This window comes from Canis aureus, chromosome 31, assembly GCF_053574225.1.
Source record: "Canis aureus isolate CA01 chromosome 31, VMU_Caureus_v.1.0, whole genome shotgun sequence".
NCBI classification, from domain to species: domain Eukaryota; kingdom Metazoa; phylum Chordata; class Mammalia; order Carnivora; family Canidae; genus Canis; species Canis aureus.
The window spans coordinates 20,399,948-20,544,126 of NC_135641.1; the positions used below are offsets into that span (position 1 = coordinate 20,399,948).

General features: G+C 34.4%; 1 protein-coding gene, 1 long non-coding RNA gene and 1 other non-coding gene across 9 annotated transcripts; 1 reads left to right on the forward strand and 2 right to left on the reverse strand.

Annotated features, from left to right (window-relative positions):
• Positions 1–2,955: 2,955 nt before the first annotated feature.
• ATP11B (ATPase phospholipid transporting 11B (putative)) lies at positions 2,956–117,662 on the forward strand. 7 transcript variants are annotated; one of them, XM_077879806.1, is made up of 31 exons: positions 2,956–3,222; positions 29,065–29,181; positions 34,877–34,966; positions 36,607–36,687; positions 41,164–41,271; positions 41,463–41,591; positions 42,197–42,300; positions 45,659–45,706; positions 47,735–47,799; positions 50,631–50,712; positions 57,958–58,108; positions 59,204–59,401; positions 65,064–65,303; positions 65,888–66,063; positions 67,474–67,542; positions 68,872–68,945; positions 69,075–69,178; positions 71,471–71,652; positions 72,800–73,003; positions 76,860–77,013; positions 78,306–78,408; positions 81,932–82,077; positions 83,249–83,308; positions 84,578–84,705; positions 85,814–85,952; positions 95,429–95,494; positions 96,038–96,141; positions 96,344–96,509; positions 98,933–99,018; positions 101,897–102,022; positions 109,757–109,890. In XM_077879806.1, the coding sequence occupies exons 1-30, from the start codon at positions 3,196–3,198 to the stop codon at positions 101,979–101,981; spliced, it is 3,486 nt and encodes a 1,161-aa protein (XP_077735932.1). In that variant the 5' UTR covers positions 2,956–3,195; the 3' UTR covers positions 101,982–102,022; positions 109,757–109,890. The 7 variants fall into 7 exon arrangements, 6 of the variants coding, with proteins under 6 accessions (XP_077735932.1, XP_077735933.1, XP_077735931.1 ...); XM_077879805.1 differs by lacking the exon at positions 101,897–102,022 and adding an exon at positions 114,022–117,662 and having other exon boundaries at positions 2,958–3,222; XM_077879807.1 differs by lacking the exon at positions 98,933–99,018 and having other exon boundaries at positions 2,957–3,222; positions 109,757–109,895.
• Positions 56,118–74,339, reverse strand: LOC144302464 (uncharacterized). Its single transcript, XR_013369369.1, has 3 exons — positions 74,278–74,339; positions 56,624–56,735; positions 56,118–56,510 (listed from the first exon to the last, which is right to left on the reverse strand). It is a non-coding gene; the product is annotated as an uncharacterized LOC144302464 (long non-coding RNA).
• A 12,887-nt stretch (positions 117,663–130,549) lies between the features above and the next one.
• On the reverse strand, positions 130,550–130,655 carry LOC144302776 (U6 spliceosomal RNA). Its single transcript, XR_013369832.1, has one exon. It is a non-coding gene; the product is annotated as a U6 spliceosomal RNA (small nuclear RNA).
• Between the last annotated feature and the right edge of the window lie 13,524 nt (positions 130,656–144,179).

Sequence of the window (144,179 nt, forward strand, 5' to 3'; positions counted from 1 at the left end):
GAACCATACTTACCATTAATTCAGTGGCTGGTAAACTTACTCTCTGGACGGTCTGTCACCTCAGTTGGAATGGCTTAAATCTCAGGTTTCCTTGTCTGTCACCAGAGCACAACTTCCTACAACATGCTTTATTTACTTTTGGCTCTTTGCCAGCCCAACACTTTTGCTCTCAATGCTTCACGCAGGCAATGATTTCCTATCTGACCTTTCTTCTCTCTCCTACCTACCACATAGAGTATCTATGGAATAGCATTCTGATTTCACCCTATCATTTCCTTGTTCAAAAAATTCCAGGAATTGCCAATCTCCTGTAAACTCCTGTGACTAATCGGAAACTCTCCCAGTGCTATGCCTGCCCTTACTCACCCAACCCACCTCTTATTACTCCCTATTACTCTTATTAGTTGTACCTCAAACACCTTGAGCTTTCTCCACTCTTGAAGTATTTGCTCCTGCAATTACTTAACTGATTGCTCTCTGTAACTCCTCTTTCCAGCTAGGTTGTAAACTCCATCCAGAGAGAAAAGGTCACCCTAAATTTCCATTTGTGTCTTCTCCTACTTTTAGGCAGTTGTTATGCATACATTTGGTGCTCAATACTTAAGAAATGCATACGTTTGGTGCTCAATACTTAAGAAATGAATAAATTCTGAAATGAATAAATTACCACTGACTCCAAACACATTTTCTTTTCTTTTCTTTTTTTTCTTTTTCTTTCTTTTTTTTTTTTTTTACAGCTGGTACCTGCCTTAAATCCTGTGTATTCCCATGTCAATGCTTTTTAAACCTTTCCGACTGCATGCAACCAATAGGAAGAAATTCTTCTTATACTGTGACCTGGTATGCATGTGTGTGTGTGTGTCTGTACAAAAGTTTCACCAAACAATACATATTACACTGTGCAATACATTCTGATGTTTTCTGTTCTATTTTTAAAATATTGATTATGACATCCTAAATTGATTTCATTACTACTAATGGGTTATAATCTATAGTATAAAAATACTCTATGCTCCTTGGATTAATTAACATGAGGTATATCATATTGCTCTTGACAGGTGCTTTGAGAACAAAACACTGTTTTGAGTGTTCATTCTGTTCCTGACAGCCTCAGCTACAATTATGACCTTTACAATTATCTTGGGATCACTTCTTACCACATCCTACCATAGCATTTAGAATCAAGTTCTCTTCCCACTTCTATCTTTTGCAATTTAGGACACAGTTAAATAATAATGCACAAAGTATCCTCTAGATTTCTACTTCCTATGTTGTCTTGATAAATGTTGGTGGCATATAAATAACAATTTTGAGGCCTAATTTTAACCAGGCCACTTGCACATAAAAAGTAGTCATGCTACGTAGATATGGTCGTATTTTTTTTCTTTATATATCTTAAGAGCATGAGCTTTGTTGCTTGACCATCTAGAATTCAAATCCCAGCGTTGCCACATTACTTGGGCTGAGCAAGTTATTTAACCTGAGCCTCCATTTCTGCATCCATACATTGGAAATAGTAATTTCAACTTCAGATGGTTGAGGGGGGTTAAATTAGACCATGCAAGTAGAGATTAGTACAGAGCCTGGGACACACAAGTGCTCCATGAATCACAGTAATATTTTATAACTATTAACAGTAAGTATACGTATCACAAACTTCCTTTTAGGGTCATAAAGCAAGGTTCAATCACAAGAGCAAAAGTGACACCACTTTGTTCTTCAAATATCTAGCTAATTTCTATAGTTGGGATTATTCATAATACAAATTCCAGTGCTGGTTTTACAGATCATAAATATCCCTAAGGAAAGGCCCTACTTGTGACACTAGATAATCATTAAATAATATGTAATGTTTATCGAAACTAAAAGATTATGTATATATGCAATAACTAGCCTGGTCATTTCCTCTCATTTGTTTTCTCTTAATTAAAAAAAAATTGTTTTAACCACAAACATCTGTATGTCGGTGAAGTGTTCTTTAATTCAGCAAACATACTGCTGCACCCTATATATATATATTTATATATATCACTCAAGATGTATGTGGAGTTGCTTTTGACCAAATTAAGATCTGGCGCTTCATTTCAGCCTTCCAAGTCAAAGACTTGTTCTAGTTGCTTTTAGATTCCTCCTTTATTTATCCGCACCCTTATCTTACCTAGGTCTTGCTACTTCTAGGGTGTTTTTGATTGCAGGAGTTTGACAGTTAACCGTAAACAATTACCCTTCCATACAAAATATTGCCCCCCGCTTCTCTCCAGCCCCTCGCAACCTGTTCGATTTAACGCAGCAAACAGAGCATCTCGTGCATTCTCCTGGAAACGGAGGTCCAGACTGCACCAGGCACAGGGCAGTTGCAACCCTTCTCAAAATTAAAGGCAATGATTACGATTCCCCTAGTTCCAGCTCAGTGGTTTGCTTAAGAAGAGGGCTGCGTTATGCATCGAGAAAAAAAAAAAAAAAAAAGACTTTGACAATCTAATTGAACCCGAACTGGAGACCTCTGGAAATTAACTTTCAATCACTACGGGCTCGAGGTTGTGCGTTTGGCGTATGCGTGTTGGAGGAAGCGGATACCAAAGAAGGCAGACAGCCACAGACCTGCAACAGGAGGTGGAAACGGAGGAGCCGGCCAGAAGCTGCAGACTCCGGCGACGCCCGATGTCACCCCTACCCCTAGAAGGAGGGGCCGGGGGAACCGCAGGCGGCAGCCGCTTCCCAGAAGCCGCACCTGGCCCAGCTCGCTGCCGGCCCCGCCCCCCTCCCTCCGGCTGCGCCCAGCCCCCGACCGCTGCCGCGCGCGCCAGGCCCCTCGGCCCGCTCCGCCCCCTTTCGTCACGTCCGGGGGCGGGGCCGGGCGCCGGGGGGCGGGCCCGGGTGGGGCCGGGGGCCGGCCCGGGCGGGGGGTGGGGTGGTGGCGGTGCTCCGGGTGACAACGGTCAATAATGAAGGTGGTTGCGGCGCGGCGGCAGGCTCAGCTGCGCCGGGCGGGGGCGGCGCCGGGGCCGCGCCTGTAGGACCTCGGGGCCGGCGCGGCGAGATGGGGACCCGGCGCGGGGAGTGAGGCGACGGCGGCGGCGGCGAGCGGAACTTCAGCCAGAGGGGCATTCCGGCTTCCCCCTCTGGCTCGTCGGCCTCCACCTGCAGCCCGTCGGCCCCCGCGTCCCGCGGAACCGGGACGGCGCCGGCGGGGGCATGTGGCGCTGGGTCCGGCAGCAGCTGGTAAGTGCCTCCTCTCCTCCCGGCCGTCCGCCGCCGCGCGGCCTCTCAGGCCCGGGCTGCGGGGAAGGGCCGGCGGCGCGGAGCCGCGAGGCCGGGGCGCGGGGGAGGGCGCGGGCGCCGGCTAGGCCGCGGCGGAGGCGGGCGCGGCGCCGGAGCCGGAGCCCGAGCCCGAGCGCCCCGCACGCTCCCTCACGAGTCTCGGCGGCAGGCGGCTGCTTCCCGGCCCGCGCTTCTGCCTCTCGCGGCTCTCGCGGCTCCTGGGCGCCGCGGCCGCCAGCGGGGTTCCGGAGCGGGCTCCGCGTCAGCCCTGAGGGAGCGGCGAGACCGGAGGCTCCTGCTTCCTGCCCCCAACAATTTGGGACACGTTGAGGGGAGGGGAGGGGAGCGGAGGGGAGGGAGAGGACTTATCTCAGCTCCCACTTGTCACTATTTTCTGTTAGGACGTCACGATTCGGTGTTGCGTTAGCTATCGAGGAGGGAGGAGACCGTATCGAGGGTACCCACTGGCCTCGAAAGAAATCTTACTCAAGACCTAGGTGAGGGGGGAGAGAAAATATTCCAACACCCCGTCTGCTTTCGGAAAAGCCGTGTACGAAAGTTATGAAAGACTTTGTTGTTTTTTTTTTTTCATACCTCGTCCTTACCCCACCCCCAAGTCAAACTTTAGGATCGTGAACCTCATTCCCACCACCACCAACCACCCCCCGCCGATCTCTCAAAGCAGTTTGAACCACACAGGTTTGGAACCGGTGGTTAACTTCTCAGTTTTCCTGGGACGTCTGGGAGAAAAAAAAAAAAAAAAAAACTTAGATTGACTGAAGGCATATTTAAAAAGCTCCACCTTTCTCAGAATTAATTCAGAGAGAGGAAAAAAAAAAAAATCTTTCCTGCCTCCTGGCAACTACAGCCCAGAAAATACAGCACCCAGGCGACAGTGACAGTAAGGACAGAAATTGTTCCTGGCTGAAGAAGCCTAACCTTATCTCTGTGATGAGGTCTTTTGCTGGTTGCTGCTTAATTTCTAAATTGCATCAACGCTTCTACAATTCAGTGTTTTCATGTGCTGCTTTAAAAGGCAATGCAGCAAAAAACGATTTTCGTGACACTGTGAAGATTTTGTGGCACTAAAGCAGATACCTCTTTTTTCCTGCTCTAGAACAGCACTTTAATGTTAAATCTGTTTCAGAGCCTTCTGTTAATTCATTTTTGCAAAGGGCACCACTCAAATAAAATAAAACAAATAAAACTGGAATTGTCTGCCACTCAAACCAGTTAGCTTCCTATTTTTAGCTAATTGTAAATTCAGGTATCCCTTATATATGCCTTATTAGGAAACTAAGCTAATGATGTCATTATAACACCATGGCCTTGTTGCAATAAGCCATAGCACAACTTGGCTCTGGAAGTTAATCATTACAGGCCTGATCTCACGCCAGTCTTCATGTATAGAAGATTTATTCATCTGACGCTGTTTTTGTGTGGTAGGAACATCATTCTAAAGTGGTTTTCCTAAAGCTTTTCCTAGTAGATCAAGATACTGCTTCTGAGTGTTAGGTGTTTGTATTTCTGTTAACCTGAATAAAATCTCAGTTGTATAACCACTCTCATCTTCAAGACAGGCAACCTGGTAATGTTTTTAAAAATGGCTTCGAATGAACACAACTAAAAGCAAGGGCAGGAAGTTGTATGGTTAATTTACAAGACAACTGCCTTACTGTGTGATTAACAAGTTGAACAAGTTGCTGTGCATAAAAAATGCTATCTCTCACCTCACTGGTTTTACTTTTAAGTTATCAGATCTTCTAAGTATGTAATCAGATCTGTGCCAATGTAGGACTTTGTATCTCTGTTTAAGTTTGTACAGTCACTTAAATTATACATTATGGATACTGGATACACAGAGTGATGAAAGTATATTTTATTATCCCAGGCATAAACATCTATTTTAGTTACTACACCAGGAATTATTCAACTCAAAAGTCTAGTTTAGATTATACTTCCATTGGCTCAATGGATTGAATCACCATGTCTTTTAGCAATAAGTTCATTTTTAAAATTCAGGTAAGTGGGACAAATTTTGGGAAATTGTGAGGACAGGTTTTTTTTTTTTTTTTTTTTTAATTATAAACACTTTATTCATTATATGAATCCTGATTTTCAACAACTTAGGTTGTCTTGCCAGAAAGGTTTCTTGTCATTTTATTACAAAAATTATTCCTATGCTTTAGTAATTTCTAATTTAGGAAATCTTGGACTCCTTATCTCCACAAAGTATTTTCACTTCCTGACACACCGAGAAAACTCAGAAGGTTGATGTTTTCCCTTGGGGAAGTAGAGTGAATAGATTAGCATATCTTTTTTCTTTCTTTCTTTCTTTTTTTTTTTTTTTTTTGGTTCATCCTTTCTTTGTTTCGCTCATAGTGCTGGAGTTATTTTACACTAAAAAAATCCTAAGCAAAATTTCTTATGGTATTTTTCTGGTACAATTAGTATTTATAGTGTACTCATTTCTGACAGCATATTATGTATTAATCTCTTAGAGATGACAGCACCTTGATTATAATAGTGGTAATGCTATTAGCTACTCAGTGTATTCTAATATTTGGATTTGTAGGGTAACCGTTAACCACATTAGCTATTAAAATTAAAATTCAATTAATTAAAAATTTATGTTTATTATTAGCTACCATATTGGAAAGTTCGGAATAGAACATTTTCATTATCACAGAAAATTCTATTGGATAGTACTTCTTTAGATTTTTTTTTTTTTTTTACATTAGGCTCTGTAGTAGTTATGGGCTTGAACTCATGACCTGGAGATCAAGACCTGAGCTGACATCGAGTCGAATGTTTGGGATCCCTGGGTGGCTCAGCAGTTTAGCTCTTGCCTTTGGCCCAGGGCGTGATCCTGGAGTCCCTGGATCGATTCCCACATCAGGCTCCCAGCATGGAGCCTGCTTCTCCTTCCTCCTGTGTCTCTGCCTCTCTCTCTGTGTGTCTATCTCTATCATAAATAAATAAATAAATCTTTAAAAAAAAAAAAAAAAGAGTCGGATGTTTAACCAACTAAGTCACCCAGGCACCATACTTCGTTAGACTTTTATTTATTTATTTTTTTAAAGATTTTATTTATTTATTCATGAGAGACACAGAGAGAGAGAGAGAGAGAGAGAGGTAGAGACAGAGGCAGAGAGAGAAGCAGGCTCCAGGCAGGGAGCCCGATGTGGGACTTGATCCTGGGACTCCAGGATCATGCCCTGGGCCAAAGGCAGGGGCCAAACCACTGAGCCCCCGGGATCCCTTCTTTAGAATTTTATTTTATTTTATTTTATTTTATTTTATTTTATTTTATTTTTTATTTTATTTTATTTTATTTTATTTTATTTTATTTTATTTTATTTTATTTTATTTTTAAAGATTTTATTTATTCACGATATACATCTATATAGAGAGAGAAAAAGAGAGGTAGAGACACAGGCAGAGGGAGAAGCAGGCTTCATGCAGGGAGCCTGATGTGGGACTCAATCCTAGGTCTTCAGGATCAGGCCCTGGGCCAAAGGCAGGCACTGAACCACTGAGCCACCCAGGGATCCCCTTCTTTAGACTTTTATTTTTTTTATTTTTTTTTTTTCTTTAGACTTTTAAATGAAAGTTTTCACTGATACATATTTTAGTTGATGTGTAATATTTCCTTACAGGACAATGTAATGCTGTGCTTTTAAAGCACTGTGTGCAGACATTATAATGCTAAACACTGGGGATACAAATGTAAACCTTATTCATCTCTGTATGTTCAGTGTCTCACTGTGCTTGACATGGAGTAGACATTGAGTACACGTATGCTGAATAAATGAATAGGTAAGGAAAGAAAGAATGAATCTGTATTATTGCTTCTGTGTTTAGAGATAAAATAACAAAATTCAAGATTGACCACTCCAGATGAAAGCTACACAAGTACTGTGATTGTACAAAAATACAACTTGATCTTGTCGTACCAGGGTATTTCTTAAATTGTTTCGTAAAGTAATGCCTTCAGATTTGTATTGGCAGTAGAGAAAGGGCCGGTGAGATTGTCTTCTGATTCACTGAGAAAAATGGCAAGCTCTTAAACTAAACTTATTCAACTTTCTGTTCTCTCACACTTTTAATTCTTCCCTTTCTCCCTGTCACAAAGAAAGGTGTGACTGTCCTCTTTTCCAAACTAACCAGTCCACTTGTGCTCTTAACCCTGTTCTTTCATCCTGCTCTCCACATTCTCTTTAATTATCTATAGTGTGTTTACTTTTTCCTTCAACATGTGAACATGTTCATGCCTTCCTCTACTATTTTACTTTGTCCTGTACTTGTAACTTTCAAATTCTTTTCAGTTTTCTAGAAAATAGATCTGTCCTGTCTAGTACACTTGAAATGTGGCTAGTTTGAATCAAGATATTCACACAGGACTTCAACAATACAAAAAATAGTAAAATATCTCAATTTTTAATATTGATTACATGTTAAAATAATATTTAGGATATATTGGGTCAAGTAAAAGATTGCAATTAATTTTTCCTGTTTCTTTTTACTTTTTTTCTGTTTTTTAAAGATTTTATTTATTTGTTCATAAGAGACACAGCAAGAGAGAGGCAGGGACACAGGCAGAGGGAGAAGCAGGCTCCCTAAAAGCAGCCTGATGTGGGACTCGATCCCGGATCCCAGGATCATACCCTGAGCCGAAGGCAGAAGCTCAACCACTGAGCCACCCAGGCGACCCTCTTTTTACTTTTCTAATGTGATTACTAGAAATTTTAAGATTGTATATGTGGCTTGCATTTGTGACACATTATATATATTAGTACTGCTGTATAATATTAAAAGTGTGTTCGTGTTTCTGTATAGCATACAATATAAGCCTAGGTATCTCACTCGCTAGACTGAATATTCTAGGGCAGAGACATATCTTGTTCATCTTTATATCCCTTTTACTCAAGACAGCAGCTGACCCATTCATTGTATGTACCCACCCACCAAATGTTGGTTGAATAAATGAATGAGTATCCTATTTATTTCAGTGTCAGTTTAGAAGTACCTGTATTCTTTGTCTTTCTCTCAAGAGTAGGAAAAGGAGGCACAGGCCTGTGGTATTCTTATTTTGGTATAGCTAAGTAAGTTTTAATATCAGGAATTCATGTTTAAGAACCTAGATCTTTGCTTCTTTTATCTCTATCTTTAGATAAATATTTTTAGATACCCAGTTTTTCTTTTAATAGGGAAGTCAAGCATTAGAGGAACCCAAGTTTCACAGCAGCACAGAAGTAGGGAGGGACCTTGCTTCTTAGATTTTCCAAAAGAACCTTATGATTGCTATTATTGTCATTAAATATCCCTTCAATTCCTGCAGTCTGTTTTCAACATATCAGCCACAGTGATCTTGTTAAAAACACAAGTTAGATCATGTAATTCTTGCACTTAAAACCTTCTAAGGATTTGCATTCTTGCTCAGAGTAAAAACGTCTGTGCTTGAGCTGTATGGCTCTGTGCACCTTCCCCTCCTCCCCCCAAAACCACTTCTAATCTCCCATCACTCTTCTCTCACTTCACTTTATCCACCCTGGCAGCCTTGCAATTCATCAGAAGTGTTAGGGATACTTCAGTCTAAGGATCTTTGCCCTGGCTGTTACATCTGCGTGGAATGCCACTCTCCCCAACTCTCCCCATTCCCTTACCTGCTGGTTCCTTTACTCCCTTCAAGTCTTTATTCAATTGTTACTTATCCATGCATGAGGCCTTTTCTGGACATTTAGTGTAAAACAGTAACTTTTTCTCAGTACTTCCCTATCCACCTCCCCTGCTTTTTATTTCTCTAAAAGTACTTAATACTATTTAACATATTCTGTAATTTACTTGTGTCCTTTATCTCATGAAGGCAAAGATTTTTGTCTAGTTTTAGTTCCCCATATAACAAATTTTCTCTAAATTTTTCATTTATTTATTCATTCACTCGAATATTTTCTGAACATCTAATCTGTGATAACATGTTCCTAGGCTCTCAAACTACAAAATAAAGCAACCTTGCCCTACTCAGTCTTCTAGGAGTCTCTTCCTAAATGGATATTTGGATTGTTGTCATTTTTTCCTCTTACAAAAACTGTTGCAGTGGCCATTCTTATTTATAGTTTTTTTTTTTTTTTTTAGGATTTTATTTATTTATTCATGAGAGACACAGAAAGGCAGAGACACAGGCAGAGGGAGATGCAGGCTTCATGCAGGGAGCCCGACGTGGGACTTGATCCCTGGTCTCCAGGATCAGGCCCTGGGCCAAAGACGGCGCTAAACTGCTGAGCCCCCCAGGCTGCCCAGTTTTTTTAATTGAAATACTTAGAAGTGGAATTGCTGGGTAATGGGGTGTGTACTTTACGATGATTACATGTATTGCCAAATTAGTTTCCAAAACGTGAGAGTTCCCCTTTCCCTACCTCCTTGGTCAACACTTTGTACTGTCAGACTTGAAGAAATTTACCAATCTGATGGATGTGAATTGTATTTTATTTTGTTCTAATTTAGTTTCCTGATTGCTAGTGAGAGTCAAGTGTCCTGTATTTCATTCATATGATTAGATTGCTCATTTTTCTTTGGATAGTTTGTCTTTTCCCTGTTAGTTCTTTCAGTAGTCTGTATTCTAATTCTTTGTTGTGGTTGTTGTAAATATTTTCTTCCAGTTTGTCCCTTGTATATATTTAAATTTGTTGATAGTATCTTTTTTGATAGAGAAATTTTAAATTTGTAGGTAAATTTGTTAGGTCTAATGATTTTGTTTTTTATTAGTTATTTAGATATTCTTTTCATATACCAGGATCATAGAGCTTTTTTCCTAGTGTTTTCTTCAAATTGTCTTAAAACTTAGTTTTTTAACATTTAGGACTTTAGTATATCTGGAATTGATTTTTTTTCTATAGAATAAGGAATTTACTATATTCTCTCCCATATGGAAAGTTATTTGTCCTAGTGCTTTTTATTGAATGAGCTATCTTTTCACCACTAATGGATATTGTTTACTTTCTCTGTGATATTACCAGCATTCTCTCTCACATAGCGTGTTCTTTTCCTAGGTTCTGTATTCAGTTTCATTCACCTGTTGATCTGGTGCACCAATAATGCACTTTTTTATTAAGTTTTTAATTTTAATTTCCATTGTAGTTAACATACAGTGTTATTACTAGTTTCAGGTGTACAATATAGGGATTCAGCAATTTTATACATACTCAGTGCTCATCATGATAAGTATACTCTTAATCCCCTTCACTTATTTTACCCATCCTCCTACTCCACCCCCTCTGGTAACCATCAGTGTATTCTCTATAGTTAAGACTGTTTCTTAGTTAGGCTCTTTCTCATTATTTTCCCTTTGTTCATTTGTTTTGTTTCTTAAGTGAGATCATATGGTATTTGTCTTTCTATGACTGGCTTACTTTGCTTAACTTTATACTTGCTGATATTATACTTGCATTATACTTGTTGCAAATGCCAAGATTGCATTCTTTGTTAATGGTTGAGTGATTATTTTCCATTGTCTATATATAACACATCATCTTTTTAAAAAAATTTTAATTGGAGTTCAATTATAACACATCATCTTTACCCATTTATTTATCAACAGACACTTGGGCTGCTCCCATAATTTGCCTATTGTAAATAATGCTACTATAAACATAAGGGTGCATGTATCCCTATGAATTAGAGTTTTTGTATTTTTGGTGTGAATACCCAATAGTACAATTACTGGATCATAGGATAGTTCTATTTTTAATTTTTTGAGGAACCTCCATAATGTTTTCCATAGTGGGTGCACCAGTTGGCACTCCCACCAACAGTGCACAAGGGTTCCCATTTCTCCATATCCTCTGCAACACCTTTTGTTTCTTGTGTTTTTTATTTTAGTCATTCTGATAGGTGTGAGTTGATATCGCATTGTAGTTTTGATTTGCATTACCCTGACGACGAGTGATGTTAAGCATCTTTTCATGTATCTATTGACCATCTGTATTTCTTCTTTGGAGAAATATCTATTCATGTCTTCTGCCCATTTTTAATTGGATCATTAGTTTTATGGATGTTGAGTTATATAAGTTCTTTATATACTATAACCCTTTACCAGATAAGTCATTTGCAAATATCTTCTTCCTTTTTTTTTTTTTTTTTTCAAATATCTTCTTCCATTCAGTAGGTGTCTTAGTTTTGTTGATTGTTTCCTTCGCTGTGCAGAAGCTTTTCATTTTGATGTCTCAATGTTTATTTTTACTTTTATTTCCTCTACCTTTGGAGACATACCTAGAAAAAAGTTGTTACATCCCATGTTGGAGAAATTACTGCCTTTTCTGTCTTCTAGAATGTTTATAGTTTCAGGTGTCACAGTTAGGTCCTTAATCCATTTTGAACTTATCTCTGTATATGTTATAAGCCAGTGGTCCAGTTTCATTCTTTTGCACGTAGCCATCCAGTTTTCCCAACACCATTTGTTGAAGATGCTGTCTTTTCTCCATTGCAAATTTTTACTCCTTTGTTAAAAATTAATTGATCATATAAACATGGGTTTATTTCTGAGCTTTCTATTCCATTGATCTATGAGCCTATTTTTGTGCCAGTACAATATTTTTTTGATTACTACAGCTTTGTAGTGTAACTTGAAATCTGGAATTCAGATACCTCCAGCTTTGTTTTTCTTTTTTAAGATTGTTTTGGCTGTTGGAGTCTTCTGTGGATCCATACAAATTTTAGGATTATTTGTTCTAGTTTTGTGAAAAATGTTGTTGGTATTTTGATGGGAGTGTATTAAATCTGTAGATTGCTTTGGGTAGTATGGACATTTTGAGAATATTTGTCAAGTCCATTTGTCTTCCAGTCCTTGAGCATGGAGTATTTTTCTACTTCTTTGTGTTGTCTTAATATCTTTTATCAGTCTTTTACAGTTTTCAAAGTAGACTTTCACCTCTTTCCAAGGTAATTTATTATCTTCAACACAGTTGTGAATGGGATTACTTCCTTAATTTCTCTTCATTATTAGTGCATAAAAATGCCACGAATTTCTATACGTTGATTTTGTGTCCTGTGACCTTAGTTAAGAATTCATTTATCAGTTCTAGTACTCTTTTGGTGGACTCTTTAGGGTTTTCCTTATATAATATAATGTCTTCTGCAAATAGTGAAAGTTTTACTTTCTCTTTACCAATTTGGATGCCTTTTATTCCTTCCTCTTGTCTGATTGCTGTGGCTTGGACTTCCAGTACTATCTGAAATTCAATACTATGTTAAATAACAGGGCTGAGTGTAGACATCCTGTCTTGTTCCTGATTCTAGGGAAAACATTCTCATTTTTCCCCCACTGAATATGATGTTAGCTGTGGGGTTTATATATATATACTTTGTCGTGTTCAAGTATGTTCCCTTTAATCTTACTTTGTTACGGGTTTTTACCGGGAATGGATGTCGTACTTTGTCAAATGCTTTTTCTGTATCTCTTGAAATGATCATATGATTTTTTTCCCTTCTTTGATTGATGTGATATAGCACATTGATTTTTGAATTTTGGATCACACTTGCATCCCAGGGATAAGTTCCACTGATTTTGATGAATAATTTTTTAATGTATCATCGGATTTGGTTTGCTAATAGTTTGTTGAGGATTTTTGCATCTATGTTCATCAGAGATATTGGCCTGTAGTTCTCTCTTTCTGTACTGTCTTTATCTGGTTTTGGTATCAGAGTAATGCTGGCTTCATAGAATGAATTAGGAACTTTTTCTTCTTCTGTTTTTTGGACTAGTTTGAGAATAGGTGTTATCTCCTCCTTAAATATTTGTTGGAATTCACCTGTGAAACCATCTGCTCCATCTGTTTATTGGGAGTTTTTTTATTATTGATTCAATTTCACTGCTGGTAATAGGTCTGTTCAAATTTTCTCTCTCTTCCTGATTCAATTTTATGAGGTTATATGTTTCTAGGGGATTTATCCATTTCTTCTATGTTGTCCAATTTGTTGGCATTTAATTTTTTATAATATTCTGTTATAAAATCTTGTATTTGTATTTCTATGGTGTCAGTTGTTATTTCTCCCCTTTCCTTTCTATGTATTGTGTTCTCTCTCTCTCTCTCTCTCCTCTCTCTCTCTTTGATGAGTCTGGTTAAAGGTTTATCAATGTTTTGATCCTTTCAGAGAACTAGCTCCTGATTTTGTTGATCTGTTTTATTTTTATTATTATTTTTTTTAAGTTTTAATTTCATTTATTTCTGCTCTAATCTTTATTATTTCTTTCCTTCTGGTAGTTTTGGGTTTTGTTTGTTTTGGAATCTTTAGGTGTAAAGTTAGGTTATATATTTGGGATTTTTCTTGCTTCTTTATGTAGGCCTGTTATTGCTAGAAACTTCTCTCTTAGATAGCTTTTGCTGCATCCCAAAGATTTTGGGCCATTGTGTTTTTATTTTCATTTGTCTCCATGTATTTTTTTATTTCCTCTGACTTCTTGGTTGACCCATTCATTGTTTAGTAGCATGTTATTTAACCTCCATTTATTTGTGTGCTTTCTAGGTTTTTTCTTGTGGTTGATTTCTAGTTTCATAGCATTATGGTCAGAAAAGATGTATGGTATGGCTTTGATCTTTTTAAATTTGTTTAGACTTGTTCTGTGGCCTAATATGTGATCTATTCTGGAGAATGTTCCATGTGCACTTGAAAAGAATGTGTATTCAGAACAACATATTGTTCTGAATATATCTGTTAGATCCATCTGATATAATGTGTCATTCAAAGCCAACAAGTTTCCTGGTTGATTTTGTTTTGATCATCTATCCATTTATGTAAGTGGGGTGTTACGCAGTGTCTTAATTATAATATTTTTATAAGTCTTGACATCTGGCTGAGCAGTCCTTTTTTTTCTTTCAGAATTGCATTAATCTTTACTCTTCCATATGCTATTTATAATCAGATTGTCCAATTCTGTGGAGAATCTGTCTAGGATTTTGATTGGCTTTGTATTGAATTTGATAAATTCCTTTTCATATTTTTCTTCTAGATGAAGTAGAAGCTATGGATTGTATTTTATTATTTTCTACCTATGCCTGTATATTGAGTATCTCTATCCACCTACAAATAATATAGGGATTTGAGTTTTAACTCCAGTATTTCTTCTCTCACCTTCCACAATACTATTATGTAATAGTTTAATTCTCTTTTTTTCCCTTTTACCAGCTTTGTTAAAACTTAACTCACATACCATACAGTTTACCCATTTAAGTATTCAGTTTTTTTAGTATACTCATAGAATTGTGCAGCCACCACCACATTTCATTGTTAGAACATTTTTATTACCCCCTAAAAGAAACTCTCTGCCAACCAACTTACACTTTCCATTCCCCTAGACTTCTAGTCTCCAGCCCTAATCAATCACTAATCTACTTTCCACCTCTTATCAGTTTGCCTACTGTGGACATTTCATGGAAATGGCATCATATAGTATTTGGCATCATATAGTATTTGGTATTTTGTGACTGTTTTCTAGCATAATATTTCACCTAGCATAATGTTTTCAAGGTTCAACCATGTCATAGCATGTATCAGTAATTCATTCCTTTTTATTGTCAAATAATAATCCATTATATGGATATACTACGTTTTGTTTATATGTTCATCAGTTAGTGAACATTTAGTTTGTTTCCATCTTTTGACTATTGCATAGAACACTGCTTTGACCACTGATGTACAAGTCTTTGTGTCCATGTATATTTTCATTTCTCTTGACTGTATACCTAAAGAGTAGAATTATTGGGTCATATGGTAACTCCGTCTTTAACTTTGTGAAGAATTGCCAAACTGTTTTTCAGAGTGGCTGCACCATTTTACGTTCCTACCAGCAATGTATAAGGGTTCCAGTGTCTTATATCCTTGTCAACACTTAGTTTTGTCTGTCTTTTTAATTATAGTTATCCTGGTGGGAATGAACATCATTGTGGTTTGGTTTAAATTTTGCTAATAACTAATGATCTCAAACATCTTTACATGTCCATATTAGCCTTTTCTGGAAAAATGCCTATTCAGATCTTTTTGTCCACTAAAAAATTTTTTTTAATGAGTTGTAAGAATTTTTTGTATTATGGATACATGATCCTTTGTAGATATATGACTTGCAAATATTTTTTTTCCCATAATGTATGTCCTAGTTCTTCTTCTCAAAACATTTTCTAAATTTTTGGCAGTTACTCATTTTTCTACAAAGATTTAGTGATTTCTTTTACTCACCATTGTTTATTGCATAGTACCTCATCTCCCTGTGTTTACTTTTATTTTTAATAAGATAGATCTTTTAGTAATTTTTTTTCTTTTAGTAATTTTTAAGCAAGGGTTTAGAAGGGTGATCTGTTTTAGTTTTAATGTCTTTATTTTGTAGTCACTATTGAACACTAATAAGGTAGATAAGAATTCTAGATTAACATGTACTTTCACTCAACATATTGAAGATACTACTTATTCCATTCCTTTCGACATTTATAAATGCTGGTACAATATATGTTTTTAACCTAATTGTCATTACTGTTGGTAATCAGTGTCACATTGATTTTAAGATTCTCTCTTTGTCCTTGATATTTTGCAATTTTATTTTGCTATATCTATCATTTTTTTTTCATGCTTTTCCTGCTCTGCACTTGTGTCTACTTTCAGTCTCAAGGCTTATATTACTATGACTCAGAAAAATTTTCAGCCTGTTTTCTTCCTTTAACTATTGCTTCTCAACCTGAGTTTTTCTCAGTCTAAGAACTCTTACTTGATACTAACCTGTCTTCTGTGTCTTTTAACTTCTTTTTCATATTTTTCATGTATTTTCTCTGTGCTGCTTTCACTTTAAATTCCTTAGTTCTAGCTTTCAGTTCACTAATTCTCTCGCCTGTGTCCCGTCGAGAGTTCATCCTGTCCTCAGATATTTAATCTAAATGATTGGTTTTTATTTCCAGAATTTATTGGACCTCTTTCAATTTCATCTGTTCTTGATGCATATCTGCTTGATTTTTCTCAGAATATTTTCTTTTTTTAAAAAAAAAAATAGATATTATCTCTTTGGAGGTTTTATACATATTTAAAGGTACAAAGCTCTTTTCAACTTCCTTTCAATTGAACCTGACTCTAGGACCCAGGTACAAAGGGGTGCTATTAATCCATATCATGCCATAGGAGCTGAACTTCAAGCTGCCTATTTCCAGATACAGAATCCCAAAGGCTCAGCCCCTGAGTATAGAAATGGTTGTCTTATTTTAACCCTAGCTACATCTTCTTAATTAAAGAAAAGAAAAGTATTTTATCCATGTTTACTTTTGTGAGGAAAAGGGAAGAGCTCAAAGTGTGGACTTTCCCAAGGTCAATAGCTAATAAATACCAGCGGCAAGACTTGAACCCAGAGAGTTTTTCCAGGGTGTTTAGCAGTGTAGAAGAATGTTAACAACAGCAGCAGTTTTCTCTGTATTTCTCATTCCCAATCCTGCCATCTTAAATCTGTTCAATGGTGAGGCAAGGCTAGAAAAGGAGTTAAGGGAAGGTGGCTGGGGTACTCTGGAGTGACACGTTGTAGAGGAAAAGGAGAGATGTGATCAAGAGTTCCTGTAGTCATTCAGCAATGGCCATTCATAAGTTGACTTAATATTTTAGGTACCATAAAAAGTTAGGATTTGCATGTACCTGAATGTATAGCTTCTCCTGAAAATGTTATCTACCATAAATGCAATACCTATAAATCAGTTTTGAGCAACATGGCAAATTTTTTTGAGAGTTTTTCAAGTTTTTAATTTCCTTTTTGTCTTGAACCTTAGGAACTCAAAAAATTATTTTGAAGTTTGACAAATTTGTTGTGTTAAAACAGAAATTGGAATTGCTGAAAAAATATGTTATCCGTTTTAATAAAAGTTAATAAACTTTTATTACATCTGTAATGGAATTGTGCTATATACATTTAACTCTTCAGAAGGATGTATTTGATCATTTTCTATAGAGAAAAAAGTGAGTCAGTCATCTAATGAGTTAACTGCTATTTCAGTCAAAATTTTACTCATTTTACTTGATATTTTGTTTCTCTTTTTTTGTGCTTATTAAGAGGCCTTATTTTTTCTAAATGAAATTTTATCCAGAACAGAGGCCCTGACTTCTATTTTGGTGTTTCACTATACCAAGCATAGTACCTAGTATATAGTCAATGCTCGTAATATTTATAAATTGAATTTTTAAAAATTAAATTACAGGATAATATAATAATGATATGCTAAGTAGTTTGGTATCTCAGAATATTCGGATATTTTACCAAAATTTGGTTCAGTGCCTCATATAGTATCAAGCACATTTTTCCCAATGAAAACATGTATAATATATTGGTATTCTAAGATTTTGCTTTGAAGAATTCTTTGTGATAAGTGCAGTTGGCAGATAACGTTTAAGTAGTATATAGTCAGTTCAGATCTTAATCATCTGTTACCTAGGAAATTGTTTCTTTGCTCTTGCACCTCCCGGACTACAAAGGAAATATAGATATTGTTGCTTATCTCAGTTCTCCACTGTGCTCTTTAATATACAAATTTGAAAAATGCTAACAAAGATGTGAAGGTGTACTTGACTCTTTACTACTGAAATACAGGGAAGTGATTCTCTAACGTGTGTTTTCCTATTGAAATTTAAACGTAAAGGCATTGGCCTCAAAGTAGATATGCAGGAGACCCTCTGACTTTGTGGCTCTCTTTATGTAACCTTTTTTTTTAGAAAAATATTTATTTATTCATGAGAATACACAAAGAGGAGAGAGAGAGAGAGGCAGAGACACAGGCAGAGAGAGAAGCAGGCCCCATGCAGGGAGCCGGATGTGGGACTCGATTCCGGGTCTCCAGGATCACGCCCTAGGCTGTAGGCGGCGCTAAACCGCTGAGCCACCGGGGCTGCCCTATTTATGTAACTTTAAAGGAAATTGGTGCAGTACCCACCTGCCAGTGTTGATCAGCTCTTTTTCCAGCACATATTTGCAGAATTTGAAAAAAAATAAACTTAGGAATTTATTAGGAGGAGTCAGTGAAAGTAAAAATTCTTAAGTAATCAAAGATGCTTTTAACAATCTTGAAATGTCTCCTAGGTCATGCATTTCCTAATGATAATGTTTCCTGTAAATTGAGATAAAATTGCCAATGATCTATGCAAAATGAGAAAAACTAGGCCAGTGTTGTGTATCTATGGCTGTGGTGTGTGTGTGTGTGTGTGTGTGTGTGTTTGCTTGCTTGCTAAAATTTATAGATGTACTTGTTTTTGAAGACTTGTATTTTTCTTTTAAAAAATAAATCTTTTAATCTTAGAATAGTTTCAGATTTACAGAAAAGTTGCAAAGGTAATACTGAGAATTCCTGTAGATTTCCTTCACCCAGTTTCTCTCTCTTTTTTTACAGTAAGATTTTATTTATTTCAGAGACAAACACACATACACACACCATGTGCGAGAGCCTGTGAGCCCAGGCAGGGGCAGAGAAGCAGACTCCCCGCTGAATATCAAATCAAGCCTGACAGACACAGGGCTTGATCTCAAGGAGTCTGAGATCATGACCTGAGCCAAAATCAAGAGCAGGATGCCCAACTGATTGAGCTTCATAAGTGCCCCACACTTAATTTCTCTTACTGTTAACATCTTATATTACTAGGCTACAGTTATACTAATGAGCCAATACATTACTATTAAACTCCATACTTTATTCAGATGTTGTTAGTTTTTCTTTCTTTTATTTTAAAAGATTTTATTTATTCATGTGAGACATAAAGAGGCAGAGGGAGAAGCAGTCTCCCGCAGGGAGCCTGATACTGGACCCTGGGATCACTACCTGAGCTGGAGGTAGACGCTCAACCACTGAACCACCCGGTCGTCCCAGATATTGTTAGTTTGTCACTAATATTCTTTTTTTTTTGCTTCAAAATCCCATCTGGGATAACCTATTACACTTACCAATTCCTTGATCCTTCAGTAATTTTTTCTATAACTTTTCTGCCTCTTTATCAAATCTTTCATTTCAACCCTGAATGAATATATGATTCTTTTAAACTAAAAAAGTTTTTTTTCATTTGATCCAGCTATCGTTAATTACTATCCCCCACTTCCCCACTCTTCTCTTCACCCCCATTCAATCAATCCATTGTAGCCCTTTTAACTTTATTCAAACTATGTTGACAGAAGCCACCAATGATTTCCTAATTATTAAATTCAGCATTCTTTTTTTTTTCTGTTCTCATCTCTCTTTACAGCATATGAAATAATACCTTTTTGCAACTTCTTCCTGTGTTTCTGCCATACCAGTTCTCTGTTTTCCTTCCTGCCTGGTGCTCTTTCTCCTTTGCTTATTCCTTCTCTCCCACGTGTATCTTAAGTAATAGCCTTAAGAATTCCATCTCTTGTCCTTATTCTCTTCTTCCTCTGTACACTCATAATAGGCAGTCTTACACATTTTTTTAAATTTTAACTGTCATTATTATGCTTGTTGGGTTCCAATCTCAAGTCCAACTCTCTTTCCTGATATCTAAACAAAAATATCCAATTGCTTTCTACATATTTATGTAGGGTGTCCCACATTGAAATCAGAAAATAATTGTATTCTGATGTTAAATACGAGCGTGGAAATAGGAAATTAGGTGATATCTAAGGTAAATAAGGCCTAAATCACTAACATTTTATCAGCTCCAAGTGGGTGGGGACTTAGTCATCTATTTTTATCATCAGTGGTCCTTAACTTATTGCAGAGCACATAGAAAGTGTTCAGTAAATACTCTGAATGCTAAAGTAAATTCTTTTCATTACATGTAGAAGTCAAGAATTGCAGATCAGTACAATTTTAATATGCAGGGTAAATGAACTGCTTGCTTCCTTGAAGAACAGAAAATAGGCTAAAATAGTCTATACTGTTTTTTCAAAAATATGTTCTTAGAATTATGTCATTTTGACCCAGTGTTGCTAAATAATAATTTCTCTGCTTAAAGTTTAATTTTTAAATTTTTGTAGCAATAGTTTTAAAATTTGCTGGGTCCTATTTGTTTAACCTTGTATAGACATGTTTTATTTTCTTCGGAAACGGGTTTCTTAGGTTCTCAGCATATAAGATTAACAAGACAATTACCATTTTTCCACCCTGCTGTTTTCTTTTTATTTCAATTCTTGTCTAAATAGCTAAATAGGATTCACTTAGCATCTCTATTTCTTAACTTCAATATATTTTTGTTATTGTTTATAATTTTTTACTTAATACATTATCCTGTTAAAATCTGTACTTGGTAATCTTTGTTGTGGCTTCCTGGTATGAATACTGGCTATACTGTACTGCTCTGGTGAAAGTTGCAGCTTCTAACTTGAGGGATTCTGTTATAGACTCAAAACAGCGAATACTTGTAACTTATATTTTGGTCTTCCTAGTACCTAGTTGCTTTTCTACCCTATCAGACCTAACAGGTATTTTATAAATGCTTCATCCCTTCTTCTCCTGTGATAAAATTTAAATATATAACCTGACTACACTAATAACTTCTTTTAAAAATCAACATCAAAACTGAAGTTGTTATATGAAGGAAAAACAAAGAAATACTTATATTAAATAATATCTATTTCAGCATGTAAATGTGCAGTCATCATTTCAGTAGACATAATAATCAGTTGTTATAATCATTGTGAATCCATGGCCACTAATGCAGACTGCTGAAAATATAGTGTAAAGACATTACCTTGGAGATACTGTGGATTCAGTTCTAGAGCACCACACACAAGTGATATATCACAATAGAGTCAAATGAAGTTTTTGGTTTTGTAGTGCATATAAGGTAAAACTTACGTTTGTACTAGACTGTATTCTATCAAGTGTACAACAGTTTTATATCTATAAGAGCTATGTATCTCAACTTAAAAATAGTTTATTGCTAAAAATGCTAAACATTATCTCAGCTTTCAGCAAGTCATACTCTTTTTGCTGGTGGAAGGTCTTACCTGAATGTTAATGGATACTGACTATGAAGGTGATGGTTTGTTAAAAGTTAGGGTGGCTGCACCAATTCTTGCCTAAATAACTAAGTAGGATTCACCCTGTGTCTCTATTCTTTGACTTTGTTATGCTTTTTCATGTTGTTTAGAATTTTGTGGCTGTGCTTGATAATTTTTAAATATTAAACTTTAGATATACTGTGTAAAAAAATAATGTTTTTTGATTGACTACACGTCTCCAGCCTAAGAGTTATAACTCCTTGCTTTTGATATTCTAAGGATCTATAAGCCATCTTCATTGCTCCTGCTGTGTATGATTGTGATGGGAGGAGGAGAAGGCTCAGAAGTATTTGAGAAACTTGGGTAGAAATTTCTTTTTAGGGGCACCTGGATGGCTCTGTTGGTTAAGTGTCTGACTCTTGATATCTGCCCAGATCATGATCTCAGGGTATTAAGATTCTCTCTCTCCCCCTCTGCCCCTCCCTGACCCCCGCTTGCGTGTGTTCATGTGTGCACATGTGTGCACGTGCGCAGGCTCTTTCTCTTCACTTAAAAAAAAAAAAAAGTAATTTATTTTTACCCATCTGTCTCTAATTTGAATATCACAGAAGATTTACCAGTTTCACTCTTTGTGCAGTGTTCAACCTGATAAAACAACAACAGAAAATCAAATTTAGGGTTTTTAGTCTATGATTTTAAAATTTGTTTGAAAGTAAGACAGCCTCACACATTTATTTTTTATCATGACCCTGTTGCCATACATAGAAATCACCAGTCTAACAAACAAAAGACATTCAAAATTATAATGGTTGAATTATATCCAAATAGGATTCTTCAAATCCATCAGAGAATTTCAAATGGATGAAATTGAATTTTTTTTGAAAATGGTATTTTTAATTGTGGTTTTATATATATATATGTGTATATATATATATATATATTTTTTTTTTTTTACCATTAAACCCATTTTTAAGTCCACAGTTTTGTAGCATTAAGTACATTCACATTATTATGCAGCCATCATCACCATCCATGTCCTGAACTTTTTCATCTTCCCAGACTGAAACTCCATAACCATTGAACACATACTCCCTATTCCTCCAGTCACTAAACACCTGGCAAACTGAATTTGGCTATTTCTTATAAAAGACGAATCATATGGGGTCCCTGGGTGTCTCAGTAGGTTAAGTGACTCTTGATTTTGACTCGAGTGATGGGATTGAGCCCTGCTTTGGGCTCCCTGCTAAGCAGGGATCTCTTTCCTCTCTCTCTCTCTCTCTCTCTCTGCCCTTTTCCCTACTTGTGCATGTGCTTGCACTCTCTCTTTCTCTCAAATGTATGGTGAAAAAAATAAATAAAGGAATCGTACAATATTTTTCTTTCATGACAGGCTTATTTCACTTAGCATAATGTCTTTCAGGTATATCCGTGTTGTACATTGTGCCAGAATTTCCTTTTTTAAGGCTGAATGATAGCTCATTGCATGTATATGCCATATTTTTATCCATTCATCTGTTGATGAATGCTTGTGTTGCTTCCATCTTTTGGCTATTGTGAATAATACTGCCTTGAACATAGGTGTATAAATATCTGTTCAAGTCTTCGCTTTCGTGTCTTTTGAGTATGTACCCAGAAGTGGAATTTATGGATCATATGATTATTCTGTGTTTACTCTTTTTGAAGAGTCTCCATATTTCCACAGAGGCTCTACCACTTTACATTTCTACTGCATTGGCGGTGCATAAGGATTCTAATTTCTCCACATCCTTGCAGTACTACTTGTTTTCTGTTTTTGTTTTGTTTTTTTATGTTTTTCTGATAATAGCCATTCTAATGGGTGATAGGTGAATCTCATTGTGGTTGTGATTTGCATTTCCCTAGTAGAAGTTGGTTTCTTTGACATCCAGAAATTAACCCCAGCCAACTGTAAAGCTATAATAAATGGCTTTGATGAAAGCAATATAAATCTAGGAACAGCAGAGTGAAAAGCTTATTAGCCTCTCTTTTACTAGTAATGGTGGATTTCACTCTACAAAATCACTTTTAAAGTTTTTCATTTTTCATTTAAATTCAATTTGGTAGGAAAGTTATTGTTAAAGATATTTAAAAATTAAACTTGGAACCTCAAAACTAGAGAATTTCGCTCATTCAATAAATATTTGTTAATTAATTGGCACATTCTGCTTTTAAGAATCTTTTGGTCTGGAGGAGGAGATTGATATAAAGGCAAACAATTACTAGTCCATGTAATAAAATCCATAATGAGACTGTGTAAAAGGTTTGGTGGGCATAATAAATAACAAGTGTCTCCCTTTGTTCCTGGGGAAAAAGGAGTGCCAGGTAAAGCTCCACTGAGAAGGAAACTCTTAAGCTGAAACTTGAAGGATAAATAGGGTTTTTCTGGAGATGTATGTTGGAATGGAAATCAAGTTTGGGAAGGAATATCCTAACCTCTCAAAGAGGAGCTTCCTGTAGTAAAGCATTGACAGATGATTTAAGAATTTTAGACTCCAGGATCACTCCAAATTTTATATTTTATAGTTAGAAAGCCAGTCCTAACCACCCTTACAGTAAGCCAAAGTTCCTAGAAGCCCAGACTGGTATGATAATGGCAGACAACCTTAAGCCCTAAAATGAAAATTATTCAACATGAAACAAAAATGTTTAATTTTTTTGTTTGTTTACATCACAAGCATTTTAAGTTATTCTCTATCACTTTCCTTTGTTCTATTAACAGTGTAAAATTATCTTGCCCTTACAGTATCTTCATATTGTATCTTTTATTTTTTTTAAGATTTTATTTATATATTCATGAGAGACACAGAGAGTGAGAGAGGCAGAGACAAAGGCAGAAGGAGAAGAAGGCTCCACGCAGGGAGCCTGATGTGGGACTCGATCCCTGGACCCCAGGATCATGCCTTGGGCCGAAGGCAGGCGCTAAACCGCTGAGCCACCCAGGTATCCCCTAGATATCTTTTATTTAAAGTCTATGTCCAGTAAACAGTAATTCACAATTAAATTTATAGATTTGGTAAAATACATTAAGTCATTCTTCATATCATTCTGTCATATTTTTTGCTAGGCCATTTTCATGTGCCTTTATACATTGGAGCATACATCCAACAAAAATTAGTTTCTGTCATACAATAAAGTGTGTGATGTAAATAAAGCTTTTATTCATTTATTTTAAAAACTGTGGTATTGCAATTTTGACTGAACTTTTTTTTAGTTTTGGTGGGGTTTTTGGTGTGTGGTTTGTTTTGAAACCTTTTCTTTATATTTTAAAAGAAATAGATCACATAAGAGTAAGAAGCACAAATTTACATTGATCATTGTGAACTCTAAAGATGTTTTGTTAGTTACGTTAAGAAAGTGTAGCAATTTTAATTATAAGACTATGGTTTTAGTCCCTTGCTAGTGCTTTTATTCATAATGTTTGTATTTTTCATAAAATCTTTGAGATTCTAAGATTATGGAGAGGCTGGTATATTTGGTATGAAAACGTATAATGTTGTGATTCATTCCAAGTACTGCGATGTGCCAAAGACTAACTTCTAAAAATTACAAAGCTGTTTGCTAGATTGATTTCCCTAGGTCTCAACAATTTGTGGTTACAAAAGGAGTCTCTTTGGAATCCCTGGGTGGCTCAGTGGTTTAGCGCCTGCCTTTGGCCCAGGCCATGATCCTGGAGTCCCGGGATCGAGTCCCACATTGGGCTCGCTGCATGGAGCCTGCTTCTCTCTCTGCCTGTGTCTCTGCCTCCCTCTCTCTGTGTCTCTCATGAATAAATAAATAAAATCTTTTTTTTTTTTTTGAAGGAGTCTCTTTGAAACCAATCCCATGTGTTGTCAGTTCTTCCCCAAGAAGCCATCCTGAGATTTTTTCCACCTTACCCACTTTTTTTTTTATACCTGTGACTTTAACATATACTCACAAATCCAGACTGAAAAGAGGTTTTGAATTTCATACTTTTATAGAACATGAGAGTTTTTTATTTTTAAATAGTTTAAATTTGTGTGCTTCCAAAGCGTAGATGCTATTTTTTAGTAGGAATTAAAATAGAATCAGGGTGATTAGAAAAGCATTAATCTATCTCAGTTTCTTTGCTCAGGGCAAGATGAAATCAGAGGAAAATGGAGCAGGCTAGCATTAAGGGATGGAAGGTGTGAATGGGTAGTCTGAGATGACAACAGAAAATGTAATGTGTGCCAACCCTGGCATGTAGCCTTGACCTAGTGATTAGGAAGTTCAGACTGTACTTCTTTCTCAGTGCTATGAATTGTGGTGAAATGCTTGCTAGAAAAGTGTGGAACTGTACTTTAACCTCATACTAACAGTATAGTTATACAGTTAATTTTGATAACATGTTTGTTTTGACTCCTTTTTAAAAAGAGTAGAGATGTTATTGAAACATAAAGATTCTCTTGTGTTTTTAAAATCTGCAATATTGAGATGGAGAACTGATTATAGAGCAAGACTTTAGGTAAGTGGTTTTAAGCTTCTTTTTTTATTTAAATTCAATTAGTCAACATATAGTACATCATTAGTTTCAGATGTAGTTTTCAGTAATTCATCAGTTTTGTATAACACTCAGTGCTCATCACATCACGTGTCCTTCTTAATGTCCATCACCCAGTTACCCCATCCCCCACCCACCTTCCTCCCCTTCAGCAACCCTCAGTTTGTGTCCCAGAGTTAAGAGTCTCTCATGGTTTGTCTCCCTCTCTGATTTTTTCCCATTCAGTTTCCCCTCCTTCCGTTACAGTCCTCTGCACTATTTCATAAATTCTGTATATGAATGAAAGTATATGATAATTGTCTTTCTCCGATTGACTTATTTTACTTAGCATAGTACCCTCCAGTTCCATGCATATCAATGTAAATGGTAGGTATTCATCCTTTCTGTTGGCTGAGTAATCTCACTCTCACCAGAAAAATGCACGTTTTGCAAATTTGCATACATTTTCAGAGATTCATAGACCTGAAACCCATTTATAGATCCTTCTATAAGTCACTCTCTTTATTTTGGGGAAGTTTTGTTCTTTTATTTTTATTGTTTGTGGTTGGCTTAATTTGTTGCAGAGAAGGTGATGCTAATGAACTGAAGTGTTAGAGGTTTTTTCCATAAAGGACATCTAGCTGTCCCTATACAACTAATATAAAATTTATACAGTCATAAATATAAGTATAAAATTTATTTTGTGTAGAAAAAATACACACACATATAGGCATACCATTGATTATAAAATGATTGAATGAGATCAGGTGAATTAATTAACACCTGAAAAAACTGAAAATGTTTAAGTGGACATTATAGCATCTTTGGAAATAAGGGAAACTTTGTCATTCTCCTTTTGGAATTATGTTAAATTATGATATTTTGGAATATAGTTATTCTGCATTTAAAATTCAGCTTAATTTAAAATTGATTTTATTTTTGAAATATCTCAATATATCCCCTTGAAATAATTGTAGAAATCTAAGAAGTTTCAAAACTTTAGTATGTGATTACTGGTATAGCCAATAGAGATGAATAGAGAAGGATGAGTATTTGCTTCCTAGAAGGCCATGAATGAGATGTTGTAATAGTAATGTATATAAATAACATATATAACTTGGTGAAGTCTCTGTTTTGCTTTTTGTTTCTTAACTTTAGATGTAGTAGTAATACATTCCGGTCTTGGTAGAATTTAGCAAAAAATAAAATTCTGCATCAGTGGTTCTCAGTCTCAATTGTCTTGACATCTTAAAGATTTACATATTGTTAGAGTGCTTAGGTGGATCAGTCATCTGACTCTTGGTTTTGGCTCAGGTTGTGATCTCCCAGTCATGAGATCAAGCTTTGTATTGGGCTCCACACAGAGCATGGAGCCTGTTTAAGATTCTCTTTGTCTCTCTCCCTCTGCGCCCCCTTCATGTGCACACAGATGCATGTGTGCTCTGTCTCTCTTCAAAGAAAAAAAAGATTTACATATTCTTTCAGAACCACAAATTTCTTTTTTCTTCTTTAATTTATCCCCAAAACTTACATACATGGTATGTAACTTACTGTTCTTTTTACATGGTTACAGAGTGAATGTGGAATAAATATGCTTCGTGCGGTCTAATGTTCCAGTTACCTGTGTGTCTGTCCCTCTTGTAACTTTATGACTTTATGACCTTTATTGGCAAACTTCCGATGAAGCCCTTTGAGAAATACAGCCATAGATTATAGCAGTAGCATGCAAACTCTTTGTCTATTCATTTATTTATGGAGTTGGAGCATATTATGATTTACTTGAGTAATTAACAAGTCGCATGATTCTGCATGGATCAACATGGTACTTAAACTCAATAAAGATTTGTTGAATGGATAAATGGTATATATCTTTAAGATGATTGCAATATTCTAGATAAAGCAGTAAGTTCCACCTCCAATTTTGAGGCCTGCCTTTATCCCCCCATGAATAATTATAAGGAACAATTGTGAAATGTTTAAAGGAGAATTTATGAGGAAGATAAATATGCATGCCACATTTTATCTTTGAAGAAACTGATTTTGAAATCAGACACATAATGGCACATTCACATCCACAAAATGTGGTCATCACTATAAATAGCATAAACAAATAAAATGAAACTTCATGGTTTTTTTATGGAGCATACAAATGCATTTAATTTTCACAGTCTTGTACTAGCTGTTTTAAAACCACAAATAAGAGCAGTTAAAACCTAAACATAGCACTGTTAATATTCTGATGTACTAAACAAAATATACCTATAGGTAATATGGGAATTTCCACTGTCGGTATGTATGTGCTTAATGGAAATTTTACAGGGATGCTAAGCATTGAATGGCAGTCACATCACTTAGTAGATTACTAAAGTAGAGTCCTTAATATCTACAAGTGGATCATTATATTAAGAATACCAACTTTAGTTAACTTTTTAATAATATAGTAGCCATAGTAAATAGCTATTGACCACAATGAAAAAAATGAAAATCTGAGAAATTTCAAATCATTACCAGATAGAAGCCCCCCAAAAGGCCTTGCTTTTGGTGGTTACTTTCAGCCTGTCAAAGTATCTCCAAGATCTGCCAAAGGAGTATTGAAGATTCACTTGCCATCTGAAAAGTGGAAAATACTGTGGGAATGGAGTAACAGTATTCTTGTTCCAGTGAAAACTTTTACACTGGATATCATTACTAAATGTACCTTGAGAGATGGTTTCCCAATTATCAGGCCAGAATTCTATATCCATAGTTCAGGTTGATAGTATGACTAGCACAAAGAGATGATTGTATGGAATGAATCTTTTTTTTTTTTTTTTTTTTTGTACGGAATGAATCTTAGCGAGACCCTATCCAATGCATTGTGAGTCCTGTGGGATCAAAGCTCTTTGAAACCCAAGTTGATCTGGGTGTGGAAGAAATAAAATAATAAACTTTTGTCATCAAATATGGTAGGTGCTGACTAGGCCATTGCTACACAGGATTTCCACATCACTTAGTAGGAATCCATCTTAAGAAAGACATGGAACCCACGAGAATTAAATTTTGGCCTCAAATGCTTCTGTAGATCCTCTGCATGATTTTTTCCCCCTTTTGATAGCATTTCTAATAGAGTATAGATTATTTTTCGTTACCAGATGTATTATCTAGTTAATTTATACTTGAAGATAATACACTAGTTTACCTGAGAAAGAAAAATATATATGGCTTAACTCTGCTAAGAATTAGATAGATTGAGCCTATATGTAGTTCAAGTCCAGTAATAATATGTACAATCTGATTAGTTAAATAAAACCACCAGTAAAGAATCATAACTAACCTTGTTGATCAATATTTTTCTTTCGCTTGGTCTTAGGGTTTTGACCCACCACATCAAAGTGACACAAGAACTATTTACATAGCCAACAGGTTTCCTCAGAATGGCCTTTACACACCTCAGAAATTTATAGATAACCGGATCATTTCATCTAAGGTAAGCATGAACACAACATTAAAACTATAGGTATGTTCCATTTTGTTTTGAAAAGTGATTTGTGTATTCTAGTATACATTTATATCCTTAAAAATTCAAGGGAATTGTGGTTGGCAAATTTATCTTAACCAAAATTGTGAACTGTAGAATAAAAGGAGTTGCCAATTGCTAATACCAGATAACTAGCATGCCAAAAATTATCCTTAGTTGCAATTAAACTGAGGAACTAGTATTTATACTGTGTTCCAGGTGCTGTATTAGGTACATCATCTCATATTATTTAATTCTTAGAACTCTGAGGTAGCTTTTATAAAGTGTTATGATTATTTTATATTTGCTTCTTCAATTAAAGCATTGGGAAATAATTTACCTAGGGTTGCATATTAGTAAGTCACAAGATTGGAGTTTGAACTCAGTTCTGTGTGACTTTAAAGCCTGACTTCCTCCAATTTTACTACTTCTCTGTAAACATTTTATAGTACCAAGGTACTGCTTCACTCACGTATTTTTCCTCATTTCATTTTTTTCTCTATGATATTTTAAGATGTCTTAGTTTATTTTGAAATTGAAAATTACGGAGTAATACTGTCCCAATAGAATTAATTTTCTCTCCTGCTAGAGGAAACATTTTCTATGCTGTCTGCTATGATAGCCAGTAACTATATAGGGCTAGTTAGACCTTGAAATGTGGCTAATGCAACTGAAGAACCTAATTTTTTTTTTTTTTTTTTTTTTTAGATTTTATTTATTTATTCATGAGAGACACAGAGCGAGAGAGAGAAAGGCAGAGGCACAGGCAGAGGGAGATAGACTTCATGCAGGGAGCCCGACGCCGGACTCAATTCTGGGTCTCCAGGATCACGCCCTGGGCTGGAGGTGGTGCTAAACCACTGAGCCACCTGGGCTGCCCAAGAACCTAATTTTTAATGAAATTTTAATTTACTTTAATTTAAATGTTAGCCATATGCAATTAGTGGTTACCTGTTGGACAGTGCAGTTAGAGAGAATATGAATCAAAGAGACTAAGGGTAAAGTTCTCCTTAGATCATTGCTCTTGCTTAAGAAGCATCTTTGTATTGTCCTCCTCTCCCTTCCAGAATGGCTAATTTTTCCTCTGAAGTCCTAATCTCATCTTTCCAAGGATATTGTCTTAGGCCAAGCTTTCTTTGTTCTGCCCTTTTTTCATCTTTCACATTATTTACATATGCAACATACCTATTAGTGACATCTGTCATTTTGGACAGTGGTTGTAAAGCAGAGGGCAGGAAGTAGATTTATTAGAATCTAGGGTAATAGAAGAGCTTTAGATTAATGACACAGTTCTTAGTAAATTATGCAAGAAATAAAAGTCCTTCTTGAGGGGTGCCTGGGTGGCTCAGTTGCTTGAGTGTCTGACTCTTAGTTTCGGCTCAGGTCAGGGTCTTGGGGTCATGGGATGGAGCCCTGCATTGGACTCAGCACTTGGTGCAGAGTCTGCTTAATATTCTTCCCCTCTTCCTCTCCCTCTCCCTCTACCCCTCTTCACACTAACACACACACACGTCATGTATACACACACACACTCTCAAAAAATAATAAAAATAAAATCTTTTTTTAAAAAGTCCTTGAAAATTTTTTTAAACTTTGAGTATAATTTAAATATAGTAAAATTCACCAATTTTAAGTGTATAATTTGATGAGTTTTGACAAGTGTATAACAACATGTGACCACCACAAATCAAGATATAGAATATATCCATTACTAAAAAGTTAGCAGCCAGTCCCCTTCCTCCATGCCTCTAGCACTAGCAACCACTGATCTGCTTTCTATAACAATAGTTTTGTCGTTTCTAGAATTTCATATAAATACAGTCATATAGTGTGAGTCTTCTTTGTCTGGTTTCTTTGTACATAACAGTTATCCTGAGATTCATCTTTGTTGTTGCACATATCAGTAGTTCACTCCCTTTTGCTGCAGAGTTTAGCTGTCAGCCTGGGATTGGATAGTTTGCATTCTGAATTTGGGTCATTTCCCTTGCATGGTTCTTTCACTACAGTATTTTCCCTTTAAATTTCCATCTATTTTTCCATCCCTGAACTCAAATCTCTGTCATATTTTGTGGTAAGAGTGTAGTTTTCCCTTATGGTTTGCTGTCACAAACCGTGAGAGCTGAATAGTGTCTGCAGGGTAAGAAGCCATAGTTCACAATTCATATTCCTTCCATTTTTTCTGTCCATTTTTTAAATTAAACTCTTTTCCAGTTTCTATCTGTATTTCGGATACTTTCTAGGACCCATTTTTAAAATCTGGTTTTTGTAACTTTTCTGCTGGGAGTTATAAGACCACTTTAGTCCTCTGCCAGTATTGAAAGCTGAGTGTCCTGGAAAACTTTTTTGGGATTAAATATTTTTATATGATTGTATTCTTAAGCAGCAGTATTGTTTATGATCACAGTTTCAAAAATGTAGATATTTACATAACCATGCCCCCCCCTTTTTTTTTAGCGTCTGAAGACTTTCTCTCTCATTACTCCCTTATTGTTCCACTACTGCTTTCTCACACTTTCTCATGTATCCTTCCAAACCAGATTACCTGCTATTGCATAAGCCCATGTTGAACTTCTCAACTACTTTGACTTTGCTGTGATGTTATGTTGATAACCATGTTTTTATTTTTATTTTTTTTATTTTTTAAAGATTTTATGTTTGTTCATGAGAGACACAGGAGAGAGAGAGAGAGAGAGAGAGGCAGAGACACAGGCAGAGGGAGAAGCAGGCTCCATGCAGGGAAACTGACATGGTACTTGATCCCGGGTCTTCAGGATCAGGCCCCGGGCCGAAGGCACCACTAAACCGCTGAGCCATCCAGACTGCCCGATAACCATGTTTTTAAATGTAGATTTTATGTTTCTGCAGAGATTGTAGATTTCATGTTTTTATGGAAATGTAAAATTCATGTTTTTGACCACAGATTCAGGAATGTGGGTATTTATATAGACAGTGTCCATTTTTTTTTAAGACTGTATTCATTTATGAGAGAGGCAGAGACATAGGCAGAGGGAGAAGCAGGCTCCTCTGGGGAGCCTGATGTGGGACTTGATCCCCAGACCCAGGATCACGACCTGAGCCAAAAGGCAGATGCTCAGGTGCCCGTCACTGACTGCTTTTCATTTTAATTCTTTATGTATTTCTTCATTTACTTTATTTATGAATATAGCTATTGATATTTTATTCTTAATTTCCCTAATATTAAAATTTTTATTCCTCTTATAGTACAAGTGTCTTGCACATTGTAAGTACAATCTCCTTGCTTAACTTACCATAGTAACTAACTTATCTTAAATTTCAACTGGTTTGAAAAGATTTAGTTTCATAACTATGTTTTGGTTTTCTTACTAATGTCAGAACTTGAGGGAAAAAGGGCCTATTGTATAGTCATATACATAGCTCTAAAGAAGTTACACTTCTATTTTTATTGACCATATTACATAATAACTGAAATAATTTTAAAGCATAATCATTATTTTTCCTTAGAATATTTTTATATTGTTTAATGTTTATTCTACTGTAGTTCCTCATCTACATAAGATAGGGTAAGCACAGAATTTAGACTTGTTCGGTCTGTTAATATATTTGTATTTTAGAAAACCTGGAAACAACAATTCCTAATATTTGTAAGCTGATTTTTATAAGAAATTTTTATTTACTCTGAGTTTTTCCATGTATTGTTGAACTAGCCAAAGAAAATATCCTGAAACCAATTACCTTACTTTTAATTTATGTAATTGTTCTTTTTGAGATTCTAGAAGACAAAACATGTTGTTATTGTTACAATTTAAATAGATTGATATAAACCTAGGACATTGCCAACTTGACTCCCATGAAGTTTTGTGTATTTGATTTGGTGACCAAGGGAGTTACCTGGAATACTCTGACCCCTGTAGGGACAAATGTGTTTTTATTCTAGTTAAGGTCAGCTGGAGATGATATGACCCAAAGTTACCATCTCATGTGCACATTGAGCAGTGACTAGAAGGCATCTACCTCTCTTCTCTCCAGAGCCCTGAACGTAATCCCCAACCCCAGATTCTGGAGTCACTGGTGGTACCACTACCAAAGGAAAATATGTTTCAGATATTTCAGATTAGAACTGAAAATATAATTTCACCTGAAAGAAATTTTGTTAGGTATTATACTGTTCTTTATATATCCGTGGGTCAAACTGGCCTTTGTGGGCTCTTCTGGGAACCTAACCCTACTTATAAAATTCTTCATATGGGAAAAGATATTTCAGGTCTCAAACAACTGATTAAGAAGTGAATTTTTCAACTAAGAAAATTCAGATGTTAGAACCATCTTACTTTGCACCAGAGAAAATTAGGTAAATTGCCTCTTGAGAAACTTTTAAATAGTCAATAACCATTAAGGCTTCATTGCCTGACATCAGTATCTAAAAAAAATTTATTTCAACCTTAAGTATGTATATATGTATACATACATATACAAATACATTTGTATTTGTATATTCTCCTTAAGTTTTGATCTTCAACTATGTATGGAGTAGTAGGGATAAGTGCTGAAGATAGAGCAGTAAATAAAACAATGTTCCTAGCCTGGAGGATCTTACATTCTACTGAGAGAATGTGTATAGGATAAGGTAACAGTGCTACAAAGTGTTTTCCTGTTTCATATATGAAGTTGTGTAGTGAGCAGTTAGTGACACAAGTAAAGTTTCCACTGTTTTTCCCTACTTATGTGCTGATTAATAATATAACAACAGACACATAAAGGTTAGTATGAGTGAGTTTCTGTCCTAGATGCTTCATAAATATATTAGCTCATGTAAACTTTCTGATAACCCTATATGATACGGTTTTATTATCCTCATTTCATAGAGGCACAAAGTAGGGTACAGAGAGATTGCTCTAAGGTCATTTAGTGACTGTCTTACTTTAATAATTGACATTGTGACAAATTTTCATGCCTTTATGAAATATTCTTGGTCGTTATACCAGTGATCACTTATGTATTTTTAAATCTTTTTCACACACTAGGTTATTTTTCCATATTCTGTACTTAACAAAGAATAATGAATTATACCATTTTCTTTATTTCTGAGACTGAGCTAAATAAAATAGGAAACAAATTGTATCTAGTGTCAGCATTTTTATCAGCTCTTATTTATTTTTAACATTAGTTCAGTTTTGTGTAACCAAAGTCCAAAATAAATTATTAAATGTTTTAGATCTGCCATCTCCAACTTCTAAAAACTCAAGAATTTAATAGTAGCAAAATGGATAGGTTCCAGTTTATCTTATCTTTTTTAATTATATTAAAATTGCCTATAAATTCATGACCTGGACATTTCCTTCCCTAAATAGGGCTCCTAACCATATGCTGTCCCTCCCACTTGCCAGGGAACTTTTTTTTGATTGGCTGGCTCCTTCATCTTTTTCTACTCTTTTGACGTATATCCTTGATAGGTGGTTAATTCAGAATAAAGCTGAATCTGGATAAATTAAACAAATAAAAAAAGAAAGAAAAAAAGAATAGAATAAAGGTTCTGGAACTCTTAAAAGCTAGGTAATATTTGTAGCATCAAGAGTTACATAATTTGTCTAAGAACTTAGTCTGATTTTACTTTTCTTACTATTACATCAATACAATGTATCTTATTTTAAATATTAATTTATCCATCTCTCTCTCTTTTTTTTAGTATACTGTATGGAATTTTGTTCCAAAAAATTTATTTGAACAATTCAGAAGAGTGGCAAACTTTTATTTTCTTATTATATTTTTGGTTCAGGTAAGATTTATCATTCAATAGATTAAGTTTATAGAATGATTTCTAGAAATATATCTTTAGGGAAAAGTTACATTGCATTCTAAATTATTTGACTTTGAGACCATTTTTTTTTTCTGCAGAGCTTCCCCATTGTAATCAGTGAATGTCATGATTTAAACCACATGCAGATTCCTGAAAAATAGCCTCTGAATTTTAAGATTAATTTTATTTTGTTTCATCACTGATATGCTGTGGTGCTAATAACCATAAAACCAATTTTATATTTCAGTTGCTCTGCCTCAAGACATAAATATTTTGGCTTTTAATATACAGCACATGTTTTTGGCACATCTTTGCCTATGGAACCGTCTTGTCCAAGAAAAATCTTTCTTTGGCTTTTCCTTTGTTTTCAGTTGAAATTTTATTTTTATTTTACTTTTTTTATTGTAATTTTTAAGAATCCCCATGAGTATAGATTTTTATTCTGGGGACTATTTTCTTAAATCTGTATTCATTATAAACTCTTTTACAGTTTCTTAATTTTCACATTGTGCTTTTTTTCCTCTAATATCAAGGTATCAAGAGAAGAGCTTATAAAACTTGAGTATAAGTCAAGATTTAAAAATAATGATTTTTATAATGTTTTCTTTTAAAGGGGTTATTCTTTGATGATGATGCATTAGCAGTCTCTTTTAGTGTGGCATTGAATTTTTGTGTAAATTCTGAACTTTTTCTCATAAAACCTGGAATTTTAGAAGAAGAAAAAACTTGCCAACTGATTACTTTAAAGCTTAAGGAAACATTTATTTACTTTTTAAAAAAATTGCTTTCCTTCATGAACAGAGAAGGAACTTTTGATTTTCTGTCAATAGAACATCAGCTTGGTTTTCTTGGAAAAGTGAGAATTTAAACTAAACATGTCCACATAACCCATGCATTTGTGAAATTACTACCTAAGATCAGAAATTCAGCTTGTCTGTGGAATAGAACTAATTTAATTGGCCTATTCAGAGTAAAGGAGCATTAATAAGCCATTAGATCCATTTTTTTAAACTAACCAAACATAATTACTGCAAAAATTTCTCCCGCAATTTATTAAAACCTCAGTTGTATGATTTAGATCATAATTATGGCATCATTTTCCGAGCTCTACCCCTCTGGCTCTGTATATGTAACAGAATCACTGTAGAAAAAAATCCTTTTCCTCGTGCCATCCCTTGTTCTCTCTTAAGTGGTAAATTTGTTCTGAATTCCAGGGTAAAATTGCTGACAGACTTTTCAGCATTTACTAGGAGGGGCAAAGAAATGTAAAATGAGGCTCTGAGCAGCTATAGCTCTGCTTCTAGGCAAATACTGAGGAGGAAGACCTTAAGTACTCTGTTTAAAAGGCAGAGTGATTGAGTCCATTCTAGCAATTTTTGTGGGTATGAAAGATACTCTACTAACTTCATATAATAGCCAACAAAGTGAATTTGGTGAAACTGTAAACTAAACTCTGAGCATGATATCCTTCTCCTATTATTTTTTACTTTGGACAATGATATACACTTTATATAGTGTTCTCAGAATTCCCAGTATGAGATTTTAGATGTTAATAGTGTGGCGTGTACAATATGAAAATAATAATATTCTGCATTTTTTTGTTGTTGTTTAAAATCTAGCTTATGATTGATACACCTACCAGTCCAATCACCAGTGGACTTCCATTATTCTTTGTGATAACAGTAACTGCCATAAAGCAGGTATGAAAATACTTTCTATTCCCCCCCAAGTCATTTAGAAGTTGCTAGATATTTCCACTTCAAACTAACATTTATTGTTGTGAAAATAATTCCCATAAGAAAGCAACAAATTTGTTTGGTATTGCATATGGTAAAATTAAACTGAGTTAAACCACTTTTATATTCCGTCTACTAGGTACTCATGGAATAATTACCATTGTGAAAATATGTTGTTCCCTGGACACACCTAGGAAGCACCCAAAACAAACATTTTATGTGTACAAGGCAATTTATATATGAAACAGATTAAAAAAAAAACAGATTGATTATTATAATCATCTTTGTAGGTTTGGCAATATTTAAAGGAAGTACAATTCAAAAGATATATTTCTAGGTAGTGGAGCATGTACTTTTGGCATGACCATTTTTAATAAAAATTATATAGTGTTTCTCTACGTTCTACAGCTTTCCCTGGTGATGTTGATTTTTATATAAAGTAATACCCTAGGGGAAATAGCTTCAACCAAATCTCGAACTAATACTAAGATGTAGGTATAGAAAAGCAAGATTATTAGATACAAAGGCTGAGTAAGAAATAAAGACATTCATAGAAATTTCATTTGTATATAGTCACTCTAACTTCTCAAAAAATCATGTCAGAGGCCCAGTTAAATAAATGATCCTTCCACTTGAAAGAAAGTTAATTGAATTTTCTGTTGTAAATATGATAACTTTCCATTTTATAAGATTTAGGGATAAGATTTAAATTGGCATAGAAATAAAATTGACAAAAATTCTATAATTCTGGGATGTAGTATGTTGTTTATTACTTACATAGAATGTTAAGAGGAATCTATAGATTAACAGTTATGTTATATATCTAGTGTGTCAGAATATCATGCTACTACTTTCATGAAGTTTGATTTCCTTTCACTGTTCTGTTGGAAGCTAGAATTTGTGCAACTCAATAAGCATTGAAATCACTTCATACAGTTACATATTTACTTGGTTTTGTAGGTGTCATTTATTTCATTGAAGTAACATATATTTGTCTCTGGACCTCTTTTCTATATATACTTTACTTTTTAGGTGATTTCATTTAGTCTAGTGGGTTATAGTAGCATTTATATGTTGATGGTTCTCAAAACAATATGTATCCTGAAACTATTCCCTGAATTCCAGACACATATACAAATGTTTGTGCAGCATCTTCATATTGATATCTTAGGTTTTTCCTGACCACCATTTCCCTCTCTCATTCCATGATCTGGTCTTTTTTCTTCATATCATTTGTCACTACCTATTCTATTAAATAAATATTTATAGGTTATCTGTTACCTTCATTTGAATGTTTAGCTCTATGAGTCATGTACATGTTGGGCCTTCAATAAACATATGTTTGATAGATGAATGAGTGAATGAATAAACCTATTGAGTATTTTCTAAAGCAATGTAAAATGTGAACCTTCTTGCCCTGATATCCAAATATATTTGGCCAAATATAGACTGAGTTTAATTGAAATATGATGCCATTAATTGAGTTGATAAATAGTGGTAAATTTATATCTGCAAAATGAGAGAATTTAATATGACAATAACAATTGACAACCTGTTATCTTTCAAAATGAGTTAAGTACAACATGTAAAATCTAAAGATAGGAAATAGGAAGATTATACCTCAAACCTGTACTGGTATGGCTGTTGCAGTTGAGTACTAAATTTACTTGAGAGCTTTTTGATAACTAAGACAAAAGTAGAAATATGAAAGGTCATAATTTTCTTTTTTTTTTTTTAATTTTTTATTTATTTATGATAGTCACAGAATGAGAGAGAGAGAGGCAGAGACATAGGCAGAGGGAGAAGCAGGCTCCATGCACCGGGAGCCCGATGTGGAATTCGATCCCGGGTCTCCAGAATCACGCCCTGGGCCAAAGGCAGGTGCCAAACCACTGCGCCACCCAGGGATCCGAAAGGTCATAATTTTCAAAGAGAAAATTTGATCTATAAGGATTTTCTCCCTTTTTCAGAAAGAGTTTCAGAACTCAGACTTTCCTCTTGTGCAGTAACCGTTCCCAAGTTTTGTTCATTCAGTAAACATCCAGTGTTTACTGTTCAGGTTTATATATATATATATTACTACAGATTAGTGGAATGAATTTTGGAAAAATTATGAAAGTGAAAGTTGCTGTGTTCCAATCTTCCTTCCTTCTCTTTGCACTTTTTAAAAAGCCTTTGTGCTTTTATCAAAATAGGAAAAGCTTTATTATCAATTACTTACACTTTAATATGAACGAAGATGTTATTTTGTTTTTTAGCTTCTTCCATTCATACATATTAAGTCTTCTCTCTAGTTGTAAGATAGTGTTCTGGTAAGTATCAGTCTTTACCGTCTGTGAACCTAAAACTTGTGAAGTAGGAAAGGTAAGACCAAATACAATAATAATTACAGTTTAAATAAAGTACTAGTAAAAACCAATGAGCTGTAGGTGTTCAGAGAAAGGATGGAACACTTCATCTAGATAATCAGGGAGGTTTTGTGAAATAAATAATTAAAAGGAACCTTGGAATATTGGTAAATGACAGTTGGTGAAGAAGACGAGATAGAAACAAACAACTCAGGCAAAGGCTAAATGCAAGAAAAGCCAAGGCCTGTTTTGGGGAATGACATGTCTGACTAAATGTTTGACCCTCTAGAGGGAAGTATTTAAAGATAATACTGGAAATGTAGATTGGTACTAAATTAAAGAGGCTGGAAGATTCTTTGCTGTAAGCATTGAGAGTTTTCAGGGATTTTGAAAACGATAGTGAATTAAAACGATATTTTGGAAACATTAATCTGGCAATCAGTAATATGTAGGGTAGATTAGAATTTGTGAATTTGTATTTAAAAGATGATGTTTTTATCATTGTTGCTCAGCTGTTAATGTCATCTGACTATGGAAAGAATTGTACTTCTTGACAGTTTCAGAAGATATTTTGGCTCTCAAATTTCTCTAAAATTGACATGCCACATCTTAAATGAGGTCAGTGTAAGTTAAGTATCTTAAGAGTGCTTCCTCAAAAGGTTTCCCCCTGAAAAAAAAAATAGACCTTCAAAGCAATCCTTATATTTGCTTTGTATTTTATAGCGTTATATTTTTAGGTAATAGATACACATAGTTTTCAAAAACTGAAACAGTACAAAATAGCATATAATATTGACCCTCCAGTCCCCTGTTTTCTTCTCCTGATATATTTGTACATTAGTCCTGATATTTATGCAGAATATTCACATAGGCAGGCATATTTTTTTCCTATATGATACGATAGAACACAACACATTGTGTACCTTTATTTTTATCACTTAATGCTATCTCTTGAATATCATTCCGTTGTCTATACATATGCTACACCCCTGAATTCTTGAATTTTGTCTAAAATAGCACAAGAAGTCTTTTTTACTTTAAAAAAAAATTGCCAGTCCTTAAACATTTAATCAAAGTATTCTTTCTGAAATTCTTTTGTCTGTGCCCCCTTTTTAATGATGATGCATATAGCCCTACCATATTTTTTCAAAGTACATACTATAATTACTTCTGTTGGTCTGTTGTTTAAGAAAGTAAAAGAACTTGACCTCATTTCAAAATCTGTTCATTTTGCGGCACCTGGGTGGTTCAGTAGATTAAATGTCTACCTTCCATTAAAGTCCAGGTCGTTGTGCTCTCTGCTCAGCGGGGAGCCTGCTTCTCCCGCTTCTCCCAGTTCTTCCTGTTCTTGCTGCCTCTCACTATCTCTTGTCACGATTTCTGTCTCTCTCTCAAATAAATAAATAAAACCTTAAAAAAAATCTATTCATTTCTTTCTCTGTCGTCTATGCTTTGTGAATTTATATTTTATGATGAAAATATCCTTTTTACATAGAAGGAGTAGAAGTTACCAAAAGATTGAATAGGTGTTAGGAAAAGGTAAGAATTAAGAATGACTCCTCAGATTTCTGCTAAGAGCAATTCAGTAGATGTTGATGTCATTTGTCAAGATGGGAAACATTGGAAATGCAACAGATTCGGAGGGATAACATGATCAATTTAGTTTTGAAGTGTTTACTATGACACATCAAAATGGAGATATTAAGAATGCAGTTGAATATTCAGATTTAGAGTCTGGAAGAGAGAGGTGGGCTAAAGATACAAATTTCAGGGTTTTTTGAAGACACGGGGATAGTTAGAAATCCTAGTGAGAAAGTGAAGGGTGAAGAAAAGGGCCCATAAGGGTGACATAGTAGGATCCTTCTGTAAGGCCTAGAGAAGTACTATGAAAACCAGGAACGTTTTCCCAGAAGAGAGTGTTTCTTATAGGAATGAATGTCAAATACCTATGAGTATGTGCATCAAACTAGCCTAATATAATTCTGGTGAATGAAATGTTTTGAGGAAGTTTTTATGTTTCTTCTTCTCATGTGATAAAAATATCTTCTAATTATATTTAATAAGGTTTTTTTTGTTCTTTTGATATTTACAGGGATATGAAGATTGGTTACGACATAACTCAGATAATGAAGTAAATGGAGCTCCTGTTTATGTTGTTCGAAGTGGTGGCCTTGTAAAAACTAGATCAAAAAACATACGGGTATGTGTTCAGTAAATAATGGATATCAATTATATTTTGGTATCACAAATTCTAATCTGATTCTATTTTAGTTAAAACCCTATTTTCCTACCTTGAAATATTGTGATAGGCCATCTGTTTAGAACTCAGTAAAAATAAGTCTCTGCCTTGTAAAATCTATATATTTACTTTTCCCCCATAATTCCTCATAGGTGGGTGATATTGTTCGAATAGCCAAAGATGAAATTTTCCCTGCAGATTTGGTGCTTCTGTCCTCAGATCGACTTGATGGTTCTTGTCACGTTACGACTGCTAGTTTGGATGGAGAAACTAACTTGAAGGTTTGTACATGCATATGTATAATGTTGCTCTGGGTGAGCAAATGTTTTTGGGTTGTAGTGACATTTTCCTTTGATCAGCGAAGGAAGAAATTTGTTAAATCACTAAAACTTTTAAAAATTATAAACTTTTTTAAAAGAAATAATGTTATGTATTTATTTCAAGTGTAGCCTCGTGATTTAATCAAGTTAAAGAAAAATGGAAGGTGTTTTTAGGAAAAATCCTTTAATATTTTGGTGCTTTTTTGGATAAGAGACACCTTTAAATTGTTCTGAGTTTTCAGAATATGAAAGTGAAAATTAATATTTTTCCTATTAAATAGCTTTATAATAAACTTTGAGCAAATAGTGACTGTTAATACAGACTTAATTTTTTTTATATGCAAATAGCCCATATAGACAGGTAATCATAGTATCTCCTTTTGCTGTTTTTTATTTACCAGTCTTCTTTCTTCTCTGCTATCTAGCTAAGTGATCTCAAGTACAATGTACAATGATTTAATCTGAAAAGAGATTTGAAATAGATGTTATCTGAGGTCCCATTTGGATCCTGAAACTGCAATGTAATCCTTTTTTTTTTTCTTTTTTCTTTTTTTAAATTTTCCCAGACCCACGTGGCAGTTCCAGAAACAGCAGTATTACAAACAGTTGCCAGTTTGGACACCCTCATAGCTGTGATAGAATGTCAGCAACCAGAAGCAGACTTGTATAGGTAGGGTATATAGTACTGGATTATTTCCTAAGAAAAGACAGAGCTACAGAAGTAGAATTGTTGGATTAAAATTAATCTATTTGGTCTTTGACACATTACAGAAACATTGGACTAATTTTTATTGCCATGAGCAAAAAATGTTTAGGATGGAATCACTCTTACACCACACACAAAAATAAACTCAAAATGGATTAAAGACCTAAATGTGAGACCTGAAACCATAAAATTCCTAAAAGAAAATATAAACCGTAATCTCATGGACATCATATCTATCAGTGTATTTATAGATATGTCTCCTTAGGCATGGGAAACAAAAGCAAAAATAAACTGTTGGGACTACACCAAATAAAGAACTTTTGCACAACAAAAAAAACCATCAACAAAACAAAAAGGGAGCCTAGTGAATGGGAGAAGATATTTGTAAATGATATGCCCTGTAAATGGTTAATATCCAAATATATAAAGAATTTAATTCATCTCAACACCAAAAAAAAAAAAATTTCAATTGAAAACAGGTAGAGGAGGGGCACCTGGGTGGCTCAATCAGTTGAGCATGTGACTCATGATTTCAGCTCAAGTCATGATCTCATGGGTTGTGGGATGAAGCCCTATGTGCGGCTCCTTACTCACCTGGGGTGGGGCGAGGTGGCAGGGTCATCTACTTGATATTCTCTCTCTCTCCCTCTGCTCCTCCCTCCACTTGAGTGTGTGCATGCGTTCTCTCTCTCTCTCTCTCTCTTTCAAATAAATAAATATTTAAAGAAAAAACAAAATGGGTAGAGGACCTGAATAGACATTTTTCCAAAGAAGACATACAGATGGCCAACAGACACATGAAAAAAATGCTCAACCTCACTAATTATGAGGGAAATGCAAATCAAAACCACAGTGAGGTATCACCTCACACCAGGCCGAATGGCTGGTATCAAAAAAGTAAGACATAACAAATGTTGGCAAGGATATAAAGTGAAGGGAACCCCCTAGTGCACTGTTGGTAGAAATGTACTTGGTGCAACCACTGTGGAAAACTATATGGTAATTCCTTAAAAAATTGAAAATAGAAATAGTGTATGATCCAGTAATTCCAATCCTGAATATTTAAAGAAATGAAAACACAGATTTGAAAAATATATGCACCCCTAAGCTTATGGCAGCTTTATTTACAATAGCCAAGATGTGGAAGCAACCCAAGCATTTACTGGTAGATGAATAGATAAAGAATTGGGGGTAGAATATCACTCTACCATACAGAGAATGAGATCTTTCCATTTGCAACAACATAGATGGACCTCTAGAGGCATTATACCAAACGAAATATGCCAGAGAAAAACAACTACCATATGATTTTACTTACATGTAGGATATAACAAAACATGCAAACAAAACCAGATTTTTAGAATCCAAGAACAAATTGGTGGTTGTCAGAGGTGAGTTGGGAGGGAGATGAGCTCCTTTGCTCCTTTAGTTCTACTTTTCCACCCCTTAATTTTTAAAACTCTGATCAGCACCTGCACTTCTAGGAATTTCCTCTAAGGAAGTAATGAAATTCTCCTAGGAATGCATCCTAATGAAAATATGAAAAGATATATACACAAGGTTGTTCAGGGCCACATTGTTTAGACTATCTGTAAGGTTGAAAAACCTACACTTCCATTGGCAGTGAATTAATAAATTATGGGGTAACCCCAAAATGCAGCGCTGTATGTGGCCATTAAAAATAATGATGTAGGGCAGCCCCGGTGGCTCAGCAGTTTAGCGCCGCCTGCAGCCCAGGGTGTGATCCTGGAGACCCTGGATCGAGTCCCACGTCAGGCTCTCTGCATGGAGCCTGCTTCTCCCTCTGCCTGTGTCTCTGCCTCTCTCTGTGTGACTCTATGAATAAATAAATAAAATCTTAAAAAAAAAAATAATGATGTAGATCTATGTTTTTGACAGGACATGTTAAGTGAGGGAAAATGTTACCAATAGTCTGAATGGCATGATTCCATTTTGTTTTTAAGATATATACATGAAAAAAGTCTGGAAAAGATAAATCCAAAGTATTAACAATGTTTATATTTGAGTAGTTGAATTAGCAGTGATTCTTATTTCCCTCTTGATGTATTTTAAAACTGTCTGAATCGTTTTATAAAATGTGTGTGTTTCAGTGTAGGTAGTCTTTATAATCAGAAAAGAGAATAATGAAACCATTTCCACTTTGAATCCAGTTAAAGTGTGAATTTGGAGAAATGGCCAGGGAAGTGCAAGATAAGTTAATCCAGTATGGAACTGGCATAAATAGAGAGGGCGATGTTAGAATGAAGGGTAATAGGACAGATGAAGGCAAATAGGTCTCTTGTTGGAATTTAGCTCAGGGAAATTGGACATCATCTCCAAAAGATACTCAGGGAAATAGTAGCTAAATTGGTTCTTTGAATCTAAATCCAAAGTTGAGGCTGGAATCAGGACTATCTGAAATTCCATTAAGTGGAGAGAATAAAAAAAACCTTCAGTGCTGTTCCCTGATAAAGGGAGCTGAACTAAGTAGAGGTAGGAGATTAGCAAGAAACAATGAAACCAAAGTCTACAAGCATCTATGACCTGGAAATGGGATAGTAGGAGCATTTAGAAAGGAATGCTTATTTCTTTGCTTAGTGAAATGATTAACATGTAAGTTCTGTCTGTACTTTGCTTCACTATGGAATTCACTTCACTATTGAAGAAAGTGATTGCACACTTGAATTGACTGTGTGCTATGAAGCTGTTCTGGTTGTAGAAGTTGGAACTGAAAGGCTGGGCTGTGAAACTCTATTATGATAACAGTCCACTTACTTTAAATTTCAGGCAACCAAAAATTTAAAAAGCTCTCGAGTTCACTGACAGGTTTCTGCTTTTTACTTTATTCTCACCACTTAACTCACACATGGTCGTTGTTCAGTGAATATTTATGAATGTGTGCATGAGTCAATTAATGAGTGAATGAAAGATTCTAGTCAGGAGACCTAATAAACTAGTATGAAATATATGAGCATTCATTGTTGGCTAAATAATATATGCATGTGATGACCAAACTGATAATAATATATGACATTTTCATTGCCATTTTGAAAACAGTTTTTCATTTATTACCTCATTCATAATTGAGTGGAGATGGCAACAATATCAGTTTTTTAAAGCTTAATGACTGATAAGTATTTACTTATATAATTTCTAACAAAAAATGGACCATTCCAAATACAAAAGGTCAGTTTTGTTTCATGTATAAGAATAGTGCCAAAACTATCAAAAAATTTTCACCAACTGATGTCCTAAGTAAATATTATTGGGTGTTTTTGTTTTTTGTTTTTTGTTTATGGTAACATGGTGAATTCTTTGATAGATTCATGGGACGAATGATAATAACTCAACAAATGGAAGAGATTGTAAGGTAAGAATAAATTTGCGTTATCCAGTTACTATTATATGAAAATTGTATTATTGTATTGGAGAGGGACTAAAGTGAAGTTAAAGGGAGATTAGGTAAGCAGCATATCATGGGAAAGGGTTAATTTAAAAACATTTAACATCTGATCTTCTAAGTGAGTAAGGACAAAAAAAAAATCCCATGAAATGATGTCAAAATAGTTTAGTAAGATTATATGTGTACTTGTATTTCTTACTCTGGTAGTATTAGGTAATAACATAAAAGTGAACAGCCATTCTTATTCAAGTGTGTACACATTTAAACCCACCACACTTAAAGTCTAGAATACAAAAAATGTTTTATGTAATGTGTGACAGATATAAATATCATAATTAGTGGCCAATCTAGAACCTCTTATTTACTGTTTTGATTGGTTTTTTGTTTAGTTGGTTGTTGTAGTGTGTTTGCCCTTAATATTCAGGTTAATTTCTAACTCCTGCCGGAAAGGCTTTGAGTTTCAGAAATGTGCTGGTATGAGATTACATTGTTACTCATGACCACAAAGCCATATTGAGAATAAATCTTGGAATTAGCCCTTGAACTTCCAATCCAATTAGATTTCACCAATTTTCTGGAGATGTGTTCAGTTAGTATTGGCTGCATAAAATAAATCACTAACATGAAGAGTTGAGCATTTTTTTAAATGAAGTTACCAAAACAAGCTACCTAAAAAACGTTACTTCAGCCAATTCACATTTTTAATAAACATTAACATAGGAGTACATTCAATAAACTCTTCAACAAAGTCTTTGTAGGTGTAGGACCTCTTCCTGAGTAACTATGACTAGATGTTATTTTGATTTCTAGACTGACATAGTGGGATATATATGTGGATACATAATCTGAATTTTGTTAAGATGTTGTGGCTAGTAAAACAAAAGATCAGTTATGTTACCTAGCCTCTAAAATGGTTAAAAAGATTAGCCATATTCTTTGCTAAAGCAACCTGAGTGAACTGATGAATTCTTTTAATTTGAAGCTTTCTGTCATTATATCCCAATTTTATATATCAATGTGAGCTCAAAGTTTTTCTGTTCATCGTTGGAACCAACACCATGTGAAAAAGAACTATGTTATCCACGGAGTGTGCTCTAAATATGACTATCTAAATATGCTCTATCATACTTGTTAACAATGTCACAAATACCTGATCCTCCTTGGTTCCATTGGATTTTTTAGAGTATTTGGATTTGCAGACATCTTCAGATTTGGTTCAGATTCTGTTTGATTTGGGTAACTGTATATGTATGCTTCAGAAAAACATAAGGAATATCAACAAAATTAAGGCTTTTTTACTTATCCATAACAGAGTCTTATCATTTTGCTATCACTAAGAAAATACAATTTCCTTTCTCATTATTCCTTCTCATTTTATATCTCCTTTATGGAGAGAAATTCAAATAGCAAGAAGATCTGTGCTCCAAGGATGTGCAATGCAAGTAGTCAAGTTGTTATGTCAATCTTGCATAGAGGAAATACTAACTCATTACATTATGTTTTATTATCTAGTGTAATTTTAATTATCCAGAATTGATGTATTTATATACAAATCATACTATTCATGTTTACATTGCATTTTAATTCTGTATTTTCCGTTTAAAAACTTTAATCGTGTTCAAAATTTTTAAGTTTCATCATGTTAAATATTGTTAAATATTTTTTTTTTTGTTAAATATTTTTAAACCCTTGGTAAATCTTTTATTGTGTTTTATGTTTAAAAATCTTGAAACTGATGGCTTTGTGAATTTATAGGTGTAATCTTATTTCTGAACCATTGATATTAAAGTGACTGAAATACTAAAGCAGGTATTTATTGTTAAGATCACTAACATCATAATTGACCTAAACAGCTTTACAGTACCTGAGATTTCACTTTTATATGGAAACAGTGTTGTAACTGTAGCTCAGAGATTTTCTACTGAAAATGCCATGTTAGAATTTAATTGAATTTTCAATATATTCAGTGCTTTTTCTTTCCCCCCCCCCCTCTAGACCTCTGGGGCCAGAGAGTCTCTTGCTTCGTGGAGCCAGGTTAAAAAATACAAAAGAAATTTTTGGTTTGTATATATTTAAAATTTTTAATTATAGATTCACGTTATGCTTTATATATTTTTTCTTTAGAGAGAGTGCATGTGAGTTGGGGTGGGTGGGTGGAGGGAGAGGGGGAGAGAGAATCTTCAACAGGCTCCATGCCCCACGCAGAGCCTGATACAGGGCTTGATCTCACAACCCCGCGATCATGACCTGAGCTGAAACCAAGAGTTGGACATTCAACTGACTGAGCCACCCAAGTGCCCCTCTATAAAGTATTTTTTAAAACATAGCATTTATGGTCTTTTGGTTAGAAAATTTTCAAATATTGTCTATAATAATTTTCTTACAAAGATTTGTATTACTAAAATTCTGTGTTGTGTTTTTTAGTTGTTAATCCCTATTTACTAGAATCCCTATAGACTAGAACCTTGCCTTTCTGTCTGTGGATACTTGTGAAACACTGCTAAGAAGCTAATTTTGGCAGTACTTTTAATGGTGGTTGAGAACCATATAATCTGGCAACATGATTCAATAAACCACCTATATAATTCCATTATGATTATTCTTAGATTGGATTAATAAAACCACTGACTCATTCTTTCATCTATTCATTCAACCATCCATTCATTGCCTAGAATAGGCAAATTCATAGAGACTATATGGCAGATATGATTGGAATTTATACTGACTGGATCAAAAAGATGAATAAATGGTATGCAAGTGATGAAGATCTAAATTAATTCACATGTTCAGAGTCAAATCTAAGCAAATTGTAAAGTCTTGATAACCTTTAGCTGTCAGCCAGATCCTCCCATTTTAGGAATGGCCTTTCATATACTGCCCAGCCTGTGTTATTCACTGAACATTTAAGCTTTTCAGATTCTCTTCTTCATTTTCTTCTTTCGGATTAACTGTGCTGTATGTTATCTCTCAGTATGAAGCTCTGTGATAAAGAAATGCATATCCTTTAAAAAAAAAATAGCAAGTGTCGATACGGTTGTAGAGAACTTGGAACCCTTATACAATGCTGGTGGGAGTATAAAATGTCACAGCCACTGTGAACAATAGTGTGGCAGTTCCTTAAAAAGTTAAACCTAGAATTGTTTTATGACCTAGCAGTTCTACATAATGATCCAGCAGTTTTATTCCTAGATATATACCCAAAAGAATTGGAAAGTAAGTGTTCAAACAAAGACTTGTACAAGGTGTTCATAGCAGCACTGTTCTAGCCAAAGGGTAGGAACTGCCCAAATATCCATCAGCTAATGAATGGATACACAAAGTGGATAAAGAAATATTATTCATCGCTTCTCGGCCTTTTGGCTAAGATCAAGTGAAGAAATATTATTCACCCATTAAAATAAAGTGCTGATGCATGCTATAACATGGATAAACATTGAAAACATGCTAAATGAAAGAAGCCAGACACAAAAAACTACATATTGTATGATTCCATTTACTTGAAATACCTAGAATAGGCAAATTCATAGAAACCAGTAGATTTGTGGTTCACAGGGCTGGGGAGTGGACGAGAATGGGAAATGATTGCTTAATGGGTACAGGGTTTTCTTTAGGGTGATGAAAATGTTCTCAAGTTAGTGAGCGTTGTACAACATTGCAATTGTACTGTCACCAGATTGTACACTTTAAGATGACTAAAATGGTAAACTGTATGTTATGTATATTGTAGTTAAAAAAAAGAAAACCATAGTCCTGTCCTGAATGCCAAAGCCAGAGAATACTTCCCGAGGTTTTAGACCCTCTCATGTAATGCTATATTTTAATACATGTCTCTAGCAGGAACACCTTTCACATTCTTAAAATAAAATGTATATTTTTGAATGCCTTTAGCTGGGTTCTACTGTAGTCTGCCTCAGCACCATCTCTCTCTGGCATATCATTCTGGCTGATTTCTCACATTTCTGTAGTTTCAGTGGTTTTTGTCATCTGAGTTATAATCCCTGCCTCTAAAGAATACTAGTGAAAATTCCAGGACAATTTTTTAGAAAGAGCATCATGAATCCTACACTACTTCTCAAATTTCACTAAGGATGGATGTGAATATTTATTGATCAATCATTTCTCTGTTTCTAGACATTTTGCTATTTTGTCATACAAATCTCACAACAATTCTGAGGTATTTTTTCCTATTTAAAGGTGGGAAAAATGAGACTTAGATTAAATAACTTGCCCGAGGATACAGAACTAATTAAGTGGCAGAGGTAGGACTCAAACTAAGGTCAGACTCCAAAGTTTTTTATAAATCTGGTCTTACCTAATTTCATTCACTCCTCAATTTTAGACTGTTATTACTGTCATTCTTGCTCATCTCAGTCATTCACATAGGTACTCATGTTTAAAATAGCACTTTCCTTATGTTTACTTCATTTATTCTAACAGGTTTCCATATTATCTCTCCAGCGGTAGAAAATTATGTCTCAACCCCAGATTCTGGCATTTAGAGCCTTTCAAACTCTGACTGCATTCCATTGTTCAAAGTGCTTTTCCATTTCTGTCACTGTTAACAGTGTTTGCTCTATCTTTAATGGCCTTCCCTGCTATCTTTGCCTTTCCAAATCCTTTTCCTCCAACACTTTCAACTCTAATAATATCTCTTTCATTCAGATATAGTAATTATAACTCAGAAACAGAGCCTTAATGCCTTCCCCATCCAGCAGGTTGAGTAACTGGAGTTCCCCAAAATTGGACTTGGAAGACCTTTTAAAACATCCTAAAAGACTTAAAGGCAAATTGTAAGAATAACCAGACAGTACATTTCCTTTCATGCTAGTGAGGAAATCTGCCTTTTGAAATATGCCAGAGGATTATTTTAAAAGACTGTTTTGTTTTGCAGGAGTTGCTATCTACACGGGAATGGAAACTAAGATGGCATTAAATTACAAGAGCAAGTCACAGAAACGATCTGCGGTAGAAAAGTAAGAAAACTATTTTCATTTATTTACTCATGAATATGTGCATTATTTATATATGTATAAAGTATGTATGTAAAAATATATGTTAGTCAACAAAAGATGGTATCCTTGAAGATAGGGATGTATGCATGTAGCATTTTGCACAATGTTTGGCATATAGTAGGTGCTAAATTATTACTTTAAAATAAATACTGTTGGATTTAATGGAATCACTTGATCAAACTAACCCTCCTGCAGAAAGAAATTACAAAATCTGGACATATTTTTTTTTTTTTTTTTTTTTTTTACATAAACAAGTCTTTGAAAATACAGGAGAGTGACACAAAACAGAAGAAAATGGCAGTCTACTCCTGAAAGGCAGCAACAAGGGGAAAGATTTAAGAATGCAGATTTTTGCCTGAAGGCATTCCCCAATTCATGTGCTGCATAGGGCATCAGAGAACTTGAGCGTTACAAGATTTAGAGGTGTTAGAGGACAAGTTTAAAGCTGGAAGAACAGGCTAGACAGAGGAAAACCAGGTAAGAGGGAGCCACAGAAGGGAATGAACTCCAAAACCTGCACATAAATTATGCCCAAATCGTTGGCTGACTGTTAGAACTGTGCATGTGCAAAGGAGACCCCCAGTAGGCTTGGCAGAAGAACAGTACCAGGAAGCTGAAAAAACAGAGCAGATAATTTTGCTGTTGCCTGTTGCAGTGGAGACAGTTTGATATTTGAGCCTAGCCAGGTTATCTTCCTGCTAGAATGAAAATCTGTACTCTCTGAGGAACGTATGAGTACAGAGTCTATACAACCAATTATTTATAAAATCCAATAATGTAATAAAAAGTAAGTAGACATGTAAAGAAAATGTAGCATGTATTTAAGAGAAAAAGTATTCATTAGAAACTGTCTCCATAATGTTCCATATCTTGCAGTTAGCAGGCAAGATCTTTAGAGCAGATCTTTTAAGTATTTTCAGGGGTCTAAAGAAAGATGTAAATACACATGTAAAATATCAGCAAAAAAATGGAAACTATAGAAAACAGTATGGAGGTTCCTCAAAAAGTTAAAAATAGAACTGTCCTATGATCCAGTAATTACACTATTAGGTATTTACCCAAAGGATAAAAAAATGGCAGTTTGAAGGGATACATACACTCCAGTGTTTAATAGCAGCATTATCAACAGTAAGCCAAATTATGGGAAGAGCCCTGGTGTCCATCGACTGATGAGTAAATAAAGAAGTGGTATATATACACAATGGAATATTACTCAGCCATAAAAAAGAATGAAATCTTGCCATTTGCAACAATGTGGATGGAGCTAGAGAGTATGATGCTAAGTGAAATAACAGAAAGACAAATACCATATGATTTCACTCATGTGGAATTTATTTTTTAAGATTTTATTTATTTATTCATGAGAGAGAGAGAGGCAGAGACACAGGCAGAGGAAGAAGCAGGCTCCATGCAGGGAGCCCGATGTGGGACTCGACCCCGGGTCTCCAGGATCAGGCCCCGAGCTGAAGGCAGCGCTAAACCGCTGAGCCACCTGGGCTGCCCCTCATATGTGGAATTTAAGAAGCAAAACAATGAACACGGTGGCGACAGGGAGAGGCAAACCAAGAAACAGACTTTAAATCTATAGAGAACAAACTAATGGTTACCAGAGGGGAGGAGGGTAAGGGGTAGGTTAAATAGGTGATAAAGATTAGGAGGGCACTTGTGGTGAGCACTGGGTGTTGTTGGTGGGTAATGAGTCACTAAATTCTACACCTGAAGCTAGTGTTACACTGTATGTTAACTAACTAGAATTTCAATAAAAACTTGGCGGCGGGGGGGGGGGGGGGGGGGGGGGAATGGAACTATAAAAAAGAATTCGGTGGATATTCTTGAGTTGAAAATATAATTACTGAAATGTAAGTCCCATTAGATAGGCCCAACACTATATGGAGGAAAGCAGAAGAAATTATTGGTGAACTTAAAAAAGTAATAGAAATTATTTAGTTGGAAGAATAGGAAGAAAAATGATAGAAGAAAAATGAACAGAGTTTCAGAGCCATGTCAGACAATATTAAGCTATCTAACATAAGTCTAATTGAGTCCAGAAGAAGAGAAAGCAAAAGAGGCAGAATAAAAATTTAAAAATAAATTTAAAAAATAATAATAGAATTGAGAAAAAACAGAGTGGCAGTTAAATCCAACAAATCAAAGTTTGTGGACTCAAGGCAAAGCCTAAATTGAAGAGAAATTTCTAGCTATAAATGTTTATATAAGAAAAGAAGAAAAGCTTATAATCAATCATCTAAGTTCCTACCTTAGGAACCTAGAGAAAGGAGCAATTAGACCCAATCAGAGAAGAAAGGAATAAATATTAAAGATGTGAGCTAAAACCAATAGAACAGAAAACAAATAATAGACAAAATTAACAAAAGCAAAGCTTGGTTCTTTGTAAATATTAACAAAATTGACAAATCTCTAGCTGGATTAAGGAATTAAGGGGAAAAAGAAGTGGTAGGAAAGAGAAAGCTACAAAATAACCAACATCAGGGATGAAAGATGGTATCAGTACAGATCTTACCTTCTGTGGTCACTTTTGTCCCCAGATAAAGAAATTTTATGAACAACTTTATATAACTGCATTTTCCAACTTAGATGAAATAGATAAATTCTTTGAAAATACAATTAACAAAAATTGACACAGGATGAAACAAAGTCTAGATAGCCCCATTATCCATCAAAGAGATTTAATTTATTATAAAAAAATAATAAATCTGCACAAAAGGATGGTCTTCCAGCACTGTGTGTTGAAACAATTGGACATCCATATGTCCAGAACCCAAGCTTTAACCCGTATCTCTCACCATATGCAAAAATTAACTCAGGGCACCTGGGTGTCACAGTGGGTTAAATGTCCCACTCTTGGTTTTGGCTCAGGTAGTGATTTCAGGATTGTGAGATCAAGCCCTGTGTGCTGAGTGCAGAGCCCACTTGAGACTCTTTCTCCCTCTGTCACTGCTCTCTCTTTCTCTCTCTTAATCTCAAATAAATAAATAAATCTTAAAACAAAAAACTAACTCAAATGTAAAACCTAAATATAAGAACTTAATCTATAAAACATGGGAGAAAATATTTTGTGACCTAGTTAAAGAACAGTTTCTTAGATGTGAAACATACAAAAAAGGAATCAAAAACAAAACCAAAACTTGATAAATGAAACTTCATCAAAATTAAAAACTTTACAGGGCACCTGGGTGGCTCAGTTGGTTAAGCCTGTGCTTTCGGCTTGGGTCTTGTTCTTAGGGTCCTGGAATTGAGCCCTACATCAGGCTCCCTGCCCAGTAGGGAGCCTGCTTTTCCCTATCCTTCAGCTGCTACCCCTGCTTGTGTTCCCTTTCTGTCAAATAAATAAAATATTTTTTAAAAATTAAAAACTTCACACCTGAAGCTAATACAGCACTATGTGTAACTTAAAAAATAAATAAAACTTCTTTATTTCAAACGACACTGCTAAAAAAAAAAAAAATGAAAAGACAAGCCACAGACTAGGAAAAATATTTACAAAGCACATATTTTTTGTAAAAGACTCATGTCCAAAATATGCATTTTCACCACTTCTTTTAAATGTTATTCTAGAAGCTTTTTTCAGTACCACAAAGAAATACATAAATACTAGAAAGTAAGAAGTAAAATGATGCTTACCAGAGGACATATGATTTTTCACGTGGCAGTTGTACGCATTCAGCAATAAACTATTAGGGCTAATAAGTGAGTTTTAGCAAGGCCAAATCTACAAAACATGGTGAGAGTTGCTTATTTAATGGAGAAATCACATTAAGAGGTTGGCAGGGTCAGTACTGTTAAGCTCTCAGTTGATGTGTAGTTCTTTCAATAATGATTAAAATCCCAGCAAGCTTTTTTGTAGTAATTGACAAGATGATTCCAAAATGCATATTGGAAGGGCCTAGGTGGCTCAGTCGGTTTAGACATCTGACTCTTGATTTCAGCTTGAGTCATGGTCTCAGGGTCATGGGATTGAGTCCTGCCTCGGGCTCTGCACTTGGCTCATAGTCTCCTTGGTATTTTCTCTCCCTCATCCCCTGCCCCTCCTGCTTGTACTCTCTCTCTCCCTCTCAAATAAATAAAAATGCATACTGAAATATTGTAGCCAAAATGCACATATAGAATGCTTAAAGAGAACAGTTGCTTAAGAAATCTGGAGAATTTATATTATCTGACTTTAAGACTTTAATATATAAAGTGACGGGTCTCAGTGGAATAAAATAGAGTTGAGAAATAGACCCATTTATATATTGTCAATTGAGCGTTAAGTAAATTCAAAGAAGAAAATTATAGTCTTTTCAATAAATGATGCAACAACAATTGGATATCCATGTGGGGAAAAAATAATAAACCTTAATTCCTACCTCATATCATATACCAAAAAGTTTTTGAAGATGGGTCATATACCTAACTGTAAAGGCTAAAACTAGAAAACTTTTAGAAGAAAACTTATGGAGATATCTTCACAACCTGGGGATAGGTAAATATTTCTTGGGACACAAAACTAATAACCACAAAAGAAAAAACTGGTTAACTGTACTTCCTCAAAATTAAAAACTTCTTACACTACACAGTTAACAAAATGAATAAGAAAGCCACAGACTGAGAGACTATATCCATAAAACGTATCTGACAACTTGTACCCAGAATATATAATGATATGTTGAAAAGCTCATATGTCTGTAATAAAAAGAAAAACAATGCAATGGGGAAAAAAATGGATATAAGACCGGAGCAGAGAAATTTTCACAAAGAAAATATACAAATGGCAAACATACAAAAAAGTATACAACATCATTAGTCTTGAGAGAGTTACAAATTAAAACTACAAAGAGATACATACATACATACACTTAGTGGAATGGCAAAAATTAAAGTCTAAAAGTTCCAAGTATTGGCAAGGACATGGAGCAACTGGAACTCTTAATTCTAAATAATCAATGGATCAAAGAGGAAATATCAAAGAACATTTTTTAAAATATCCAGAACTTAATGAAAATACAGTATCACGGGCAACTGGGAGGCTCAGTTGGTTAAGTCTCTACCTTCGGCTCAGGTCATGATTCCAGAGTCCTGAGATGGAGCCCTGCATCAGGCTCACTGCTCAGTGTAGAGCCTGCTTCTACCTCTCCCTCTATTCCTCTTCCTCCTGCTTATACTCTCACACATGCGTGCATGTGCTTACTCTCAAATAAATAACATCTTTTAAAAAAATACAGCATCAGATTTTTTTGTTTCTTTTTTTTTTTATTGGAGTTCAATTTGCCTACATATAGTATAACACCCAGTGCTCATCCCGCCAAGCGCCCCCCTCAGTGCCCATCACCCAGTCACCCCAACGCCCCACCCACCTCCTTCTCCACTACCCCTTGTTCATTTCCCAGAGTTAAGTGTCTCTCATGTTTTGTCCCCCTCACTGATATTTTCACTCATTGTCTCTCCTTTCCCCTTTATTCCCTTTCACTATTTTTTATATTCCCCAAATGAATGAGACCATATAATGTTTGTCCTTCTCTGATTGACTTATTTCACTCAGCATAATACCCTCCAGTTCCATCCATGTCGAAGCAAACGGTGGGTATTTATTGTTTCTAATGGCTGAATAATATTCCATTGTTTACATAGACCACATCTTCTTTATCCTTTCATCTTTCGATGGACACCGAGGCTCCTTCCACAGTTTGGCTGTTGTGGACGTTGCTGCTATAAACATTGGGGTACAGCATCAAATTTTATAGGATGAAGCTAAAGCAGTGCTGAAAAGGAAATTTATAGCACTTGTATTAGTTAGGATCCTCCAGAGAAACAGACCAGTAGAATATATATATGGGTATATATAGGAGGAGATTTACTATAAGAGTTGGCTCACGTGGTTGTGGAGGCTGTGAAGTCCCACAGTCTGCCATCTGCAAGATGAACTTGGAAAGCTGATCGTATAATGCAGTCAGCATCTAAAGGCCTGAGAACCGGGTAGCTGGCCACTGTTTAAAAAAAACTGGAGCTTTGTCTGATAGCTCAAGAAAAGAGAGAAAAACTATCCGTTGCCTTTTTTATTTCATTCAGGTTCTCAGTAGTGATACCCACCTACATTGGTGAGGGCCTATCTCTCTAAGTCTGCTAAGTCTATTGAATCAAATACTAATCTCTTTCAGAAACATCCTCACAGACACACCCAAAAATAATATTTTACCAGCTATCTGGGCATTGCTTAGCTCAGTCAAGCGGACACAGAAGATTAACTGTCAGAACAAATACATTAGAAAAGAAACACCAGGGGCACCTGGGTGGCTCAGTCAGTTGAGCAGATATCTGACTCTTGACTTCAGATCTCAGAGTTCTGGGATCAAGCCCTATTTCAGGCTCTGCGCTCAGCAGGGAGTCTACTTGAGGATTCTCTCCCTCTCCTGCTCTCACCACTCACTCTTGTTCTCTAAAATAAATCTTTAAAAAAAAAAGAAAAACACCAATGACAGAAACTGAAATTAGAAACAATACCATTTGCAATCATTCTCAAAAAAGGAAATGACTAGTTGTATACCTAACAAAATATATACAGAATCTGTATGCTGAAAATTCTAAAGTACTGATGAAAAAATCAGAGATGTAATGTTAAGCTTGCCTAGTGAAATATTTTAATACCAAGCTTGCCTGGTGAAAAGAACAGGGATTCCAAAGTTAATTCTTGACTTGTGTGATTTTTTGTAAATTTATAGAAAGATTTTTGGACTTTGATCTTCATCATTAAAAAGGATGTGATCTCCTTACAGAGGTTTTACAAAAATTAGACAAGTTAGTGGATGTGACAAAGTTTTATAAAATCTTAATCCTACACAAATGTTAGTTATATTTACACTTAAAATTATATAGACCCTGAAAATGTAAAAAAAAAATAATAATAATAATCTTAGAATAATTACTTATGGTGAGAATAACTGGCCAAAGCTGTCATTTACTGTAAACATTTTGAACAGTAATACAACTGATTCAAATAGGCATATAATCTTATGTATTGGTTATTTTATTGCTGGCAAATAGGTTCTATTGAATGGTCATTTCTTAAAATATGAAGACTGTTTCCTTTAAATAGCTACTGTGATGTCTTAAATATTTTTATATCTTATTTAATACCAGCATAAAACTTCCAAGCAGATGAATATAGCAACACATAATTGACATGTTTTATATTATTTTTTTCTCTTTCAGGTCAATGAATACATTTTTGATAATTTATCTAATAATCCTCATTTCGGAAGCCATCATCAGTACTATCTTGAAATATACATGGGAAGCTGAAGAAAAATGGGATGAACCTTGGTATAACCAAAAAACAGAACATCAAAGAAATAGTAGTAAGGTATTTTATGGTGTTCTTGACTCTGCTGTAAAGGAAACTTTATTCTTTGGCACAGCTACTGGTTTGGTAGTGACTTCTGATAGGAGTGACCACTCTGATCTCCTAACACCATTACTGAAAGTAACAAAAAGACACTGTAAGTGAAAAATGACCAGCATGTTTATAAAATGCTTTTTGCATTTTAGGACATAAGCAATTGTATTACCTATGGCATGACTTGAATAGTTACAAGAGATCACAAAATTTTAAATCATCTATAATGGCATTTCCCTTCAATACTACAAATTCAGTTTTTTATTCCATTTACTGTACATTGTAAGTGAATGAAAGAGTAAGTTGATTTTCAATTCTGTCCAAATAATTCAAGGAGTCTTACTGTCAGCCTATTGATGGTATGAAGTAATAACACAAAATATGTCATAGAAAGTTTTAAACTGAATAAATATGACTACCAAGAAAATTTAACCTGCAATATTAGTAAATATTCTCCAGATTTCACATTAGATTAAAATACAAATATTGGAAGACAGATGTGCATCTCAAGAAACCACAAGGCAGATCACAGAATATATTTTCCATATCATTCATAATTAGGTATTTTACCTTTCACAGAATGCATGTTAAAATGTGATACTGCTATGCTATTGAAGTAGGCTATTACTACATAACCTATAAGTAAGAGTTTTAATTTCCAGCAGTTCTGGTCTAGCAATTCTTAAATAATTTTTTTAAATTGCAGTCAATTTTTATTTATCTGTGATTTTGAAGGGTGGAAGTGGAATGGTTAAGTATACTCCAGGGATTACAATTATAATTTTGCTAAAGGTTGTTTTCAGTCACACCAGGCTTTTGATAGCTTCTGAAAAGTAACAAGTAGTTTGAGTTTAACCTTTTCTTTTTACTATGTTCAAGATTCTAATGAACAGTAAGAGAAATGTATTAAAAATACAATTCAATAAATGAACTTCAGCTCATGAGACTTCTTCAGAATATAGCTGATGATCTGTTTAGACATGAAACTTTCTGATAATTTTCTTAAGTAATAATAAGAAAATTCTCAATAGGTTTTCTCTTATCAATCATTTTTCTCCCTAGATTCTGAGGTTCATTTCAGACTTCCTTGCTTTTTTGGTACTCTACAATTTCATCATTCCAATTTCATTATATGTAACAGTTGAAATGCAGAAATTTCTTGGATCATTTTTTATTGGCTGGGATCTTGATCTGTATCATGAAGAATCAGGCCAGAAAGCTCAAGTCAATACTTCTGATCTGAATGAAGAGCTTGGACAGGTAAAATAGAGATACTTTTATTGTGTTTTTTCTAATATATTATTTTCATTGAAACAATACATGTACAAAGACTAACATTATGTACAAAGAAAACTATTATGAGGCTTTTACCAAAAAATAGCTCTACTTTGCTCTATGCCTCTTGTTTCCTGTTTTTAAACCTGAAATCATTTCTTCCATTATTTAGCACTATATATTATTTTTTCTTGATTTTTAAATTTTAGACATTTATTATGGAATTTAAAGATATAATCTTATGCTACTGTTTTATGTATTTACCAGATACATACTCACTTTGCCTCCTCACTGGCCCCCTAGCAATTTTATATCACAATATTTATTTATTGACATTATTTTGACTCTGTTAGTATTGCTCACTAATTTCTAGTTCCATAAGTGTGCTGTACGATACTATAATTACATTTTCTTTTTGATGTTTTTTCTCTAGAGTTAATTGCTCTGTTTTTTCATTTGCTTAATTTCTGTATACCACAAATAAGTTTTTGATGAATATATGAAACACATCTCTACATATTCAAACACAACAGGTAATCTAGGATTTCCTTTTTCTTTATCTCTTTTTTTGGTGACAGCTTTTTGGGGACTTTTATCTTTCTGCTTAGTATGGACTTATATCTGGGCCTGCTTCTCAGCTGTCACCCGATGACCTCCCTTTACCATCACCCTAGAAATTTCTTTACCTCTCTCCTATTTTGGATCTCCTGGATCCTGCGCCAGCTCACCTGTGGCTTATTCTCTCATTTTGATTGGACATATCTTCTAATAATTTCCTGGAAAAGGATGTGTGAGATGAAAATAATTGGAGACTTTGCATATCTAAAAATATGTTTATTCCCCCTTTTTTTTCTTTATTCCTTTTTTTGTATTTGATTAATAATTTAGCTTTAGAATGCATCCCAGTTTGGAAATTATTTTTCCTCCAAATTTTAAAAGCATTTCTTCATTTTTTTTCCAGCTTCCAATGTTGCTATTGAGAAATCGGTCCCATTCTGATTCCCAGTTCTTTGTGTGTGGTCAGCTATCTTATTTCTGGAAGTATTTAGGATCTTCTCTTTATGTGATAATTCTGAAATTTCATGATGATATACCTTGGTGTGAGTGTTTGTTTGTTTCTTTCTTTCTTTCATTGGACAGTGAGCTCTCTGAGCCTTTTCAGTCTAGAAATAAATGTACTTCAAGTCTAGGAATTTTTCTTTTATTACTTCTTTGATAACCTGTCTTTTTTTTTAATTTATATTTGGATATCAGACCATTTATCTTGATTCTTTAAAGTTTCATTTACTTGTTTGTTTTTATAATTCTGGGAGACTTTGTCAACTTTATCTTTCCATCTATCTTTTGGTTTCTTTTATTTCTGTTATTTTTAATTTCTAATATTCCAGTATATCTGAATAGTCTTCTTTCTTGAATATAATTTATCCTTTTAACTCTCTAAGGATATTAATGATTGTTATTTAAAGTCTTCTGCTCCCTGCGTTTTCTGTTTGCTCCTAGTTCCCTTTTCAATAGTTAGTTCTGGTGCAATATCACAAAGCATTCCTAAAAATTACTCTGCTGTCTAAAATTACTTAGTAAAAAACACAAGACTAACGGGATTAGGAGGACAACAAAAATTTTGTCAGTAACACATTTTAAATAAATTGTTAAGAAATACATAAATACTGGGGCACGAGTGGCTCGTCAGTGGGGCACCCAACTCTTGATTTTGCCTTCAGTCATGATCTCAGGGTCCAGGGATCAGGCCCAGAATTGGGCTCCACGCTGGTGGTAAGTCAGCTTGAGGATTCTCTCTCTGACCTACCTGTCCCATTCACACACGCACACTTGCACTCTCTCATATGAACGCATGCACTCTCTCTAAATAAATAAATCTTTAAAACCATAAATACGGGGATCCCTGAGTGGCTTAGTGGTTAAGCGCCTGCCTTTGGCCCAGGGCATGATCCTGGAGTCACGGGATCGAGTCCCGCATCGGGCTTCCTGCATGGAGCCTGCTTCTCCTTCCGCCTGTGTCTCTGCCCCTCTCTCTCTGTTTCTATGTCTATCATAAATAAATAAGTAAATAAAAATCTTTTTTTAAAAATACATAAATACTATATGTAGCATTTTGTCTTGAAAGGACCAGAAGGTTAATTGTGGAAGTTACCATCAGAGACATGTTACAACTTGTGTGTCATTGTGAAGTATTGAAAGGAAGGTTATCTGAAAATAGAAGTAGATGGGTATGGCTTATAACACCCAGGCGACCTAAGGTGGCTGTGAGATATGTACATTTCACATGTTCGTTGTATGCAGTTTGCTGGTGTTTCTCACAGACAAAGTTGTGCATAACCAAATGTAAAGTCCACATTATGCTCAAATTGTCTTAATAGATCAGTCACATTATTATAGATTCATGTTTTCAAGACAGTGTTATAGCAGAACTGACTGTAATTTGTTTTAGACTCTACCTTTCTTTTCAGGGATGATCCTCAAATGAATGCTAATCTTTAGTTTTCTTTACAAGTTTAAAAGTTTTCCCTAGAAAAGCCTAGCAGCCCAGCTGTTTTTTGACATATTCCCTAGTGTCAGTACTGGTCTTTTCTCAGTTTCCCCAAAAATAATTACTACAGTTAGTCTTCCGGCTGCTTGTGGTTGTTAGAGCCATCCAGTAGACTCCCTGTTTTTAGCATGTTGCGCTCCTGTTTTCAGCTGTCTCACACCTGTTTTCAGCTTTCTATGGGGTTCAGATTCTCCCTGGCTCAGTCCCCTATAGATGAAGGGCAGTCTCAGGTTTGTTTGCAAGTTACGAGGAGATTTCAGGTTTCAAACTGTTCCTGGTACCTCCATTTTCAGCCTCATCCCATACTTTCACATTCGGTAGTACATCTACTTCCTGCGAGTTTTGGGGAAAGGGTTCCCCCCATTGCTTAGGTTTCCTGTTCTAAGTTTTGTTAAGTCACTTATCTCTCATTCATTTCCTTTCCATCTTCCAAACTTTTTATATCTCCCTTCTCATATTGTCTCATCTGCCATTATTTTTGTTCTTCTTTTATTCCTGTACTCTTATTTTAGTAAAGTTTCAAGAGGAACAGAGGTAATTGTATTTGCTCAACCTACCATTTTTAACCAGAAGCTAATCCATTTATTTTTAGCATTTAAGAAGCTTTAGTAATTTATGCTACTTATTATTCGTGTCACATTTCTTTATGTATCACATATTTAAGACCTAAAAACACAACCTGTTTTTACTGCTTCTTTGAACACACTTTTTTCCCATTTTCTTCTTTCCTTTGACCTTTTCTATCCCAATTTTCTCCTCTTCCTCTTTCCTTCATGTTAGAATATTTTTTTCTGGAACCTCACACTGTTTATGCATATCCCTACTTGCTTTCTCTTTAAGAAGCTTTAAGTGATAACTTCTTTAAATTTCTAATTCATCTAAGTTCTCTTTTTACTTTTATGCCTCAAAGTATTGTATGTATGTTTATACATAGTATAAACATAGTATGTTTATTGCCTCTATTTCTTTATCTATTTTATACCAATGAAATCTACTTTATGTCATATTCTATGTTCTTTCATTTCCATATCAAAGAAAGTGCTCTTATGATGGTGTGCAGTGCCCACTCTATCACAAAGTCAAAACTTCTTGATTTTATATATATTTTTAAAAATCAAAGTTAATTTCTTTTATTCATCTGTATCATCTAAATTGTAGAGCCCTCCATGACTGCTAGTCTGTGTCTATGCTAATCATCTTTGGAGTATATCTGTTTGATTACTGATATATTTTATATCATAATTTTGTGGACCTTATTATTCTTCCTGACCTAAAAGTTTTTTATTAACTTGTTAGGTAAGTGGCATATCTCCATATCCATCTTGATAATACAGTGTCTACTGTAGATAGTGGGCAATCTTTAATATCATATAGCAAAGATAAAATATTTTATCTTTTATTTATGATTTCATCATTTGCTAACCCTATGACTGAGTTATTTAACCTAACTCTTCCTTTGTTTCTATTTCTCTAAAATTTACATAATAATAGTACCTACCTCATGAAGTTGTTGAGAGGATTAAATGAGTTAGAATAGTTAGCAGTGCTGGCAATATAGTGATAGCTGTACAATTATTAGCTTTTATTATTATTACTTTACTTAGCAGAATTCCTACATCTCATGTGTTGTATTTGTCTTTACTATTTATAAGAAAATGAACTTTGTATTTGCTCATTTTATTTCTTGGTTCACACAATTTTTTTCTGGCTTTAACTCTGCCTCCTTTTTTTTATGTTGATCTTTTTATTCTGCAGTCTTGCTGAACTCATTTATTAGTTTTGGAAGTGTTTTAGTGAATTCCTTAGGATTTTCTATATACAAGGTCATGTCATCTACAAATGGCTTACCTATTTTCCAATCTGAATACCTTTTCTTTTTTGTTGCCTGATTACCCAGGCTAGAACCTTCAGTACAATGTTGAATAAAAGTGGCAAGAAGAGACATCTTTGCTTTATTCTTGAACTTAATTTAGGGGACAGCATTCAGTCTTTCTTCATTAAACAGGATGCTAATTATGGCATTTTGTAGATACGTTTATCAGGTTGAAGAAATAGCCTTCTGTCCCTAATTTGTTGAATGTTTTTATCATGAAACAGTATTGGATTTTGTTAAATGCTTTTCTTGCATCTGTCAAGGTGATCATTTTAATGACAAAAAAAGAATAAGTACCAATTTATTATTGTGGTGAGTTTCATTGATTTATGTTGAACCAGTCTTGCATTTCAGGGATAAACCCTACATATTTATGTTGTATATCTTTTTTAAATGTTTCTACATTTGGTTTGTGTTTATTTTCATAAGGGATACTGGTCTATAGTTGTTTTTCTTTGTGATGCGTTGCTCCCTTTTTAAATGACAACTTTTTCAAATCATTGCATTAATCAAATCCTTACTTTATTCCTAGTTGTATCAAGATTTGACTATTTCATCCTTCTCTTTTTGGACCTACTTTCTTTTGGGTTAATTTTCTAGAATTAGTCTCAAAGAGTAATAAAATTATTTATCTTATCTACTTTTTAAAACATTTTCATTCGGGGACACCTGGGTGGCTCAGTAGTTGAGCATCTGCCTTTGTTTCAGGTTGTAATCCCGGGGTCCTGGAATCGAGTCCTACCCTTGGTTTCAATTTCCTCCATCTATCTAATACTTTAGACAACCTTCCATCTCTGACTTATTGTGTTGCTATGACTTTGTGTTCCTGTTCCTAGTTCTGTACCATTTCTTCTAGACCACATACCCTTTCACATTCTAGGTTATTAAACATCCCTTCCACCCTTGCTCAAAGGTCATTCTTAGTTTTACTACTTCAAAACTCCTTACCCAGGAGAGGGAAAATGAGTATTAATCCTACATTATCAGTCAACTCTAAAGATGACCATGTACCTAAAAATGCTACAAACTTCAAAGTTTACATAGACTTGAAATATTTTATCTTACCCTGTTTTGTTTCTGTGTATCTTTATTTGTGCTTAGATTGTAAAAATCTCAGTATTAGTATACTAATGTTAATAGGTAAGCTTAACTTTAGGAGAGGAGGACAGGGTTTTTTGTTTAACCATAAACACAAAAGTTTGTTTTCTTTTCTCTTCCATCTCTAGGTGGAGTATGTGTTTACAGATAAAACTGGTACACTGACAGAAAATGAGATGCAGTTTCGGGAATGTTCAATTAATGGCATAAAATACCAAGAAATCAATGGTAGACTTGTATCTGAAGGACCAACACCAGACTCTTCAGAAGGAAGCTTATCTTATCTCAACAGTTTATCCCATCTTAACAACTTATCCCATCTTACAACCAGTTCTTTTAGAACCAGTCCTGAAAATGAAACTGAACTCGTAAGCAACTTTTAAGTTAATAAATTGAAATTTCATTTGAAATAATTCTCTTTGGTAGTTGCTCGATTGTAGCAGAAAAAGTTTAATTGTCAGTGGGTCAAGGAATATGTATTTGGAATGAATATCCTTTGATTCAGCACTGAGACGTTGTAGTAACAATCCATTTTAACTTGCAAATTAATAGATGTCTACCTTACTTCTCTAAGTATTTAAATGAGACTCAGTGGAGAACCCGTACTGCCCTGAAATAAAGAAGATGACTTTGCTAAGAAGTAGAGCTTAAATATATTTAATACTTTTTTAAACCTCATTTTTCCACAAAAGAGTTTTCATCTTTATTTGCAACTTGTCTGTTTCTTAAAAAGATACTTTTATTTTGAAGAGTCATAAGCAAATGTGACGTTTTACTCTTTGGAGTCAGAAGCAACCAGCTATTACTCAGTCAGTTCAAGATTGTAGCACTCCTGTTGTAGATCTAAGATAACCAAATTATTGAGTGTTTATTGACTTTTTTTTAGAATTCTGCTTACAGTTTTCTGTTACTTGGGAATGGTATTTTTATTGAGAATATTATCTTTCTACAGATTAAGGAACACAATCTCTTCTTTAAAGCAGTCAGTCTCTGTCACACTGTCCAGATTAGCAATGTTCAGACTGATGGCATTGGTGATGGTCCTTGGCAGTCCAACTTTGCACCCTCCCAGTTGGAGTACTATGCATCTTCTCCAGATGAAAAGGCTCTAGTGGAAGCTGCTGCAAGGTAGTTTGATCCAAATTCCAATTCTTCAGAAAAACACCTTTTAAAATGTGCAAGTACTAGAAAATTATTTTAAATTGTCATACAAAATTCATGAACACATAAAGGTAGAAGTGTACTTTAAATTGTAAATGAGACGGCACCTGGGTGGCTCAGAAGGTTAAGCATCTTCCTTCAGCTCAAGTCATGATCTCAGGGTCCTGGGATTGAGTTCCATATCAGGCTCCCAGCTCTGTGGGGAGTCTGCTTCTCCCTCTCCCTCTACCCTTTCCCCTCTGCTGATGATCTCTCACTTTCTCTCTCTCTCAAATAAATAAATCTTTTTATTTATTTTTTATTTTATTTATTTATGATAGCCATACAGTGAGAGAGAGAGAGAGGCAGAGACATAGTCAGAGGGAGAAGCAGGCTCCATGCACCGGGAGCCCGACGTGGGATTCGATCCCGGGTCTCCAGGATCACGCCCTGGGCCAAAGGCAGGCGCTAAACCGCTGCACCACCCAGGGATCCCAATAAATCTTTTTAAAAATAAAATAATGGGGATCCCTGGGTGGCTCAGCGGTTTGGCGCCTGCCTTTGGCCCAGGGCCCGATCCTGGAGTCCCAGGATTGAGTCCCACGTCAGGCTCCCGGCATGGAGCCTGCTTCTCCCTCTGCCTGTGTCTCTGCCTCTCTCTCTCTCTCTCTCTTTTCATGTCTATCATAAATAAATAAATTTTAAAAAATAAATAAATAAATAAAAATAAAATAAATTGGGCAGCCCCAGTGGCTCAGCGGTTTAGCGCCACCTTCAGCCTAGGGTGGGATCCTGGAGACCCAGGATCGAGTCCCACGTCGGGCTCCCTGCATGGAGCCTGCTTCTCCCTCTGCCTGTGTCTCTGCCTCTCTCTCTCTCTATGTCTCTCATGCATAAATAAATAAAATCTTTAAAAAAAATAAAACAAATTTGTAAATGTGAGTTTTATATGTATCATTAATTTTGTTGTCAAGTTCGCATTGAATCATATTTTGAAGAGATCTTTAAAAAATCTGGCTACTGTGAAGTATGAATAGTGTAATTTGTGAGAAATACTTATGTATGTATTGTTTTGGACCTACTCTGATTCTTCACATTCTTAAAATAGCATCATATTCACATGATGGGATGTGTACTGAGTGTTATATGCAACTGATGAATTATTGAAAACTACATGTGAAACTAATGATTATAGTATATAATGATTATATACTATATATATATACTATATATCAGCTAATTGAATTTAAATTAAATAATGCTGTATTATTAAATATTTTTAAATACATCTTAAATGTATACTTTAAATGTTTTTATTCATGCTAGGTTATAATGACATATTATGAAACATGAAATATCATCCTTAAATCTTATATTTCTTTCTCTTTTAATCCCTAGAATCGGCATCGTATTTGTTGGCAATTCTGAAGAAACTATGGAAGTTAAAACACTTGGAAAACTGGAACGGTAATTTTTTTCTGTGTATTTAGTGTAGGACAGGAATCTGTAAACTGTGGCCGGTAGGTCTCTGGCCTACAAGCTGGCTTATACAGCCTGCAAACTACATTACATTATTTAAGGGGTTTTGTTTTTTGGGTTTTTGTTTTGTTTTGTTTTAAAATGCAACAGAGACCATATATGGTCTGCAAAGTCTAAAATATTTACTATCTCAACCTTTACAGAAAAAGTTTACTGACCCCTGCTCTAGAATGATGTTAATACCATGTTGTACAACATCACAGTAATCACAATAACTTACTCTGACTCTTTCATTTGTATTTTAGTTTGTTTCTTAAATTTACTCATGTTTATTTTTATATACTGCTGGGGTAATGAGTTTCATAAATTCTCACTAAATAAAGAAAAACTTCCTTATAGTCCTTTGATTTTATCTTTCAAACATTAAGGAACAACTGCCTATTTCCAATATTTAAACTGCTTGATATATTAGTCCCATTCCTGTTCTATTCATACCTTTCATGGTTTTACCAATTCCAGTCATATCTCAATTCCAACTGTCCCTTTTTAGCTTTTACAAAGTAAAATAGAGCCCATTCTTTGGTGTTTTCATGTAGAAGCCTGTCTAGCTCATTTCGTTAACTATGAATCATCCCACTCTGTTGTTGCTTTTTTTTTTTTTTTGAGATGTACAAAGCATTCCATATATACATCATTATATAAATCCATCCGGAAAACTTGAAGCCACACCTGACCTATCCACACAAATTCCTTTACTACTCCTTATAAAGGCATTTGTTCCCCAACCTATGCATATGTCTACTTGTATCAGGTTCAGAATCACTGCTGTAATGATCCTCTGTTACTAATGTGAGTGTGTTATATTTCTCAGGTGTTTTTGGGCAGAAAAGAGGGTTGAGAATCAATTACCTTTTTTAGTGAGAAAAACGTGAAGCTGGGCAGATCTGGATTCCAATCCTTGCTGTGCCACTCACAAGCTTATTTGACTTTAGGAAAATTACTTAATCTTTCTGAGTTTAATAGTCCTCATCTGTAAAATGAGATAAGATCTACCTTCTTTGATTCTCATGGGTATTAAATGACATAAGGTATGTAAAGTACATGGCATTTGGTAAGTACTCAATAAATGTTAGTTTCTTCTATTTCTATCTTGTGTTGTTCTTAATGATTCATAACCCATTATCTTGAAAATGTAGTTGAGATTAATTTCTTCTTCTAAATCTACCATTTTATCTTTTATAGGGGTACTTTTCAAATATTCACTTAATATTATTTTTAAAAAGTTAAACTTTAGGTCTTTATTTTTTTTTTCCTTAGGTACAAACTGCTTCATATTCTCGAATTTGATTCAGATCGTAGAAGGATGAGTGTAATTGTTCAGGCACCTTCAGGTAACCTACCTAAACTTTCATGAATTTTTATTTATCTAATATTATGAGTTTGATAATTGGTTTTTCCTTTTAGGTAAGAATTTTAATTTATCAAATATTAGGAGTTTGATAACTGTTTTTTCCTTTTAGGTGAGAAGCTTTTATTTGCTAAAGGAGCTGAATCATCAATTCTTCCTAAATGTGTAGGTGGAGAAATAGAAAAAACCAGAATTCATGTGGATGAATTTGCTTTGGTGAGTATAAATTTCTAAGATTTATAAAACTCTAAAAGGTATACATATGAAAGATTTAAGGCTTCATTTTTGCATTAGTAATTTATCAAATATTATAGAAATTCTTCAGTTCTTTTTAATTATGTGTTGCTTCTACATTCTTTGATCAAAAATTGACTTTTAACCTAAAATAAAAGTCTTTTCTTTGTTTTCTTTGAACTTGTTACAGTCAGGGCTTTTTTGGCTGCAAAGACCATTCAATTAAAATGTTTAAAAAAGAGGAGTTTACTTAAAGAATATAGGGGAATCCCAAGGATATGGAGAAACTGGAACCTTCATACATTGCTGTGGGATTATAAATGATACAAACACTTCAGAAAAAATAAATTAAAAAAAAAACTTTAGAAACTACTTTAATAGTAGTTCCTCATAGAACATAGAATAATATAGTTACTGTATAACCCAGAAGTTCACTACTAATTATACACCCAAGAGAACTAAAAACATGTTCGCATAAAAACTTAGCAGCATTATTCTTAAATAGCCAAAATGTGGAAACATCTGAAAGTCCATTAGTTGATGCATGCATTAAACTGTGTAATACCCATTACATGGAATGTTATTTGGCCATTAAAAGAAATGAAGTACTTATATGCTATAACATGGGTGAATGTTGAAAAGCTCCTGTGCCTAGTGAAAGAAGCTAGTCACAAAAGGTCATGTGTTCCATTTATATGAAGTGTCCAGAATAATGGAATTTATTGAGACAAAAAGCACATTAGTAGTTGCCAGGGGCTAGAAGAAGGGGTGAAATAGAAGTGTCTGCTAATGGATACCTTTTGGGGTGATGAAAATATTCTGGAATTCAATAGTAATAATCATGTACAACTTTGAATTCATTAAAAACCACTGAGCTGTACTCTTTAAAGAACTGAATTTTATGATTTGTGAATTAAGTCTCTCTTACTAGAAGAACATAGGAGAATCTCATGAAAACAAAGTGCTACAATTCATGTGAAGAGGAAAATTTTTAAGCAGCTCTCAAAGTTTTAAGAACTTACGATCTCTCATTTCTGCATTTCTATAAAAGATTGCTTTATGCTCATCTGTGTTCACCTGCCTCCTTTACTTACATACGGTTTATTTTCTCTCATTACTTGTTTCTTAATTTTTTATGATCTGGTTCATCTATCATACTGTAACATCCATGAGAAGAAAGATATTGTTCTACCTTACATTCATTTTAATCCAGAACAATACTGGCACATAGTTGGCATTCAGCAAATATTTGTTGTAAAATGAATTTGTTTCATGTAAAATAACTGTGATCATTAACATGATCCCTTAACTGTATAAGAAAAACAGTTATTTATAGGAGTGGGTCATTTGTGAATCAAGGAACATCAATATTTAGAAATCATTGAATAGTGTCATGTAGTATTTTAAAATGTACTGTTTCCAAGTTCTGGTATTAGAATATTTGAGTTTTTCTGAGGGGAATGTGCAGCAAGAAAAGGAACTTTTATAGCTTTCAGATGTAGAAACTGTCAAATAGTAAGAGAAATAAGAGAAAGTTGTGCCCAGGAAAATCAGATAATCAAATATATATTCATAAGTATTGTATAATTCCATTTCACCAGTGAAGTTATATAATGATACAGTTTAAAATCATTCAATGGCTATAGAAAGTATTGTTTATTTGATAAGGGCCACCTTACAGACTTTGTTATTTGACCTGTAAATTCATCATACCATGGATTCTCAGGAAATTATGGTCCCCTTTAGTTAAAAAAATTTCTTATAAAGTACATAAAAGTGGATTTGTAAATGTTAAAACAAGAGAGTACAACCTGGGGCTGCCTCTCTTTTTGACAACCTAAAGGTATCCTTATAGAACTTTCTGACTTTCCAGGTACAACAGCTTTTAAATCCAGGCAAAATAGTTTTTTTGTTTTGTTTTGTTTTTTTGAAGATTTTATTTATTTATTTATGAGACAGAGAGAGAGAGGCAGAGACACCGGCAGAGGGAGAAGCAGGCTCCATGCAGGGAGCCTGATGTGAAACTCGATCCCGGGACTCCAGGATCACACCCTGGACCGAAGGCAGGGGCTAAACCGCTGAGCCACCCAGGGATCCCTCAAAACAGTTTTTAAGTCATGGTTTTTAAAACAGTTTTTAAATTATAAGATAATCTTTATGATCCTGTCTAGGCTCTAATATTCTACAATTTAAAAACTTTAATGATCTTGAGCAACTGTTTTTTAATTTTCCATTAGTTATTTTTAATTTTTGTCTTTAATTTTTCTGTTTTAGAAAGGACTAAGAACTCTGTGTATGGCCTATAAACAGTTGACATCTAAAGAGTATGAGGAAATAGACAGACGTCTGTTTGAAGCCAGGACTGCCCTACAACAACGGGAAGAGAAATTGGCAGATGTCTTCCAGTTCATAGAGAAAGACCTGATATTACTTGGAGCTACAGCAGTGGAAGACAGGTAAGCATCGGACAAATAAGTAAAATCCTTTTAGTCTCATAAGAATTTTCCTAGCCAAGTGTTTCTAATTTATGGCATAAATTCCATTTATTAATATCCTATAATAAGATATTTTAAGTCAAAATAGAGAGTTAAAGCCTTAATTTTTCCCAGTCAGTGTATACAATTTTTATTCTAGCCAGATATTTGAAATAGATGAAAGAATTCCATTATGTATAGTTTTGCTTATAGGCTTGAATTTTTAGAATACTCTTCAGTGTGCTATACAAAGAGTTTAAGATTAATTCTTCCCACCACTACCTGTTTGCACTTTTTGCTTCAACAGTACCAAATTATCTGTATATAGTTTTCTGAACAACTGCTATAGTTCAAACTATTTTATTTTGTGCCTTTGTTCCTTGGCAAGAGTGTCCCTTCTGCCTGGATACTTTTTCCTTTATTCATTTATGAGTATCTTTATAAAGTATAGCTCAGATTCCCCCACTCCAGTAAAATCTTTCCTTACCCCTAGACCTAATAGGATTAAAAACTCTCTCCTTTATGAAGTATTTGTTTTGTAGGTAGTTTTATGTTGTTTTTGTGGCAATATATTATACTCATTTCTCCAAAGACTTCTTCCTCTCAGTTTGTGAATTCCTTGAGGTCCATTTAGCCTTTGTTCCCCGCCATCTGTCTCTAAGAGTGTTAGCATTTTTTAAAATTTAGGTTTTCATTTACCTTTCAGGTCTCCTGAGATTTCTGAGACTCACCTGAGGTTACATCATCCTTTATTAACCAGTTTGATTTTTAAACTACTGATATGAGAAATTTTCTTACAAGAAAAGAGAAAAATCTTCTAATTTCAAATTTAAAGACTTCCTAATAAAATAGGAGTTTAGGAAGACCATATATTTAGTTTGGTTCTATAAAAATCAACTTTGAAGATACATTCTTAAAATATAAAGTTGTAGGTATTATGTTAACCAGATGAGCACTAATTTGATTATTCCTGTTTCTTCCCTAATGAGAACAAATTCGATTATATCACTATACTGTAACATCTTTAAGTCAGGGAGTCTAGGATTTACCTTACATGTACTATGTGGTTTATATATATAATAGTCAAAGAAGTATTCTCTACTGCTAATATTGTTTCTTTTATTTTCAGGCTACAAGATAGAGTTCGAGAAACTATTGAAGCATTGAGAATGGCTGGTATCAAAGTATGGGTACTAACTGGTGATAAACATGAAACAGCTGTTAGTGTGAGTTTATCATGCGGACATTTTCACAGAACCATGAATATTCTTGAACTTATAAATCAGAAATCAGACAGCGAGTGTGCTGAACAATTGAGGCAGCTTGCCAGAAGGTAAGAATGTAATTATCTCATGAGTTTAGGGATCAACAAACTATGGCTCATGGGTCAAAGATGACCTATTGCCTGTTTCTGATAGCCCGTGTGCACAAAATAATTTTTACATTTTTTAGTGGTAAGAAAGAATCCAAAGAAGAGTAATATTTTGTGATGTGAAAACTTACAAAGTTCACATTTAAGCGTCTGTAAATAAAGTTTTATTGGAACACAGTCACATTCATTCATTTACATATCATCAATAAGACTTTGCACTACAGTACCACAGTTGGATAGTTGTGACAGAGACTTTATGAAGTACTTTTATCATTTCTCACTGCTACTTGATTTACTACAGATCACAGTGACACCATTCTAAACAGTAGTGTTTTGAGTGCCACATATATTGCCCTATGACATTATACTACATTTTTATTATCAGTATTTACCCATCATGTCCAAACAAGAAAAGAAAAATGGACTTTTAATATCATACTTTTAATGCACAGTGGAGTGTTGATTATTTTATTATCAAATTAGATGACATTGTGTTTATTAATCAGTGACACTTTAATATGCTACCTGTTTGAAAAGACATATTCAAAGAGGAAATAGAAAATCTTGTTAAAGATAGTCCTGTTGTATTAAAATGTGAAATCTCATTATAGGTATCATTAGACAAGTAGATATTTGCAATTGATTTTGATGATAGGGAACATTAACTTTAAACCCCAATTAAGCAAAATGTTATCCCCTACCAAAGAAAAGATTTCAAGTCTTCTCATTGGTAGGTTTATATTACTTAAAAAATTGTGCTCAATTACTATTATTACATTATTTACTTAATAAAAATTTTTGTCAAAATCAGTTTCCTTTATTTTAATATTAGTACCTATAGTATATCCTCAATTTAGTCTCTTGGCCCACAAAACCAGAAGTGTCCATTTAAAAAAATGCTGACAATGATAAGATGATGGAACATAATACAGCCCTCTAAAGATATTTATTGTATTTTAGAATATTTTTAAAATCGTCTTCTATATGTCAACTTTTAGTGGATCTGTAAAGGTTATGGATATTATTTATTTCCCTTTCTGTACAAAAGCTATATTGTAAAGTGAAGACCACAGTACTTTTTAGGCTTGCTATATGAAGTATATTATATTTTAGAGATACTATCTTTTTGGTGGAACATGTTTCCTGAAATAACCAGAGAAGTCAATAAGATTTGATTTAAGACTTCCAGGAAATGTCTGTTCTAAAAATCTTGGGTAGAACAAAGAATTCCATACCTTTATAAGTTTTAGTTTATATTCCTTCACAAGCATATATTGTTGGTCTGCTAACTAAAATTTGGAACACAGAGTCATATAAAGCATATTGTTTACCCTCAGAATATTTACAATGTGTAGAAAAAAATGAAGTAAATAGACTGTCATAGACCTATCACAACTGGATTGTAACAGGCAAGAATGGAAAGCTCTGGATGGATAGACGAGATGTCTATAGATTGTGTTGTCTCCTAAAAGAAATGTTCACTGGTTAGAGAATAACACCAAAAAGCAAAAGGGGCAGCATATGCAAATTTGCAGAGCTGAGAGAGAGAGAGGGGCTCATTCAAGGTGATGGTAGTTCAGTATGGCCAGAGAATGCAATAGATGGGAAGAGAGTATGGGAAGAGGTATTGAGACGTGAAGCCACAGAGATAAACCGATGATACCTACTATGTGCCAGAACTGTGAGGTACTTTCCTATATTTCATAAATATTATCTCATGGATTGTGAAATACTATGATAACTTATAAAGCCTGTCCAGAAGAAAACCTAATTTAGTGTGCCTTGGGAAGGTTCCAGAGGAAAACTGATCTGATCTCTCCCACTCTTGGCTGCTCGCTATATCCCTTCTTCTGAGGCATGTGCTCACGCAGTGCTTAGACTGAACACAACATGTTGAAGGCAGCACAGGTTGCTAAGTAAAGTCTAGCCAGTAGGGAAGAAAAACAGTCAATGTGGTAGTGCTTTCAGATACTAGAAAATTAATAAAAGAAAAATACATTTTTTAGAATTTTACATTGTAAAAGGTAATTGTTGACCACTTATTAGTTACTGTGCAACACAGTAGTGATTAGGCATACTGTAAAAGACATCATTTTAGCTCAAGTTTTTTTATAAGACTAAAATCTGTTGATACATATTTAGTTTTTATAGCTTGTTGCTCAGTTGATAGTGTTCTCCTCATTTAAAAATTGAGGATATAGCCACTATGGAAAACAATATGGAAGTTTCTCAGAAAACTAAAAATAGAACTACTATGTGATTCCAACAGTCCTACCTCTGGATATATATCCAAGGAAAATGCAATCACCATCCCAAAGAATATTTGCACTCCCTGCCATGTTCATTGCAGCATTCACAATAGCCAAGAATGGAAACAACTAAAGTATCTGTTGTTGGATGAATGGATAAAGAAAAGTGTGGTGTGTGTGTGTGTGTGTGTGTGTGTGTGTGTACGTACATACACAGGAGTATTACTCAACTATAAAATAGGAGATTTTTTGTGACAGGATGGACCTTGAGGGCAGTACGCTAAGTGAAGTAAGTCAGAGAAAAACACATACATGTGGAATCTAAAAAAGGTGAACTCAAAGAAACAGAGTGGTAGTTTCTGAGGCCAGAGTGTGGGGGAAAAGGAGAGATAATGGTCAAAGGGGTACAAACTTCTAGCTTATATATAAGATGAATAAGTTCTGCAATTCTAATGTACAGTATGATAACTGTAATTAACAGCACTGTATTATATATTTAAAAATTGTTAATAGAGTAGATCTGAAGTTTATCACTACACCAAAAAATGGTAATTAGATGAGAGGATGGAGGTGTTAACTAACCTAATTGTGGTCATCATTTTGCAATATATACGTGTAGCAAATCATCATGTTGCATACCTTAATTTTATATGTCAACTGTATCTCAACAAAGCTGGGGAAAATGAAATAAAAATGAAGGGACATTTCTGACTAGCAGTCAGTTATACTTGTGAACCCAGTGGTGAACTATATAGTATTTTCCTTATGGATGTAGCACAGTGCTACTTTGAGTGCTGACCTTCAACTATATATAGGAGTTTGCAGCAGAATATAAATCTACACTGTTTCTTTTATCAATAACATCTTATTACTAAGAGAGAAAGGGGAGAAACAATTGAACAGAATAGTTTGCCAGTCCTATAGTTGATTTACATACTAATGCAAAGTTCTTATCTCTGCCTGGCAACAGTTTGCCCAGCTGCCGGTAATCAGATCATACTTAGAGTGGTACTCATATAGCATATGCCCACAGAGAGGTATTATCCATGGCCACCATAATAATATCTAGCATTACATAGAGTCCAATATAGGGGTTAAGATCAAAAGACAGTTTTGATTCTTTCATTCCTTCCTGCCCACATGGTGAATCTAGCTCATGAATTTTCCTGACCATTGTTGATTGCATTTAATTTTTTTAATTAGAGTTTCTGAAATGTATAATTAATGTTTTTATTTTTGGAAGATTTTTCATACTATAATTTGGGAAAATATTCTGATTATGTGTTCTAATTCATATTTTAGAAAATATAGTTACTGTATCTGTATCAATTCATTGTAAAACTGAGTATCATTTGTTTTACTCATCACATCAGTTATTCTCAGTTCTGCTTAATCTCAGCTTTCAGGTAATCATAGTTTAGTTTCTTCCCTGGCATATCAGTTTTATAACAATAAAGCCTCGGTAAATGGTACATCTTTTTGTAAGAATTTTTTGTTTACTAAATGAGTATAAATAATATGGCTTCACTGTATCTAACAGGATATAATTATCAATTATCTTCTCTTAGAATTACAGAGGATCATGTGATTCAGCACGGGCTGGTGGTGGATGGGACCAGCCTGTCTCTTGCACTCAGGGAACATGAAAAACTGTTCATGGAAGTTTGTAGGAATTGTTCCGCTGTCTTGTGCTGTCGTATGGCACCACTGCAAAAAGCAAAGGTATGGTTGTTGTAAAATGTTCCATAAACATATTTAGATCTAAAAGTATTCTTAGGGGCAACTGGGTGGCTCACTTGGTTGGGCTTCTGACTCTTGATCTCTGCTCGGGTCTTTATCTCAGGGTTGTGAGTTCAAGAAAAAAAAAAGTATTCTTTAAGGTTAATGCCTTATCTAGTTCTGTTTGGTAGTATGTAGTGTATGAATCTTATTACTCTCAAACACTTCTCACATTCTGAATTTTAACCAAGTACATTAGGCCATGGAATTTTCAGAGGGAATATTAGTTTCAACTATTCATAATGACCTACAAAGTCTTTGATGGGTAGCAGTTTGTGATTTTGCTGAGACATATATTGAACTATGATAACTATAGTTTCATAAGTTACTTAACGAGTGAGGCAGGCTGTAAGACTTCAGTTCTGCAACTTTGGGTGGCTCTGTGGATCTCTGCTTATTCTTGCAGAGAATAAACTTAACTTCTTTGTGGTTATTAAGTGATGAAACTTTAGTAAAATTTGAGAAGCCAATTATCTTGTGATTTGAAACTATATATAAGAAATATTTAAATTTCAGTTGTGATTCAAGTGAAAGCCTATCCAAATGGTTTTTATAACTCTTGACTTAAAATTTGGGTCTCATACTGTATCTTTCACAAATACCTTTGAAATCCACATCTGCACACTATTTCTCATAGGGGTCTAATAAATTAGACATCCAACATTTTTTTTAACTTAATGGAATTTTGTTAAAATGCCTGTAATGTTATAATATATGTACTCCAGTCTGTGGAGATTAAAACCAGAGACCAGATTTAATGCCTAGGTTCTTTATGTATGTTCAAGAATTCCAAAGAAACCTTTCTTTTGATTTTATTGAATTTAATCAGCTGCTTTTTAAAATTTCTTAAATTTTATGACAAGAAAATAATTATCTTCTCTCTACTTAAAATTAAAAGAATAATTTCCTGAGAAAGAGAAAATTTTTCCTGACAGAGTTCAATTATGTATTTTTTAACACAATTATTTTTGAGCTTTTTACACATTTAGGCTGCATATAAGATTCTTGCCTCCCATTGTAAAATCCAAACGTACTCTCTTTTGCTGTGACATATCTGAAAGGCATTCCTAACATCTCCTCAGAAAATGAACTCCAGTGCATATTATTGTCTGATGCAAAATTAATTTTTTTCATTATTCACCTGTTCTTATTGCAGTCATTTCAGATAAATGACTATATAGTACAAGAAAATTGAAATGTTATAATAAATAACTAATTAGTTGTATGTCTTTCAGGTGATAAGACTGATAAAAATCTCACCTGAGAAACCTATAACACTGGCTGTTGGTGATGGTGCTAATGATGTAAGCATGATACAAGAAGCACATGTTGGCATAGGTGATTGATTTTTTTTTTCCTGAGTTTTTAAAGTTATTATAATTATTTGGTGATTTTGAAATTTTTTTTGTGGACTAAAGTGCAGTATCAGATAAATAATGCAGTGTAGTAATATATCAGTGTGTATCCCCCCCAGGAGCCCATTATAATTAAGCCCAATATTTAGAGTATTTTAATTACAGATTTTCAAGGACATAAATACCATGTTAGTGAAATTGCCATTGCCAATTCTCCTTCATAATAAGGTAATTTTGTATTTTTACTTGCCATTTTGTACCTTTTAAAGTACTTTCTCACATTACTTTATCATTTTTAAACTCTAAATTTGTGATTTACATAGATGCCTTAATGGTTTCAATTTTTTTTTAATTTTTTTTAAAGATTTTATTTATTTATTCATGAGAGACACAGAGAGAGAGAGAGGCAGAGACATAGACAGAAAGAGAAGCAGGCTCCATGCAGGGAGTCCCAGGTGGGACTCAATCCTGGGACTCCAGTATCATGCCCTGAGCCACAGGCAGACACTTAACTGCTCAGCCACCCAGGCGTCCCTTTTTTTTTTTTTAAGATTTTATTTATTTTTCTCTCTCTGTGTCTCATGAATAAATAAATAAAACCTTTAAAAAAAAGATTTTATTTATTCATGAGACACACAGAGAGAGGCAGAGAATTTTTTTATTATTATTATTTACTCTGTTTTTCAATCTAAAGATTCTGCAACTCATTCTAATGACAATTTTGGAAACAAGAAGTTATACCATGGGCAGTCCCGGTGGCTCAGAGGTTTAGCACCACCTTCAGCCTAGGGCGGGATCCTGGAGACCTGGGATCGAGTCCCACGTTGGGCTCCCTGCGTGGAGCCTGCTTCTCCCTCTGCCTGTGTCTCTGCCTCTCTCCCTCTCTCTCTCTCTCTCTCTGTCTTTCATGAATAAATAAATAAAATATTTTTTTTAAAAAGTTATACCAAACTATAATAATAAATATAAAATTTCAAGTAATTATCTAATTTAATAATCTTTATTCTAATCTCTTCTATTTTTGTCTAAAATTTTTGTTGGATTTAGAATATTAATATCATTTTATTATGTTTATCAGTCATTTCATATTTAAACCATAGTCTGACCTATCTTCCTAAATAACTTTATTATACAAATACAGAAGCAAAGGTGAAAATTAGGAGGTTTTTAAATGAAGGATAAAGTTCTAGTGTTAGAAAAGAAGCTAATTCCTGTCTGGATTCACCTCTATAACGTCCTGTGATAAGAAGTTCTCAAGTCTGATATTTTCGGAGTAGCTCTCAAATCAATTCCTTTCTGAGCTAATTAACTCTTCATTATGATAACTTAAGTTTCTTTCTAGTTTATATACTGTTGTTTCTCATAAATCTCCATAACAATTTGATGATAGCTTCCTATGCCATACATGAAAACATAAAAAGCTACAGTATTTATAACAGTTTGGTTCTAGTATGGTAACAGACAGACCAGAGAAGAGAATAGATTCAAACATCTGGAAATTTAGCTTATAACAAAGTTTTCCAAATAAGTAGGGACACAAATTACTTGATAGATAGATAGATAAATAAATAAATAAATACATAAATAAATAAACAAACAAACAAACAAACACACACACACATACATATATGTGTATATATATATATATAACTGATTTGGTTTTTCAGGGAAAAAAAGTTGGAATCCTTTCCATTGCTTATAGCAAAACAAATTCCAGATGGACTAAAGATTTAAAATAACTTTAAAGAGCAGTGGTTGGGTAGCTCAGTTAGTTGAACATCCAGGTCTTGGTTTCGGCTCAGGTCACAGTCTCAGGGTCTGTGAGATCAAGCCCTGCACTGGTGCATAAAAGAAAGCAAGCCATTATAAAGGAAACAAGAATCTAATAAAGAGTATATGCAAAATAAATGACAAAGTCTTATATTTCTAGTATGTAAGGTCTTAACAAATTAAGGAGAATAAGAAAAACACTTTGGTAAAGTATGTGGAAGGATGTGAATCATCATTTGTCAGAAAATGAGATATCTAAAATGAAGTGCATGAAAAAAAGTGTTCAGTCTCAATAAGCAAAAAATGCAAGGTAAAATTGCCTGTCAGATTAGCAAACATTACAAAGGACCATAAAACCTGGAATTGGCAAAGGTATAGAATTAGCAGATCCTTGTATACGGTATTGGGGGAAGTGTGAATTGGTAGACACTGCATTATTAAATGTGTTCCTATTGACCTGGCAATGATTCATCCAGGAATTTTTTTAAGAGAGTAAATGAATAAGTTGACAAAAACATGTTATGAACAATGTCCATAATATATTAAATGACAATAGCAGATTACAAAACAAATAATCTCATTTTGTACACTTGTTTGTATATATATTATATACATACAAAAAAATGCAGAAGGAAAGTTCTAAAAGGATATAGACCAAAAATAGTGGTCTTCTCTAGGTGTTATAATTATCTTTATGTATACATTTGGAAAATTTTATGACAATATAAAAATTATAATTTTGATAAATAATTTTTCCAAGCTGTTTCCAAATTGAAAAAACAGAATTGGCAATAGCTCTTTTTAAACTGAAAGGATTACTGTATCCTTAAAAATGTAGTCATATTTATCAGATAAAATTATGTATTGATTTCAAGTGATATTTTACACTTTTAAAAAGCACATTTTGTGCAGCCTCAATTAGATAAAATAACAAATAGCACTCAGTATTGTCACATTAAGCATTTAAAATATTTATATACTCAGCATTTGTTCAAAGTGTGTGCATAGACATTCTATATGATGAATTGCTATTTCATGTGTAACTTAATTTAGGTACAGTTGTGGAAAGATAAAAAGTTATGAGTGTGATAGCTCTTCTCACTATTAATTATGCAAGAATTTTTAGCAGTGTGTACAGTTTTTGTAAGTCTTTTTTTCTCTGTATATTGTTTGTTCTATTTATTGAAATATTTCATTTCTGTTGAATCCAATAACAAAATTAGGACTTCCTTTTTAAATAATTAAGTTCAATAAATAGCACATTATGTTTGACTTATATGGGAAAGTTTTAAAACCTTTAAACATGTTCATTTTTGCTAGGTTCAAATCATTCAGTTTGGGTATATTCATTGGAAATAACAAAGCTCAAGCTGTTTTATAGCATTTTATTCCTTAGAAATCTATTAAGTAGTACTTTGCATCTATTGGTATAAAATTGGGTGTTATTATTAGATCTTGAACTTTCAGTATTATTTTTATATTAATTGTATTTTATTATAACCTGAGTTTTTGAAACTTGATGTTACATGCCTGGTATATATGTTGTGTTTTGTATTAATTATGTATTTGATTTAAGTTGAACAATCTTTTGGGAATCTACTATCTGCTATATATTAGGATATAGCGATCCTAAGTTCAGGTTCAACTGCTACAGATAATTAAGGTATTTGCAGATAAATCATGAAAATCACACTTAACAGTTATCAATGAACTTTGCCATTTTGTCTTCATTGCAGGAATCATGGGTAAAGAAGGAAGACAAGCTGCAAGAAACAGTGACTATGCAATAGCTAGATTTAAATTCCTCTCCAAATTGCTTTTTGTTCATGGTCATTATTATTATATTAGAATAGCTACCCTTGTACAGTATTTTTTTTATAAGGTAAGTTTCATGGGGATATTTTACAATCATTTACTGACATAGTAATTATAGATTTCAATTTAAGATTTGCAATTACCATTCAAATTATACTTTTAAAAGTTGTTTCTGTAATTAAAATAAGTTTCTGGACTATATCTAGATTTTTGTCATAAATCTAATGTTTACTGACAGCAAATCAGTGGTTGCCTGAGGCCAAGGGTTCAGGTGAAAGCACCAACTGGAAAGAGATGTAAGAGAACTTTGCATGATAGAGAAGTTCTCTGATTTGATTGTGGGGGTGGTTACAGGTATATGTCAGCATCAAAATTCATACTTAAAATTAATACATTTTATTTTATATGAATTAAAATGTAACTAATTTTATTTCTTTCATGTTATTTTGTCCTGAACCAGCACTAAGTTTTAATTTACGTCTAATACAGTGGTTTTAAGCAAAGGTTCTTCATCTTTTTGTGCCATGAATGACCTTTTGGTAGTGTAGTGAGATGTATTCTCATTGAGGGAGCTTTAAATGCATGAAGTAAAATACATAGGATTACAAGGAAACTAATTATATTAAAATACTGTTTTACCTCTTAATTCTTTTGGGGAAGGTGAACTTCAGCAGAACCCATGATAGGATCTCTTAAATACCAAGACATTTAATACACTAGAGTATCCTATAATTGCATATATTCTATAAATAATAGCTACAAGCCAATGAAAGAACACAGGTAGATTGCATATTGCTATTAAATGATGGTGGCAGTTTTTCTCCACCTTATTATTACAGCTTTTGCTGTGTTATAAGTACATTGAAATGAAAAGGCGTTTTTCTAGCTCCATTTATTTTAAATAACTTTTATTTTAAAGCTATTATAGCCCTAAAGTTTAAATAAATTATACTTATTGTATATGAAAAGAATTGAATAATAACTGGAAGGCTATAAAATCAAAATTACAACATTGCTTAGCAATGAAGGTCCAAGGTATTTTCATTCTGACATTTGTGATCCTGCTTAGAGTTCTTTCAGATATTTTTAAATAATGGGACAAGTTCTTATGAGCAGATCTTCTACTTACCACATCAACTGAGATTGTGTTTCTGGACTCTTTTAATAGCCATTTTTAGAAATTATTTCTCTTTTAGACACAAGTATTTTAATTATTTCCATTTTATCTTGTTTTTCAGAATGTGTGCTTTATCACACCCCAATTTTTATATCAGTTCTACTGTTTGTTTTCTCAACAAGTAAGTAAATAGAAGCTTTTGATTTATCCTTTTAGAATAAAGGGTGTATATATTCAGTTTCTGATAGATACTTGGATGGATTTTTTTTTACATTTTTCCTACTCCTGCAGATAAGTAGACAAAACTTTCCTAGTGTATTTGATCAATATAATATTGACAGTATTTATTCTGATTTTCAGTTTAAAGTGAATGTTAATACCAAAATATATTTTAATTCTGGTTACTTTCTAAAAAATAGATATTTACTCTAAACAGCTTATGAGAGAATATGGGTAACTTTTTTCAACTTATATCTAATATTTCTGTAAACTCTATATCATGCCGTGTCAGGGTAACTAGTAGGGACATTACCTCATTTATTTTTTGACAGAATTTTTTTGGATTGGGAAGAAAGCTTAGTGACTTAGTCTAGGAATGACATACATACAGGCTTTATCTCAGAAGCTAACTCTAAATAATTGATAGAGGACACCAGGAATGCTACATTGAAAAGAGTTCTAAAGCTATAAGCTCAGAAAACCCAATAATTGGTTAATAGTAGCTATAATGAGCACATATGGGTCTGTGGTTGTATATACTGTCATGTATTTGTCATTCCCAATCTACCTTATTTTATAGAAAATGAAATTAAAACCCACAGAAATTAAATAACTTGTCCAGAATCACATAGCTAACCGTAGTAGAACTTACAGCTTTTGACTAATTGAGCACACTTTTCACATACCACACTATATATCTAATTGATTGAGACATTTGTTCTAATTAATTGAAATAACAAGAGCTTGGGGCATCAGTGTGGCGCAGTCTGTTAAGCGTCTACCTCTGCCTTCAGCTTGGGTCATGATCCCAGGGTCCTGGGATCGAGCCCCTGTGGGGCTCCCTGCTCACTCAGGAGTCTGCTTCTCCCTCTCCCTCTGCCTCTGCCCCTTCCCCTGTTCATCATGCTCTCTCTTGCTCTCTCTCTCTCAAATAAAAATCTTTAAAAAAAAAAAAAAAAAAGGAATAAGAAGAGCTTAATTATGTTAGATTTCTCTTGAGTTGTCTCTATCTTTAATCACTCTTTTCTGTTTACAACTCGTAATTCTAAATTCAAAATATCTGCTTGGGCATTGGATCATGCTTTAAAGGAAATGTAGGACTTAGGAAGACAGAGCCATAAAAGTAAAACTATATAATTCTTATGCTTATTTTTAATATACTTCTTTGTCATCATATACCTAACAGTAATACATATTAGAATCTCAAAATTTCTACCATTTTTCTTTCTAGACACTGTATGACAGCGTGTACCTGACTTTATACAATATTTGTTTTACTTCCCTACCTATTCTGATATATAGTCTATTGGAACAGCATATAGATCCTCATGTACTACAGAGCAAGCCCACCCTCTATCGGTAAGTATTTTCCAGTATTAAATTTCCATAATGCCTTTGATTGCAAATTATATATTACATAGTTAACAGTGTTTGAAAGCACCTTATAAAGAAGCAAATATATTAGGTAGTTTCTTAGTTATTAATACTTACTGAGGAAAGTACTTTAGTTTATGGCTTATAATTGTTGAACATCAAAGAAAAAATTTGAATAATTTTTCTAGTGTTTTTAGGAATGAACACTTTTATACTAGGAATGCATTCGGCAGTTGTGTAATTTGCATTTATTGTTGTAAACCAGTAATAATCCATTTTGTGTGCACAAAAGAAGTTATCCAGTAATTGGTTATCTCTCTTGAGTTTCTAAAAAAATGTTCATGTTCTAGCATCGACAAATTAATGAGTCATAATCAATGCAAAATGTGGAGTTGAGGATATTAATTCCCGTTCCAGATCTTCTGGGTTATCCCTCCCTGCTTCTCCAGAACCAAGTAAATAATCAGAGTTGTGGAACTATTCCTAGGACCAGCTAGCTTATGGTCCTCATTAACCTGACGTCCACTCTTACAGATACTCAGTCATTCAGAAATGACAGTAACTCACCTTCATTTCCCAAGATGCCTAAGACTGGGCTTGACCTAAGATTAGTACAGGCTGTTTTCCCATAGCTGCTGATGGATATGAAATTGATTAGGAGCCTCAGTGCTAAACCAAACTTAAAAGAGCCCACTAAAAAGAGAGTCATAGCAGAGTGAGTGAATGTTTACAACAGAATATAATACAGATAGATCAACTTTGCACAACTGAATTATAATGCCTATATCTGAATTATAATGAATTATAATGAACTGAATTATAATGCCTATATCATGTTCCTTTCTTAAATGAGAAAATGTATTTGAATACATTATATGAATTGTAAGCTGTTACATCGATATATATTATTATAAACAGTGATTTGTAAATTCAAGTTTATTCTTGCTGTAATATTTTTAAGCAATTTTAAATTAAAACTCCATCTTGTTTTATAATTATCAAATTGTAATAATCATTTAGTAGGTTCATAAGTATGAATCCTAATATGTTCCTTTTTTCTCTCTCTCTCTTTTTTTTTTTTTTAAATATTCAGAGACATTAGTAAAAACCGTCAACTAAGCATTAAGACATTTCTTTATTGGACCATCCTGGGTTTCAGTCATGCCTTTATTTTCTTTTTTGGATCCTATTTCCTAATAGGAAAAGATATATCTCTGCTTGGAAATGGCCAGGTAAAATATATCATTTTTTTTAAATATATCATTTTTTAAATGAATACTTGTTAATAACTTGATTTAATTTGATTTTTTATGACTTTCATAAAAAAGTAAAATTCAGTTCAAATTATAAAATTGTAGATACTAAATTGAAATGCAATTATAAAAAGATTTCAAGTAAAAGCTAAGATAAAGGCAATACAATGTAATATTAATATGAAACTCAAGTTACCACACAGTTTTGCTATTCAGAAATAAATTCATATTCCTGGGTGGGCACCTGGGTGGCTCAGGTAAGCATCTGAATCAGTTTCAGCTCAGGTCATGATCTCAGGATTGTGAGATTACTCCCTATGTCAGGTTCTGCACTCAGTGGGGAATCTGCTTAAAGATTCTCTCCCTCTGCTCCTCCCTCCACACATGTGCTTTCTCTCTGTCTCTCTCAAATAAATAAATCTTTAAAAAAAATTCACAGAAAGGATATACCCCTCCATGCTGTTCCCTTCAAGATTGTTTTAATAATAATTATTGTCTATGCAGTGCTTACTATTGTGCTAAGTGTTAACATGCTCCATCTCCATTATTCTTCAGAATAATCCTGTTCAAGAGATTATGATCCTCATTTTTCATATGAGAACAAAGACTTCATGTTTAGTTTTTGCTTTTAATTATGTGATTTTTTTTTTTTTTTTTTTTTGGTATGCTTAGGAAGTGCTACCTTACTCTTCAGTACGCACTAGCAATTCTGAGAATGTTACTATTTAGAATGACCACTTTTCTCTCATGTGAAATTGAGAAAGAGTGCCACACAGTACATTGTTACACTGTCCTGATTGTGGAGAGCTCAGGATGACTCCTGGCTGAGTTAGGCCTCTTTCTAAGGCTTAGCTGCATGACTTAGGAGGAAAGAAAGTGATAGCAGTGGTACTATTATAGATTGTTAATGCTTGTCACCTTTAGTTTCCCTTTTTCACTGTGTAGTATTACAAAATATGTTTTGAGACAGGAGATACAAGATTTGCAATTGGGAGAATATGAAGTTTTATCTTTTGACATTTATTTAGGACCAGTCATACTTCTGTATTTTACTAGGCTCTGGATATATCATATTAACTAACATAGTCATTCATGGAGCTTAGAGTCTTGTGTGAGTTACAAAAAAATAAGCACATGAAATGATAACAAAATATAGCAAGCACAATGAAGGAAATGGATTTCAATTGATATTTTAACCATGCAAATCCTTTTAAGATGCAGTCAGGAACATATACATAGTACTGCCACTTCACATTTGAGGATATATTTAGCCTGTTTTGAACAAAAATTATCCTAATTTGTGCAGCATAGAGATTATAGCACTTCTCAAATACTAACTACTTCTTACTGAGTTGTTGCTTTGTGTCAAGTGTACGTATTGGCTTATTAAATTATAATAATCCTCTGTAAGGAAAATATTATCTATTACTTCTTGCGTATTAGAAAATTAACCCCAGAGAGTTTAAGAAACTTGCCTCAGGTTACACAGTAAGAAAATTACAGGAATGGAATTCCAACTCCGATCTGTATGACTTCAAAGCCTGTGTGCTTAGCCATGATCCTAAGTTCCTTTGAGAAAAAAGTTATTAGCCCAGTGCTTTTCTGCGCAATAGTGCCACCTGTGCAAGGACCAGCAAACTCACAAATAGATGAGTAAGTATGCCCATTTCTACCTGAAATACTGGAGTGAAAACTGGACAGAAGGAAAAAGAGGAAGAAGGAACATGTTATTGTGAAAGGAAATTAAATTTCTTGTTGCTAGTTACTACTTCTTTCCTGATTTTAAAAGTAGTACATGTCCATTATGATAAATTTGAAATATATAAGAAAGACCATAAAGAAAATTAAATCACCTTTACTCCTTCTACCTAAACATAATTACCTCTAGGATTTTAACATGTTTCACCCATTCTTTTTTATTTTTTGCTATTTTCTATTAATGTCATAATTTATTTCCCCCATTTCTCAATGATAGCTTTATAATTATCCCCATTATAGCCTAAATGATTTTCCATGTATTAAAAATGCTTTTAAAATACTTTCCATGGCTATATAATATTCTATTACATAATTTAAGTATTCCCTTAATTTGAAAATTAAATTTGTTTCTTGTGTTTAGTGACTCTTCTAAAATCGAGCATACTATATACAAACAATAATTTTTTTAATTAGCACATGCACATAGGGTAAGGTGTGGGGAAAGATGAGAGAGAAAGAGAATCTCAAGCAGGCTCCACACCCAGTGCAGAGCCCAACTCGGGGCTTGATCTCAAGATCCTGAGATCATGACCTGAGCTGAAATCAAGAGTCAGATGCTTAACTGACTGAGCCACCCAGGCACCGAAAAGATAAAATCTTAAGATAAATTGTTTGGTCTCTCATACAAAAGTTTTTTCTCTTTACCACATATTGTTGGTTTCCTTTTTAAAAAAAAAAAAAAAAACCTCAAATTGTAAATCATTAACTTCTTTTCCCCTTTTAGCCTACCAGTTCTACCACTCTGATATATACCATTAGAAATTAATCTAGGATACCCTACCACCAATACTAGGTACAGTGGAAAAGAAGCCCACATTGGAATCAGGTGAATTGGATCCACATCCTGACACTTGAAGTGATTTGAGACAAGTTGTTTGAGATGAGTTAGTTAACCACTCTTAAACTCCCATTTCCTCACCTGAAAAATTATAGGAGCATAATCCTTATTGTAGGTTTGCTATGAGGATTAACTGATATATGTAGAGCATTGGGCATAGTGGCTAGCATATAGAAGTACTCAATAAGTCTTGGCAATGTTAGTTGTTATTTTTACCATCCAGTCATTATCTTGAAGACCCTCTCATTCTTGGTCCCTTCTGATCTACTTCTCCCAGAATCTCTCTCCTCTTTAAGTAAGTTAAACTGTCCCTGCTGGCTCTCTCAGAACATACTGTGCTCCTTTCTAGTTCCAAGCCATTGTTATGTTTCCTCTAGAGTCTTGTCTCTTTTTCCCAAAGTCTCTCTTAGGACCATCTATTCTTCAGGCTCTGTGAACCCATAGACCTCTGTCTTTTTGCTCCCTCTACAATTTCCTGTACTGAAAATCCTTTTAGACATCTAGCCCATGTCGCATTCAACACTGGATGTGTTGAATGCTTTCTGTTTTCCAGTAATTATTCTTGTATGCCCAAGAAGTCTACAAACAGTTGAAAACTTGAAGTAGAAAACATTATTGGGGGAAGTACTGGGAAAGGAGTGGCTGGAGGTGAAGATGAAGTTGATGCAAATAAGTGATCCTGAAAGAGGAGCAGGAAAAAAAAGTTAAAATAGTTTGAAGTCCAGATAGAGTAGGACAGTTATGGGAAAGTTAAGATTCTACTCCCCCATTTTTTTGTATGAGTGTCTAGCAGTATCATAAATATTATAGGTGTGAATTTTCAAGTATTTTTGAAGTATTCACTCATTCTTAATTTCTGTTTAACTAGGAAAGAACTATTCATTCCTCATATATTCTCGGATCTTTTTTAATAGATCTTCCTTTCTGTTAGTAAAATAAAAGAATCCTGATAAATTTTCTCTTAGATTTGGAAAGACTGGAAGAATGTATATGACATGACTGAGTACTTGTTTGTGTTTCTAAAAACTGCTTTCCTATGGGCAGATCTTTACCTTCAGAGCACCATTTTAAAAAGACATGGTGACTAATTTTGAATTGTTTTTCTTCGGAATAGTAGAAGAATTAAATTCATGTAAAATTTTCCTAGCCTTATGCAGGCTTAAGATACTCATAATGTTTGAAATAGGAATTAAAACCTGAGGCTTCTCTTACAATGCAGTAGTGTCATCACAAACATTTGTCCAAAAGTCACAGATTAGTAATTTGGTGAATATATTGCTTGGGTAATATTCTCATTTTATTTTCAGAGCTAAAAATGAGCTGAGCATAAAGCTTTAAATTAGTTCTATAATCCAAGAGGATCACCTTTTTTGGTGATTTTAAATATGCTTTACAGAAAAGTACAATCACCATTTCTTTTTTATTTAAAGAATTTTTCACAAAAAGTAAAATTATTATAGCATATTTGTTAGAGATCTTGATGTTACTTTGTTTTTGAGAAAAACTTTTTTTTTAAGTTTTTATTCTGATTCCAGTTAATTAACATACAGTGTTATGTTAGTTTCCGGTGTGCAATGTAGTGATTCAATACTTCATGTATTATCCGGGGCTCATCATGACAAGTGGACTCCTTAATCTCCCCATCACCTATTTAACCCATCCTCTCACTCCCCCCTCCCCCTTTCTGGTAAGCATCAGTTTGTGTTCTCTATTTAAGAGTCTGTTTCTTAAAAAAAAAAAGAGAGAGAGAGAGTCTGTTTCTTGGTTTGTCTCCCTCTCTTTTCTCCCCATTGCTCATTTGTTTTGTTTCTTAAATTGTACAAGTGAGTGAAATCATAATGCTAAGTGAAATAAGTCACTCAGATCTTGATGTAACTTTAAAAATGTTTAAGTTCTCCTGGGGCCCTTGTCTGGCCCAGTCAGTAGGACATGTGACTCTCAATCTCAGTGTCATAAGTTCAAGCCCCCCAGTGGGTGTAGAGATTACTTAAAAATATTTTTTAAAATTTTTTTTTAATTTAAGTTCTCAAAAAATAATAGAAAAACTGAATTCCATGAAATCATTGTTTAAAAAAAAAAGACATAAAGTCATTGTTTAAAAATCATTGTTTAAAAAATTGAGTTGTATTTTATATACAGTAAACTGTACATATTTAAAAATATATAATTTGAGGGGCTACTAGGTGGCTCAGTTGGTTAAGTGTCCAACTCTTGATTTCAGCTGAGGTCATGATCTCAGGGTCATGAGATTGAGCCTCGTGCCTGGCTCCATGCTGGTCATGGAGCCTGCTTGATTCTCTCTCTCCTTCTCTCCCTCTCTACCTTCTCCCCCAACCGTGCCCCATGCACTTGAGTGTCCACCCATGTGCTCTCTCTCTCTCTCTCTAAAAAAAAAATGTGTGTGTGTACATATATATATATATATATGTACACACACTTATATTTATATATATGTAATTTGACACTTTTTAAAAGGTTTTTAATTCCAGTTAACATACAGTGTTATATTAGTTTCAGGTGTACAATATACTATTCAGCAATTCCATATGAAACAGATGTACTCCATAATCCCCACTACCTATTTCACCCATCCTCCCACCCACCTCCCCTCTGGTAACCATCAGTTCTCTATAATTAAGTGTCTGTTTTTTGGTTATCTCTCTTTTTTTTCCCTTTACATATTTGTTTTGTTTCTTAAATTCCACATGAGTGAAATCATATGGTATTTGTCTGCCTCTGACTAACTTATTTCACTTTCACTTAGCATTATACTCTCTAGTTCAACTCACCCATGTTGGTGCAAATGGCAAGATCTCATTCTTTTCTATGGCTCAATAATATTTCATTGTATATATATGCCTCCTCATCTTTGTCCATTCATCAATCACTGGACACTTAGGCTACTTCTGTAATTTGGCTATTGTAAATAAGGTTGCTATAAACATAAGGATGCATGTATCTCTTTGAATTAGTGTTTTTGTACTCTTTGTAAATACCTAATAGTGCAAATTGCTGAATCATAGGGTAGTTCTATTTTTAACTTTTTGAGGAATCTCCATACTGTTTCCCACAGTGGCTGTGTCAGTTTGCATTCTCACCAACAGTATAAGAGGGTTCCTTTTTCTCCACATCCTCGCCAATGCCTGTTGTTTCTTCTGTTGTTGACTTTAGCCATTCCGATAAGTGTGAGGTGATACCTCATTGTAGTTTTGATTTGTATTTCCCTGATAGTAAGTGATGATGAGGATCTTCATGTGTCTCTTGCCCCTTTGGATGTCTTCTTTGGAGAAATATCTATCCATATCTTCTGCTTATTTTTATCTGGATTATTTTGTGTGTGTGTGTGTGTGTTGAGTTTTTTAAGTTCTTTATATATTTTAGATACTAACCTTTTATTGGCTTTGTTATTTGAAGATATTTTCTTCCATTCCATAGGTTGTCTTTTAGTTTTGCTGATTATTTCCTTCACTGTGTGGGAGCTTTTTATTTTGATGTAATCCCAATAGTTTATTTTTGCATTTGTTTCCCATGCCTCAGGAGACCTATGTAAAAAAAGTTGCTAAGACTAGTGTCAAAGAAGTTACTGCCTGTGTTCTCTTCTAGGATTTTTATGGCTTCACGTCTCATATCTAGGCTTTCTATCCATTTTAAATTTATGTTTGTATGTGGTATAAGAAAGTGGTCCAGTTTGTTTATTTTGCATGTTGCTGCCCAAATTTTTCCAATACCAGCTGTTGAAGAGACAGTCTTTTTCCCACTGGATATTCTTCCCTGTTTTGTAGAAGAATCTGGTACTTTTTTTTTTTTTTTAATTTTTTATTTTTGGTACTTTTTTTTAAACCATCCTAACATTTTTTTAGAGTACAGTTCAGTAATGTTAAGTATATTCATATCGTTGTGCAACAGATCTTCAAAACTCTTTCTTCTTGAAAAACTGTAACTGTAAACAACCACCCATTTTCCCCTCTTCCCGGCCCCTGGAAATCACTATTCTTTCTGTTTCTGTGAATTTGACTACTTAGGAAATCACTTTTTTAAAAAAGCTAAATAACTGGGAGGTAAACACGAATGAAGAATGTTTAAGTAAATTAAGAGGGACTAAAAACAAATGACTATGGGATTTTTTTAAAAGAAAAATTTATTTTTCCTCCTTTGTTGATCTCTGCAGAGTAAGTCATCTCATCTTGGGACACACTTGTTCTGTCAGTGTTGCTATTCAGAATATTTTTGGAAATAGTTTATATTGTCTTTCTGTGATCTCAGCAAGGTAACTTTCTCAGGGAAAAAGCTATTTAAAATTACAGATGGGGAAGATGCTACTTAAGATGAGAGATAAGAAAGAAGGTGGAGGAACAATTCAGATTCAAAGAGTTCAGAGAGCTCACCTCCAGTTAAAGTAGACTTCTGTAGGATCCACAAGCAAAGCATATCAGTTTGGGTAAGGGTATATTAGAAGACTAAAACACTACAATGAAGGAAACAGAAACAAGGGAATTGTAGTCTGATGAAAGTGGAAAACTGTGATGTAGGGAAGAAAATATCAGAAGAGTTTCAGAGGTAGCTGAGTTCCCATCCCAACCGTACACAACATTCTGCTTCTCTAGTGGTTTCAACCAAAGACTTCATAAGGAGGATTAAAGCCTGTTACCTCAGGAACTCAAAATTCTATTATCTACTCCACTCATTATCAGTGGTCTGGTATAAAAATTATGAACTAGGTAACTACTATTTAAAATGATATCTGGCCCAAGTAAGGGTTTTTTTAATTTGCTTGTTCATTTTGTTTTTGTTCTGCTAAAGTGTACAGGAACTCAAAGGAAAATGTCTACCCTTAGTGACTTTTGCTCTTTATGAAATTATACCCAATTTGAAAAACTAAAATAATTGAAATTACAAAAATGAAGGATTGAGAGAAAAGAGAAAAGCTATTAGAGTATTCTAATTCCCGTTAGATTTCTCCAGTGGAGACATTGGAATTGTCAGAGCCTTAGTACCCTTCTAAAATATATATTGTACACTATTCCACCACATTAAATATTTAATGAGATAGAAAGGATTAAGGAAGAAAAAGTAATTCACCCCTTCATCAAGTCTTCTAGGTCTGGACCATTTGCCAGATTAATTAGCAATACAAGGTAGACTGAGCAAATGAAATTTCAGGTTGTAATTTTGAGATAAAGAGAAAATAAACCTTTTTATACCATTCACTATTTTTTTTTCTTGAAACTATAATGATTTCTCCCCTTATATCCTGTCCTTAAGTAATTTTTTTCATGCTATACATGTCATTGGCTGTTGAAACTTGACCATCAAATGGTAAGAATTCTCTGTTAAGACTAGAAATATACTGTTTTGTATCTATATTCCCTAGAGAATACAGTATCTTATTTTAGTGTAAATGATTTAACTATAATTACCGATCAGATCATTGAAGAACCAATTTAATCCCTACAAGTAAATACAAATTTCTTTGAATAAAAGTTTATACGATTAATATAACTTCGATTATCTAGTTCATAATAGAATTCCCCTGTATGTTAATTTACTCGTGAGGAAAATATTTAAAGGACTAGTAATATTCCAGGCAGTTGATAGAAAATGAGATGTGTAGTGCACGTTAGAGGAAGTGAGACCAATTGATTTTTAATATTTCCAGGTCATTTCTAGAGATAATAAAAGCAGGAAAGTGAAGGGTTTAATACGACTTTTCCATTCCTTCACTCATGAAAAATCAGTTCCCAAAATACCTATAAATTATTCATTGATGTTTTATTTTTGATGATAGTAACTATTATTTATTTGAATGCTTATGATATACCAGGCACCCTGTCATTTTTACATATCCTAATTCTTATAGAAACCTTCTTCCCTCATTTTACAAGTGAAAAAAGTCAGATATAGAGAGGTTGAGTAATTTTTCAAGTAAATGCTAATTGTTAGACATTGGTAATGAAAATTCAAAAAAAGCAGAGCCTTTTTCTTTTTTAAGATTTTATTTATTTATTCATGAGAGACACAGAGAGAGGCAGAGACATAGGCAAAGGGAGAAGCAGACTCCCCACAGGGAGCTCTGTGGGACTCAGTCCCGGGACCCCGGGATCAGGACTCAAGCCGGCAGACACTCAACCTCTGAACCACCCAGGTGCCCCCAAAGCAGAACCTTTTAAATAATTTTTTAAACGTGTAGCAAAAACTGACTACTTTGTACACTTAATTAACACAGACTTCTGGTTCTGTTCTTATTTGTGGAAATTAAATCCTGACATTCTTTGGGGATTCAGCATTTTTAATAAACCTTATTAAGTTTTGGCTATAAATCCCAGCAGAATACTTTGACATTAACTGCATTTTTACATAGACTCCTTTGAGGAATAATTCCATTGGCCATTATCTCTCCTTTCAGATATTGTTTTTGTAGGTAAATTTCTTTTCTCTTACTCTGTCTATGCTGTGCCCAGAAATACAGTGTCAAGTGATCTGTCATAACTTCTGGTTGGAATGATTTCAGAAAATAATTGTGATTAAACAGTTATTTTTATTGTGTGACTGGAACAAAGGAGTCACTAACAACTATATCATTCTAACTAAAAACATTCTGTGTCACACAGTCTCAAAACTGTCTTTGGGTTTCCAATCTGATAATATTATCCAAAGGATCCTTTTACATGATAATAATGAACATAATAATGCTTTTAGGATGTTTTTTTTTCATACTGCTTTAACTTTAATGTCACAGATTTCAAATGTAACTGGCTTAAATAATACAAGCGATTTTTAGTACTTTTTGTCTTACATCTAATTTAGCATCATGTTAACACATAATGCAGTAATGGGTTTGGTTTGTTTTTTTTCTGTTTAGATGTTTGGAAACTGGACATTTGGCACTTTGGTTTTCACAGTCATGGTTATTACAGTCACAGTAAAGGTATGGTGCAAAAGTTAGAAACATGAACTCATTTTACATCTGTATAATGCATAGTTAATTTTCTTTGTTTCTTTAACTATAGGTAGGTATCTTTTTTTAATTTTCCCTTTTTAGTCATGAGTAATTTCACTGATTGCTATTTTAATTTTTGTAAAAAAAAAAAAAAAAACACTTTAAGTTCATTATTTTGGAAAGCCTTAGCTGATGGTCAAATAAAGGTTAACCCCACAATACTCATCTCTGAAATTTTACTTCTTTCTATATGATGCTAGACAACACAGATTGTTTTAGGCTATTGAGTAGAGAATAAAGTACTCATGAAAATTTCAGTGCTGCTTCCTCATAGAAGAAAAACATTATAAACTTTAAATTGTTCAATTTCATATGAGACCCTTTCATTAATATATACCTTCTGAGGGACTTTGCCATAGAACCTTAGGCACTTGGAGATACTACATTTTGTTCTTGAATTTTATCTGAGAGGTTTAACTTAGGCAAATATTTATTATTCTGTATTAAGGATTTAAAACCAATTTTTTTTAGATGGCTTTGGAAACTCATTTTTGGACCTGGATCAACCATCTTGTTACCTGGGGATCTATTGTATTCTATTTTATATTTTCTTTGTTTTATGGAGGGATTCTATGGTGAGTGACTATATTATATTTTAATTATATTGATTTAACTCTGTTTATTGTGATAGATTATATTATGAACAAATTCTACTCAGAATAATTTTGAAACCTTATCTGATAATAAATTTGCTTCTTTCAGTGGATCTTACTGATAGGGAGAAGAAAAATTGACAGTTACTGAATATCTACTATGTTCTACCTTCTTTCTTTGCAGGCCATTTTTAGGCTCCCAGAATATGTACTTTGTATTTATTCAGCTCCTATCAAGTGGTTCTGCTTGGTTTGCCATAATAATCATGGTTGTTACATGTCTATTTCTTGATATTGTGAAGAAAGTATTTGACCGACAGCTCCATCCTACAAATACTGAGAAGGCTCAGGTAACCATTTTTTATATACAATACCTTTTTAAATTAAAAGTCTGTAACAGTGAATAGCTATCATTGTAATTTGCTTATATCACAGAATAGGTAATTATCCATTCTTTTGTCAAGTATTTTGTGAAACAAATATTGTTAAATATGATATTTTTGTCTGTTATATCTATTAATTTTGAATACTGACGAATTAAAAAAATTTTTAATTATATTATCTTAATGGAACTCTAGATTTTTAAATATAAGACTATCAAGTTATATCTAAATAATAGTAAATATGTTTTCACCAGCGTTTGTCAGATATATAATTGTCTTTGGAAACATTAGGATTCTAGTTACACTTTTTCAGGTTACACTGTTTTTAACAAGAGTATGAAATAAGTTCTTTAACCCTAAATAATTTTTACAGAATGGATTTTTGTAAAAATGTATTTTCTTACTAAACATTTATCAGTAAATACTCAACTACAGCAAATATTAACAGTATGTTACATAGAGTGTGAGAATACAGGCATTAGAGCCTGATAATTCTTAGTTCAAAACCTAGTTCTACCACTTGGTAGCTCTGTAACTTTAAGTCTCAGTTTCCTCATGAGTAGTGAAGTAAAAATAGAAATATTTATTTCATTACTCTTGTAAACAGGATTAAATGAAATAATGTTCAATAACATAGTAGGTCCTCAAGAAATGGTAACTATTTAGTTGAATGTGCCATTTTGTATATTTGACTTGAACATGGTTGAGATTTTTTTGACTTGTATTAGGTTGAGATTTATTCTGCATATTTGCTACATACCAAGCAAATTTTGTTTAAATTTTGACAATTTAGCTGTGTATTTAAAATAGAAAACTGTTTCCTAAGTATTTAATGATCTGAGTTAGGCTTCCTAAACGTTGTTTTAGCTTTAATTTCAGTTGATCATGTTAACATTTCTTTACATTTATTTGCCTTCATAACTCAGTACTAGCCAATATACATTTTAATACCATTGAAGCAGCATAGGCCTCTTAGAGCCTGAAAAACTTAATTCAAATACTATTTTAACCATTTGTAAAATGTATGTCCCTAATAGGGTCACATCCTTCAGCCTCAGTTTCCTGTTCTGTAAAATCAGAATAGTAATTACTACCTTACATGATTGTTGAGATAATGAATATAAAGCACCCAACACTGGGCCTGTATGTAGTGAGTCCTCAGTAAAAACATCATAACTATAAGGACAATGAGGATTTTACTCTCTGATACTGATCTCCAAAGGCTGGAGAAATTTGCATAGTTGATTACTCTGCCTATGCATATATTTATATCGGTATGGACTAACTTTTCTACTTTGCTATATATTGCCTCAATATATATCAAAGAGTTTTGCCTTTTTTCTAACTTTCAGACATAAATATTTACAGTAAGAGAGTATTATTCTTAATATTTTATCTCTTATATTTTTTTAGACCTTTAGGGATAACACATTTGTCTCCCACTCTTGGTCTATATAAAGTTATATTTCACCAAAATATATTAACAAAATCATTTTTAAAAGTTCTTTATAAAAGTAAGTAATCAGATTTATTTACATTTATCTTTAAAAATCTACATTAGAACATTTGCAAACGTGTGTTTATAGAGATTTCTTAATGATAATAAAAAGTGATATTAGTCCTTGCTGCCCTTTCTATAGCTTTTTAAAGGATTACATAGGAAATATTTATTACCTTAATGTGGATCTTTAGACAAGAAAAAGTTAAAAGTACTTTATTTATATTTTGGCTATTTTACCATATGTTAAAAATGCTTAAAAATGAAATGTGTGGTAAACTAATTATTTTTCTGGGTGTGAAAGCTAATGTAATCTCCCATTTGCCCCCACTAAACACACTTTTAAATGATTGGCCCACGTGTTCTAATGTGGTCTGATCCAAGGAGGAAATCTCTACTTCCACTCAGAGCTCTTCTAGCCTGCTAGAAGGGTCTTTTGGGTTTTTTTCCTTTTTTGCTGAAACAGTATATGGTCATTCACATCCTATGTGTGACATTATTCCTTTGCTACATGCAGTAATCTTTATTATTTCAGACTTATACTATTACTACTGATTTCAAATGATGAAGAAGTGGTTAGAAAGTTCTCAGATACTTCATTGTTAACCAAAAGTAGCAAGAAAAAAACATCAAAAAAAGAGTTGTCAACATTTATTTCGAACTTTGTCTTTCTCCAGAATAACCATGTGGTATTAAGAGTGAAGAATAAATTATTTTGATAACAAAGCCAACAGCCCTACAAATGTCAGTCATGTATGTGTACCATGTATGATATTTCCTATTCTTGGAGGAACAGATGTCTTTACAAAGTTTGTCCTGTGTCTGTCTCTGAGGTGATGAATACAGCTCACTGACTTGTTGTATGTACCATCCCTTTTCTGTCCACTTATAGATGTACTCCAACACAGTTGCTTTAAGTGACGAGTTCATCGCACTGCAGCCATTGTCGAGGGCAAGGAATCAGCTGAGCAAACTTAGGTAGAGTAGGAGGAGTAGAACCTTGTTAACTCTTCTGCATGCTAAAGATCAATGAAACAATATTCAAAAGATGGGCAGAGGCATGAATTAAGAGTGGGGCATTTTTGTTCGCACAGCTCTGTCTCTAATCTGACCTTTACTAATATGTATATTAAAACTTAAAAATATATATCCATTTCTTCTTTGAGAAGAAAATTCAGATGAAAATTTAGCATAACAGGACAGAGATCTGTATCTTATTTTATATATATATATATCACCTTAACTACCTTTTATAGTACAATTCTAATGCTTCTGCTTGTCATTATTTTCATAATTAAGGATGCTCCTGCATGTTGAGTAACTTAAGCTACAGAAATTCATCATAAAGTTTAAAGTTTTAAGTTTCAGTTACTTGGAAGTGAGAGTTGCCCATATTTTATCTTGCCTTAGTCTGTGCTATAAATACACGTGTGTATTTGTCTTTGTACACTGTAATGGCTGCTGAAGCATTTCATATCCTTGCTACTGTTTAGTGCATCTATAAATTGCACAATCTATACTGTATCTCTTAAATTTATATCTTTATCTCTACAGACAGATCCATTCTGTCAGTTTCCACAAAAATAATCAATAGTATAGACATGTCTTTTGATGAAAGAGCATGAAAGCTTAAATCCTGAAACATTTGATATTAAGATACCAGAACTATTTATTAACTTTCACTATAGTCTAATTTGAAAAGGAAAAGTTAATATAACTAAAAAAAAAATTTTTGGCACTCTTCAACTTCTCACCCTGTCAGTATCTTGTGTATTCTTAATTATATTTTTTATTTACTTTTTATTCTCAAAGAGGTTTCTATCTGTGTTCATTTGATCAAGCAAATGGCTTTGATGAAGCATTGCTTAAATAATGTCTTATGTAATCCTATGAGTTCCCAATTTTGAGCTGCTCTCAAGTTTTATCAAACTTTTCGATTTTATTCTTATCATCTTCCAGATTTTTGAAATATTCTATTTTGAATTACAAAGGTATAATAATGGTACATGAATATAAAAATGAGTGTTTAAGTGGTAGTCAACTAAAATTTATGTTTAATATAAGAACTAAAATCAAACCAAACTTGAAGATTTGCCTTCACCTTTGCTTTGGTTGAGTCAAATATGTATAACACATTTTATCCATATGTGCCTTTGAATATCCAATTATTTAACTCTAAAACAATAGGAGACCTTGTTATTTAAAAGAACACTCTTGCAAACTCTTTGGTCAAGTGAAGATAACTTTTGCATTGTGAATAATCTTGCTGTTTTATGAAATATATGTTCACATATGATGTTGACTTAAATCAAGCCATGTGGTTTTTGTTTTGAGCAATGATAAACTAAAAAAAAAAAAATGAGGTAAGGATATCATAAATTAGAGAGATCCCAGTTTCTGAAACAGTGTGATAAGCTTAACATTCATTTGTGAACAAAATACAATGAGAGCAGACTATACTAGTCAGGTAGCCTTTGCTGCAAGCCGCTCTCCAATCAGGTAGTAAGGCAAAAGAAGAGCCCTATTGGGGAGACAGCAGACCTGGCTGTTAATAATGCCCTTGGTACTTCAGCTTGTGTGTCCTAACCAAATCAGTTCACCTGTCTGAGCTTCCAGGTTTTTCACCTATCCGGTGATCATTTTACATTCTGTGGTCTGTTTACTTATTGTCAGCATCAGAGAACAAAAAGAAAAAATACTGTGTTCAACCAAAGGCCAGGGAGAAATACCAGTTGTTTAAATGAGCAGTGAGTGACCTCTGGGTGGGCATTTGCTCATAGATGCATGAAGAACAAGTGCTCACATACATCTATCTGCTATCTGCTGATGCATCCTGTGAATTTTGAATACATCTTGTTTTTGAGTTGCATTGAACAGTATTCTTGGGGTGTGATCCATTGTAGCTTTACTGTTGGGACAAAGAGGAAAACTGCAGATATAAAATATCTTTAAGAGTTTTTCAAATCCTTAATCAGGTTAGTACTTCTTAAGAACCATTCATAGAAAACTTAACTTTTTTAATGAAAGAAAACTCATTTTAAGTACTTTCCATCTCCTGTATTATAGGCAAAGCTGTAGTAAAAATAAGCTATCTTTACATAAGCTTATTGCACTCTTGAAACCAAGGACTTTTACTACTTTATTTTTTATACATGTAAGACATTCACCTTAGCATCTTTTTTTGATAGAAATAATTGTTGGTCAGTCCTAAGACTGAGAAAACATATAGAAATGAGGAAAAATTTGTTTTTTTATTCATTGAGGACATTTTCTTACCATTTAAAAAAGGTTCAAATTAGCATGTCTATGGGCACATACTACTTAGAAAAAGTAAAGAATAAAAATGTGTGTAAATTAGCACTACTTAAAAGATATATTTCAAATTAAGGATTAAATTAATTTTGTTAAACAAGTCAAGCCCCAACCTTACCCACATATCTAGCATTTGAAAGGCCATGTAAGTGAACCTTCTATTATGTTGAAGATCACTTAGAGAAGTCTTTTGAGAAGGGAGCATAAGAGTTGTGAAAAGGGGAGTACATACCTTTGCAATAAGAACCCTAAATCTTGATGGCAAGGAATTTAATAGAAAAAAATGAATTTTATTGATGGAAATCTGGTTTAATTTAACTTTGTGCACTGGAAAATCATGGCTTAATTTGTGTGCTTTGTTGTATTCCCCTTAAGAAGCTGCTGTTAGCTCTCTTCTGTGACAGTAAATGAATGTTGTGTTGTGTGAACATTCATTTGTGCCTCGCAGATTGTGGACCCCAACTTGCTGTTTTGATTCTAAACCTATTTTACAGTGAGAGTAATGTTCTGTAATATGAGACTTACTGCTTTTCTGTCCTTCCAGATGGAAGAAGATAAGGGTTCAGTCAGCTCAGCATATGAATTTGCTGAAAGCAAGCACAGAGGGGAGGACAGTAGGCACCTGCTAGCTGAGGCTTGCAGCCAGCAGGACAGTTCTTGCGTGCACTAGGTAGTACTGCGCTGGACCTTCCTGGGGACATATCCGCTAAGTTCTCATGGTTGGGGCATGCTATGGGAGAACTGGCCTGACTTTCAGTTTTCACTTTACTAATCCTTCATTGTTTCTCATATGTTTACTGTTTTTGTTTACTTGTCTTCCTTTTTTGTTATCTTTACATTTTTTATATGTCCATCCTTTGGAGTTAAATCATACTTCACCTCAAATTCTAACCTAGTAAGATATTCCCACAACCTACTGTTTATATTCAAGAAGTTATTACTTTTCACTTCTTTTGAAAATATGTCATGCTATTTCTGTTATTTCTGAAATCAGTTTTCCCATTTAAAATAGTATTTGTATACATTTTATACATTTAAATGGGTTAGACATCAGATTACTTATCTGAGTCTAGCTCTTGAGTTGAATGATAGAATGAATGAGTACTGGGTACTGAATAATTTTCTTTTGACTGATATTCATCAGACTCTCACTTCTTAGTTTTCATAAACTTTTATAGTTATATCTTCACAACAAAAAAGTATGAATTGATAAGGACTTGATTCACTCACCTCTTGAGTAAACCCTAACAACCACTTCTTGGGAATTGCAAAATATTTTGATAGTAATTATGGAGGATAAAAATTCTTACTACTAATAATTACATTTTTACTTCGATTACCTGTATATTATAATTACTGGTCAGTAAGGTGCTATTGTCTCATTTGAGATAAAACCTCATAAATGGTGAAACTTTCAAACAAATCTACTTGAAAATTATAAATATTAACTCTACCATTGAATCAGACCATAGAACATGTACAGTAATTTGAAAAACCTGAATTATTCTGGAAGACATATTTTTAAATTAGATTCCTTTAGTGAACTGCTCTAAATGAAAATTGTTGAAGATCAACTCTTACTATTAACTGAAAAGAAATTCAAAACAATTCTGGACTTTTTTTTTGAGGTGCTCCGTATGATTATTTTTACTGTATATTAATCTTGTATATTGCTTTGATAAATATAGAAACATTTTTTGTTTTAAAAATATACCCTGACTGGGCTGGGAAGAAGACTCAGCTGAAGAGCTCACTGGGTAAAGAGGGGAAGCTGGTCTGGATTTATGTTATGCCCTGGATAATCCACAAAGCAGATAATCCATTTGGGACCTGATAAGACTAAAGCTATAAAATTATGTCCCCAAAAGTTCCCAAAGGTTCAATTTCAAGTGGATATTTCATAAGACATGGATCTGGTACCACTTTGCTTTAAAATGTCCATTAAAATGTATAATGTAGTTGAGAATTAGGTTCTTAGAATGCTCCTAATAACAGGGGCCTGTAAAAGGGGTGATGAGTGAATTTTCTCATCATCCTGTGATAGTTGGTCTTTCTTCCTATAAACAAGAAGCTAGAAGAACCATGAAACCATGAATATGACTTTAGTAAAATTGCTCTGACCTACAGGTTTTTTTTTTGCTTATCACTGAATTTTCATTGGTTGAGTGAAGTATATCTTGAATATTTTTCGTATATATTTCTGCTGGTAGCATATATTTTGAAATAAAAATCATTTCAAAAAAATAAGTGGTATATAATACCCCTTTTCTATTTTGGTTTTTCTGTAATTGAAATGTGGCCAGCCTTGCCAAATCAGGCAGACAATGATGCTGAGCCCTAGTGTCACAGCTAGAGCCTTCTAGTCATCTCCCTCCACTATGACCTGCCTCTTTGGCCTCCATTGTTTTGTCATTTATGTGTCCCTAGATTCCTGGCCTGCTCTGGATGCTCTCTATTCAGCTGTACCTAGCAACTATAGGAATAGCAATAGGATGTTAGGGCTGTTGACCTTTCTCATTGTGGATCTGGATACTAAGCCCCAGACCTGAAAGCTGCCACTACTTACAACAACAACAAAGGAAATATTTTAGATAGTTTCAACCAAATACAAGTCACCTTCCTCTTGTGTGACAAAGATACTTACAGCTCCTGTCTCATTTAACAAAGCAGTGAACTATGAAAGGAACAGAAAACCATAATGGTCTCTATTCAGTTGTTTGCAGCTAAAAGCAGTACTTTTCTAAGTAAAATTTTATAAGCAAATAGAATTGGATATTTTTTTTAAATAATAATAATAATAAGGCTGCCATGAGAAGCAAGACCTACATGCATACCTGATAAATACAACACTTTACAAAACTAATGTTATTTTAAAATCTGTGCTTATTTGAGCAGCTTTTTCATCTGGAAGTTGAAATGAAGAAAAATATTAGTGTTGACATTATTTCTATAAAAAATATTAACCTCTGACATTCTGTGAATGGTTGATACTTAGAAAACTGAATTCTTAACATCAGCTGTACCATGCTTTAATTAGTGCTATTCTGATTTACCCCTTCCATTAAAATGAATGATTTTATCATTTTTTATAGATAGTGATATTCTTCTTCACCTAAACTTCAAATTCCTAGTTAGATATTATTATTTATGTAACCACATCATTAAAATAAAGGGACCTCAGTCTTTCTGAAACTAGAATCAACCAAATTATTAAAATAACATACCTGATAAATGTTCTTGTATGTTTATTTTCATAGTTAAATTTAGGCAACATGTACAGAAATCTCCTCTCTGGAGATCCCTAAAAGACAATATGGAGATATTTATAACTATCTTCCAAAGTTGTTTATTTTACTTGAGGAAAAAAAAAGAGGAAAGATAATGTAGAAGAGTGAATGAATGTGAGCTTTTGAGGCATGTTTTGAAGAAATGGGCCTTGAGTGAGAGAGACAGCAGTCTTCTAAAAGCCATGGCTGAACAGCTGCTTCTGGCAATTCTGAATAAGTTGAAGCCATTACTTGTTTTAAGGAGTTTATTATTCTTAACCAAATTTGGAAATCAATACTATTTGATGACTTTTGAATTTACATTAAAAAGAAAAACACTTCCTGGAACACAACTTTTTTTTTTTCATAATTACAGTTTCCAAATATCTCCTTTAAGACTACAGGACTCTCACTTTGATTGTATATTTATTATAAAACTGTTTTAAAGACAAAAGAACAGGGACATCTGGGTGGCTCAGCTGCCTTTGGTTCAAGGTGTGATGATCCCAGAGTCTGGGGATTAAGTCCCACATCAGGCTCCCTGCGAGGGGCCTGCTTCTCCCTCTGCCTATGTCTCTGCCTCTCTCTCTCTGTCTGTCATGACTAAATAAATAAAATCTTGTAAAAAATAAAGACAAAAGAACAAATATAATTAATAGTTTGATAATTCTTATCTAGACTTAAGATTTGATTTGATAGGTAAGATGTCATAGGAATGACTAAATAATTTAGAGATCTATGACAATTTTCTAACATTTAGAAGATTCAAGGAAGGTAGAAGAAGGTAGAAGACTAGGAGAAACTTCTAAATGTTTTCTATCATTGATATAAAATAGTGAAAATAAGAGCAGTGAGTCAATTTATTTCAAAAGGTAAGTTCTATAAAGATGAAAATTTTTATTAGCCATACATAGTCATGTTGAATCTCCATAGTTTTGCTTGACAGCCCTTTTAGCTCTAAGATATGTGGTTGTTCCTGGGAAGCAAGTATGATAGTGAAAGAGTCTTACCAATAAATCAAAATTTCTGGTAAATTTAAGTGCCACCAGGTGGGGTCTCACTCCCATTACTTTGCCTTTTTTTTTTTTTCTTGTCTGGTATTTATAAGCAGTCCAAAACACATACACACATGCACACACACATAAAAGGAGATTCTCCTTAACTTTGAATGAAATGAGATTTAAATGCTCCACCCTTTTCCTACTCCCACTTATTGGCAGCTGTGGCTACATGTACTTTGGCTGAGCTCCTAGTTCCTGAATATGTGATCAAAGATATGTATATGAGAAAGTGGTAGAGCTTGGACGTTTGTTAGAGAATGGTGTAGTTTTTTATATATATAGCAGCTTTACAGAAACACAGTTAACCAGCATTCAGCATTTTTAAAGCAGCTGGGTATTTTTTTTTTTTTTAGAGAAAAAAAGGAAATATATTTTTGCCTAGTTCAAAAGGTGATCTAAAGAAGTCATTTATTTATAATATTTTTGATATCTTGAGATGTTTACTCTCTCTGGGGTTATCCATGTGTAAATACCTGTCCTTAGATTTTAAAGTGAAAGGTAATGAATGCAAAGCAACATAATTACCTAAAGTCAGATCCAGACCTAAGCGGTATGCTGTGCATATGTGGTCACTCAAATGCTGCTGACTTAATGGATGTCATCTTTAATGAATCCTTGAAAGTTGAGCACCAGCTATATAAGCAAAGCACAAGTTGTTAAATTAAGAAGTACGGGGCAAACTCCTTGCTCTCTATAGGCTCTGGTCTAGTTTAGTGTTCTCTAGACAAATGTGAAAGACCAGTTTGTTGTTTTTAATTTCCAGACCATCATGGACCAATACTTTGGTAAAATACAATAAATGAGTTACAGTAACCTTTGAACAATGTGTGGGTTAGGGATGCTGGCCCTTCATGCAGTAAAAAATCCAGGTATAAGTTTTGACTCCTCAAAAACATCACCAATAGCCTACGGTTGACTGAGACCCTTATCGATAACATAAAGTGCCAATTAACACATAATTTGTATGTTATAGATATTATTACTGTATTTTCACAATAAAGTAAACCACAGGAAAAAATCAAATGGAAGAGAGAATATATTTATAGTACTGTATATGTATTTATTAAGAAAAATGTATGTGTAAGTGGACCTGTGCAGTCCAAAGCCATCTTGTTGAAGGATCAAACTGTGTACTAGGAATTGAAATTTAAAAGGTATATAAAATGAGCCCAGACTTTAAAATTATGAGATTCAACAGTTATAAAAGTATTCTGTCAAATTACTATAAAATTTTCTAACCTCTTATTCATACAGACCAGAAACACTTAACCTACCCACAGGCCAGTAACAAATGTTTTCAGACCAACACTGATCCATGGATCACACTTGTCTTTTTTGGAAGGGGGCAGGTGTAACAACTACTTCCTTACACTTAGGCTAAACATGTGCTGAATACACATCATACTTTTCTACCCACACATAATTACTCATTCTCTTCGCTTAGCCTAGAGTGCTCTTTCTCTCCCATCTCCAGCTACTGAAATCCCACCCAGTCTTTAAAATGTGTTTCAGATGCTATCTTTTTCATCAACTCTTTCATGCCCTCCCCAGTACCAACAACAACATCTGGAGTTGAGCCTTCCCTCCTGTTTTTTAATATTTGTAGTCAGCCTCATTACCATAATTATAAGCAGGAAGTATAATGGCATGATAAAGGAGTTTGAGCTCTGGAATTAAACCAAGACTCAAGCCTCAGCAGGGTGATCTTGAACAAATTCTTAACTTCTCTGTCTCCTCATCTGTAAAATGTCTCTGAATATGGTTCTTTCCCCAAAAGTTTGTTATAAGTTTTAAATGAGAATAATCTTACACAAGAATAATCTTACACAAGAAGCATCTTACATAGGAACTGGCACATACATAGTAAGCATTCCTCCATTAATGTAACTGCCATTATTTGTTCCTGATTTATCTACCACCCTTTCTTTACAATTATTAACTCATTAGATTGCTGTCCCCTCTAGGAACCAGCACAGTGCCTTGCTCAATAAATACAAGTTGAATTTAATTGCTTGTGCCATATTAGTTACTCAAACAAGCAGTGGAATAGAATCCAGAGAGAGATTACTGATATTTGGAGAGGTGAAGGAAATTTCATGGAGATGATGGTATTTAAACTGAACTAGGTATAGGGATCAGCATTCTGATCCCAGTTGCTGACAGGCCCTAACATACCACCCAAAAGCAAGGAACATTGTATTGGTTGGCTGTGTGAAGACTTTACAAGAGCATTGGGAAGTTGAGCAAGAAAGGTAGCCCAAGGTCAAGTTATAAAGGGCCTTAAAACCTCCTTGCAGTATTGTACTTTACCTTTGAGCATGTGGTAGCTTTCGAGTCTTGCTACCTATTGAGGGTGATTTTGAGATGGGGGAAACTGGAGCTCAAGGACTCAAGGAGGAGACTGGGAGACTGATAAAATCCTTTTACTTAAACCAGCATTTCCTAAACTATTCCTCTGAATATCAGTGTTCTTCCTAGGGTTGATTGATCCCCAAGGGCAGTGGGGGTAGGAGGAAAAGATTTTACTGAAGAAAAAAAAAAAAAGTTTGAGAATTGCACTGTGTCTCTTTCTCTGAAGACTGACCATGCATCCTGACTTAGAATCCTTTACCCAGAAAGTCTGTGTAAACCATCATTGAATTCGTGTTTCCCAAACTTACTTAATCAGCCGCAGAACTTTTTATCATGAGACATCTGTAAACATCTCTCAAAACACAGTGTAAGTAGCAGTACCATAAACAGTCCTAAACCAAAAGTATTGTATTGAAAGAACAACTAAAATTTGGCTATTTCTCAGTGCTTAGCAGACTCTAGAACATTGATGCAGTTAGGTAATTGCCAGACAGGAACCATGTTGTCTCTCACTGCTTGGTATTTGGCAAGTTGTACTCTGAGCAGGGATTTTGCAGAACCTCACCTGTTATATTCAGAGCACCAGGTTATTTATGTTCCATCATATTGTCTTCTGTCCATTGTGAGCATCTCCACAAATGTCCCATGTTGCCATGCCTACTACTCAGCACTTGGTGATTCCCAACCTTTGTGAATTGCAACACTCGAATGAATCTATTTTTGTTCTTCCTCTATGCTTTCCAAAGATTTGTTACACAGTATATGTAAAGGAAAGTGAATGAATATAAGTTTGTTTAAAATGATATCCCTAAGAAATTAAGGCGTACACTTGACTGAGTCAAAACCAGGGTTGGGATTCATTGGGCTATGTGATCATACCATTTCTTTCCCTCATCTTAACAGGATTAAAATTATTGGTAGTAATGGCTTTATTTTGCTGGGTTATCTGTTCCTGAATCAGTATAAATCTTGTATATCTTCAGAAATTATTAAAAATAGTAAGTCATTTGTTTAGTAGATTTTAATACAGTAAGTTAATAAATTTTTAAAAAGCAAAATAAGCTGATCATGGGCATGATTGGCACTTAATAGTTGCTTAGCAAATTTAAGGTAAATGATGCTTTTTTCTCCAGGGTAATTTTTCAAGGATTATAAAATAATTTTTCAAGGATAATTTCAGTGAATATATGTAGAATGCTTAGAACCTGGCACATAGTAAACACTACATAAAGAATTTGCTGCTGCCTCTGTTGTTGAAGATTGGGGATAGGGCCTGCCTGGTTATTATTTCCCAGTCTTCAGAATGGTTCACACACTGTATTTCTCAGTTGCTAAACATTTTTAATTGAAATTGCAGGAGCATTTCACCTAAGCAAAAACTCAAGAATTAAATTCATTCAATTTGAGTGGTTGATGTAAATCATTTTGGCTATAATAAATTGTTAAAATAAGGTATTAAAATCCAAAATCTTTGCAGATTTTAATAATATCCAGCTACTTATTTTTATATAATTATTTTATTCAACTTCTAATTTAGGACACAGTGCCTTTTAAATTTTTTTGTATATTAGTCTTAAAGCCTTCCATACATTTCCATATTATAGAGAATTTATATTTATATACATTACTTTTGGTTTTAAAGTGGTTATTGTAGGTTTTTTTTTAATGCTTTTTGGAAATCCAGATCTATAAATAACTAATTTTTTTCTGCTTCATCTCCTCCAGCTTACTGAAACAAATTCAAGTATCAAGTGCTTGGACTCCATGTGCTGTTTCTCAGAAGGAGAAACAGCGTGCGCATCTGTTGGAAGAATGCTGGAACGAGTAGTAGGAAGATGTAGTCCAACTCATGTCAGCAGGTGTGAAATTTCTCTAAGTAGCCTTTGCTGCAGATGAGTGTCCTATAAACTGGAACAGAATGAACCTGCATCTCTAGATACCTAATAAATCAGCAGCTGATTTGACCAACTAAAGCAGGAGGTGTGCTATTTATTAGCACTCTTTGGTAGATTTCACTTTGTGGCTTTGGGGTGGGGGGCTCTTTCTCTAATAAAGGAAGAGAAGCATCTTTGAAGAGACTTCATCTAATGAACAAAAAAAATTTGCTTTACAATCTTTCTAAAATGTGATAGGAGTGTGTATATGGTACTTGGTTTTTATACTTTCTTTTTTTTTACTATACTTTATATTACTGTTTTATTTTCTGTATTTTTTGCTTTTTGTATTTGCAGAATAGTCTACACATAATAGCAAAGTCAAAGGATTTTGCTTTCTTACTTTTCATGTCTACTTTCGGGTCAGTCATTTGAGACTTTGAGATATTTATAAACACAAAAGGCTATACTTCTCTCCTAAACCATTTTATCTCTGTAATGAGGTTTTTAAAATGAGTTCTTTTTTTTTACTTGTTTTCATGGTTTAATAAAAAGTGTGTAAGTTAGAACAGGCATCTTAAATTATGGTTTAGAAGAATCTTAGCATTTCTGTCCCCTCCCAGATCTGTTTCTTGAATTAGATTTATCAGTGCTTTTTCTTGTGGGTCATAACAAAAATACCGTGTTTTGGTAAATGCCACTTAAATTTATTTAAAAGTAAAATGCGTTCATCTCTTCATGTATTTCCCCAAGAGACATATTATTCAGGGAACAATAAGAGGTAGAAATAGCTTAAGGTGAATTTTATCATATCATAAAGTGAGAGCAGCAATACACTGGTGTGCATGAAGAGTTATAGATGGGCAGGATAGATAGATGGTGATCTCCATTGTTTACCATGTACCACATGAATAATCACTTTCTACATGTGCCATGGCACGGAAAAGTTTAGAAAGTACCCCACGGGCAGGGAACAGAGCGTGGAAGAGACACTATTATCTGCTGATAAAATAATTTTTAATAGTTGCTTAGCTTTTTATTCTAAAAATGATGAGTAATTCTCATTCATGTGTCATAGAATTCAGGTAATATTTACTAACAAACTTATTAGTTTCCACCTTGCCTTTAGTTATGGCCATGTCTTTATTGTACAGTCGCATTTTTAAATAGCATTCTTAAATGTAATGTCTGTGGTTTCAGTCTCCATTTATTGAATATGTGATCAGAAATATTTCCATAATGCTGTGGTATCATTTTGTAGTAATTTTATTCTACATAGAAAGAATTACTATGAGCAGTTAAATTTATTGGGACTTATGTATTATGACTTACACAATTGTATTATAAAATACATTAGAAGAAAGCAGCTCTTTCGTGTCCTCAGGCCACCAGATTTTCCAAAAGAAGTTCCAGAAGGACCTACTTTATAGTATTTTATTTATTAAGACAGCTTTACTGTACAGAACTAAGGTGAAAGTTAGACTGAGACTACTATAGAACTTCCACAGAATTTTTTAAATTTCTACTTCAACAGGAAGTTCTCTTTAATGACAGTATACATATTCACTAACTATTAAAAAACTATAATTAATTTTAAATAAGCCAAAAATATTTACTTAAATATATTCTTATTTTTTTGATATCAGTTATTCAGGTGATGCCCCCATTTTTCTTTACATAGCCACTTTTATACTGCTTTATACCCTTGAACTTGCCCTTGGAAATGTGGAATTTATTTCAGCATGTTCCCTTGAAGGTGGCTGTTATCATCTGTATTTTATTTCACTTAAAATTGTATCATAGTATTTTCATTTGTAAGACTTTATTTTTTTATTTTCCTAGTAAAATGTTTAATAGTAATATCTTCCTTGACAGACTATAAATATCTTACCAATTTTATCCAGCATCTCAGGTTATGTTCTTGTAACCAAGAACATTATTCTCCTTTTTTCTTTAAATGAGTAATATAAAAAGGCTTTTGAGATCTGTTCAGTTTTTTTCTAGTGGATAAAAATCATACAATATGAAAAATCACTTGGTGCTTTCCAAAGGGCTGTATGAAAATTATCATAGATCCATTAACATTATATTTAAACTTTGAAAGTAATTTTGATACGTGGAGTTTGGTTTTTGTTTTTTCCATATAATTGTATTAGTGAAATATGTTTGGCATTTCTGTTTTGATTTTGGAACAGCATCTATTCTACATTTCTATTTTATGTCTAACTTAAAAGGTGAAACAGAGCTAATACTTCTCTTACGGGATGTAGAAGCCTTGGATATTTGTTATCTTAACATATTAAACATAAGAGGTAATGAGCATCACTTGAGAAGTACAACTAGTGCTTTCATATGCACATTATTCTGATTAAACTTTTACTATCCAGGCACAAAAAATCTTACATTTTATTAATTGATGTTTTTAAAGGAATATGCCATATTGCAAACTTGGTTTCAAATGTAGCATCATGGTGCTGTGTAAAGGATATGCCGTGTTGTACACTAAAGGGCTATACTTCAGCAATAAATGATTTTCTTTATGCATTTTACCAACAGTTACTTCATCCTAATCAAACCTATTTTCTAAATAGAAAGGAATTAATAAATAATATGTAGTTCCAGTATTTAATGTTCTGTCAAATATGATATTTAACATGTGAATGCACATGTGTGCTTTGAAAAGATCAAAAACAAAGGAAACCTTACCTAATAAAATTCTTCTATGTAAGCAATGGTGGGAAAAGAGGAAAAACTAATATAAAATATTGGCAGTTTGGGAATGAAACTGGACTCCCAGTAATTAGGGTGTTGGCAATTATGTTTTGTCATATGTGTCTAAGCATACTTTATCTTGGATAAATACTTTTAAGAAATGTTTATAGTCTCATTCATTCATTTTACACATACTGACTGCAGTGTACCAGATGCAGTTCTAGGTACTAGAGAGAGACGGTAGTAAACAAGCCCTTCCTTAAACTAGTTTTTCTGGAAACAACTAAATTAGAAACTAATGAAATTAGAGAATCTATGAACTATACCAGCATGGTTGTAGCTTATTTATGTTCCTCTTTACCAACTTTGTAAAATTTCTAGGTTCCAAAGTTCATTATGACTGTTTGCTTAATTGATTTAAACTTAAACCACATACAGAATCTCAAGGAAACTGGATATTTGATAAGAGTGAATTTATTTATTTATTTTTAAAGATTTTATTGATAAGAGTGAATTTAAAAGCCGTTTTAAAAGCTAGTCTCTTCCTCTAACCTCTTTAAAAAGTGGGAACCCTGGAAAAAGTTATATAAAATGTATTTATTGTTTAGTGCTTCTAATCTTCTAAGAAAAAACTACCTTTAACTTGGTAATCCTGATACTGTCCTTGAAATGGGTTAGGCTGTTTTAAGCATGGAAGACTATTTCTGGTCTTGAGTTATTTCAGCTTAAATTAATAGAGCTACAAATAAAGCAGTATAGAATTAATTGCTTATAGGCCTTATTATTCAGACAGTAGTTAACTTTTCCAGACCATTAGAGGTTTATTTGTTCTCAATTAAGTGAAAACCATACTAAACTACAGCTGTCTTTGATACCTATTGAATAAACAATTCACTGCAGTCAAGCTAATTATGCTAAAATCTTTAGAATAGAATTTATAGCTGAAAAGAAATAGTATAATATATTAACATAGTACTATTTCATTCCAAAGTTTTTGGTAAGTGGGATGTTTTTTGCTTCTGTGATGTCAAAATACAGCCTAGTTGCTTTTCAGTAAAACTGTGCATAACTCTTAGTAACATATTAATTTCTTATTGAATTGTTAAGATCTTAAAAGCATCTCATTTAATATTTATAGAAATTGTGTCAATGCTAATGAATGCCTGAATTTTGGCTAATATTTTATAAACTGACTAGAGCATTATTTTTTTCAAGTTTTTATATTATATAGACTGATCATTCAAGGCTAGTATGAAGAACTTCTCTTTAGCATTTAAAAAAAAATCAGTAAGTGATTATTTTAATATTCAAATTGCATTTTGATCCTATGTTTTAGGGTAAATTTTTGTCTCACTTAAAACATAGGTCCTGGTGAGCCAAACTTTTCTCTTATTGTTACTTTAGATCTTGGAGTGCATCGGATCCTTTCTATACCAACGACAGGAGCATCTTGACTCTCTCCACAATGGACTCATCTACTTGTTAAAGGGGCAGTAGTACTTTGTGGGAACCATTTCAACTCCTTTCCTAAAATTCAGTGTGATCATCCTGTAATGGCCACACTAGTTCTGCAGAATTACTTTCTGAAATTTCTGAAGTATTTCATACCCACTCAGAGTTACAATGGCAAACAAATAAAAAGCATTAACATAAACCCCTTTCAACCCATTTAATTTAAATCCGAACATGTTAGAATTTGTGAAAGAGACGTTTTCCACCTCTGGGTTGTCCCTCATGCTTATGTGGGACTCCTAATGGCATTTCAGCCTCTTCCTAAAGCCATTGTATTTTAATATCAAGGTAGAAAAGGGAGGTAATTCCTAGTTAATTGTATTTTTTAGTGTTAGCTTGGTTATTGAGTCTTCTATTCAAATCTGCTTCTGTAAAGTATGCTAAAAAGTTTGCCTTGAAAAAACTCTATTTTTTTATTAGAGTTATATTTGAAGCTTTTCATGCGAAAAGTTAATGTGAATAGAAAGGAATTTTGGTCCCTCATGACCCATGTTGTTAATTCTTCAGTGCTTTCTAAGTTCACAGAGCAAATTAGGAGAATGCATTTCCTATCATTATTTACTGCATTGTGGGTAGTAAATATAAACCAGTACCAAACTTCTCTAAATACTGTAACACAACCAGTAAAATTAACCATATACATACAAAGGGTGTATTATATATATAAATCAGGAATCAAGTCCATTCACCAAATTTCAAATTGATGTTTACTAATATTTTTGTGACAGAATATAAAGAACCTATTGTGGGTAAATTACATACCATTAGCATATTATTATTTAATGTGTTTATCATTGGATCTTTTGCATGCTTTAATCTGGTTAATATATTTAAATTTGTTTTTTTTTCCTCTATCTGAAGGCTCTGTTTATAGTATTTTATGACACTGTTGTAAAGTTCAACTATATCAATAAAAAGTTTGGACAGTATTTAAGTATTGCAAATATTTTTAATTATACAAAATCAGAATATTAGGGTAATTAAATCAAAAAGATAAGAGCCTCTTTCTGTAGCTAATTTAGACTTGCTCTTGCCTTTCAGTAAGCTAGAATTTAGAATAAAGGATTTTAGATAAGAATCCTATTATTTTTAGGTTAGTATATTTCATCTAAGTTATAGTAGACTACCACAATAAAGTGAAACCTATCCAGTGTCCCATTAAAAGGAATATTTTAAGGCGTGGCTACAGGATGTAAATGACACAAAGTTTAAAATGCTAAATCATAGGGGGTAATGGCAGCAATAAATTAAACTGCTAAGAATGATTAATCAGGTACATATTGCTGATTGGCTCATTGTACTTCAGTACTTAATTTCAATCTTGAGTTTATCATCTGATCAGTGTTGTCATTTGTTTTGATAAAAAGTAATATTTTAAATTGGCAATGATTATTGGTTATTAAAGAACTTATCCAGCTCTAAGTATATGATTGTGTACATATTTGTTTAAGATTGTATGGAAATGGCTAAATAAGTTTTTCCAAAATTTTCTCTCAAGAATATAATTCCTTTCTGTGGATTTATTTGGCATCTTTCCACTCCTTTCCCATCTCATGAATATAAGACTTCTAGAATTGGGCTGGTAGGGAAAGAATGTAAAGTCAAGAATTAAGACTTTGCTGGTAAACTTTTTTTTTTAAGTTTTTATTTTCTTGCTACTGTGTTTCAATAATGCAAGGATATTAGGTTATGAATTTCAGCTTAAGTGTTCATTTTCATTAATAGCCTTTTTTTTTTTTTAACTGAAATATTCCAAAGTTGAGTTTAGGAATATACTGTGATTCTGGCAATACATTAAAGGGATACTACAATGTAAAATGTACACACCAATTCATATTCTGGAAGAGGAAATACTGTAGAAAATACTCAATTAGGGTAGTTTAGTGGAAGTTAACTCAGAGTTTATTTTTTCTGAGAATGTCTTGTAAAATATTTATATAACAAAATAACATGTCGTAGTCCTGCTTACAGGACTTACATCTACCTTACAGCTTACAGTGTGTGTTTACCATAAACCAAACTCACCACTGGCACTAGAGAAGGACTACAAAGCCATCAAGCAGTCTCTGACCAGCTGCAGCAATGGAGGTCAACTAGCCTATATGGTGCTGAAGGTGTGATTGATATAATTGTCTGCATTCACTCTTTGAAGTTATTTAAGAACATTATGTCCAAAAAAAAAAAAAAAGTGACATCCACTGATAGGCTCATCCTACTCTGTTGAAAATCTCTTTTTTAAAGGAAAATTATAAGGAAAGAGCTTTTTTCATTTTACTTAAGAAAGTAACTTGTCTGTGAGCTTTAAATAGTTTTCTAGTGCTAATGCTCATATTTTTAAGGCTTTATTACATATCCAGTAATCCAAAAAATTCCCTTTTGCATATTTCTTTAGTTTTTTGGAAAGTATGACGTCAGCAATTAACTTACTCTTAAACCTGCCAAAACCAGAGTAAGATGCTTCATGTGTTTTTACTAATTAATGGTCTCAAATCTATTTGCCTCACTTTCTTATGTTTACCTACCTAGTCTGAAGGCTATAGCCCTAAAGATAGTAGCAAGCACCAAGATGGTTTTCAAAATCGTTCATCAGCTGCTTTAAAAGATAACTCAGCACCCTGCCTCAGCTTTAGCAAGCAGTAATCTCATGATAGGAGGATTACAGTACGGGCCAGGAGAACGACAGCTACAAAGCTTGCCTTGGAGTTGAGAAGAAAGAAGGGGAGAATTTACAATTTGAATTTCTCTTAACTACCCACCTCCTTGGGTCTCAATCTCCATGATATCCAGAGGCTTTCCAGACCCAATCCAAACTCTGGCACTGTCCCGAGTAGGAAATTAAATACCGAGGCAAATCACATTAGGAGACTCCTTTACTCAGACAGGTTGTTTCTGCTGTAAGATTGTGAATTGTGAAATTGGGCTTGGGAGAAGCTTGAGACTCCTGTCTGATAGGCAGAAGTCAAAGCCACTAAAAAAAAAATTTACAATTAATATGAAAAAAATTTTAAATATGCTACTCTGAAAAATTATTGAGGGCAGGGGGAAAGGGAAAATCATCCATGTTTGTGTTTTCCTGTAAAGATCATGTTTGGGGTATGATATAAGCAGATATTCATAAAAAAAACACACCAAAGAGTTATGTAAAACATGGTTTATTAATTTTGGTCCTGCTTCTGAAACACTTTTATTTCTAACTTGAAATGAGTCATCTATTTTCATAAAAATAGAACATTATTAAAGTGCTGTTTATGTGAGAACATTTGAGTGATTTTCATACAAAAAAATAGATCATAACTAGTGATATGTTTGTAGTAATGGTGATTGTTAGATTTTTATGGGAAATAAGTAGTTGGAAGTACTGTAGCAACACTTAGTTTAAAAGTTTAAAATCGAGGACCTCAGACACTGTGGCTGTCTAATAAAATCCTTTAAAATTTCTTTGCATTGTCAGTAAATGTAGTTATTGTATAGCTCTCAGTAATTTTTTAAAGTTTATGAAATTATATTTATTGAATAAAAATTTTCCTACATAATTCAAAGTGGTTTTTTTCATTATTTAAGCATTTTAAGCTTTTCTCTGTGTATCACAACTAACACTGCCAAAATTTTTTTTGATGAAATTTTATTACATTTACCCTCCATATGGTACAGGAATGCTATTATGCCATTCACTGACTCCAGTTTTCAAAAATCTAGAAGTTTTTGGTTTGCCAAGATTTTATAAATCAGTACAGCTCTTGACAAGGGGCCTGATAAAAATGTCCCAGCTGTAAAGACCAACACACTTCAACTAGAAATCTTATCACTCATGATAGGTCAGCCATTAATAACTGGGAAATGAAAATACGTGCTTTTTTAACTATATAACTGATAAAATGTCTGTTTATATATGAAATATTCTAACCTGATGACAATCATTATTCCTTACGTTTCCTCAGTTGCCTTTTAAAGCATGCCTATTTAATATGTATTTATTTAAAAGGTAAGCTGTTGTATTTCCATCCTCAGAAAGTTCCCTTATGCCACTTTCCAATTAATTTACTCCTCCCTTTCTTCCTGGCAACTATTTTTCTATTTTCTATTGCCATTGGTTTTTTTTAAGATTTTATTTATTCATGAGAGACAGAGATAGAGAGGCAGAGACCTAGGCCGAGGGAGAAGGAAAGCTCCCTGCAGGAAGCCCAATGTGGGAATCCATCCCAGGACCCCAGGATCATGCCATGAGCCAAAGGGAGACACTCAACCACTGAGCCACCCAGGTGCCCCATCATAGAGTAGTTTTACCTGTTCTTGAATTTCATATAAGTAGAATTATACATGTTAACTTTTACATCTGGCTTCATTGCTCAAAATAAGATTCATCAATGTTATTGCATATATACTTGGTTTATTTTTGCTTAGTTTGTTTCTTTCTGTAAATATTGCATATATACTCAGTGTTCCATTTCATGAACATCCCACAATCTATCCATTCTCTGATTTATGGGCCTTTGACTTATTTATGATTTGGTGTGATTATAAATAAAGTTATCATGAGTATTCTTTCTGAACATATTTTCATTTCTCTTTTGAAATAACTGGAATTGCTGGGTCACAAGATAGGTTTATGTTTAATTTTATAAGAAACTGCTGCAAAGTTTTCCAGAGTTACTGTATATGCCATTTTATGTACATTTGTATGCAATTATGAGAACTCAGTTCTATCTCATTTTAATTTGCTTGATGACTAATGATGTTTAACTCCTTTTCATGTGCTTATTGGCAGTCGTTTTGGTTTTATTTTTTTCTGAAATATCTGTTCAAGTCTCTGGCTGTTTTTTTCATTAGATTGCTTGACTCATTACAGAAGAGTTGGAATCCCTTATATAAGAAGTAATTCCTTTGCCAGATGAATGTATTGCTAACATTTTCCTTCTAGTCTGTGGCTTGCCTGTATACAATGACCCTTGAAAAACATGGGTTTGAACTGCATACGTTGACTTATGTGAATATTTTCACAGTACTGTAAATGTATTTTCTTTTATGATTTTCTTAACACTGTAAGAATACATTACATAATACATATAACCTACAAAATATATGTTAATTGACTTTATATTATCAGTAAAGCTGTCCAGTCCAACAGGCTGTTAGTAGTTAAGTTTTGGGAAGTCAGAAGTAATAAATGAATATTCAATTGCACAGGGTGTCAGTGCCCTTGAACCCTGTGTTGTTCATGGGGCATTTTCTTAATGGTGACTTTGGGTTGCAGAAGGGCTATAGTTTGAAGTCCAATTTTTTTTTTCTTTTTACGGTTACATGTTTTTTGTGTCTTGTTTAAAATATACTTGTTAAACCCAAAGTAATGAAGATATTTTCCTATGTTTTCTTCTGAAAGCATTGTAGTTTTCACTTTTTATGCTTAGATATGTGATCCATCTCCAATTCATTATGTGTACAGAGTGAGGGAAGGATTAAGGATCTTCCTCCTAACCCCATGAGGCTGTTTGGTTTAGCTCCATTTGTTGAAAATATTCTCTGTCTCCATTTATTTCATTTGGTGCCTGTTTTTAAAACTAACTGATTTTAGAGGTACCTGGGTGGTTCAGTCAGTTAAGCATCCAAATCTTGGTTTCCTCTAAGGTCATGACCTCAGAGTTGTGAGCTTGAGTCCCTTGTGGGGCTCTGTGCTTAGCACGGAGTCTTCTTGAGATTCTTTCCTTCTCCTTCTCCCTTCCCCTCTCACTTCCCCCCTGCTTTTGCATGCTCTCGCTCTCTAAAATAAATAAATAAAATCTTTAAAATTAACTGAATACATAAACGTGGATTACTTCTGGACTCTGTTCTCTTCATTCAGCCTTATGCCAATAACCACTATCTTGATTATTGTAGTTCTTTTTTAAAAGATCTTATTTATTTGAGAGAGAACACAAGCAAGGTAAAGGGGCAGAGTGAGAGAGAGAAGCAGACTCCTCGCTGAGCAAGGGCTCCTTTCCAGGATGTTGGGACCTAAGCCAAAGGTAGACATTTAACTAACTGAGCCACCCAGGCGCCCCTTGATTACTATAGCTTTATACTGAACTTTGAAATCAGGTAATCAAAGTTCTCCAACTTTGTTGTCAAGATTATTATGGCTATCATAGTCCTTTAATCTCCATATAAATTTTGAAATCCGCTGATCAGTTTCTAAAAACAAAAAGATCACATGATTTTTTATTTGGATCGTTCTGAACCTATAAATCAATTTGAAAACAAGTGACATCTTAACAATATTGAGTCTTCTAATCCCTAAACATGATGTATCTACATTTATTTTTGGTCTTCTCTAATTTCTCTCAGGAATGTTTTATAGTCTTGAATGTAGACATCTGACAAACCTTTGTTAAACTAAAATTTGTATGTTTTTAGATGCTATAGTAAGTGGAATTGTTTTCTCATTTATTTTCAAATTATTCATTATTAGAATACAGAAATGCAATTCACTTTTGTAGTTTCGAGTCCAACCTACAACCTTGCTCAATTCATTCAGTCCGAGATTTTTTTTAATTTTGTGTAGAATCTTCAGTTTGCACATACAGTCATGTCATTTGAGAATAGCAACAGTTTCAGTATTTTTTTTCCAATCTTCATGCTCTTTGTCTCTTTTTATTGCCTTGTTGCTCTGGCTAGAACTTCCTGTGAAATAAATAGACATGGTGGAAACAGTGACTAGGTGTTGAATTTTTTTTTAATGCGTTTTTTCCAGTTAGCAAGGTGATCATATTTTTTTGTTTGTTTTAGTTTGGTGATACGGTAAATTACCTCAGTTTATTTTCAAATGTTAAGCCAACTATACATCCCTGAAATAAATTTCACTTCATTATGAAATGTTATTCTTTTATATATTTGTTTGGTATGGTAATATTGTGTTGAGAACTTTTGTATCTGTGCTTATGAAGGAAAATAAGGTCTATAATTTCATTTTCTTATAATGTCTTTATCAGGTTTTGGCATTAGTGTTATGCTAATTTAGGAAGTATTACCTCCTCCCCTCTTTTTTGAAAGAGTTTATATAAGGTTGGTATTATTTCTTTCAATATTTTGAATTCACCATTGAAGTCATGTGGACCTAGAATTTTTTATTTGTGGGAATATTTTTTAGGAGGTATTTTTATTGCTGCTGCAACAGATTACCACAAATTTAGTAGCTTAAAACAACACAAATTTATTAGCCCAAATTCTGTAGGTTAGAAGTCTGACACAAGTCTCACTGGAATAAAATTTAGATGTGAGAGTAGAACCATATTTGTCTTCTGAGGCTTACAAATTTTTTTTTTCTTTTTGGTGTAGTTGACAGACAGTGGTACATTTTTTTTCAGGTGTACAGCTTACTGATTTGACAAGTTTATACATGATGCTGTTCACAAGTGTAGCTGCCAGTTGTCCCATTACATCATATTCCTTATGCTCTTTCATTCCCATAACTTATTAATTACATATTTGGAAGCCTGTTTATCCCACTCCCCTTCATCCATTTTTGTCCACACTTCCCATCCCCCTCCCTTCTAGCATCCATCAGTTGTATTTATTGGTCTGATTGTGCTTTTTCTTTATTCCTTTTTTTTTTTTAAGATTTTATTTATTCATGAGAGACACAGAGAGGCAGAGACACAGGCAGAGGGAGAAGCAGGCTCCATGCAGGGAGCCTGATGTGGGACTCGATCCCAGGTCTCCAGAATGACACCCTGGGCTGCAGATGGCACTAAACCGCTGTGCCACCAGGGCTGCCCTGTTTATTCCTTTTTTTAAGTAGGTTCCACTTATGGAGTAAAATCATGGTATTTGTCTTTCTCTGACTTACTTAGCATAACTAACACCCTCTCGGTCCATCCATGTTGTCTCAGATGACACTATCTTTTTTTATGGCTCCATAATATTCCTTGTGTGTGTGTGCATGTACATTTTTCCTTATCTACCTATTAAATGACACCTAGGTTGCTTCTGTATCTTTGCTATTTTGTAAATAATGCTGCAATAAACATAGGGGTGCATGTATCCTTTCAAATTACTGTTTTTGTTTTCTTTGGGTAAATATCCAGTAGTGGAATTATTGGATCATGTGGCATTTCTGGTTTTAATTTTTTGAGGAACATCTATCCTGTTTTCCAGAGTGACTGCACCAGTTTGCATTCCCACCCACAGTGCAAGAGCTCTCCCTCCATATCCTTGCCATCCTCAGCTCTTCCCTGTGTTGTTAATTTTAGCCATTCTGACAGGTGTGAAGTGATATCTCATTGTAGTTTTGATTTGCGTTTCCCTGCTGATGAGTGATGTTGAACATCTTTTCATGTTCTGTTGGCCCTCCGTATGTCTTCTTTGGAGAAACGTCTGTTCGTGTCTTCTGCCCGTTTCTTAACTGGATTATTTGGGGGTTTTGGGTGTTGAGTTTGATAGGTTCTTTATAGAACCTGAATACTAGCCCTTTATCAGACATGTCATCTGCAGATATCTTCTATCATTCCAAAGATTGCCTTTTAGTTTTGTTAGTTGTTTCCTTCACTGTGCAGAAGCTTTTTATCTTGATGAATGCAGTTCCAGTAGTTCATTTTTGTTTTGTTTCCCTTGCCTCTGGAGATGTTATCTACTAAGAAGTTGCTATGGCCAATATAAAAATGGTTGCTGTCTGTGGTCTCTATGGTTTTGATGGATTCCTGTCTCACATTTAGGTCTTTCATCCATTTTGAGTTTATGTTTGTGTATGGTATATGGTGTAAGAAAGTGGTCCAGTTTCATTCATCTGCATGTTGCTATCCAGGTTTCCCAACACCCATTTGTTGACGAGACTGTGTTTTTTCCATTGGATATTTTTCTCCTGCTTTGTTGAAATTAGTTGACCATATAGTTGTGGGTTCTGAGTTTTCTGTTCCGTTCCATTGATCTGTGTGTCTGTTTTTGTGCCAGCACCATACTGTCTTGACTGCAGCTTTGTAATATTGCTTAAGTCCAGAATTGTGATGCCTCCAGCCTTACTTTACTTTTTCAAGGTTGCTTTGGCTATTCAGTCTGTTGTGGTTCCATACAAATTTTAGGCTTGTTGTAGCTCTGTGAAAAATGCTGGTGGTGGGTGCCTGGGTGGCTCAGTGGTTGAGCATCTGCCTTTGTCTCAGGTCATGATCCCAGGTTCCTGGGATCAAGTCCCAAATCAGGCTTCCTGTGGGGGAGCCTGCTTCTCCCTCTGCCTGTGTCTCTACCTTTCTTCGTGGCTCTCATAAATAAATAAATAAAATATTTTTTAAAAAGGAAAGAAAAATGCTGGTGGTATTTTGATAGGGATTGCATTGAATCTGTAGATTGTTTTGGGTAATATAGACATTTTAACAATATTCTTTTAATCCATAAGCATGGAATATCTTTCCATTTGTCATATTTAATTTCTTTTATCAGTGTTTTATAGTTTTTGAAGTACAGGTCTTTCACCTCTCTGATTATGTTTATTCTTAAATATTTTAATCTTTTTGTTGCAGTTATAAATGGTATTTTTTTAAGTTTCTGTTTCTGCTACTTCATTAATAGTCAATGGAAACATTACCAATTTCTGGGTATTGATTTTGTATATTGTCACCCTACTGAATATGTTTATTACTTCTAGTAGTTTTTTGGGAGAGTCTTTAGAATTTTCTATGTATAGTATTATGTTGTCAGCAAATAGTGACAGTTTAACTTCTTCTTTACCAATATAGATTCCTCTTATTTCTTCTTATCTAATTGCTATGGTTAGGACTTCAAGTACTATGTTGAATAAAAATGATGAGGGTAGACATCTTTGTCTTGTTCCTGACCTTAGAGGAAAGGTTTCAGTTTTTCCGCATTGAGTCTCCAAACACAACTACAATTCCACCCATGATTCTGGCTTTAGGTAGCCCAGTTTTCCACAATGAGGAAAGAAAACCTGACACAAGAACAATTCATCTCTTTTTTTCTTAAATTTTTATTTATTTATGATAGTCACAGAGAGAGAGAGAGAGGCAGAGACACAGGCAGAGGGAGAAGCAGGCTCCATGCACCGGGAGCCCGACGTGGGATTCGATCCCGGGTCTCCAGGATCGCGCCCTGGGCCAAAGGCAGGCGCCAAACCACTGCGCCACCCAGGGATCCCAGAACAATTCATCTCATTCATACACCTTCTCTTTCCTGCCTTGACCACATTTCAGTTTCACAACTCCTTTTCATCATGACTCCCTGGGTCCTAGGCCAGGAAAGTAAGCAGCTAAGAATGTGCCACTAAGGGATTATTGGCTTCTTGCTTGACTCTAATCAGGAGCATTTTGTATTTATTTTAAGGAAGGGTCCAGGGAGAGGGTAAATGGTTGGTCCAAAGAAATGACTCCCTCATGATACCATTCCAACACCCAAAGGAGGTATTCTCAGAGTGAAGTAGACCTCCTTGCCCAGGCCATGGGCACCTGCCTGCTCCACTACAGCTGTGTCTTCATGACTACAGAGCAAACACACTTATATCCCTTCGAGTATGTTCTCTGTGGGTTTTGCTTCCATGCTCTTTATTGTGTTAAGGTATGTTCCCTCTCATCCCACTTTGGTGAGTGTTTTTATCATGAATGGATGTTGAATCTTGTCAGATGCTTCTTCTCTATCTATTTACATGATCATATGATTTTTGTCCTTAATTTTGTTGATGTGTATGATGTTCATTGATTTGCAAATATTGAGCCATCTTTGCATCCTCAGAATAAATCCCACTGGACTGTGGTGAATGATCTTTAATGTATTGTTGGATTCAGTTTGCTAATATTTTGTTGATTTTTGCATCTATGTTCTCAGTGATACTGGCCTATAGATCTCTTTTGTGATGTCTTTTATCTGGTTTGGCATAACAGTAATGCTGGCCTTGTACAATGTATTTGAAGCTTTCATTCCTCTTCTATTTTTTGGAATAGTTTGAGAATAGGTATTAACTCTTCTTTGAACATCTAGTAGAATCCCCCCTATGAATCCATGTGGTCCTGGACTTTGATTTTTTCAGAGTTTTTCGATTACCAATTCAAATTCATTACTTATAATCTGTTCATATTTTCTATTTCTTTCCATTTGACAAGATTGTATGTTTGTAGGAATTCATGCATTTCTTCTAGGTTGTCCAGTTTATTGTGGCTCAGCGACTCTTTCCTTCAGTCCAGTTGTCTGCAGTGACTGTTGTGGGCAGGGTTTGGTTCCTCCGTTGTTAGTGGGCCAGTCTAGGACCACCTGGGGCTTCACTTGGGTCAGACCAGGCATTTGTCAGAGATGCAGTAGCACTGCACTGCAGGGCACTTGCCGTGTTTGTCCTCTGGGAAGCTTTTGTTGGTGGGCAGAGCCTGCATTCAGAGCAACCATCTGCCCTCAGTGCTGGGGCCAGTCTGGCGTGTGCGGTTACCTTTCCCTCTCCCTGGGGCAGGAGTCGCTTTGGAGTGGCACTGGCCCCCTCAGGGCCGCTCACACACTGCCAGGCTTGCGGCACTGCCCTGGGCGGGCTCCAGACCGGAGGGCAGATCCGAGTGGGCACAGCGCGAGGTGTGGCAGCATCAGCACTTTGTGGGTGTGCGCTGGGAGGGGACCTGGAGCAGAGGCGTCTGCAGGTGGCGTTTCCGGAGGAGAGAGCGGTAGCAAGTTAGGTAGGGAATGTTGGCCGTGGCCGTGCTCGGTTCCCACCGACGGCTGTGTGGTTTGCAGGTAGGTGGCTGGGGGGAGGCGGGGGGACTAGGCATGGTGCCTGCCAGCTCCTTTGTTCTGGAGAAGTCTCCCAATGATCCCTGCCCTCCTAGCACAGGCTCTGAAGTTAGTAAACAAATCTCCCTCCGGTTACACACTGACTTCTGTGCTGCTGTGCTGCTCCTTAAGGGCAGGGATTCCGTTCCCTTCTGCCCGCCTGGCTCTCAGCGCCGAGCATGCTGATTTTTAAAGCTCCAGATTTAAGTCCCACTGATGGCAAGAACTTATGAAGGTGACGCTCTCAGGTTTTCAAAGCCAGACGTCAAGGGGATTCATCTCCCATGTGGGCCTTCTGGTGTTTCACTCCCCACTGAGGCCACAGCATCCCGCCCCCCTCCTGGCGGCAGTCCCACAGGTCCCCTTAGCTGCCATCTCCAGCTCTGCCCATCCTACCACCCTCATGGGGCCTCTTTCCTGTATTTAGATTGAAGAGTTTATTCTCCAGTCTTCAGCCATTTTCTGGGTTATTTACATTGATGGGAATATTATCTGTGGGACAAGGTGAGCTTAGGGTCCTCTTACTCTGCCATCTACCCCAGAAGTCAGTGTTTTGTTTTCTCCTAATAAATACCCTGAAGTGGACTTGCTGAATCATGTGATAGTTCTGGGTTTTTTTATTATTTTTTGAGGAACGTCTCTACTGTTTTCCACAGCATCTGCACCAATTTATATTTTCACCAGCAAAGCATAAGTGTTCCCTTTCCTACACATCCTTACCAACACTTGTTTTTTCTTGTCCTTTTGATAATAGCCATTCTAACAGGTGTGAGGTGACATCTCATTATGGTTTTGTGTTTCCGGGATTTTTAAAAAGATTTTATTCATGAGTGACACAGAGAGAGAGGCAGAGACACAGGCAGAGGGAGAAGCAGGCTCCATGCTGGGAGCCTGATGCAGAACTCGATCCCAGGACCCCAGGATCAAGCCCTGAGCCAAAGGCAAACACACAAGCCCTGAGCCACCCAGGCGTCCTTCATTATGGTTCTGATATGCATTTCCCTGATAGTGATATTGAGCACTTTTTAATGTGTCTGTTGGCCTTATGTATTTCTTCTTTGGAAAAATGTCTTACAGATCCTCTGCTCCTTTTTTAATCATATTGTTTTATTTATTTGCTGTTGAGTTGTAGGATTCCTTTTATATTTTGGATATTAACCCTTTATCATATATATGATTTGCAAATATTTTCTCCCATTCAGTAGGTTGCCTTTTATTTTGTTGATTTCATTTTGTTGATTTCCTTTGCTGTGCAGAAGCTTTTTAGTTTGATGTAGTCCCATTTACTTTTGCTTTTGCTGCCTTTGATTTGAGGGTCAAATCCAAAAATTCAATGCTAAAACTGATGTCAGGGAGCTGAACTGCCTTTTTTTTCCTTCTAGGAGTTTTACATTGATTTCAGGTTTTACATTCAAGATTTTATCCATTTTGAGTCAGTTTTGTGTATGGTATAACATAGTGGTTCAATTTTCTCAACATCATTTAAGAGACTGTCCTTCCCTCATTGTATGTTCATGGCTCCTTTGGTGTAACTTAATTGACCGTATATATGCATGTATTTATTTCTGGTTGCTCTACTGTATCCCATTAATACCATACTGTTTTGATTACTATAGCTTTGTAACATAGCTTAAAGTCAGGAATTGTGATGCCTCCAGCTTTTTTCTTTCTTTTTTTTTTTTAAGATTTTATTTATTTATTCATGAAAGACAGAGAGAGAGAGAGAAGCAGAGACACAGGCAGAGGGAGAAGCAGGCTTCATGCAGGGAGCCCGACATGGGACTCAATCCCGGGTCTCCAGGATCACGCCCTGGGCCGAAGGCGGCACTAAACCGCTGAGCCACCTGGGCTGCCCCAGCTTTTTTCTTTCTCAAGATTGCTTTGTTATTCAGGGTCTTTTGTGGTTCCATACAAATTCTAAGATTATGCTACTTCTGTGAAAAATATCATTGGAATTTGGTTGGATGGAACTAGAGGGTATTATAAGTGAAGTAAGTCAATCAGAAAAAGACAGTAATGATCTCACTCATATGTGGAATTTAAGAAACAGAGGAGCTTAGAGGAAAGGAAGGAAAAATAAAACAAGATATAATAAGAGAGGGCAACAAACCATAAGAGACACTTAACCATAGGAAACCAACTGCAGGTTGCTGGAGGGGAGGGGCATGGGGGGATGGGGTAATTGGGTGATGGGCATTAAGGAGGGCACTTAATGTCATGAGCACTGTGTGTTGTACGAAACCATGAATCAATGAACTCTGCCTCTGAAACTAATACACTATATGTTAATTGAATTTAAATTTTAAAAAATGTCATTGGAATTTGAATAGTGATAGCATTTAAACTGTAGATTGAAAAAAATAATAATAAAATAAAATAAAAAAATAAATAAATAAACTGTAGATTGCTTTGGGTAGTATGGACACTTTAACAATATTAATTCTTCTACTCCATGAACATGCAATATCTTCCGTGTATTTGTGTCTTCAATCTCTTTCATCAATATCATAATTTTCAGTTTTTGACCTTCCTGGTTCAATTTACTTCTAAATATTCTTTCTGATGTAGCTGTAAATAGGATAGGTTTAAGTTCCCTTTCTGATGGTCTGTTATTAGTTTATAGAATTGCAACAGATTTTTTTATATTGATTTTTGTCTCCTGTGGTTTTACTGAATATATTAGTTGTAACAGTTTTTGGATGAAGTCTTTAGGACTTTAAATATATGTCATTTGCAGATAGTCATTTTACTTCTTTCTTCTGGTTTGGATGCTTTTATTTTTTTTGTGCCTAATTGTTATAATGAGGACTTCTAATATTGTGTTGAATAGAAGTGATGAGAGTGGACATCCTTGCCTTGTTCCTGATTTTAGAGGAAAGTCTTCCAGAATTCAGTATTGCATAGGATATTAGCTATGGGGTTGTCATATATGGCCTATATTATATTGAAGTACATTCCCCTATACTCACTTTGTTGAGAGTTTTTATTGTAAAAGGATGGTAGAATTTTGTCAAATATTTTTTCTGTATTTATTGATATGATTTTTATCCTTAATTTTGTTACTGTGGTTTATCATGTTTGACTTGTAAATGTTGAACTATCTTTGCATTTGATCATGGTGTGTGATCCTTTTAATGTATTCTTGAATTTAATTTGGTAATATTTTGTTAAGGATTTTTGCATATATTTTCATCAAGGATATTGGCCTGTAATTATTTTCCTGTGGTGGCCTTGTATGGTTTTGGTATCAGGGTAATGCTGGCCTCATAAAAATGGTTTGAGAGTATTACCTCCTCTTCTATTTTTTTGGAAGAGTTTGAGAACTATTAATTCTTTGGCAGAGTTTACCAGGGAAGCTGTCTGGTCTTGGATTTTTTATTTTTGGGGAGGTATTTGATTACTGATTCAATATCCTTAGTCGTAAATGGTCTATTTAGATTTTCTATTTCTTCCTGACTCAGTCTTGCTTTGTTTCAAGGAATTTATCCACTTCTTCTAGGTTGTCCAATTTGTTGGCATATAATTGTTCAGAGTATCTTATGATCCTTGTGTTATCAATTGTAACATCTTTCATTTCTTGGGAGAGTGGTTCTTGTTCTTTGGTGAGTTTAGCTGAAGGTTTGTCAATTTTATCTTCTCATAGAAACTGCTCTTAGTTTCATTGATCTTTTATCTTTTCTACTGTCTTTTTAGTCTCTGTTTCATTTATTTCTACTCTGATCTTTGTTATTTCCTTCTTTCTAACTTGGGGCTTCATTTTTTTCTATTGGAGGTGTAATGTTGGGCTGCATATTTGAGGTTCTTCTTTATTTAAAAAGATTTTATTTATTCATAAGAAAGACAGAGGCAGAGGGAAAAACGCTGGTTCCCCGCGGGGAGCCTGGTGCGGGACTTGATCCCAGGACCCCAGGATCACAACTGAGCTAAAGGCAGACACTCAACCAATGAGCCATCTAGGCGCCCCCTTCTTGTTTCTTAACATAGTTGATTACCCCGATGAACTTCCATCTTACAGCTGGTTTTGCTGTAATGCATAGATTTGTTCTGTTGTATTTCCATTTCCATCCATCTCAAAGTATTTTTGTTTTCTCGAGTTCTTCTTTGACCCTGTGGTTGTTCAGTAGCATGTTGTCTAATCTCCACATATTTATGATTTTCCCAGTTATCTTTTTGTAATTGATTTTTAGTTTCATACTATTGTAGTTGAAAAAGATGCTCAATATGACTTCAGTCTTCTTAAATTTATTAAGACCTGTTGTCTAGCCTGACATATGATCCATCCTGGAGAATGTTCCATGAGCACTTAAGAAGGATGTATATTCTCTTGGTTTGGATAAAATGTTCAGTATATCTCTACTTTCGTTTTATTTTGTTTGAGATATTTTTACATATAATAAAATGCACACATTTTAAGGGCATAGTTTGGAGAGTTTTAAACAAATACATTGTGTCACTACTACCTGAATCAATTACCATTAGCCTAGAAAGTTACTTTATGCCAATTTCCCCCCTTCTCTCCTGCAAGCAATCACCCATCTAATTTCTATCACCATAGTTTAGTTTCCCTATTACAGAACCTCATCTAAATGGAATTAGGCACTATAGTCTTCTGTGTCTGGCTTCTTTTGCTCAAAAGCTATGGATATTTTATTATTGAAAGTTGGCAAAATATCAAAGATGACTGAATTTAATGGTGTTCAAAAATATGGAATGCTTCACGAATTTGCACGTCATCCTGCACAGAGACAATGCTAATCTTCTCTGTATATTTCCAATTTTAGTGTATGTGCTCCCAAAGCAAGCACTGTATATCTATCTCTATTAAGTCCATCAAGTCTAAAGTGTCACTTAAGGCCAATGTTTCTTTATTTTGTTTAGATAATCTATCCCTTAATGAAAGTGGAATACTAAAGTCCCCTAATGTGCTATTTGTAAATCACTCCCTTTAAATGTTAATATTTGATTTATATATTTAAGTGTACCTATATTGGGTGCATATTTACAAATATTTACAAATGTTCTATCCTGCTATTGGATTGGCCCATTTATTGTTATGTAATGTTCTTTGTTTCTTACTAGTCTTTGTCTTAAAGCCTATTTTGTCTAATATAGTAAATGTAGCTACCCTGGCTTTCCTTTGGTTACCATTTGCATGGAATAGCTTTTTCCATCCCTTCACTTTCAGTCTGTGTTCTTATATCCAAAGTGAGTTTCTTGTAGGTCTTGTTCTTTTAATCCATTTAGTCACTGTGTCTTGATTGAGGAAATTAGTCCATTTACATTAAAAGTAATTGTTTTTATATTTATATATATAATTATATATATAATCGCCTTATGGTCATTTTTTGAATTGTTTTCTGTTTTGTAATTACTTTATTCCTTTCTTTTTTGTTCATTTGTGATTTGATGATTCTGTGTGTATGTGGTATACTGAGATTCCTTTCTCTTTTAACTACTAGGCTTTTGTGGTTACTATGAGGTTTACATATAACAAGTTTGAATGCATTTTTTTAAGTAATTTTCTAAGAAAGATTTGTGAGAGACAGCACAAGCAGGAGGAGGTACAGAGGGGAGCAGCAGACTCCCGCTGAACAGGGAGCCCAACATGAGGCTCTATCCCAGGACCCTGAGATCATGACCCAAGCCAAAGGCAGACACTTAACTTACTGAGCCTCCCAGGCACCCTTGAACACATTCTTAAGCTATATATTTTTACTCTCTTCCCACCATATTGTTTTCTGATGTCAAATTTTATATCTTTTTGTGTATCCCTTTTTACCTACTTTTGTCTTTTAACCTTCGTACTAGTTTTATAAGTATTAATTTTTATCCTAATTAAGCTTTATCAGTGTTTTAGTGATTATAATTGATTTTTAAATATTTGGAGAATTTTTTTTTACCTGTTATAATTCTTTTATAGGCAGGGAACATCTGTGTATGATTCAATCCTTAGGAATATATAAAAACTCAGCATTTAATCTTTCTTGGTGAGTATTCCAAGTGCACTGTAGAGTTTATTTCTGGTTCCACATTTATTTGAAGACCTTAGGATTGAAAGCAAAAATGCAGGAGCAGAAACCAACACAGGTACAACCAACACACAGTAGGAAGACCTGAATTGTGATCGGCAAATTGCCAGAGGCTCAGCATGGACAAATCTGACAATTAAGCTCTAAGGAACCCAGTCATAGTGGGGTTCCGTAAACATTGTAAGATTTACCTTCAGGAATAGGTTCCCACAGTAAATATAAGAGGAGAACCCATTGTGTTTCCAACATTTGGGGTGTATGTGTTGGGAGAAGGGTGGATGGAACAATTTTGAAATGTATCAGAGTATTCATTTTTAAGAAAGCCTGCCCTCAAAAGAAACTAGTTAACCAGAACCTAGGAGGGCACATGATGAGATGTGCACTGGCTGTTATATGTTGGCAATTTGAATTTAAATTTAAAAAAAAAAAACCCAACTCTAACCTTCTCTAGCCATCCTGTCCCACCTAGGCAAGGAGGAAGGCACTGAGAAACACTTGTTAAGTGTTTGACAGTCTTGTATACAGGCTCACTGATACCTGATCATATGACTATAGAACACTTGTCCCTCTACACATTACTAAAGGCCTATTTATAGCTGTTTCTTTTGTCCAGTACATCATGTCCAGCTATCAAAAAATTACAAGCCATACTAAAAGGCAAAAAATACACAATTTGAAGAGACAGAGCATCCATCAGAACCAGACATCGCAGGGGTATTAGAATTATCAGACTAGGAATTTTAAACTATAATTAATATGGTAAGGGCTCTAATGGATGCATGAAGCATGCAAGAAAATGTAGGCAGTAAAAGAGAAAAATCCTAGGAAAGAAAAATTCTAGAATTAAACACTAACAGAAATGAATGTCTTTGATCAGCTTATTAGACTGGACACAGCTGAGGAAACTGATAATTTATTGAACACTACATCTGAAACTAATGATGTACTATATGTTGGCTAATTGAATTAAAAAAAAATCCCTGAGCCAGAGGGTATATCAATAGAATGCTCAAAAGCAAAGAGAACAAAGACTTAAAAATAACAATATCCTATGGCTGTGGGACAACTGCAAAAGGTATTAGAATACCAAAAGCAGGAAGAGAAATTTAAAACAATAATAACTAAGATTTTCTCCCAAGTTAGTGCCAGATAGCAAATCACAGATTCAGGAAATTCAGAATACCAAAAAAGATAAAGGCCAGAAAAACTATACCTTAGGTATATCATTTTCAAGTTACAGAAAATCAAAGATAAAATCCTAAAAGAAGCGAGGGGGAAAACATCTCACCTACAGAAGAACAAAGGTAAAGATCACATTCAACTGCTCAGAAACCATGTTAACAAGAAGAAAATGAACTATTTTGTGTTGAAAAAGTCACCAACCTAGAATTCTACTCTGCAAAACTATCCTTCAAAAGTGAGGGAGAACTACTTTTTCAGACAAATTAATGGAATTTGTTGCCAGTAGACCTGCCTTGCAAGAAGTGTTAAAATTTTCTCTTTAGAGAGAAGGAAAATTATACAAGTCAGAAACTCAGACCTACGTTAAGTAAGGAAGAGCAATGAAGAAGGAGTAAGTAAAAACAAAACTTCTAACTGATCTAACAGATAACAGTTTGTTCAGAATTCCAACAATGTGCTTGGTTATGTATGCCATATATAAACATACATAAGTGCAATGAATGACAGCAATGATAAAAGGGACTGGAGGGAGGATTATTTTGTTATTATAAGGTCCTTGTACTACCTGTGAAGTGTTATTTGAAAGTTGACTTGGATTAGCTGCAAATATGTATTGCAAATTCTGGGGCACCCACGTTTTAAAAAAAAGTTTTTAAAAGAAGTATAACCAATATGTAAGGAAGGAGAAAAAATGGACTCAGAGAAAATGCTCAATTAAAACACAAAACCAGAGAAAGAATGGAAGACAGAAATAGGAAAAAAGAACAAGTGCAACAAATAGGAAACAGTAAAAAAATTGATATATATTAATACAACTATATCAATAGTCACTCTGAATATCATTAGTCTAAATATACCAATTAAAAGAGATGGATCAGGGATCCCTGGGTGGCGCAGCGGTTTGGCGCCTGCCTTTGGCCCAGGGCGTGATCCTGGAGACCCCGGATCGAATCCCACATCGGGCTCCCGGTGCGTGGAGCCTGCTTCTCCCTCTGTCTGTGTCTCTGCCTCTCTCTCTCTCTCTCTCTGTGACTATCATAAATAAATAAAAATTTAAAAAATAAAAAAAATAAAAAAAAAAAAATAAAAGAGATGGATCAAAAAACTGTTCAAGAAACCCACCTTAAATATAAAGACACATATAGATTAAGAGCAAATGGATAGAGAAAAATATACCATCTTAAGAGAAAACATGAGGGGCAGCCTCTGTGGCGCAGCGGTTTAGCGCTGCCTGCAGCCCAGGGCATGATCCTGGAGACCCTGGATCGAGTCCCACGTCGGGCTCTCTGTATGATGCCTGCTTCTCCCTCTGCCTGTCTCTGCCTCTCTCTCTCTCTCTCTGTCTCTGTCTCTGTCTCTGAATAAATAAGAATAAAATTAAAAAAAAAAAAGAAAACATGAGCAGCTATCTAATTTTCAAAAGGAACAGATTTCAAAGCATGAAAAGTTATCAGGGATAAAGGACATTACATAATGACAAAGGGGTCGATTTGGGTCAATCCTCCAAGAAAATATAACAGTCTAACAGAGCATCAAATTATGTGATGCAAAAAGAAACAAATGAATCCAACTATAAAACGGACAGATCCAGCAGGCTGAAAATCAGCAAGGATATAATAACTAAACAACTAAACTAACAAATATATAACTAAACAACAAATCAGCTGAATATAGTGGACATACATGAACTGCTTTATCCAACAGGAGTAGGATACAAATTCTTTTCAAGGTCACATGGAACATTCACCCAGATAGGCAACATGCTGGGCCCTAAAACACACCTTAACAAATTTTAAAAATAGAAATCATACAAGTCCATTCTTGAACCACAATGTATCTAAACTAGAAATAAATAACAGGTAAACGAAAAATCCTAAAATACATGGAGATTAAACACTTTTAATAACACATGGGTTAAGAAGAAATCCCAAGAGAAATTTTAAAATATTTTGAGCTAAATGAAAAACCGCTTATCAAATTTGTGGGATGCAACAAAAGTGCTTAGAAGGAAATTTATAGCATTGAATGTATATTAGAAAAGAAATATCTAAAAACCAATAATCTAAGTTTCTACTTTAGAAAACTAGAAAAGGGGATCCCTGGGTGGCGCAGTGGTTTGGCGCCTGCCTTTGGCCCAGGGCGCGATCCTGGAGATCCGGGATCGAATCCCACATCGGGCTCCCGGTGCATGGAGCCTGCTTCTCCCTCTGCCTGTGTCTCTGCCTCTCTCTCTCTCTCTCTCTATCATAAATAAAAAAATTTTTAAAAAAAAGAAAAGAAAACTAGAAAAGAGCAAATTAAATCCAAAGTAAGCAGAAGAAATAAGAATTAGAGCACAAATCAATGAAATGAAAAACAGGAAATCAATAGAGAAAATCAATGAAGCCAAAATTTGGCACTTTGAAAAGATCAATGAAATTGGTAAGCTTCTAGCCTGGCTAAGAAAAAAAAAAAAGAGAACACAAATTACTAATATCAGAAATGAAAGAGGAGATATCACTATAGATCCCAAGAACATTAGAAATATTATCAACAACTTTGATAGACTTTATGTATGGACCAATTTCATGAAAGACACAATATTCCAAACTCCTACAAGAAATCGATAGGGATACCTGGGTGGCTCGGCAACTGAGCGTCTGTCGGCCTTCGGCTCAGGGCGTGATTCCAGTCCAGGGATCAAGTCCCACATTGGGGTCCCTGGGAGGAGCCTGCTTCTCCCCCTCCCTAGGTCTCTGCCTCTCTGTCTCTCATGAATAAATGAGTAAAATCTTTAAATAGATAGGTAGACAGTTAAATAGACTTATATGAATTAAAGAAATTGAGTCAATCAATAACCTTCCAAAACAGAAAGCAATAGGCCCAGCTGACTGAATTCTAAGAAACATTATGGAAGAAATTATACCAATTCTTTACAATCTTTCAGAGGATAGAAGTAGAAGGAATACTTCCTAACTTACACTATGAACTTAGCATTACCCAAATACCACACCAAAGATATAGACATTATAGAAAGAAAAAAAACCCTACAGAACAATATTATGAACATACATATAAAAATCAAAATCTTAGCAAATCAGGAGAGATGATGTCAACAATCATAGCAGCATGTGTCTTTTTCCCCCCTTCAATTTACAATTAATCACACATCTATAATCCCCCAAAAAGGGCCTTCACTCACAAAAAGGGGACAGCCAGAGGAGATCCATCAACCTGTGTACCTCAGAGGAGGCCAAGGATCCAAGGGAGCAGTAAGCAGCCAGACCAGCAAACCTTTCTGGCAGTAGATGTGGAGGATGAATGTGGTGAACGGCTATACATGCTACTGGAGAAACTTGTTGCTCTGAAGAGAAATTACAAGGACTGAGGTGGGAAGGGGTAGGGAAAAGGAAGAAGGCAAAGAGAACTGAAGGAATACATTTCCTGCTATCTGCCCTGGGATTATGGCAAGAGGACTGCCTGTGAACTTCTGAAAATCCCCATTACTGGAGGGTCCCCCTATGGGGCTGTAGGCATACACAAAGCCCCAAGCATCGAAAACACACCTAACTCCCTTGACTCCTCTGCTACCCTTTTAGGATTTGGGAGGTTGTGTTTTGTTTTTGCTGCTCCCAACCTCAGCAACAAGTCAGCTCTGGTAAAAGAAACTGAAAACTTGTGTTATCATGCCACCTTCTGGAAAACAAAAGGAAGGCTCTAATTGCCAACCTATTGAACTGTAAGGTCAAAGTAAACAAAGCCTTACCTAAATATGAATTGTGTTTGCTACTTCAAATGTGGCAGCAGAGGCGCTCTTCATCAAACACCATGAAAAATCACAGAAATAGTGTATCACAAAAAGAAAACAGTTTGGGATGCCTAGGTGGCTCAGCAGTTTAGCGTCTGCCTTTGTCTCAGGGCATGATCCCAGGGTTCTGGGATTGAGTCCCACCCACATCGGGCTCCCAGCATGGAGCCTGCTTCTCCTTCTGCCTATGTCTCTGCCTCTCCCTACCCACCCCTCTCTCATAAATAAATAAATAAATAAATAAATAAATAAATAAATAAATAAATATTTTTTTAGAAAGAAAGAAAATGACAGTTTTTCAGCAACTGAACCCAAAGACATAGAATACTGTGATGTGATAAAGAATTTAAAATAGCTGTTATCGAGAAATTCAATAACATTCAAGAAAATTCAGAAGGCAGTACAATGATCTCAGGAATAAAAGTAATGTACAGAAGGAGTACTTTATCAAAGAGATTTAAATTCTAAAAACAAATTCTGGAGCTAAAGAACTCAATACATGAGATGAAGAATGCATTAGAAAGCATTGGAAATAGAGTAGATCAATTGGACAAGAGAATAAGTGAGCTCAAAGATAGGAATACAGAAATGTTTTGGGTGGAAGAGGAGAAAGATTTTTTTTTTAAATGAAGAAGCCCTAGGAACTCTTTCAAACTCTATTAGAAAAAGCCAACAAAAGATTAATAGGTATCAGAAGGAGAAAAGAGGGAAAAGGGAGCAGAGAGCATATTGAGAGAAATAATAGCTGAAAACTTTCCAAACCTAGGGATAGAACTAGATATACAAGCCCACGAAGCTAATAGGACAGCTTACTCAACACAAAAAGACCTCTAAGACACATTAAGTTAAAATTGTTAAAAGCCCATGATAAAGAATTTTTTAAAAAGTCAGAATTTTCAAAGAAGTCCTACAAAGGAACCATTGAGCAATCAGCAGATTTCTCAGCAGAAACTCTAGAGGCCAAGTGGGGGTAGAATGATATATTCAAAGTACCGAAAAATAAAATTTCCAGCCAAGAATACTCTATCTGGTAAGTTATCCTTCATATCTGAAGGAGACAAAGATTTTCCCAGACAAAAGGTGAAGGGGCTCACAATGACTAGACTTGTTTTAAAGAAATGTTAAAAGGTGCTCTTCAAGCCAAAATGAAAAAAAGGTACATAAAATGCTGATTAAGTGATAGAAAGCCAGTCCCTTTTTAGAATAACATATTAAACAATTATAACACAGGACACCTGGGTGGCTCAGCGGTTAAGCATCTGGCCTCTGGCTCAGGGCATGATCCTGGAGTCCCAGGATCAAGTCCCACATTGGGTGGGCTCCCTGCATGGAACCTGCTTCTCCCTCTGCCTATATCTCTGCCTCTCTCTCTATCTGTGTCTCTCATAATAAATAAATAAAATCTTAAAAAAAAAACAATTACAACACAAAGGTAAAAAGAAAAGAGCATAAAAAATATCACTACTATAACTTGGTAATAAAATCACAGCATAGGGATGTCTGGGTGGCTCAGTGGTTGAGTGTCTGCCTTTGGCTCAGGATGTAATCCTGGAGTCCTGGGATAAAGTCCCACATCAGGATCCCTGCAGGGAGCCTTTCCCTCTGCCTATGTCTCTGCCTGTCTCTCTGTGTCTCTTATAAATAAATAAATAAATAAATAAATAAATAAATAAATAAATAAATAAATAATCACAGCATAAAAAAGATAATTTGCGGCATCAAAATAAAAGGGAAAGAGTTAAAGGATGAAAAAGGCAAATAAAGATAAATGCTACCAGCCAAAAAAGGGTTATTGTATATGTAAGTTTTAAGTAAACTTCATGATAACCACAAAGCAAAATTCTAGAGCAAAAACACAAAACAAAAAAAGGGGAGCCTGAACAAATTACATAGAAAGGCACAAGTTTAAGAAAGGGAGAAACAAGGGGGAGAAAATAATGGAGACATAACCAGATCACAAAGATAAAATGGCAATAGTAAATCCTTGCCAATCAATAATCCCCTAAATGTAAATGGATTGAACTCACCAATCAAAAGGAACCAAATGGCTACACGGATTTAAAAAAGAAAAAAGAAAAAAAAGATTCAACTATGTGCTGTCAAATGGAGACTCATTTTAACTCTAAAACCACACATAGACCCAAAATGAAAGGATTAAAGATGATATTCCCAAAAAATGTAAACCAAAAGAAGGTGGGCAAAATCTTACTTATATTTGACAAAATAGACTTCCAGCCAAAATGGGTAACAAAAAACAAAGGAAGTCATTATATAATGACAAAGGAGTCAATACATATCAAGAAGATATAACAATCACAAATATATACATTCCCAATACCCAAGCACCAAAATATATTGAGCAAATACTAAGAGGCCTTAAGAGAGAACTATACAATGTTACAATAATGGTAAGGGACTTCAATACCCCACTATCATCAATGGATGGATTAAGCAGACAAAATCATCAAGGAAAGGTTAGAATTGATCCACACATTAAAACAAATGGATCTAACAGACCTATACATAACATTACATCCAACAGCAGAAGACTGCACATTCTTCTCAAGTGGACCTGGAATATTTTCCAGAATAGATAAGACACAAAACATTTCTTAACAAATTTAAGAAGATTGAAACCATAGCAACTCTTTACTGACCACAATGGTATAAAAGAAGAAATTAAGAAAACTGAGATCTACAAATAAGTACAAATGAAACAACACACTTTTAAGTAGCCAATGAATCAAAGAAGGAATCAAAAGGGAAGTAAGGGGCACCTGGCTCGCCCTGTTGGTCAAGCATGTGACTCTTGATCGCAGAATAGTTGAGTTCAAGCCCCACATTGGGTATGAAGCCTACTAAAAAAAAGGTTAAAATATAAATAAATAAATAAATAAATAAATAAATAAATAAATAAATAAATAAATAAATCAAACAAACAAACTATAACTAAATAAATGAAATTAGAAATACAACATATCAAATATGGGACACAGTAAAAATAGTTCTAAAATTTCAGAGCAATAAACACCTATATCAAGAAATTAGAAAGATCTCAACATAACTTTACATCTCAAAGGAACTATAAAAGGAACAAATTAAGTTCAAAGTTAACAGAAGGAAGGAAATACTAAAGACCAGAGTAGAAATAAATGAAATAGAGACTAGAAAAACAATAAAAAGGATCAATGAAACTAAGAGCTGCTATTTTGAAAAGATAGATAAAATTGACAAACCTTTAGCTAGACTAAGAAAAAAAGAAAGAGACTCAACATTAGAAATTACAACCAGTACTACAAAAATACAAAGGATCGTAAGAGACTAGACTATAATGAACAATTACATGTGAACAAATTACATAACCTAGAAGAAATTGATATAGTTTTACAAACATACAACTGACCAAGATTGAATCAAGAAGAAATTGAAAACCCAAACAGACCAGTAGTAAAGAAGTTGGATCTGTAATCAGAAAATTCCAGGACCAGATGATTTCACTGGAGAATTCTACAAAACATTTGAAGAAATAACACCAATGCTCCTTGAACTCTTCCAAAATATCAAGGAAGAGGGAATACTTCCAAACTCATTCTAGCATTATATTGATACCAAAATCAGATAAAGATGCCACAAAAAAAGTGCATACCAATATTCCTGATGAATATAGATGTAAAATTTTTCAACAAAATAGTACCAAATCAAAGTCAAGAACATATTAAAAGGATTATATACCACAACCGAGTGGGATTTATCCCTGGGATGCAAGGATGGTCCAAGATACACAAATCAATAAGTATAATGTATCACATATATAAAATGAAAGATAAAAATCCCATAATCATTTCCATAGGTACAAAAAAGAGCATTTGTCAATATATTAACATATTTTCATGATTAAAAACTCATAAAGCAGATTGAGAATAGAGGGGACTTGCCTCAACAAAGTCCAAGGTATAACAATTCCAGATTTCCAACCTTACTACAAAGCCATACTAATAAAAGTAGTATGGAATTGGCATAAAAACAGAGACACATTGACTAGTGGAGCAGAATAGAGTCTTCCCACTAAGACCGGGTACAAGACAAAACTGTCTCCCTCACTACCCCATTCAACTTGATACTGAAGCTCCAGCTAATGCGTTAAGAAAAGGAAGAAATAAAACTGTCTTTGTTCACAGATGACATGATTGTTTTATGAAGAAAATCCAAAAGAATCAACCAAAAAACTCCCGGGAACTAATAAGTGACTATAATAAACTTGCAGGATACAAAGTTAATATGCAAAAGTCAATTCTTTTCTTACTTAACAGCAATAAAAAAGTGGAATTTGAAACTAAAAACAATACCATTTACATTAGGACAAATGGAGTACTTAGGTATAAATCTAACAAAATATATACAAGATCTAAATGAAACTATAAAGCTCTAATGAAAAAAAAACAAGGACTAAATACATTGGAGACATATTCCATGTTTATGAATAGGAATAATAAATACTGTCAAGGTGTCAGTTCCTTCCAAACTTATGTACAGATTCAGTGCAATCCCAATCAAAATCCCACCTAGTACCCTATAGAATGTGTAGAGTGTACCAGTTATAGAATGTGTATTTTACAGGTGTTGAATGTAATGTTTTATAAACATTGATTATGTTATCACTAATCACTCTGAATATAAGTGGATAAATGATCCAATCAAAAGACATAGAGTATCAGAATGGATTAAAAAAAAAAACAAAAAATTTTAAAAATTTTTAAATTTTTTTAAAAACCACCCATCTATGAGCTGTCTACAAGAGACTCATTTTAGACCTAAAGACCTGCAGACTGAAAATGGAGGGATAGAGAACCATTTATCATGCTAATGGACATCAAAAGAAAGCTGATAAAAGTAGCCATACTTATATCAGACAAACTAGATTTTAAACCAAAGACTGTATCAAGAGCTAAGAAGGGCACTATATCATAATAAAGGGATCTATCCAACAAGAAGATCTAACAATTATAAATATTTATGCCCCCAACTAGGGAGCACCCAAATATATAAATAAATTAATTTAAAAAAACATAAAAAACTCATTGATAACAATACAATAATAGTAGGGGACTTTAACCACCTCTCTTACAACAATGGACAGATCATCTAAGCAGAAAATCAACAAGCAATCAATGGCTTTGAATGACACACTGGACCGGATGGACTTAACAGATATATTCAGAACATTTCATCCTAAAGCAGTAGAATACATTCTTTTTTAGGGCACATGGAACATTTTCCAGAATAGATCACATACTAGGTCACAAATCAGGCCTCAACAAATACAAAAAGACTAAAATCATACCATGCATATTTTCAGACCACAACACTGAAACTTGAAGTCAACCATAAGGAAAAATCTAGAAAGACCACAAATACATGGGGGTTAAAGAACAATGTACTAAGAGTGAACGGGTGAACCAGAAAATTGAAGAAGTTAAAGAACACATGGAAACAAATGAAAATAAAAACACAACACTCCAAAACTTTTGAGATGCACCAAAAGCAGTCATAAGAGGGAAGTATATAGCAATACAGGCCTACCTCGAGCTAGAAAAGGAACAGCAAATAAAGCCTAAAGTCAGCAGAAGAATGGAGATAATAAAGATTAGAGCAGAAATAAATGATAGAGAAACAACAATGACAACAACAACAAAACAGATCAATGAAAATAGGAGCTGGTTCTTTGAAAGACTTAATAAAATTGATAAACCTCTAGCAGACTTATCAAAAAGAAAAAAAGACCTAAGTAAATAAAACCATGAATGAAAGAGGAGAGAACACAACCAACATGAGAGAAATACAAAAATTTATAAGAATATTATGAAAAATTATATGCCAACCAATCAAGCAATCTGGAAGAAGGGAATAAATTCCTAGAAACATATAAACTACCAAAACTGAAAGAAGAGGAATAGAAGATTCGAACAGACCCATAACCAGCAAAGAAATTGAATCAGTAATCAAAAATCTCTCAACAAACAAAAGTCCAGGATCAGATGGCTTCCCAGGGGAATTCTATCAAATATTTTTTTAAAGATTTATTTATTTATTCATGAGAGACACAGAGAGAGAGAAGCAGAGACTTCAGCAGAAGGAAAAGCAGGCTCCCTGTGGGAAGCCCAATGCGGGACTCAATCCCAAATCCCAGGATCACACCCTGAGCAGAAGGCAGATGCTCAACTGCTGAGCCACCCAGGCGTCCCTCCACCAAACATTTAAAGAAGAGTTAAAATCTATTCTTCTGAAATTCTTCCAAAAAATAGAAATGGCAAGAAAATATCCAAACTCATTCTATGAGGCCACCATTACCTTGATTCCAAAAGAGACAAAGACCCCACTAAAAAAGAGAATTTCAAACCACTATCCCTGATGAACATGAATGCAAAACTTCTCAAAAAATACTGGCAAATTAAATCCAACAGTACACAGTACAACAGTACAACAGCATGATCAAGTGGCATTTATTACTAGACTAAAAGAGTGGTTCAATATTCAAAAATCTACCAACATGGTACACATTAAGTAAAGGGTAAGAAAATATGAACCTCTTAATAGATGCAGAAAAAGCACTTGACAAATTATACAGCATCCATTCTTAATAAAAACTCTCAACAGGGATCCCTGGGTGGCGCAGCGGTTTGGCGCCTGTCTTTGGCCCAGGGCGCGATCCTGGAGACCCGGGATCGAGTCCCACATCGGGCTCCTGGCATGGAGCCTGCTTCTCCCTCTGCCTGTGTCTCTGCCTCTCTCTCTCTCTCTGTGACTATCATAAAAAAAAAAAAAATAAAATAAAAAAAAAACTCTCAACATAGTAGGGACAGAGGGAATATACTTCAATATCATAAAGGCCATATACGAAAGACCACAGCTAATATCATTCTCAATGGAAAAAAAGGAGGACTTTTCCTCTATAGTCAGGAAAAAGACAGGAATGTCCATTCTCACCATTATTACTCAACATAGCACTGGAAGTCCTAGCCTCAGCAATCAGGCAACAAAGGAAATAAAAGGCATTCAAATAGGCAAGGAAGAAGTCAAATTTTCACTATTCACAGACAACATGATATTCTATCTAGAAAACCCAAAAGACTCCACCAAAAAAATTGCTAGAACTGATATGCAAATTCAGTAAAGTTGCAGGATACAAAATCAATGTACAGAAATCTGTTGCATTTATATACACCAAAAATAAGCAACAGAAAGAGAAATCAAGGAATCAATCCCATTTACAGTTGCACTGAGAACCATATCTAGGAATAAACCTAACCAAAGAGGTAAAAGATTCGTATTCT

Coding starts and splice junctions, on each gene's coding strand:
- ATP11B (XM_077879804.1), top strand. CDS start 3,196: ATGTGGCGCTGGGTCCGGCAGCAGCTG. Junction 58,109..59,203: donor ATCAAAGAAATAGTAGTAAG/GTATTTTATGGT, acceptor TTTTCTCCCTAG/ATTCTGAGGTTCATTTCAGA. Junction 71,653..72,799: donor GCTACAGCAGTGGAAGACAG/GTAAGCATCGGA, acceptor TTTTATTTTCAG/GCTACAAGATAGAGTTCGAG.